This window comes from Epinephelus fuscoguttatus, linkage group LG1 (genome assembly GCF_011397635.1).
Source record: "Epinephelus fuscoguttatus linkage group LG1, E.fuscoguttatus.final_Chr_v1".
Taxonomy (NCBI): Eukaryota; Metazoa; Chordata; class Actinopteri; order Perciformes; family Serranidae; genus Epinephelus; species Epinephelus fuscoguttatus.
The window spans coordinates 22,132,289-22,253,509 of NC_064752.1; the positions used below are offsets into that span (position 1 = coordinate 22,132,289).

Consider the following 121,221-nt stretch of genomic DNA (forward strand, 5'->3'; position numbering starts at 1 on the left):
ATTGTTCCAATTGAAATATTTGAATACATTTTAAATGTGTAAAGTGCATGTACAGCTCTCAGGCTATGCAGGTGTGTTGTGTCTTATAGATTTGTAATAGAACAATGAATTGCTGTGTGTTTCATATGCAAACTGCATTGTTACTGCTTGACTCCAGATATCAGGTTTGGAGAGTAGTGAAAGCGTAAGCATGCTTAAGGAGGAACACATTTCGTTAGAAGTGTTAAATATAGAAAGGAGGAGTGGCCGCAGTGTTTTCACATCGTCACATTAGTCCGTTTTGCTTGTAATTTGATACCCCCATCTCTGCGGAGAAAGAGCGCTAAGACAAAAGATGCCGACCGCGCGCATGTGTTTAGAAACTTTTACACTCCATCTGCTTAAGATAATATTTAGCCTTGAAGAGACTCTTTTGGGTTGTTATAACTTTGAAAGCGGGCGACTTTACGTCCATTGTGCAAAATTTGGGTAAAAACCAAACGCAAACTGATGGGTAATAGAAAAAAGAACTCTAGTGTCTTTAGTGCAGCGCTTTAAAACAATTGACCAATCAGCGGTGAGATAGCTAGTAGGCGGGACGTCTTGCGGAAATTGGCAGGATAACCCTCCAATCAGATACTCCGGTGGTCGACATTGACCAATCGTGTGCGGGCTCGAGCTGCTGTATCCAACGGGAGTGGATTTTCAACGAGCTCGAGAGAAAAGCGGAGAGGGGCAGACATCATTTCTCTCTCAGCGCCTTTGGACTAACGTTATCCAAACGAAGGCAAAGAGCCAAGAAATTAAAAAGAGAAAATCTTTTTCTGAACAGGATTATAAATATCTAAATTTATTTGCAAAACTAGCCATGGCCGACACAGCTGTTGATACGACCGCAACTGCAGAGGTTACAGCCAAGGTGCGTTTCATTCAGGTTTTTTTTTACGGTTGAACTGTCGTGTTAAAAGATTTTGGGAACTTTTTTCCGAAGTTGTATTGTCTTGTTTAATTGTTTAGGTAGCTCAGGTTTAACAGCCGTCGTTAACGTGGCGGTTAACGTTAGTTAACGTTGAGTTAAAACGGTAATTGGGGAAAATGACTAAATGTCTGTTATGTTGAAATGTTACTTGTCGACAGCCATGCACTGTGAAGGTGACTTATTTGTAATTTTCGGCGTCGACAGCGAATTATTGTGTCTAGAAACTGAAACGTTTGTGATGTGGTTAGCTAAAAATGTCTTGTTGAGCAGACAAAGCGGTAGAAACGGTAACGTACAGCTGGTGAAGCGGAGCTGCTGCTGTGGGCGGGAAGCCACAGTAACGTTAACGTTACATTACGGGTGAAGATGAAAACGTTTAACATCGCCACTAATTATGTCCAACAACGTCTTCCTTGAATTAGACTTAACCCCCAGGTCTAGTAAACGAGCTTTCTTTTAATCAAAACCAGACGTGGTGTTTAAAAAAACGTGCGGCTCTTCAGAATAAACTCTCCGCTGAACCGTCACATTGATCATAAGGCGTGCTTTTATTTTGTAGGAGCTGAAAGAGAAGAAAGAAGTGGAGGCAAAGGAGGAGGAGAAGACCGACAACGGGGACGCACCTGCGAATGGCACAGTGAGTTGGAGACGAGGACCAGCCTCATGGCCTTTTGTCTTAGCGCCCCTCATCATGCAGGTGTCGCTGCACCCGCCTCCCCCTCCTGTTCAGCTGCTCCTCCGCACAGCGCTTTGTTTGGGTTGTGAAATGGCACAGATGTTAGCTAGCAAGCCTTTGGACGTTTCCACTGTGGTCTCTTGCTTGGTGGCTGATCCTCTAGGGAGTAGTAGGAGCTCCACACACATGCCTTTTTATAAATGTCCCTAGAGGAGTCTTGTACATATAAGACTCTGGGAGGAATATTTCAAATATGCTTGGGAGTCATAGTTTAAATATTTTTTTCTGTCTTTACTACACTGCTCATGCAATAAAAACCCAATTATCACATGTGATGTGAGCTGGACTGACATTTTCTCTCCTCTTTCAGAATGGTGCTGACCACAGTGACAAAGTGGAAAAAAAGGCAGAGGAGAAACACAAGAATGGAGATGGTATGTTCATGTAAAGCTGTATTTCTGTGTTCAAAAAGACTTGGAAGCAACAGTGCTCTACATTTCTTTGTTGCTTTTGATTTGCTTTACACATTTCAGTAAATGGTGTCACCACATGTTGCCTTGAGTTGGAGATGAAAATTTTATAAGATTAATTTTGTGACTGAATTACACCTAAAGGATGTGTTTTCTGAAGTGACATACTGTGTGTTACAGGGAAAGCAGAGGAGGCGCCCCCTGCTGAGGAGACTGATGCACAGCCTGTGAAGCGTGCAGCTGAAGAGGAGGAGGTGGGTTGTCACCAGGCTGAAATATAATTTGAATACTGTTTTTTTTTTTTTTTTTTAACATGTTGACTAATCCGGTTAACTTAATGCCTTGCTAATGCTTGAAATATTTTCCCTCTTTTTTAAAAATAGGAGAAGGTGGAGACAAAAAAGCAGAAGACAGAGGAAAATGGAGATTCAAAAGAGGCAGAAGTGGAGGCTTAGGTCTCTGCCCTGCTACTTGTTTGCAGCACTGTCTTACCAGCCTGGTCAACATCGTGTTGTAGAGCTTGTGCTTTCTGTAGCTTTGAGGAAATATTTCTTTTTGTTTGCTCCCATGTTATCACATTGCACTGGAGTCCTGAAACAGAGTGGCCCTGCATCCTTTTTTTATGAAATGTTATTTATTGGTCTTTAAAATGAGCTTTTTTTTCTACTTGTACAAATCGGGCCACATCACAAGATCAGTTATTTTCATTTCTTGAGGTTTTATATCGGTATGTTAGAAGCACAATCTCTATTAAGTCAGTGCTGACCAGATGATTCATACATACAGGCAGCTGCTCACCTCCAAGGCTCATGTTGACCTCTCTCAGATTCACTTAAAGGACCAAAGATAAGTTTTAAGCAGGGGCTAATAGACAGTTGTTAGCATTATTAGTTGAGGCATCATTATTTTTTGTGTTGAGCTGCTAGTTAATCCTTGGCTTGGCTGCCCTGATAACATAACAGATGGTGCAAAATGAATAAAGGGGCTCTGTCTTGCGCCTCCATGATAAGATTCCTTGACCTTGTTTCATGGAGGCAGGATTTTGCAATGTTAATTACCCCCTCTTAAATCTTGAAGCTTTGGTCATTTGTTCTGTATGCATTCCACGCAAGTTTGTACCATTTATACTTTTTTTTTTCTTACGTTTTCAATGAGTTTTATGTTATGGCTGGGTAGCCCGGTTTTGTGTCCAAGACTGCCTTTTTCAGAACCAGAATGACATTCGGTTACTTCAGCCACTGCTTTGTATATTCTGATTAACAAATAAATTGTCTTTTTACTTAAGGGTATCTGATTTGTGTGTTTGTTACCTCAGCATTGGTGCTTCTTTAAACCATGGCTTAATAAGGAGATGATGTCACTTGACCCAATTTTTTTCTGAACATGGAAAATGGCTGGCTTTGATGGAGGAAGGAACAGGAATAATCTCCCTCACTTGGTAATGGAAAAGGGTGCATAGAATCATTGGGTTGCTGTCTTGTGTCTCCAGCTCCCCCGTGTGGTGGACTTAAAGATTGCAGCTCATTATTTCAGAAGTCAGCTGGGGTGACAACTGGTATGAGCTTCAAGTGAAAACCAATAACTGACACAGGAGTCCAAAATGGCAAAATGATCATTTTTAGTTTTAACTGAACCCTGAATAAAAGTAGCTTTTACAGTAACACTGCTAATATTGAGCAATTGGTGGTACCATATGACACAAAACTTGTTTTTTTTTCTCAAGCAAGCTGCAACAGCATGATCCATACAGTTAGTTTCCTCAGAAACGTAAGCATGGCATGCATCCAGTCAGTCCAGGAGGCTTAAATAGTAGGCAATAATCAACATTCTGCTGAGACAGCACTTATGACTTGTACCATAACGTTGGTGTGAACCAATCAATGAAACCAACACAATGGTAGGCTTCACCAAGTTATATAATAAAGTAAACCTTTGTTAAAGTCCTGAAGTCAGGCTGTGCACCCGTGTTGAGGCTCAACAGACGAACATACTGCTGTATTCCATGGCACAACAGATGTATAAAATAAATTATATATGTACCATTGTGCTGATGAAGATAGCTTCTTTCGGATGGAAATTTAAATTATACTTCCTGTCAGGGAAGTTGGCTAACAAACGTAAGGACATCACTATACTGAGTCGATGGGCCGAGCGTGGTGGAGCAGAAGCCTACTACCTTTAGCATGCGCCCTAATGATGACATAAGCACTTGCTGCTGGCTCTATGAACCCCCGCAGTCTTTTCTTTCAGTGTAGTCCACCTTCAGGGTTACCCATAGTTCACATGAGTCTTCTCCCTGTTTGCTGTTCCTCTGTTTTGTTCGGTTTCCGACTGAATGCTGATTCACACCCCAGTTTCAACTTCTCCTCTTCCTGATAATGACAAGAATCACTGTCATTATTACAATGGCATGGCCAGGAGTTAGGGTGACAGCTTGCGGCTGTACCATGGCTTAGTGAGGGCCCAGACAGAATTTGCCACCAGCACACATTTCTCTGTGTTTTTGAGTGTTTGTGTACGAGCATGTTGTCTTTTTTTGTCATGGCTATATGCTGATTAATTACTTAATTGGCTTAGTACTCATACTTGGGTCTTGATTAAGAGTCACCCAGCACCGAAGTGTGAAATTTGGGGATAGCTCACTGGTAAGTCTCGTTATGACTGGATTGTGTGGAAAGTGTTGTCTTTTTATTTGCTGTTAAAATGTGAACAAGCCCTTCAAGACTGTGATTAAGTGTTGTTCAGCTTCAAGTGAATATTAAGTGTTTGCTAAATTAAAGAGCTCTTGAATTGATGAAGGAGCGTCAAGTGTGAGTGGACACTGGCAGCACATTCGTTTAGTCAGAAACAAATCCTGCCTAAGGTGTGATGCTAATATGCTAACTCAGAGAAACAGGCAGGTAGACATTCCCTTGGCCGTGTGACCGAAACAAAACATTAACACAAGGCTTTGAGAGATTACATTGCAGCTCATGCAGACGTTAGGCAACTGATCAAAGGAAGAAAAAGAGGGGGAAAGCTGTGGTTAGCCTGTACGTACATGATCAACATTTCTATACTAAACACCAACAAGCAAGAAAAAGATGACGCACGATTTTACAGCAAAGAATCAGACAGAAGAACGGCTTATCTATCGTTAAAGAGGTCACACTCTTTCTCTCGCACACACACACGTTTCTCCCACATTCAAAAAGGCCACACATTCATTTGCAAATGTTAGGAAAAAATGCATGAGCACACACACTGTATGAACACACTGGTCATGTATACACATATTAGAGCAGTGGCCAATGTCTGTCTGTCTGTCTGTCTAGCTCTGAGAAGAGCAGCGCTGATCAGTGTGAAACAATATATGGAATTGTGCTGTACAGTGTGCGGCAGGATGTGCAGTGTGGATTTTTTGTTGTCGTTATCAGTGCTGTGATGGTCAACACACTCAGACACTAAGCGACAGCGTGAGAGCGTGTGCCCGTTCAGAGTGTGTGTGTGTGTGTGTGTGTGTGTGTGTATGTGTGAGGTAAACTAAATTGAGAGACTTTTCTAAATGTGCACCAATAGTGGCTGGGTCTCGCTATCAGGGGGCTCACCCTCAGGGGGGGGCAGCTGGTACACCACGCAGAGGGAGGAGTACAGGCAGCCCACGAATGACATCAGGCTTGCAAAGTACATCACTCCCTGGGCCCCACCCACCAGTGAGGTCAGAGGTCCCATCGCCACAGAGACCAGGATCTGAGCCAGGAAGTACTGGCAGCTGAGCAGAGAGATGTCCACCCCCATCCCTCGTCTGGTTCCTTCTTCTGACGAGCCACAAAACTGAGAAACGTACGCAAACAGTTTAGGTACATGATCAATGTATGTAGTGCACCACAGATCACTACAGCGTTGGATGAGTGGGTCAACATTTATGTGAAATGTGCTCATTCAATTTTGTTACCGCTCTCATGTCTGTACGCATAATATGAAGCTGCAGCTAGCATCTTACTAGCTTAGCTCTGCATTAAGACTGGAAACGTAACAAAATCTGGCAACCAGCACCTCTAAAGATCAAGAAATAGTCACACTTACCTAGTTACACTTCTGTTATCATACAGATAGGAAATAAGGAGTTATATTATGTCAAGTAGTGAGCTTTAGAGTTGCTGATACGTGGATTTTGTTTGCTGTTTCCAGTCTTTGTGCTAAGCTAACTGGCTGCTGGCTGTGACTAAACTAAATCTCATCAAGAAAGTGAATAAGCGCATTTCCCAAAACCTTTATGTATTCCTTTTGCAGGGTAGCTTAATCATTTCTCACCCTAGACCATATTCACTCATGTTTTTGTGTCTAAATGACTCATGGGAACGATTTTTGAAATTGGTCCAGTATTGAGCGACAGGTAGGCAGCCAGTTGTGGCAAAAAGGCTGCAATGTAACCACTCAGGGCAATCGTGTGTTGTCAATTTTCGTCCACTAAAAGTGGTCGTTTTTGCCACTGACAGGCTCATATTGCTATATAACTGTGTGAAAACATTATGGAAGTTTTTTGTTAATTAAAGGGTAAGATCTTTTTTGTTTAACAAGACACAGCTCTGAAACTGTTATCACCAAACTGACCAGACTCCATTTAAATTAAATATTTTTATCATCATAAAACAATTCATTTAAAGTTACCAGAAGCAAACTGAAGCTGAAAAGTTGTCTTGGTTCATCTTTCACTGTTGCAGCAATCACCAACTCTGTTTTTTGTTTTTCTAATTAGAATTCCAGCAGTGTACCGTGGTATGGAAATTGATGGTTATCTTACAGTGTAAAAAATGGTTTCAAGTTTCAATTATAACAAAGCATTTGTACAAAAAAAAGAAAAAAATAACTTTAAATTCTTTTAGGGTGCAGTGGTTAGCACTGTCACCTCACAGCAAGAGGGTTTCTGGTTCATCGTTTGAACCCCGGCTGCTGTGTCAGCGTGGGTTTTCTCAGGGTACTCCAGCTTCCTCACACAGTCCAAAGACATGCAGGTTAATTGGTCGACCTCTGTAGGGCTCCTTTCCATAATGTTGTCAGACACTTACAATAACAATCTGAGCCTGTCAGTGGCAAAAACAAGCACTCTTAGTTGATATACATGACAGTGCCTTATTTCCTCAAGTGATAACATCATAACCTGTTTTGAGGCTGCAGCTCTCTCCCTCAATACTGGACCAGTTTCAAAATGATTCTTGCCATTATTCACTTAGACACAAAAACATTGTTCCTGGTCAATACCATGAAGCAACTATAATTACATAAGTTCCATATCCAGATACTGACCTGAGGGCTCTGGTAGTATTCACACAGCAGAGAGTAAGGCAGCGTGCATAGAGAGGAGAAGAGCACCCCATAGGTGACACAGAGAGAAAGTACCACGTAGATGTTGGTGGACAGTGTGGCCAGGCCCGTGCCCAAACCAAACGCCAGGTAGGCAAAAAAATATAGAGTGCGAAGAGAGAAACGCTCCTCCAGTTTCTCCAATATGGCTGAAAGATGAAGAGGAAACGCAGAGAGGAACAGAAGGCACTTGTGTAAAGCTTGTCAAGGAAAGAAAGACAGAGCTGCAGTAACATCCAAGACGTGTTGGGATTGTGAGTGTAGCTTACCTGAGTAGAAAGCAGCACTGAATGCATAGATGCACATGCCCCAGCAGCCCATGCTAACACCAGCATTATACCGTTGATAAGCCTCCGAGTCGTGGGGTGCCTTGGGGTCTCCTTCAAACACAACCTCCCCCATGAAGTCAGTGTAGAAGAGCAGCATGCCTTCAAAGGACAGCCAGCCTATAAAGAGCAAATAAATATCAACTCTGTTAATATTTAATACAGACAGACAGACAGTTTTATGTGCAACAAAATTTAAACAGCGATAATCCTCACCCAGAAAATGATTAGTGCATAAACTTCGCAGAGAGGGAGGCATCCTGTAGATGGCAATACACAGCAGCTTCATCGACATCTGTGATTCTCCTGTCTCCACATTCTCACTCAGATCACTCTCATAGCGCACACCATTCAGCAAAATGTTTGCCACCTTCATCAGAGGAAAAAACACACACGCTGTCTTTAAATATGCTGCGGTGGCTATTGACTAAACAGCTTTTGTCAATTTCAAAATATGCGTCCCGACCTGCTGGCTGAAGGTCACCGTCCTCCTGCGTCCGTTCTCCAGCCCCACAATCTGGGTCGCCATGGGCTCCTCCATTAGTGGAAGACTCTGGGGTCGCTTCAGGATACCAGCAGAAGAGCCCCGGTGTGACCCCGCACCGGGGTGAGCCCCAGCTGTGACCTGAGATGCATCTCCCTCAGGCTGCGGCACTTCTGCGTCCTGAGCTTCCCCAGCTGGATGGGACACCACATCAGGCTGAGTCTGTTCCGCAGGATGGCTCCCTGCTCCCTGTGTGGACTCGTCAGGAGGAGGGGAGTCCCCTGGGGGCAGGGGTGCAGCGGTGGAGTTTGGGGCCAGGGCCTGTGGTGTGTGCTGACCTGTGTAGCAGTTTATGAGCACACTGTCTATGTAGGAGGTTCCTAATGAAGAGGCAAAGTCATTGATGCCTGTGAGTGAGCTGTCCCTACTGATGAAGCTGCCATATTTTGGGGTGAGGGGGCTCAGGGGTGATATGGGGCTGGTGAGGCCAGCACAGAGGCGTGCATTGGCACTGCAGGAATGGGCAAGAGGGTCAGAGTTGTTGTGAGACTTTGAGAAGCTGTAGCTGTACAGACCCTCCTCATCTTCCTCATCCAGTCCCAGAGCTGATCCAGGGGGGACAGGGGGGGAGGGAGGAAGAGGCAGGCTCGGGCTTTTTAGATGGTTTTTGCTGGAGTTTTTGTTCGGCTGGCTCTTTGGTAGGGGCCGCTCGGGGATACTCATCAGAGTCATGGCTGTGGCGAACACCAAAGTGATACTCGTGAACATGTATATGACCCGCAGTTGACCTCCCATCGACCTTCCAAACTGTGTCTGGTCCCAGTTGATCCCACCCACAATGTAGCCAAATCCACCTCCTAGACCTGCAGAGCAAAATTAAAAAACAGAAATATACCATTTGCTTTGAAAGCTGTCTGTTTTCTCCAAATTAGCTTCAAAGAATTCAAGTTATAGCTTCAGCTGTACAATGATAAAGTAACCCCTGACTCTGTGTCTGTGTAAAGTGTGTCTTACCTGCCAGTAGTGCGTGGATGTTCAGCCCTCGATCCTGGTCCTCAGGGCTGCACACATCCATCATGTAGGCATGGCTCGGGTTGTCGGCTGAATCAGCGCTGAAGTCCATCAGAACCACACCGCACACTGTCAGGACAATCCCCCACTTGTGATTTGATGCAGTGTCAGCCATCACACCTCCAATGTCCCGCCCGTTCAGCACCAGGGTTAGACCCAGCAGAGCCCCTGTGAGGGAGAAAAGCAGGTTTCAACAGAAACTCCACCGATTTTACAGTCAATTTAATGTCCTCTGTAGCTCTGCAGGAGCTTTTTCAAGTCAGAGGAAAATATTCAAGAGACATCAGCAAGGTATTTCAGTGCAAGAGTACAAATCATCCCCATTTAAAGGTTGGGAAAGATTAAATATGTGCATCAAGCTGGATTATAGGAGAAGTCAAATTCAGTGTTTATGCTTCATGTTATGTAGGCCTACTAATAGTCAGGATATCTCAGCCTCTGCTGCATCAGTTTTGACCATTATAACCTCTGACCCCCACTGTGTATACATACTCACCTCTGAACATACAAATTTACTTACAGTCTTGCAATGCATGTACATTTTACTTCAGCCAATTCCTGTTCAATGCTGCCTATTAATGCAACTACTAATTAATAGCACTTTACTTCACATTTTTTTCCCTTTATTTTAACCTGCACTACTTTATATCCTTATATCTAGATTCTCTTTTTGTTTCTACTTGTGTGATTTTATCATTATCATTATTTGTATACGTATTTACATTACAGTGTTGGAGGGAGTCTGCGACCCAAGTTTTTCAATGGCAACAAATGCTCTTGTAATTGTAGTCATCTGACGATAAATAACTTTGAACTTAGTCTGTCTCTCTTAAAGGTGAAGTCAGCAATCCTTGAGAAAGATAGTTATTTGAGCTCGACATCTAAACAAATACACTCGTCCCGTCATACACCAGATTTACCGTCCACGGCCTTTCCCCTGTCCTGTACACGATCACGAACGCTCGACTGTTAGGCAGAAACAGTGTCGTGTCCTTTGTTTGTTTCCCGTTTAAAGCACCAGGGCTGTGTATGCACACTGGATCTTTTAAGGATATTTTTGGGGCTTTTTTTTTTGCCTTTGATAGGACAAATTTTGCGTGAAAGGGGATGAGAGAGTGGGGATGACATGCAGTGAGGGGCCATGGGCTGGAATCAAATCCTCGGCTGCTGTGGCAAGGACACAGCCTTTGTACATGGGGCACCCACTCTACTAGGTGAGCTAGTGGGTGCCCCGCATACTGGATCTTTTCCAGCACACAAACAGAGTGGACAGCGAGTGGACCGTGAGGAGTTATTCGCTGGATTTCGTTTTAACACTTTACTGATGCATGTGCAATGAGGGTATCACAATTAAACCTGGAAAGGTCACAACAGCCAGGGATTTTAAGAAAGACATAAAAACCTAATAGAACAACCCCTCACCTGTACCTGTCAACCCCTCTGCCCCCTTAAAAAAACTGGTCTATCAGCCAAATTTACATACAATTTTTTGCATACTGAAAGGCACGTGGTCATGACAGATATCAGGCAATTTAATGCTTATAAATCCTAATCTGGTGGAATTAAAGACAAGTTCTATATACTGTATGTCAGAGACGATTGCCACCTCTTATAGATTGGGTCTGTTGATCCTTTCAGAGTGAGCATAATTTTCTCCAGCTGGAGGAGGAACATTGTGTCACTGAGCCATGTAGTGTAGAGGCAGAGTGGGAGGTTTCAAGGACAAAAGTATGCATCTTCAGGCCAGAAGCAATAAGAGAAAGTAATATAGATATTCACTGTATTTGACAAAAGGTGTATTGGATTAGAATTGCTAACTGCACCTTTAAGTCCTCCAAATTTATACAAGTAGACTTACATGCGTACTTACATTTAGTGTTGTACTTACTAAGCACAATACTACATTTCTTACCTATAGCCAAGGCAAAAATAAAAGGTCTCCTTCGTCCAAATCGGGATGTACAACGATCACTCCATGCTCCGAGGAGAGGCTGAACGAGGAATCCTTCAAGACAAAGACAAAGGACGAAGGCAGACTCTTAAATAACTAGCCCATACCCATTGGTAGCTTTGTCACCTCCTACCTATGCCAATCCTCAATGCCTATGTGCAGTTTCACATAGATTGACCACGTCAGTGAGTAGAAAAACGTGGGACAGACAGAATGACACAGTGACAGAATGACACAGTGACAGTTTCCGTGATTATGTACAGCATACCATACCATGACTTAGTCATACCAAAAATTAGAAAAAAAACCCCCAAACATTGGGCCACAGAGGGAGCCACAGTGATCAGTCGCATTTTAGCCATTTTTAAGCATTTTTCTCTTGTTATAGCGCCACCCAGTTGCCAATTAGAGTTAAATTCTCCAGTCACCTTGAGGCATCCTGTTCTACATATCTACCAAGTTTAGTAAAAATCGATATGGCGAAGGCCTAGATAGGAAATTAGCTCTCTAGCGCCCCCATTTTGTTTGATGGGGTCAATAATGGAGGGGTCCCCTCAGATTATGTGTGGTCATATGCCTACAAAGTTGCGTGGTGATGGGTGAAACCCTTGAGATGTTATACACCTTTATGTGATGAGCCACGCCCTCCGCAATATTCATTGCCTTATAGAAGCTCAGTTTTAGTAAGTTTTTCAACTTTTGCCAAGAGGGAACTTTAGATATTGGTCCCTAGATTATGTTCACCGAGTTTCATGCAGATTGGTCAAACTTCCTAGGAAGAGATCGATTTTAAATGTTTTTTTTCAAAAAATTCAAAATGGCTAAAAAAAATAAAAAAAAATCTATAAACCTGAAGTTATGGGTTCTTGAGGCAAATTTGTTCCTCATGAGGAGAGGCATCTCTGTGCAAAGTTTCATGTCTCTACGACATACGGGGCATGAGATATGCCCATTCAAAGTTTGCAATTTCAATTGGTTGCTATAGCGCCCCCCTTTGGCCAATTGATGTAGTATTGCTTCATTCGCATCCTCCCATCAACCTCTAAAATTTCACATAGATTGACCAAGTCAGTGAGGAGAAAAACGTGGAACAGACACACACACAGAGTTTTCGTCATTATATAGTAAGATGCACAAAATTACTGCTGCTGAAAATGACATGATCATTTATCACATGTGTCCACCAGGTGGTCACCTCGCCCTGCTGTTCACTTACCCAGGATGGGACTGATAAACCACACCAGGCTGTAGAACTGATCAGGTAAACCCATCTGTAGAAGCACAGGAGTCACATACGCTGTCTCCATGGCATAGCTAAATTCAATACCAAATAGGATGCAGCCATTGAAGAGCAGCTCTTGGAAGGTGCGCCTCGGGGGAAGCTCACTGAGGTCCAGCTGGTCCAGGGGACAGGGTGTGTTGGGCGGTGGAGGAGGCGAAGGTCTTATCAGCTTCCTGCGCTTTGGCTGTCTTTGGAAGTTGTTGGCTCGGTGGCTGAGGTGCCGAGTGGAGGACGTGGGAAAGCTGACAGTTTTGGGGAGTGAGCTCCTCCAGAGACCTTCCTGAGCTGTGGATAACCTCCCTCCTGGACTGGCCAAAAGGGGGTCACTGGGGGTGCCCATGCCCGGAGATGACATCTCTCTCAAGCCAGCGTACACTGCAGCATGTCAGAGGGTGATGCACAGTGTGAGGTTAAAACTTGTTCTGGGTTGATTTGTCACATTAGAGGTCATTCAAGATCATCACAGTGTAGCACAGCAGTCACATGAGTAACTTAGAGCTGCTGATGGTTATGTAGTGCTACCAAGAGGACACTGCAGTCATCAGCAGACAGCAGCGATGGCACAGCAGTGATGGGCACGACGCACTGCAACCAATGCGCATGTTAGTGTTGTGCGCAAAGCCCATGTGCTCGGCGTGGCTGACTACAGCAGTGTAGTATGCGGCACCGCTCTCATGAAGCCTGTTTCCATTTTAATATTTCATGGAGGAAGCTCAAATCGGACACAATGGAGCCGCGGGGGCTTAAAACGATGGCTTTAGACACAGCTACAAGGACAGAGAATCACTGTCGCTCATATTTAAACTAAACATTTGACCATGATAGATCCTTTATGTCGCCACGCAGCCGATCGATTGCTTTTTTATCCTTTCTTCTAATGATCCTCGATTTTCATCCTCGACTTTGGCATTTAACTCTTAAGGTGAAGATCACACAATGTGTCAGAAGATGAGGCAGGCGTGCAAACTGAAACGTGAAAGATGATAATTACCTTATCGGGGAGGCTCGTCATTTATTGCGCCATACTGTGTCGGTAAGCACAGCGAGCATTATGGTTTATGAAGAAAAAAACCCGTAGGATGAATTACAGGAGTCATGATTGTTGTTTTGTGTTTGCCTTTTCATGCAGTCATCCCCCCGCTCTCTCCTCCGTCCCTTCTCGCTCCCCCTCTTCTCCTCCCCCCTTCGCTTCTTCCTCCCGGTCTCTCCCCGTGACGTCACGCCCCTCCCTGCAACATCAGCACCGCGGACAAAAAAGAAATTAAAATAAAATAAAGTTAAATAAAATAAAATAAAGTAAAATTAAATTAAAAAGTTAAATAAAATAAGATAAAATGAAGTTAAATTAAATTAAATTAAAAAATAAAATAAAATGAAGTAAAATAAAATAAAATAAATAAAAATCTATTCAATGTACTTAAGAACTGAATATATATTATATTATATTATATTATATTATATTATATAAGTAAGTCAATGATTATTTGACTAACTATTAATTTTACGTAAAGGTACAGAGGTAGATGTTTCTCTTTGAGGCACGAGGTTGCAATCTTTTTGTTAGATATATAAGACATGTTTCACTTACTGGGGGAAATAATAATAATAATAATAACAATGACAACAACCTTTATTAATATAGTCAAGGCAAGGCAGCTTTATATTATATTAACATTTATATTAAAAAAGAATATTTAATATTAACATTATTTAATAATAATATTTCACTGTAACATGTGATAGTAGATTTTTTCTGTAACCGCATTAAATGTGATGTGGGTTTTTTTTGCTATAATGTATGTTTTACATGCTGTATTTTATTGTTGTTTTAAATTTTTCTAGGATGCCTTTTTACAGCATGCGATGGGAGTGCTGAAAACTAGGTACATTTACATTTGTTAAAATGTTGATTAATGCACACTGTCCCTTTTCTTAAATAATAAATAAATACATTTCATATGCAAGGGCAATTCCATGTGCTTTACGGAGCAATAAAATATAAAACATAATAAGGTATACAGAAAGGAGGAAAGAGAAAAAAGATATAAAAGGCAAATTTCATTAGGCTACTTAATGAATTACAATTTAAAAATTCACCATTAAAAATAGCAAATGTGCAGACAAGAGGTGCAAAGATAAAAAAAAAAAAAAAGATTATTTAAAAGTGGGTTCAAAAATAAGGTTGCAGTCAAAAAAAGTAAAATAAATAAATAAATAAATGTTTTTAGCTTTGGCTTGAAAGTGGTCAGAGTCTGGGCACATCTAACATCATCTGGGAGGTTATCCCAGGTTTGTGCTGCATGATAACAAAACGTGCTTCACCATATAGTGCTTTTCAAAACAAAGTTATAAAGTGCTGTAAAATAATAATAATAATAATAATAATAACAATAATAATAATAATAATAACAATAATAATAATAATGATAAAAGACAATGATTTTTTTTAACAAAACTGTTGCATCATGGGGCAAAAAGAGCTACATATGAGAGTAAAATAAGAAAAAAGAAAAAAAGCAATAAATAAAATTAAAGTTAAGAGAATGAATTTGCATATAAATAGGTTTAATAACCCACCAAACTTTATTTTAAATTCTAGTAGTAATGCTTGAGATTTCGGCTACTAAATTAATCAGGCTCTACTACACATAAAGAACAAGAAAATATCAAGACTATGAATTAAAATGGTGTCTTGGGTTTAAATATGAAACATTGTAGAGCTTCACTTGAAGACATATTCAGAATATAAAAATGTTAAATAGTGTAAATGAAATTTTTTTTTTACAAACTTATGGGGAAAAGGGAAGGTTAAATGCATTGCAGCTGTTCTGAATAACATAATTTGTGATAAAAATGTGACTCAAATAAATAAAATTTATGACATCGAAAGATATGAGCCTGCAAGATTAGTTAAATACATCCTAACTAAGTGCTAAATAAGATGAAATTATCCCTGAGGAGAGTGTAATGTAACACTAAAGCAATACAAGTCTAATTCAGCCTAAGATAATAGTATGTAAAGGAAGAGACAGATATTTCAGAACAGAATATAAGCATGTGTCACTGGTGCATTTTTTCAGTCAGTGACAGTGAGGATGATTAGATCCATGGTACACCTTTTTTTCACAGAGGACATTTTGACCTGTCACAGTCAGGAGAGCACAGGTGCACATAATGTATTTAATGATGGCAATACCATTTAGCTGCTTTGATTTCAGGTTCCAGTTTTGTGCATGCCTGCTCACTGTTATTCCCACTGAAACACTAAAATACAACAGAGCCATCATCAGTGTTATAAGTAACACCTGTGCTTTCACCACTATGACCAGTCCGAATGTGTGTGCTGTGAGAAAAGCCTATTAGCAGTGAGAGACAGAGCGCTGTCAGTGTGTAGGAGGGAGGCTCCAATACACCCTGTTTCACTTCTGACATTTTGACTTGTCCTCACAGGAACAGCACAGGTGAAACAAATTCCATTAACGAGGTGTCAGTTCCATCAAGTGTCCCAGTAAACCAGTGACAGTCAGCCAGCGTGCACAATACTGGGAGCCTGTTTGCTCACCTAAATAGAGTGCAGTCTTTTTTTAATGCTATCAGTTACTCATGTGCCATGTCCTGCTGTGAAATGCAATACACACACTCATGAGTCAGCAGTAACAAATACATTTTAAATTAATATATTTGTTATTCTTTATTCTGTGAATGGTTTGTATCAGCCTGGCTCATCTTATGGTGACCTGAGCAGACGGGTTCAGTTAGACAAGGCTGAGAAGGTGAAGGTCAGTCTCTGGTCAGTAGAGTGGGTGGCAGATTTCTGTGAAACTGCAGGTAGTAGCTGCTGATTTTTTTCCCCCTCTTTAAGTTGTTTTTGCTGAACTATTTGGGTCTGTGCTCGTGTTTTATGAACATTTTTGTAAATCTTGGCCACATTTCTTACAATAACTACTGCTTACACTGCTGCAGCATGACATCACCTGTGCCTTACTGAAAAGTTCAGTTTTTCAACTCCAAATGCTCAAAATGGCTGCACAAGAAAGGTGGAGTGCTGTGAAAATGCTCGCTCCTCCCTGAGAACAATATAAAAAGAGAGGTGGACACAGGCCCTTAGATTATACATCTTGGGCTCTTTAAATATTAGCAGCCAGTCACTGAACATGTTATCATAGTTAGGATTTCTGGTAATAACAGTACTGCAGCTAAAACAGTAGGGGTGTAACAACAAAAGTAGTAGAATGTTGCATTTTATTAACTGACTTATAGCCAAAATATTTTCACATTACACTTTACTTTTTATGGGAAACGGTTTTTAAGTACTTAATGCATTCAGGTAAAATGGGACAAAAAAATTAAACCAGCAGGATGTTAAGCTACCAGGTGCCATAAAATGATTATATTTTCGTCACCTAAAAATTTTAAAGATGGTGCAGGGAGTCAATTCAACCACAACAGTCCAGAATTAGCCATCATTGTTACACAAGCACACACACATGTCCATTGCAGACAATATGGCATAACAGTGAAAGCATGGCAGAAAAACTAGACAGTCTTTTTCACATGTTACAGAAATGATTTAAAGAATCAATGACTGAACTGATAAATGAATTTACCAAAAAAACAAACAAATATGACTATCTCATTTTACCTTACCAGCTGTCACATTATACCTGAACATGTGAGGCTGGGGCCTCAATGTGTCTGAAGGTTGAAAGTCTCTAAAATAATTTGCTTGGCAACACATTTTCTTCATAGAAATAAAACAGAAACACATAAGTTCTAAAAATAACACTGAAAAGTATTCAGAGTTTTAGGTAGAGTTCTTTGTAGTCTAGGCTCCCAAAAAGTGTCCCAAATTACCTGACTTCACCCTAATCAACTTGTAGTAAGATCTGGCCTGCAGGTTGTCCAGCTTCCTCCAGGAGAGACAGAAACGTCCAATGTACAAAAGAAATATAATACATAGAAACAACACCCCATCCAACATTTGTATGTGATTAATTATCACATACATACATACATATAATTAGCTGAAAAATGGGCTCTACATGGGATTGTCCAAGGGTTCCATAATGGTGCCCACATGGGTGCTTTACTCTAGTAGGCCCAGGATAACATGCCCATTTTGAACCCATACTCACTTGGTACCCAGGTAGCCGTAACATAAGCCATTGAGGGCCCACTTGGGTGAACCCACCCATGTGGGCAACTGGTAAGGGGCCATTATGGAACCAATGGATAATCCCATATAGAGCCCATTTTTTAAGCTTCCTTACTAACCACATGGGGCCCACATACAAATGTTGACTGGGATGTGTCACTAAAACACAGAAATAATACTTTTGTTACTATCTTTATGAATTGATTTCTTTTTTGGGGGGGTTAAGGACAGATATGTGAACATGTTTTTAATCAGGCTACAATCTTGAATTTCAAAGTTATTAACAAAAGATGTTAGATAAAGGTAAAAAATGTGCAACATTTCCATCTGAATTGGAGTAGAAGCATCAAGTGGCATAGAGAGGGTGAAACAGTGGTCGAGTAAATGTCAACTACTAAACAGGTTAAATTATAAAGCAGAAGAAAATGGCTCTGGTTTCCTCAGGGGTTAATAGCTAACAGATAGACGGGACAACACTAACAGCTGTAGAGAACAAACAGAACCCACGCAATAAACCTCATCACCTTTGAGCTCACCTGTACCTACCACACCTTACGCAACCTGCTTTGTCTCAAAACTTACATTTTCAAACACTCCGTCAGCAGTCTGAGTCTACACTAAAACCGGTTTGTTGTGCGAGCTGTAGACAACCAGTTAACGTGAACAAACAGCAGTTTATTTGAAACAAATACACTTCGTGTTGATTTTAGTGGTGAAATCCATGTGCCTGACAGCCACCACGAAGTCCCGCCTTCCTAACACACATTGCACGCTGTGATTGGCTGAGACGTCAGCACTGATGGAATCTGATTGGACGTCAGCGCTCAGTGGGCGTATCAGGATGCAGATGTTTTGCAACTGTTGTGCTCGCGTTACTCAACCATCGTTACTATAAAACTGCACACCGGAGAGACTGTAGACTTCTTGTAACGTTGTCCAGGCGGTGTTTGTGTAGATTAATAGTTAAAATGGCAAACGTGGACCTCGCTCGGGTTGGGAAGAACTTGTTGAAGTCCGCTGACACAGGAGAGGTAAGCTGTAAAGCTGGACTACTCTGTAGTTAAACAGATACTACACCCGTTTGAGCTTTCCTCCTATTATTAATATATATATTCTGTTAAGTGGTTTGTGTTTAAATGTGCTCTCTCTAACATAAAGTGCTGTTAGACACCTGTGCTCCCAGCTGAGAGTATTAAACCTGCCATTACCTCACAGCACTGAGATAATTGGTGTCAAATGAGGCCTCCAGGGTGACATAATGAAGGCGCCACATTTAAATATGAATTATGCTATTGCTCTGTTTCAACCTATGATGTATGATTTCACTGCTAACACATAAAATCAGTAGGATCTGCCTACACCTATCCCCCATATGCTACCTGTGCGTCACCTGCTCTGTGGTCTCACTCACAGATGGATCAGGGTGTCTGCAGGTCCTTAGAAAGACTTAAAACGTATTAATCTGATTTTATAAATATTAGGCCTTAAAATCCATTAAATAGTCTTAATTTTGAATAGGTGTGAATTGACACAAACATTTGATCTAATTTTACTCACCAATTTTTCAATTTCTTTTTCTCAAAATGAGTCAAGCTCATCTGTGTAACAGTCCACATTTCTGGTGGTACTAATCTTTAACCCTTCCACTGAACCTAATACTGTACTCTAAACCTAACTCACTCTAATAACCATATTCCTACCAACCACACAGAACCACATTTACTGTATATGCTACTTACCTTTATACTTACCTGCAATACTTTCATTCATTCATTCATTTTCTGTGACCACTTATCTTGTTGGGGGTCACGGGGGAGCTGGAGCTCATCCCAGCTGTCATTGGGTGAGAGGTGGGGTACACCCTTGACAGGTTGTCAGACTATCGCAGGACTAACACACAGAGACAGACAACTATTCACGTTCACATTCACACCTACGGGAAATTTTAGAGTCAAAAATCAGTCTTAAATTTGTGTAAAAATGATCTTGAAAGGGTCCTGAAAAGCACTAAATTTACCTGTAGACATCCCTGATGGATTACTGAACAGGCCTACTGGGCACAGGCGGAGACTTAAAATGAACATTCATACCCCTTTTACACTAACATGGAACTGAGTCCAGTCCCATTACTGTACCTAATTTTGAACCATCCAGAGCATTTTAACTAAAAATATATTCAATCAGAACTCAAAAGGTTGGTTCTTAGCCAGAACCAAAGGAGAAAAAAAATAGCGGGTTTTCGTTGACCTGAAGTGCAACCTGTGACATCAGTGGGCATGTCATATTCTACAAGTTGGAAAGAGAGTACAGAGAGGGCAACAATGGAGGCGTCAAGTGAGAAATCATCAGATAAAAAAAAAGTGTGCAGTGGTCTCATGAGGCTTGTTTTGTGTAAAAACAAATATCTGTAATAACAGAACAAAAGTTCCCAGGTAATATATACAGTCTGTGAATATACTGCTGTTTACTTCTGTTGTGCATTGTGCAACACCCTCCATCGATGATACATCCTTGATAACAATGGTTCCGTGCAAAATTGGTGGAAACGTGGGCTGGTTTGCAAGACAGCACCAAGGTTTCAAGAATCATAAACAGAACCGGTTCAAGAACCAGAGTTAATTTGGTGTAAAAGGGTTATAAGAGCCCCAAAAGACAGCAAAGTCATGAAAAGAAACTGCCAAGAGACACAAAATAACCACAAAAAATGGGCAAAACAACCTCAGAGAGACACAGAACGACTACCAAGAGACACAAAACAACCAGTAGGACACACAAAATGACTATAAAGATACAAAATTAACTTAAAAAGGGATACTTAGTCGCCCCAGTAGTACAAAGGCTATGTCCTTGCTGGAGTGGCTGTGGGTTAGATTCCATCCTGTGGCCCTTTCCTGCATTACATCCCCTCTCTCTCCCCTTTCACACTTAATATTGTCCTATTGATTGAACGCCAAACAACATCATTTAGAAAAAATACCTCAAAGAGATCTTGTTGACTATAAAACAACATAAAACAACCACATGGAGACACAAACCCACTTAAAGACGCACCATGATTACAACTACATAGTGACACAAATCACCACAGAGTCTGTGTGTCTTGCTCCAGTGCATAAGAGGTGGTGTGGCCCTGTATATATCTGTGCCCAGGGACCCACTGTCTCATAACCTGCCCATGGTTTTACTGTGAGCGTTGTGTGTTTCAGAGCGTCGAGCTTGAGTCGCTATGGAAGGACCAGCCGGTGGTCTTGTTCTTCCTGCGCAGGTTCGGCTGTCAGGTGTGTCGGTGGATGGCAACAGAGGTCAGCAAACTAGAGGAGGACCTGAGAGCCAACGGTGTAGCGCTGGTGGGGGTCGCGCCAGAGGAGACTGGCCTGAAGGAGTTCAAGGAAGGAGGTTATTTCAAAGGATGTAAGCAATATTTACTCTTTCAAGACAAACAAGTGGTTTTTTTGTTTGTTTTTTTTTGGGTACACACATCTACAAATACGTGGCGCTTTAACAGTTATGGAAAGCACACTGAAACTAAACAATATGCAGTACTGACTTGAAGCCCTTTACGTTATTGTGCAATATTAATTCAACTGTGCAGTCTTACAACTGTACAATACTGTCTTATTTAATTCCCACCTATTTCACTCCTGCATTTATAGTGAGCACACTTGTATGATGCATATGTTTGCGCATATTTCTTATACAACACATCTCTTTCCTTTATTTTTACGAGTATATGTTATATATTGTAGCATAATACACATTTCTAAATGCATAGATCATATTTCTATTTTCTTATAACTTCACTAAACCTAAACACAGAATAAGATCAACTGTAACATGTCCCAGTTATCCCCCGGGCTTGAAAAAGTATATTGATTTCTGATTTTAGAGGGCAATATTGTACCTTTTGCTTCACCATGTTTATTTGACCTTTATACTAGTTACCTTTAACACTACATATCTACCCAGTAGTAAACAATTTGTCTAAAATTAGCTCCAAATTGACAAACTACATTAAAATGGTCTTAAATTCCTCAGTGATAAAAAACAGGATAATACACTTAATTAACAGTTGATTAATAAATACTAATACCATAAAATAGACATCAATAAAAATACAATAAAACCCTAACTATCCAGCAATAAAGCTATAAAATAACACTTTGAAATGAGCCATTCAGCCCAATGAGTACTTTAGTTACTTTAAGTACATTCTGATGATATTACTGTGCTTTAACTTCTTTTTTACTTTGTACTTCTTTCGCCATTAGATTGGAACATCGATCAAATACTTATAAATGATATGTGTTGCCTCCTGGTTTTGTTTAAATGGAAACGTATCCCCAGTTGTGCTGGTTTTCATGGACAGTGTTGCCAAAAAAACATACAAATAATAAGATAATCAAGTGAAATAGGAGCTGACGGCACAGTTCACACTGTGGTCACCTGGCCACAATTCAAATATGTATGAGATTCTGAAGCACTCACTCATGGAAAGAGTTTGTGTGTTTTTCTTTTATCCGATAACTCAAACAAGTAGCTCTGTGTTACAGTGAAAATTTTACTTAACCATTACTTCAACTTTGCTGCAACAGTCCACACTGAAACTTTGAAATAGCTGCATTGTCGTCCATGCACAACTTAAGTTATGTAGCAGACACAATGGGTGTGTCACAGGGACTCAGATATGCTCATTGAGCCCATCACTTTCAAGAGTTATTTATTTTGTAAAATCATAACTAATCATCAGTCATCTTCTTCTTTCAGCCATCTACATCGATGAACAGAAGAAAAGCTACAAGGATTTAGGCTTCAAAAGGTGAGTACAGTTAATTTCCATCATGTAATAAGAACGTTGTTTGTTATAATGACAGTTTGCTTTGACCTTCATGTGAATTGCTATCATTTGTCAAAGACGATTTTGACTTAAATACTCAACAGTTAACCTGCAAGTATTCTGATGATTGATTTTGTTTTCATCATTTTTCAATCTAAAAAGCCAAACATTTGCAGCTTTTCACTTGTGAGGATTAGATGCCTTTTTTGTCTTGAGTGGTAGTTAAGTGAATATCGCTGGGTTTTGGCCTGTTGTTCAAATGAATGAAGACATTTTAATACATCTCCCTGGGCTGTGGGAAATTACACGGTCATTAGGTTTCACCACTCATGCTAATCTCCTCTACTTTGGAAAAGATTAGCTGCCTTGTGATGATCTCTAATTGAGAGACTGTGTTTCTTCACACTCAGGTACACAGCCATAACTGTGGTACCTGCCGCTCTGGGGAAGAAAGTGCGAGATGCAGCTTCAAAGGTACGTAGCTTTGTGGTTATATTACTAATACATGGTTTATAGTTTCTACAGTTACGAGGGCAGGGGTAAAGTTTATGTCATACATTTTTTGGCCCATGCTTATGAACATTTTGGAGATGGGAAACTGCTCATGCAGACGGTGAGGTGGAAGCCTGACTGTAGAAATTGTCGAATATTTTTTGCCACACACCATTTTTGTCTTTTTTCCCATATGTACATTTTGAGTATGGATCCTACGCACTGTTTTATAAATGAGACCCCAGATGTGAACACGGGATGTTGTGGTTATATGGCATGCGCTGAAAACCACTAGGTTACCATGGCATTCCCAGAGCAGGGTTTAAGTTTCTGAGCTCCAGACTGACACACTGACCTCTGACTGTTCTCTCTGCTGTTTTCAGGCCACTGTCGCAGGCATCTCGGGAAACTTCTCAGGCGATCTGCTGCAGAGTGGAGGCATGCTCATTGTGGCCAAAGGTACAGTCAGTATGCACCAGAGGGGGTGTTAGTAAGGGTCTATCTTGTGAAGGGGTACAAGTGAATGGAAACAGATGATAGTTTAAAAGACCTAATGTAAATGACCTTGCAGCATCGCATTAATGAGAGTGAGGTTTGTACAAAGGGGTGATGCATTCACTTGAGAAAAAAAATCTGCCCTGTTTTTCTGAAATCACAAGGTTACTATTTCATTATTCAGAAAAACAAAAGCAGATTTTCTCCCTCATGAATCCTTTCTCATAATTCTGAGATAATGTTGTTTCTGAATGGAATGCACTATGGACCGTTCATTTAAATGAAGGCACTGGTGTAGTGGAGGGTATGTGCCAAGGAGGTTGGAAAGGGGAGAAGTAACGGTGTCATATTACGTCATATCATTGGGGTACAACACTGGCCGAAAGGCTCAAAAGCTGGCGTGCTATTATAGAACATGGAGGATGATTGATTTGTTTTACTGAGGCGTCCACAGTCTGCCTTAAGCCAGGATGTGTTTTATACGAAAAATACAGATATGGGTGAGAGTTACAATTCTGCAATTACTGAAGAGGTAATCAATAAAAGACCATAAACAAATGCTTAGTACATCTAAACAATATATTGTATATTGGCTGCTATCCATTCGAAAAAAGTTATGTCAGGCCGAGCGCACCCAAGAGCATACACAAAGAGCACCTGAGGGGGAACCGTACTTTAATTTGTAGCGCCATCTGCTGTAACCCTCTAACTGCTCCCGAAGGATCAAAGAACATATCCTAGACTTCTTTGAATGATGATAATGATAATACATTGGATTTATATAGCGCTTTTCTGGATACTAAGAGATGCTTTACAGAGAACAAGAACAACAAAACATAAGACAAAACAAAAATGAGGGAAGAAGGGAAACAATGCAGAGAAGGAGAACACAGTTTTCAGAGGTTGTAGGCAGTTTTGAAGAGGTGTGTTTTAAGGGATTTCTTGAAGGTGGAGAGTGAGGGGGAGTCTCTGACACAGTATACCCACCTCTTTTTCCTGGCCATTTACAGTATACCAACCTATGAGCCGCCAAAAAGCCAGCAGCATATGTAGAAGAGTATTCCCACTTCCTCCTCAATAACCTACCAGTCTACTAAATAGTACACCCACCTCATCAACTTCCACTACTCCACTGAATCAAAGCAAATAAATGGTCAAAGAAATGCAGTCTAGCCGTCTCTCCTCTAGAGGGCACTGCTGCATCACATCATCGTAGTGAGGCTGGCCACTCACAGTGAGCTCTCCAAACTTCAGCGTCAGTGCTCTATGTGGCTGCTGACTTCCCTCACTTGGTTATCTCTTGTATCTACACAAGTGTAAGAATTAAACTATTAAATTACTCACATGTGCAATAGTGTGTTGTGTGCTAAAAAATATTTGCATATAGAGAGATATGGAGAGATTTTTTTCAGAGTGGAGAGGCATAGCCAGCTCAAAATTGTACACAGCACATGAGGAAAACAAATAGAGAGTTCAAATTGTCTAGTAATGTGGCGATACTCTCTTATATGGTGTGGTATGAGTAGCTTGTTCTTATGGACAGGAATCAGCTGGAGGATGCAGACTACAGGTCACTCTGTCCTGTCTGACTCCTCAGCTGTAAAATTTCGGCTCCACCAAAAATCCTTTCTGTCGACAGTTCTCGCCCAGCAGCATTCGTCTTTGAGAACCGAACCATTTGAAAGTGGTTTTGGCATAAATCTGACTTCTTTATGGAGCAATTTAGTTTCTTGTGGCATTGTTAAACAGAAGCCTGACATAAAACCAAGATGTGTTGCATGTTTTGGGAAGACCTAACTATTTATGTACAATTCTTTGTTAGTATCTGCTTCATCCCCAGTAAGACATGAATATGAAGTCTGTGTTTGACTGAATTGAACTTTTATTACTGCTGCTTTATGATTCCTGAATATATTTTGCCCTGCACAGGTGGAGAAAAGGTCCTAGTGCACTTTATCCAGGATTCTCCAGGAGACCACCTACCCCTGGAGGATATTTCCAAGGCCTTGGGTATCTCAACCACAGTGGAAGCAGGACAGCAGCCAGTGGTAAGACATCTCATAAACATAGAACAAGACACACTACTTATTGGGATACACACATTTCACTTCCCTCCTCTGTTTTCTTTGCTCCCCCTCTTAAGCCTTTAATTTTTATGAGTGCCTACGAGTTAACTTTAACGTGCATTGTTAATGTTAAATAAAATGGTATCAGTGTGTTTACTAAAGCACACTGGACTGATGTCAGTTTTTCCAGCAGACTGTTTTACGTCAGCAGCAACACACGCATCAAAGTAACCTCTTCAAAGACAATTTCACACTTATTACTCAGCGTCGTGGTCTGTCAGTGTCGGTGTCATCAGCTCCAGGAACCTTTCAAACTTGAGTGGTGATCTCAGCCTGTACCTAATTGTACCAAAAAATGCTCTGCAAACACAAACCAATAAGTTATTATGCAAGTATCATAGTAATTAGTTTATCAAAAGGCAGTAATGGCAGCATTACACAAGATTTATTTAATTTATATTCATTTCTCTCAGAGAGATTGTCACGTAGCCTCAGCAGTGCTCTACAGAATTAAATGCCACTTATAGCACGGAGAAATTAATAAGTGTGATGTGTACTATCAGTATTATATCAGTGGGAAATCTTTGAAAATCACACTTCAGATATAGGGGCTGGCTGCACAAAACACCTTAAACTTTGTCCTTAATTATGACACTTAAGGCTTATTTTCTCCTTAGCTGAGGGATTTATTCAAAGGTATTGCACAGTCCCTTAAACGTTACATTTACTCCATTTAAAGAGTATACAACGGGAAATTCTACAGCTCTCATTGCTCTTGTTTGATTACACTTGTGCTTGTGATACTTAAGGTCTTTTGTGCAACAGTTTAAGACAGGGTGCATTTGGAAATACTCACTTTGAATGCAAGAGCAGCAGGCGCCAAGCAGAGTGAATGTGTGATTGAGTGCTGCGTTTCTTCGTACAACTGTGTAGAACGTCACATTGGATTTATGAACGGACTTCAACTTTAAGGGATTCCTTAATTATAAGACCAAGATAAGGAGAAAACGTTTAATACTGAGATGAACATTTTAAGGAAACCTTTAAGACTAAGGGTGCTTTGATAGATAGACACACATTTGTCCGTGTGGGGAAACTGGTGTGCAGCATAATCACACTTGAACGATTGTGGTGTGTGGCCAGAAACCTTAACTCAGACTTTAAGGAAAATCAAATCTTAAGGTGTTTTGTGCAAGGTATTCAAATAATGATTTTGGTGATATCTGAATGTACTTGCCTCAGATGTAAGCATTAGTTTTGTCCCTTTACTTTTGCCAAAGTAAAAAAACATCTTGTGTTGTCAGGTATTAATTTCAGCTCATACTCTCATATTCAAGCTGCAGCTACATCTTTTGAACATCACATCATTTGTAGCTGATTTTTGGCAGAATTTGATAACAAACCTCAGTGGATTCTCAGCTGAGTTTAGGGTGTAGGATGGATTTAAATTTGGAAACAGTGAGGACAGTGTGGAGTGCGACATTCACTCCTGAATGGCTGTGGAGTCTGGATCATTAGGTTTTGAAGGTTCTGAATTTTTTTTTTCTTTGCTGCAGTAGGAGGTGTGTTGGATTGGATTTCAGACAAGGACATAGTTATTTTTTATTTTATAGTAATTTTGAAGATCAACACAGATCAACATATGTTAAAACTCAAATGCAAAAAGGCATCTTCCAGAAGAGACAATTGATTATCGTTAGGTTGTGTGAATATGTAATAGATCAGAAAACTAAGATTTAAAGGGACAGTTAACCCCAAAATTAAAAAAAAAAAGCATTTTTCCTCTTACCTGTAGCACTATTTAAAACTGCAGTTTTTGGAACGGCCACTTGAGGCTGGCTCAAGTAGCCAGTTGATCCCCATAGACCCCCATGTTAAAATGCCCAAATTTACAGAAAGAAATAAACATGTTTACAGCCTGGTACAAAAACAATTTGGTCTCTATAATTTATTTCCCCCTTTATAACAACTGTAGGGGGCTGAGTTCTGACACAACTGACCAGTTTACATTTTATTGAGGCTTAAAGTTCTACATAATTAGGGGCAGGCCGCTTTGAGCTGACACTGGTGTCCTTGGCTTCTCAGTCAGATCATCCGCCAGCTTCTCGCTCAAATATGGTCACTTCTTGCTCCACAAAACCAAGATGGCGACTGCCGAGATACCGAACTCAAGGCTTTAAAACGGAAGTCCACAAACCAGTGGGTGATGTCACAGTAGTTACATCCATTATTGTTACTGTCTAAGATCAGCCTGGATTGTTTTGGTGTGAGTTGCCGAGTGTTGGTGATATTGGTTGAAGAGATGTCTGCCTTCTCTCAGATATAAGGGAACTGGATGGCACTCAATGTCTCTTCACTGTATCACCGCTCAAAAGGAAGCATACATCTACTGATGAACGAGAGGCTTGTGCTTGTGACAATGCGAAATATAAATATTAAGCACAGTAAGCAGTAGAGCACGCTTCCCTCCAAGTTTTCAAATGTGTTTTTTGCCGCTTTGAGCAACACAAGCCGAGTGCCATCTAGTTTCATTATGTTGGAGAGAAGGCGCACATCTCTACGGCTGATATCTCTAACACTCAGCAGCTCACACTGAAACAGTCTAGCTTAATAATAAATAGCATGACAAGTAAGAAGAAAAATATGTATTTTTGATTTTGGGATGGACTGTCCCTTTAAAATGCAGTCTCTTTCTGTACCATTTAAGTTCATTTAGAGACAAATTGCTCAAAGGTCATTGCCATAATATCTGTGTCCAGAGCATCAGGGGTTTTGTCCTGTGATCATCAGGGTTTGCGGCATGCCCAAGACATCCAGCACATGGTCTCCATTCCTCCTGGCGCCGCTTCTTTATTCCCACAAAACCCACCATGTCAGAGCTTTTACAACATACAGTATGGCTCCCCCATGACCTGACTGAAGATGTCATCGCTGCAGCCCAGGAACAGAATAGACCTTGTTTATCTCCTAGGGGTTAAAATGTGGCAGAAACAAGTGTGCGTCACAAGCTGCCTGACATGCCTGTGTTGAGGAGGCACAGAAGAAGCTGGAGCCTTGTTAATGGAGTGAGGTCACCAGCTGATCTTTTTCAAACCTGTTCAAACAGCTGATTAAACAGTGTTTACTTCTCTTATCTGTGTCTAGAGATGGAAAACCCTCAAACTAGATTTCCCCGAAGAGGAAAACATTGTGTCTTAACTTCAGCACAACTATTGTGAGGCCCTGTAAACAATCGTGTTTAACTCTCAGTCTAGACAAACAAACTCGTCTACAGATGGACCTTAATACTTAAAATTGGAGTGCTACTCACCTTATCTGTGAGTAACTAACAGATAAGTAGTGAAAGTCAGCAGCACTGGGCTTCATGGTGGCCTTGTCGACACCGTAACATCCTCAGTATGATCCTGTTTCATGCCATCCTCCTTTTTTAACAGTTTTCTGGCTGCCTCCCTGCGCTGTGAAGGCAGCATGCCAAAATGAAAAACTTTTAAAAATCGGCAGCATTTTTTTACATGAGCATTTTAGGAATAGAAATGAAACCAGAGACAACAGAAACTATGCTGACTTGAAGATGAAGTTTATTTTTCATTTGATCAATGAGAATTGTCCCAGTCAAATAATACAAAATAAAATAAAATAGAATGAAAATGTATTTCCAATGCATAATGTCTTCTACTTTACTTAAATAGTTGCATCATCCTATGTATATAACATGAAATAAGCTGTTAAACTTTCTATATCTTCTCTTCCAGTGCAATGATGATGTCTGTACACGGTGACGCAGCTGCCCATCGTACCAGAGGAACATCTACACATGAAGTGAAGTGGAGATTTAAGAAGCAGAATTTGCTCAATTTGCTAAAGTGAACATGAAACTACTGCCAATATTTCTAATTGCTTGTAATTTATTTGTGACACTTATATAATATATATTATTGCATCATCTACAGTGAAACTAACAGTGGCATTCCTTTTATAATTATTACCTCGTAACTGTAATTAATGTCATGAATTTTTTTGTATCACGCTTTAAAATTTATGATGCAACATTTTACACTCCATTTATAAAATAAAGAAATTTATATGTATCTAATGATAATAAAAGTTTTAAATTGATACTTGGCTTCAGTGAGTGAGCAGTTTCTTGTGTTATTTTAATGTCTTTTTCTCATTTACACAATACAATCAACCTGCCAGAGACTGTAGATGAAAATTAAGCAAAGTGGGGATTTTTTTCCAGTTTACAGCAGTTATATGCACTATATTTTTTAAGCCACTTAAGACAGTTTAATGCCTAAAAATCTGTACATCATTTGGGAAAAATACAACAGTTGCCAAGGAGAAAAAATCATCAAGTAGAGTGGACACCCGATTTCTATCTAATTGTTCTCTGACTGTCTTCGTCTTCCTGAAACCATAAATCAAGAACTGTTGAAGATGGATAATTTCCCTTCCTGCCAACTGAAAAGATGTTACTAGTTTTAAGTAGGGAAGGAATTTGGCATAACCAGCATGACTTACCTTGAAACATCTCTTTGTCATACTATGCTGGAGTAGACATCACAGAATGAATGCTTAGTTGACAAATGTGCTACACTTGAATCCATGCCAAAATAATCTGGGCTGCTGTAACTGCACATTTAGATCCCCAGCAATGTCAAGTAAATGTGGTCTTCAATATTTTGAATTGAATATTAGCTCAACAGAAGAAGATCTGCTTGATTACATGGGATTTCTTTAGTTATTAGCATTGATTTGGGGCTTTCAGGGCTGGAGCTCCAGAAGCCAACACCTTGCTCCGCTCCTGTTGTTGATATGACGAGATTGATTGTTTACTACCTTTATAATTAAAAACTATTATTGCTCCATTGCAGGATTATATATCCCCATTATAGCGTTATTACTATTTTTATTAGCCTTCAACAGACCATCTTCACTTTCTATCCACTGCAGTGTGTATCCATCAATGTTTTGACTCAAGAGTTAAAACTAAAAATTGGGTGCAGTGGAGCTTTGGACCACTGTCCCAAATTTTGACAATGATCCTTACTCACCTTCATAACTCAAAATCCTTTAAAACTAGAAATCTACCTAAAGACTGCTGATGTAGCATTTTACTATTGAAAGCCTAACAATGACACTGTCTGTGGTACCTGCTGATACAGTCACAAAATGTGTATAATAAGCGACTGCTAAGCAACACTAAGGGCTTCACAGTACTAGAACCACTGAGCCACATGAGTCTCATTTTCTGACTTTAAAATGAAGTAGCATGAGCCTTGGTTTCATGAACAGAAGACACTTGATGGTAAGACTGAATACATCAGGGGTGTCACACTCATTTTAGTTCATGGGCCACATACAGGCCAATTCCACAGATCGGCTGGACCAATAAGACCATGGCACAATAACCTATAAGAACCGTCAGTTCCAATGTTTTCCCTTTTTTTGCGTAAAGAATGACAAGTAGATTCTTTAGACGTTCAACCTTTTGCAAAACAGATGAACAGACTAGCTGCTGATTGACAATGTTTTGCACAATGTTTAATATCTTTAAACATGGTCCCAGGAAGGATTACTGAATCCTGAACACCTTTGAATCCTGAGCAAATTGGTGGGATTTCTCTCAAAAACATGGGAAAAGACACAGTTTAGTAAGAAATGTTCTACAAATTGCAAAAAAAAAAAAATTAATAATAATAGTAATACATGCAGAAATCAATTTAAAAACTAGGGAAAAAGAAAAAATCATCTAGGGAAAACTTTATAAAAATTATTATTATTACCTTTAAAATTATGTTACAGAATTATTATAATTTGTACGCATTCTTTGCGTAAGTCAAGACTTATCAATTAAAATGGCACATTTAAAGTAAAGACTTGAGATCGTAACAGTTGAGACAGTCACTTTAATGGCAATCTAGATAATTACATAGCAGCAGGAACATTCATAAAACATCTTTAACGTCTAGAGTCTTGCAAAGCAACAATGTTGTTTCATAAATATTCATGTAGATAAATAAACTCTTCTGATGGGTATACAAATGAAACATGTTCATATATAACAAAAATGTATCTGTACTTGGCTGGTAATTTTCAAAACGACACGATTTCACCATGTACATAAATGTGAAGCTAGAACTAAGGTAAGAAATGTACGCTTCCTTTCTTACCCAGTTTGAATCCTTTATATGTAAATACTGCAGTATAGCACATCAAGTATCTACAATAACACATTGTATATTATGTCACCTTTAGTTAACAATTTAAACTGTTTTACTCTTTTTGAGGAAAACCAGAGAAAATATACAGGAGTGTTAGCCGTCGCCTTTCAAACAGCAAACCAATGTTGCAACGCAGTATTTTTATTTATCCTCCAATGTTTCTTTGAACCAGACATGACAAGTGTGCCTCGTTGTTTAAAGGAATAGTTTGACATTTGGGGAGATACACTTCTACGCTCTCTGGGGGAGAGTGACGTGAGAAGATTGACACCACTCTCATGTTTGTCTGTAGCTACAGCTGTTAGCTTAACGTAGCTTAGCTTAGCACAAAGTCTAGAGACAGGGAAACAGCTAACCTGGCTCTGTTCAATGGAAACTAGCATGTTCAAACTGTAAAATGTAAAACTTAAATATTTGTCCAGCACACGTGACAAATTCTTGTTTTTACACAATTGAGATATTAATGTGTAAGTTTTAGAGGTGCTGGAGTGCAGATTTTGTGGGGTCATCCCTATGTTTCCCAGGTTCTGTGTTTCCCGGATTCTATGTTCCCCACTTAACCCTGCAAAAAAGGTTCTATGTTCCCCACTTACACAAAAAGGGTTTGATGTTTCCCGCTTTGTTGAGCCGGGAACATAGAACCCGGGAAACACAGAACCTTCTTTGTGTAAGCGGGGAACATAGAACCTTTTTTGCAGGGTTAAGTGGGGAGCATAGAACCCGGGAAACATAGATACGCTCCCGACTTTGTTACTGTTGAGCAGAGCCAGACTTGTATGGAGCCAACAAAGTAACTTTAGATTTTGGCACTGAACATAACATTTGGCATTAAAAACAAAACCTGAACTGAGAAAGGAAACACTGGCATTGAAATACTTGTATTCAAAAAAGGTTGTATTGGCACAATAAAAGAAAGTTGAGATGAAATGAAAAATGCTTTTATTAACCCTCTCAGATAAAATCCCTGGACATTTTTGCATTTGAAAATATAATATATATTCAAGTCTTTAAATCAGTCTTTTTACCTGTAAACTGGTGGAGGAAATTAAAGGAGATGGAGTGTCCTCAGTGCCATCATTTACCCCCTTCAAGCAATTAAATCAGATGCTTGATGAGGAGCAGGTGGGATGAATTGCAGACGGCTATCCGCAGCTCGCAAGTGTAGCAATGTTGTAATGTGATGCGGCCCTACCCGCAGCCTTCAAGTTATTAATAGCTTAGAAAAACACTGCGTGCAATAGTCAAGTTCCCTTCCCTTATGTCCTAAAAAAGAAAAAAAAATTCAAGGAAAAGCCTAAGAATTTGCTTTGAAGACGTCACATGAGAGAAAAACGCGATACACAATATCAGCCCAATTATAGCCCGACGCAGTGACGTACAGTGTCAGCATGGATCGTGAACGACAACAAGTGTCATACGCAATAATCCATCATTTCATCTTGTGTAGTGTGTCATAGTATACGACAATCGACGCAGCCCCTGGGAAGTCTCACAACGTTCCAACAGTAGTCTAGCATGTTTGATTTTCTTTTTGTTGGTCACGACTTCTCCTGTCACAGCCGTCACTTTGGCCAATAGGAACACTCCCAGGCCCAGGGACCAATTGAGTCATAATCCGCCTATGACAGTACGGAAGATAAAGACACTCTAAATTCTGTTCCACAGGGACTTTAAGTGAAACATTCAACACAGGCTTTTAAGAAATAATCCAATCTTCCATTAAAGATTGAATGCAACACACTTGTTATTTTTTGACTATTTATTTACAGTCTTATTTTATGTATTTTGATATTTTGATTTTGTCAGTGACAATCTGATTTTTTTCTTCAAGTCAGTTTTCTCTCCAGTGACAAGTTGCGGTTTTCTTTCTTTATTTATTTATTCTACGCTCAGTCTCTATTCAGTTTTCTGACGTTCTGATGGTTTGGCAGAGGTCCGCTGGAACAAGCGTTAGGTTCTCAATACAACTTTTTCAAATGCAAGTGTTTCAATGCCAGTGTTTCCTGAGCCAGCTTCTTAACAGATCCATAACAGCTCCCTTTTTAGTTCAGCTTTTTGTTTTCAACGCCAAATTTTAATTTTCAATGCCAGAATCTAAAGTCACTGTTCTGGCTCCATAGAGTCACTGTTTCCTGTTTCAATGCTAAGCTAATCTCACCATCTGCTGCCTGTAGCTTCATCGCACAGATATGAGAGCAGGATATGTTGTCATCTTTCAACTCTCAAAATGTCAAACCTTTGCTTTAAGATGGCAGCACGCTGTTAGCTCTTACAATCTTAGTAAAACAGTCTGTTTTTATCAATGTGTCCTCTCCCTCTGCTCAACACAACAGTATTTGCCAGTATGTGAAGACTGAGAGACAGACTACAAGTGTAAAGCTTCAATATGCACATTCACTTCGGCTTCTGAGACCTAAAAGTTGTGTTCAGTTTACCAAGGCAGCCTGAATATGACCGATGACGAGCAGACATTTGAAACTGTTTGTTTTTCTGCTGTGTGTTGAAAGCTCTCCTCAGCACAGAAACAGTGGCTGCTCCCTGCAGCCAGTCCCTCTCTTATGAGCTCTGCTCTGCTTTGATTCTCCTGTCATTACTTGTTAATAAAGGTAGAAAATAACAGTCTTGGCCCTGGCTATCTCTTTAATGACAAGCCCCATTCTTCAGTGTGTGTCTGCCTGTGGGCTTGTGGTTTCGGCTACAGCGGTCACCACGCTTCAGCACACCGCACTTCATCCTTTCATCTTACACAGCGCTGATCAATGTGAGATCAGAGGGCAAACCACTTCATCTGCTGCCTGTCCATGTGTGAGTGTGTGTGTGTGTGTGTTCTTCTGTCCTCCCCTTAGCATGTAATTGGCTATGCCCAGAGGCTAAAAGTCTTGTAATCACTGTGTGTTCTCATCTCCTCTCAGGAGATCGCATGGTGAAGGAAATAACACTTCTACAAATCGATCACCGTGTGTTGAGTTAAATGTAAACTTACAGATATCATACAAGCAGACATTATAATTCTGATTAAATGTTAAGTGCTGTCTAACAAATGGCACATGTGAAGAGTTTTGATAATGTCTCAAAATCATGTAGAAGGTGGAATGTGTGGAAGCAGGAAACAAGAGGGAGCTTCACACACACACACAACACAGCGGTGATTAGCAACCGACTGTAGATCCAAATCTGGAGCTAAATTGGGCAGCAGCCAACAGAGGTGGGACCGAGTCATTGTTCTGCAAGTCACATGTCAGTCTTTGCAGTCAAGTTCCAAGTCAAGCCCCAAGTCAAGACAATTAAGCCTCAAGTTAAGACTAACAAGCCACTAGTCAAGACTAACAACCCCAAAGTCAAGACAAACAACTCCCAAATCAAGACTAATACGCCCTAAGTCAAGACTAACAAGCCACAAGTCAAGTCCAAAGTCCTAAAGTTCCAGTTTTGGGTGCTAAACAAGTCATAATGCACTCTTCACCAAATGGCATAAAATAATAAAAATAAGCCCCAAGTTAAGACTAACAAGCCCCAAGTCAACACTAACAACCCCCAAGTCAACACTAATAAGCCCCAAATCAAGATTAATAAACTCCAAGTCGAGACTAACAAGCCCCATGTCAAGACTAATAAGCCACAAGTCAAGACTAATAGGACCTAGGTCAAGACTATCAAGCCCCAAGTCGAGACTAATAAGCCCTAAGTCAAGACTAACAAGCCCGAAGTCAAGACTGATATACCCCAAGTCAAGACTAATAAGCCCCAAATCAAGACTAATAAGCCCCAAGCCATGGCCAAGTCGAGACTAATAAGCCCTAAGTCAAGACTAACAAGCCCGAAGTCAAGACTAATAAACCCGAAATTAAGACTAATAAGCCCCAAGCCATGGCCAAGTCGAGACTAATAAGCCCTAAGTCAAGACTAACAAGCCCGAAGTCAAGACTAATAAACCCGAAATTAAGACTAATAAGCCCCAAGCCATGGCCAAGTCAAGACTAACAAGCCCCAAGTCAAGACTAACAAACCCCAAGTCAAGACTAATAAGCCCCAAGCCATGGCCAAGTCAATACTACTAAGCCTTAGGTCAAGACTAACAAGCCCCAAGTCAAGACTAACAAGTTCCAAATCAAGACTAATATGCCCCAAGTCAAGACTAATAAGCCCCAAGCCATGGCCGGGTCAATACTACTAAGCCTTAAGTCAAGACTAACAAGCCCCAAGTCAAGTCAAACAAGACCTCAGTCAAGACTAATAAGCCCCAAGTCAAGACTAACAAGACCTAAGTCAAGACTAACAAGACCTAGGTCAAGACTAACAAGCCCCAAGTCAAGACTAACAAGCCCCAAGTTAAGACTAACAAGTCCCAAGTCAAGCCCCAAGTCAAGACTAATAATATTAAAATCAAGACTAACAAGACCTAAGTCAAGACTAACAAGCCCCAAGTCAAGACTAATAAGCCCCAAATCAAGACTAATAAGCCCCAAGCCATGGCCAAGTGAAGACTAATAAGCCCTAAGTCAAGACTAACAAGCCCCAAGTCAAGACTAACAAGCTCCAAATCAAGACTAATATGCCCCAAGTCAAGACTAATAAGCCCCAAGCCATGGCCAAGTCAATACTACTAAGCCTTAAGTCAAGACTAACAAGCCCCAAGTCAAGTCAAACAAGACCTCAGTCAAGACTAATAAGCCCCAAGTCAAGACTAACAAAACCTAAGTCAAGACTAACAAGACCTAGGTCAAGACTAACAAGCCCCAAGTCAAGACTAACAAGCCCCAAGTTAAGACTAACAAGTCCCAAGTCAAGCCCCAAGTCAAGACTAATAATATTAAAATCAAGACTAACAAGCCCCAAGTCAAGTCCAAAGTCCTAAAGTTCCAGTATCGGGTCCATAACAAGTCATAATGCATTCTTTAACAAATGTCATTTAAACAACAGGATATCTTAAAATTTACAAAAATCATAATGCTTTTAATCATTTGTATTTATTTGTTTAAAATAAGCTTGTTAAGAAGTCACATAGCTGTTATGCTAACGTTAGCTACAAATTAGCTCACTATGTTAATATTAGCCTCAACTTACTGCTCGTGTGTTGAACAAAGTTGGAAGTAGTTGTGTCTCTGTAATCTTAAACCCATGTTTTGCATACTTAGTTGGTTTTTTGTTGACAACCATGTAGTTTTACACTTATTAAATTATCTTTGGTATCATGTTTTGCAACATTAGTTTTTTATAGTTCTCTCCTGCAACTTGATTGGATGCTGTTGGATTGGTTTATACAAAATGGATCATCTTGGGATGAAGTGTCAACCTGTTCAGAATGAGCAGCGTTATTTTTAGTTGATTCAGGAAATGACTGGAAAAATGAATTGATCCGGGGCACACTTTTGACATAACTTAACTCTTAATTTTGCTTTGGGGGAAGTTATTAAGTATTTTTAAGTCCAAGAGTAGTCACACGTCATTGGTGTTAAAGTCTGAAGTGAGTTGAGCGTCTTTGAGTCATCAAATTTGTGATTCAAGTCCAAGTCAAGTGACTCGAGTCCACACTTCTGGTAAACAATAATGCAATAAAGTGATATACATTGTTTTTTTTTTTTTTATCATTATCACATCACTCTATCTCCAACAGATGTTTTCTCACTAGCTTAAAAGCAGCAGGCCACCAGTATTCTTCAAAACATCTGGGATACAGGAAAACTCTCATGACGTACATATACATTTCTGCAGCGAGTATTAAGCAACAATCATTTGCAGGACGAGATAAAGAAACTTAGAAAAAAATTATCCTCCAAAAAGTACTAAATAGCTTTGTAAATTTTAAATACTTATCCACTCTGTCAGTGTAAAAATGTGGAGAGCCGCAGCTCTCTGTGAATGTTAATTTAAGGTTAAAGCTGCAAAGATTTAACAGTCTTAAAGTCTTTAGGTAATTTGTTTCATGTAACAGTGAATGACCAAACTCTCGGAGTGTGACTAATTCTATTGTAGCTTTACTTCGGCAAAGCCCCGAGCTTTCATTTACTTCATACCCTTCAGTCGGAGTCAGATTTGTTCACTATTGTTTCTTCTGAAGTGGCACAATGTCTTGAAAACAATACATCAGAGGAAAGAGGTAACTCAGTGCCAAACGATGGTGGATAAATCACAAAGATCTGCAAAAGAGATTTTTTTTTTAAAGGATTAATTCAAGAAAGGCTGGCGAAGCATTTAAAGCCAGCCATTTAAGCTTTAACCTATTTCACAAGGTCTTTGTTTTCTATGTAGCCGTTTAATTCATGTACCCAGCTGTCGTGGGACACAGCAAAAAAAAAACAAAAAAACGAACAAGTGACCCACTCGTCCAGAGACAACACTTCAAACTTGAGAGGATCCTCTACCAAGTTTCCTTTTTTATAGTATATGTGCTTCAAGTTTTAAAACTAGGATGTCATCCATTTTGAATACATCTACAGTATATGCAAATATCTGCATCATCATCACTCTGCCCCAAATAAATTGGAAATGAGCAGGGTGTCTGTGGGTTGAAGCAGTAAGACTTGTTCTTTTGATTTGAGTTGCCCAAGTCAAGAAATACATTTCTCAAGAGTGAAATTATCTACCAGACACGGCACTTCTGCTCGGGGTTCATTTGACTGCCTTTTTGACACTGGAAAGCTTCTGAGAACGCTTCGAAATTCTGGAGAGATCCAAGCACCCTAAAGACGAGAGAAAAACAGAAACATTGTGATGTAAGCCACCTAAGTGAAATGTGAGCATTCTGTGCTCCTTTACTTGGAAATTCAGTGGGTGCCACCTTATCACATTGTTTTGGAATATGCTCATTGAAATTCAGGTTCAACACACCATTGAGAATCCTATTGTTGAAGCACAACCCCTCTTTTTGAAGCCATTATAATAAATGCTCATGAGTGTAAGAGGAGTTCTGCAAAGTGAGTCCAGCTCCTCACGTTTGGCTCAGTGAGTGAACCTGTGCTGATTCCAATACTTAGTTAAGTTGTGCTGTTTATTTGGCTTATATTTACCAGGGTTCCCATGGGCCCTTGAAATCCTTCATGTTTATGAATTTGAGGGGGAAAATCATGAAAATAAACATTAATAGAAAGGGATCATTTAAGTGTATCAGATTTCTTTCATTTTCAGGCTGGTTTTGTGGATTTGGAGCTAAATGTTGTGCCTGGGGCACGTCGTGTATTAATGATACGCGTTACCTGGAGGGGTTGAAAAAGATATACGTTTCTTCCCTGTTCCAAACCAAACCAAACCCTGAAAAGTGTAGGGTTAGCTAGCTAGCTACTGAAGCTATAGCCTACTGAATGTATACACGTTGCTTTTGCTTTGTAATGATTATAACAGTGAACAAAAGACTGACCCTGCTGTACAGGAACCAGTGAAGGGAAGCAGAGAAAGTTTGCTGATATTCAACCAGCTTCTGTGGCGATCAGCAGAGATGTGGTGGTTCACTTTTACACTGTGATCTGTAGCTTATAGTTCGGCTTTAGCTTCTAACTATCTTTGTCTTTTTAACCTGTTGTTGCTGCTGAGTCAGTTTGGATATATCTGGATATATCCTTCAAACACAGACTGTAGACCCCTCTGTCTGCTTCCCTCTGGAATCACTATTTCAGTTTTCCAAAAATATGATAATATTTCTTCAGGGAGTGCAGTTAGTTACAGTGTGGGCTCCATGCTCACTTCGACAGCTCAAAGCCTCAAGGCCTCACCAAAGACATTTACAAAGACTGGCTTGTTAAAGATCTGCAGGACATCCACATGACCCGATGGAGACCCTGCAGCAAATCAATAAAAGTTCACGCCATGGGCGAAGCAGCTTTTACAAGCCATGCTGCTAGAGCATCAAACAGGATGGCACTCTGCAAGCTAATAGTTATCAACCTTGATCTGTGTCTCAAACTATGCTGCAGTGTGTCCTTAAATTTGAGCCTGGGAAGTCCTTGAAAAGACCTGTGGAATAACCCTGATTTACAGTGTGGTGAATCTTTAAATCTAATGAGACAAAGCACCAGCTGTGTCCAGCTGTGGGTGCAGTGAGACTGGAGGAAAGGTGAAGCAGCTCTCTTAGTCCATCCACAGAGTAACAACAGCACGAGATGAATTTGACTCATGAATGAAAGAGTAAAATTAGTTATTGTTACTTCAAAGAAGAAAATAATCAAACCTACAATAACTGATTTTTCTTTGGCAACAGAAACCAGCTGTGAACATGACATTGTCATATTGTTACCTGTTCCCTGGTTATTTGATGCACTTGTTAGTAAACAGCTGCTTATTTACAGATCCAGCTGTTATGGAGAAAAATTAGCATTCACTTGTGGTTGTATCTCTGGCCACCTTACCACTGTATGTCCAATATTACCTCTCATTTTAGCTCTGCTTTGGGCTCAACCAACTCATGACAAAAATCTGTTTCTTATGCTGCTGGGGCGGCAGCAGCTCAGCCCATAGGGACTTGGGTTGGAAACTAGAAGGCTGCCAGTTCAAGTCCCCATCCGGACCAAATATGGAGTGCAGACTGGCAGCTGGAGAGCTGCAAGCTCACCTCCCTGAGCAAGGCACCAAACCCCCAACCGCTCAGGGCGCCTGTCCATGAGCAGCCCGGTCACTCTGACATCCCTCCATTATAGCATGTATAGATCCTGTTTGCGTGTGTGTGTGTGTGTGTGTGTGTGTGTGTGTGTGTGTGTGTATTTCAGGCCTGTGTGTATGTGACAACAGAGTGAAAAAATTGAATTTCCCCTCAGGGATTAATAAAGTATATCTTGTGTTCACTAGCTGGGCGCCAACTGAGTCTGACTGCTGCTTGGTGCTGAGCAGGTAGTGTATAAAATGTATAAAGACAAGCTGGGAGGCACTGCACGGTTCATCACTTCAAGCTGCATTTTTCACAGAGTAGTCATTGTTAATGATAAATTATTAATTATAGACTCTTCAAGTTAAATACATTGGATTCGCTGCATTTAACAAAACAAGCTTATTGTATTTTCTATCCGTCAATGATCAGAGCTTTTCTTAAATGTGTTAGGAACTCAAAAAACTAACACATTTATCAGTGTGGGTCTTATTTTGAAACTGAAGCACATGATGAGAGCTCCAGCAGCTTCTTTGGGTTTAACACAGCTGGTAAAACAAAAGTTTCCCACAGATTCACAGTTCTAAACCAGTGAGTCAGTTTAAAACCAAGCTGGTCGCATCGCTTCATAAACAGACTGCTGCTTTTATTGTTGTGAAAAATAACACTCATGCACAAGCAGAAATGTATTTACAACAACAGATTCCAGACCACAATAAACTCATCAGTAGAGATGTAGTTTAATCATTAAATAAATCCATCAATCTACCTATGAAAACATTGTTATTGGTTCTGACGTATTTAATTAAGCCCCTTACCTGTACTCTAAGGGACTGTGTGAGTCAGTCTTGATGGACTGGCTGGCATACTCAGGCCGATAAGCACCGCACCACACCTAGAAAAAAGAAAACGGATTAAATGGTGGAATGGTGATTCCAGAGAGTTTTAAAAGCATTCATTAGGAGTTTAAAGGAGCTTTCTTAAGACTGTAAAGGGACAGTCCACCCCGAAATTCTCATCAGATCTAGACTGATCCTGTAAAATTCACCTATCCAAGGTAGACTCAAAGTGAATTTACAGCTGTTTTTGTTCCATTTTTAGTACGTGTACATGCCTGGTCTCAGTTACATACGTTTCAAAACACTTAAATCAAAGGTCTTTTCACCTTTGCCTGAATATTTTCCAGAAAAAAACGATGCTGCAGATGACTCGAGCTGGGACTAATCAGCTGGAAAACACAATGGCACCATAGCATGAAGCCTCACTTAGTCCAAACGCAAAGTAGATTTCCCTCTGCCCTCTGTTTCATGTTTCCCCTTCCTAGTGTCTCATGTTCGTTTTCAGTCTGTCTGTGGGTGTTTGCTGGGCATGGCTTTCTGGTTCCCTCCTCCTGCCAATCCTGAGTGCCAGCAGCTGCTGAACCTGCACACCTGAACCACATCTACAATCAAGTCACTGCAGTATGAAACCTTGGCTCAAATACCCAGACTCAGCCAGGTCAGTCTCCTCTGCGGTACAGACATCCAGGCCAACTTCTATTTTTTTTGACGCTTTGTACTTTTGGACACCACTTCACACTCTGTTCTGTGTCTCAGGTTCACCACACCAGCTTCAACCATAACCCACCACACCCAGCCTCATTCTCATCTTCTGCTCACTGGATGTGGACTGCTCTGCCCTCAGCTATTCTGCCTGCTCTGCTTCCCTATTCCCAGCCCACCTCAGCCATCATGTCATTAAAGCCTACAGCTCCACTTCTTCAAACTACAATAAACTGCCTTTAACTATTCCCTGTTTCCTGGTTGTATTTGCATTTTGGGTCCTAAATTTAACTGCCACAACACACAATGTACTGAATGTGTGAATATGAGTTAAAAACTGATCAACAAAGACAGAAATGTCTATTTAGGAGCTTATTGTATGAACATTGAACATTTATAAGAGTATGGAGCCAGTAACTTGTTTGAAACTACACTCAAGGTGAGGTCTGTCATTACCTACAAGACTCATGAGCCATTGGGCCAACCGTTTGCTTAAGATTGGCTCTGTAACCTGAGGACTGAGGATGACCCTTCCTTTCAGCACAGGCTCTCGTTGGCTACTGTAGTCTATAGTAAAAATATAGAAGCTCCTACTGGCTCAAATGAGGTGTCAATCAAAAGGTCAGAGTTCAGCTGCCGTTTTGATAGTGAGGAATCAGCATATTTACATGCAAATGGGAGTTATTACGTAGAGTAAGAAGAGAAATGTGAACATTTGAAATGATGCAGCAGCAGTTTGTGATATCTATGGATGTAATAATGTGTTTAGACTAAATATTTTGCTGGATTTAGATCGTTTGGACCTTTGTTGGAATATTAGCAATCTGTGGATTAAAATAATGCTTCATAGGTTAGGTTATAACTGTTTGTTTGTTGTTTGTCTGACAGAAGCGTTTATTGAACCTGCTGTGGTGGTTGTATCTTGAAATGATCCACATTCATCGAACCACGAGGAGGATAGTTTTCTAACGATAGGTCGTATAAGTAAACTGCTTGAACACAGCAGTTGTTTATACATAATTATCAAATATAACTTTGCGAGGACCCGTAGAAGGGACACTGGGTTGTTATAAGGGTTGGTAAAAGAACTGTTCTGCAGACTGTTAAAGAGACACTTCACCCCTAGTTACTTGTCAGGTCTAAACTGATAAATACATTTTACAAACTACAAATTTAGTATTTCATACCTCTAACGTAACTCATGTTTATTATACAATATTTTACAGCACTTTGCATCTATCAATTCTTCTAATTCCCAGCTTTATCGACTGCAAGTTTGGCACAAGTTTTTTTACTCGTGTACCAACTTACGTGTTAAGTATATCGTCGCAGTGGGGAATCTTGAAAAACATTTCTAACATTTGACCTGTTTAACAGTTGATGACAGTTTTCTGCTTTCGGGTTACATTCTCAGGCACCGAGATGCTCTTTATTTTGGCAGCTCTTCTTCATCCCCTATGTGTGTGTGTAGCTAAACACTGATTTGTTCTGAGATTGCTTCAGCGTCTCACCCCTGACCCTCTCCCTTTGTCCCACTGTTTACTTCTCGGCACCAAACATCCACTGAAAAATGCGCCTCCTGAGCGTTGGCTCTCAACTCCAGACGAAGAAATTATTGTCTGCCTTCCGTCTGCTGAAATAATACATTCAGAAACAACATGTCCCCTCATTATTCTTACTTACTTGGGCAAAGTTGAGAAAGAAAAGTTGCTTGTGATCCATGTCTAGACCAGGCAGACGAGGCTCCTCACCCTCCATCTCCACCCACTTTAGATAAGCCTGTAAACACACGGAAGCATACATACACTTGAAAACAGATTTCAGATGTGCAGAATGTTTATTATAAACATTTTGTACTTGCTGCTGAAATAGTAACATGTGGTTTTGCAGCTAACATCCAACCTTATATGCCTGACGAACCCCTCCATTGTCTGCAATGTTCTCCCCCAAAGTGCTGATTCCACTGACCTGCAGCCACACAGTCAAAACCATGACATGAAAACACTCATTCTGGTCACTTAATACATGGTTTACATTGTCGGAGATTACAGCCGAGACAAAACATCTCATTTCATACTGCACATGCCACTGGGTGCTTACGTTTTGTCCTCCCGCTAGCTTCCAGTTGAAGTTGCCATACTGTTGCACCATGCACTGTGACTGCTCTTTAAAATGCTCAGCAGAGTAATTACTCCACCAGTTTAGCATATTACCATCCTTGTCAAAATTACGCCCTGTGAGGAAACAGAATGCATTAAGTCAAAGTACTGTTTGCCAAACATGATGCATCTACAAAGCAGTATCCAATCACAGTCACAACAGCAGACTTAAAATAAACTGTTATTACAAAATGACAGTGAATGATAAACTTCCCAAAATATCCACCATGGATCATTCCTGTCTCACCATTGTCATCGAATCCGTGTGTGATCTCATGTCCGATAACCATTCCTATGCCACCAAAGTTGAGTGCCTGGTGCTGATGTTTACTGAAGAAAGGCGGCTGCAGGATTCCTGCTGGAAACACTGGACAGACAAAAACAACAGGAGTGAAAACACAGTAAGTACTGGCAACACTAAACAGGATTACACAGAGGAGTAACTGTGTTACTATAAAAACAACACGTCTTATTTGTCCACAGAGGCAAAGCTCTTACCAATCTGGTTTCTGTTGGGTGAGTAGAAAGCATTCACTACAGCAGCACCAATGATCCACCTGAGGAGGGATTGGTTTATAATTGATTAAAGAGAACAAAACTGCATTTTAAGTCAGATATATTATCCTGTAAAACCCATGCACAGAGCACAATTTGTACCATGAAACAACATATTCAAACCTTCCAGTGGTGGAATATAACTAAATGCATTTACTCAAGTACTGCACTTAAAAACAATTTTGAGGTACTCGTACTTTATTTGAGCATTTCCATTTTATGCTCATTAATGCTATGCTCACATGGAGTCGGGGAGATGACAGACGGCAAACCGGATATCATTTTAATGGACGAGAGCAAGACGATAGAATTAGGAGAGGCCAGCACAGAATACTGATATTGCTAACAGTAGCATTAATGGTGCCATTTAAAGATAAATATTTCAACTTTTTTGCCGTCCTCCACGTCAGCATTAATAACCGGATTTTATGTAGCTCCCTTACATGGGGAGAAAACATGGGTGATCTGCACAGTTACTGGACATTACTAGAAAAATGACATAAAAAATAAACATAAAATAATTCTATTTCATATATTTTATTCCCCCCTTTGTAACTAATACGGCATCACCATCACAACGTATCGTCAGGCATGTTTGGTTTTGCTGTCCTGCCTTTCCATCAGACTGTTTGTTTGTTTGTTTTTCCCGTGCTGTCCAGAAGGTGTTTTTCCGTCTGTCGTCTGCCTGATTAACACAGCATTATACTTCTACATTAATACATTTCAGAGGCTAGTATTGTACTTTTTATTACACTACATTTATTTGACAACTAAAGATATTTCTTACTTTGCAGATGTAAATTAATGACACAAAATAAATAAGTTAAGCTGCCCAGCAGTGTATAAAGTAGTTGAAATGAGCTCCAGTTCATTTACCAGCTGCAACATTAAAAGGATGTACACACCAATGCATCACTAACCATTATAACAAAGTGTCTATTGCGCTGGAGTGAAAATGGTCACACTGCAGCTATTCAGCTATTTACACCAATCCCTATGACGTGTCAATATGGATTCCACTGCGTGCTGTGATTTGCTCGTACTCGTCACGTTGATGCATGGGGTTTGGAAGCAGTCGGGATTATAGCAAAGAGGCCGTGGTTAGGGCTGGTTTTAGCCATTCTCAGATACTCTGATACATATATGTAAAAAACTCATAAATGTATTGTCAGAAAATCAAGTGATGTAGTACAAAGAGCAACACAGTTCAAAGAAGGCATGAGGTGTGTTAGATGAATGGGTTCTGCACAGGACTTTCATGTAGGAGCCTGGGGTTAAAGTCCTGTGTTGGCGTAGTATTTTTAGCAGAATAGCTGAATAGACCCGTTTGTGTTAACGTTATACTTCTACATTGCATTGTCACATTGTCACATTTGCTATTCCGCTCTAGGAGCAAATAGCATTGTTGGCTACAGACACCTTGGTGCTAATAGCATCTGCCTAATTATAATCCAGTAGTATAATATATATGATTCTAAAATCAGCCATTCTGCATAATGAGTACTTACTTACTTTGTGTACTGTAAATATATTTTTATGCTATTACTTCTGTGCTTTACTTAAAGGTCTAGCGTTTAGGATTCAGTGACAACTAGCGGTGAGGTTGCAGATTGCAACCAACTGAAACTTCTCTTGTGTGCCAAGCATGTAAGAGAAACTATGGTGGCCGATATGAAAACACAGTACGAAGTAGGACTCTACGAAGAGTCAGTTTGATTTGTCCATTCTGAGCTACTGTAGAATAACACGGCAGACTCTGTGAGAGAGGACCTGCTCTGTGTAGATATAAATGGCTCAGTCTAAGGACAAAACAGAAACACAACAATTCTTATTTTCGGGTGATTATAAACTAATGAAAACATAGTTATGAATTTACATTCCATTTCTGCCAATAGAGACCGCTAAATACTACACACTGGACCTTTAAATAAGATTTGTAAGATCAAGTTTTACTTTTCAGTGTTCTATGAAGATACAGAACATCTTCCTCTTGTTACTTTAGGACATTGAGTTCAACATGTCAACTTAAAAAAAAATAAATTTTTTGTTATGTTTTGGCTGAGGACAACAGAAGGAGGGAGCAAAAATCTATGACTGTGATATGTCACCGTTGATGACATTTCATGTCACGCACTCTACGTGAGAGCACTGATAAAGCACAATGACCACCAGAGTACAAGAGCTTGTGTTTTACTGATAAGAACAGCTTGTGCTGTCAGATGCATCAACAGCTTACAGGTCGGGGTCCACAGGTTCTCTGAGCTTCTTCAGACTCTTGTGTGCCTCTGACTTGAGGTTCTCGAGGATGTTCTCAAAGTAGTGCTCTTCACTAAAATTCAGCTGGAGAGAGAAACAAGACAAATGAGAGATCGGTGACACATGTCAGGTATAAACACAGCATGGCTTGAAAAACAAACTCAGGTGCTACTTACATGAGCATACTCCTGGTCAAGCTTCTTGTTGCTGTCCTGCAGAATATGATCTGGATAACCAATATGCTCCTTGATTGCCATGGCCTACATGACATGTGGAACATTAGTATGATAATACAGAACATCTGGAGATGATACCCCCTTATTTTCTTAGCTTGGCTGTGTACTTTACCTTCTCTCTTGCCTTCTCCTTTGAGGGAAAATCCATCCAGCTTAACTCCTCCAGTGTTTCCACGTACGCTTTCTGGATCTTACTGATGAGGTCACTGACCTGTTAACAGTGTGATTACAATCCCATACAGACACAAACTGCCGTAAGTTGGGTTTCCATCCAAATTGTAGCACAATTTTTAACAGAAAAAATTTCAGAAAATCAGCAAAACAAACACTAATTTATGCACTTTTCCATCCACTACTGCTGCAAACCCTCCACTCAGGAGCCGCTTCAGAAGAGGGAGTCGTGTCTAGATGGTAACCCCGGATCTGTGAAAACTCCTTTGAGATTTCATATTCCATATTTCAAGTAGTCAGTTAACCCAAACCATTATCTTTCCCTAACACTAACTGAGTGTTTTACCTAAACCTAACCAGACCTTAACCAGAGAGTTGTCAGTGAGACAAGATTTTTTTTTTAAAACCATTTGTGAAATTAGCAAATCTAGGATTACCATCTAACCATGACCGGAGGAGGGCACAACAAGATGATATGATTAAAATAAAATAGTCAAACCTCAAATAAAAAAAATAATGGATGTATTATTGTCTCTCATAGCCGGATGTATCGCCACAGTGCTGTGTCAGCACTAGAGAAAGGTCTGGAAGCACATTATCATTCTGTTTTAGTGATTAAATGCTCTGGCTTGTTTGTATTTCTTTAAACCAATCACAGTCATCTTAGGTGGCACTACACCCAGAATGCAGCATACAGAATGCAATTACTGTTTTGTCATTGAAGGCTGGTGACTTTGATATAATAGTTTCAGTTCCCTGTTAGAAAAGGCTGTCTGATGGCAAGGTAAAATTGTGAAAATATTCTCAATGTAGCATTCATTTAAACCGATATTGATTTTTTTTTTTTTTGGTGGGCATTTTTTTCAGTAGCTAAAAACGAATTAACTGAATCACCTGACAAAAGGAGTTTGAGTTTTGAACAACTAATATGACAGCTATGTGCTCCTGGAAGAGTTCGAGTAACAGCCCTGTGTTCAAGTGTTTTAACAGCCATCCAGAGATGACAACAAGAGCTCGCAGTGGCCCAATGACCATAATGTTACATTATCGTTTGTTTATTGAATCCGTTTCCATTGCACGTAGTTACATTTACCTTTTATTGATAGACCAATGTTTCTCAGCTGGCAACGATTGTAAATGTGGCATCATTACCCCTATCACATGAAACAGCTGGGTGTGAAAAGCAGAAAATGCGTTTGATGTGACAAAAGTGTACTCAATTTCCAAGAGTCATAAAAGTGTTAAAAAGACTAAAGCAGAGAAAATTATTCCAAATCCATTTTCTTGATTAACTGGCAGATAGTGCATTACGAAACTTGTAAAGTGACACGTGGCCCCTCAAGGTCGAGTTTATTCCATGACTTTCATACAGCTTGCATTCATTGTTTGACATAAACTGTCTCTGTGGTGGTAACTGATTTCCATGCTCTGAGGAAGCTAATGTTTCTGTTATGTTCAGGGGTGTACGGACCAAAAGGACTCACCATTCGTTTGCTTTCTCCTGCAAAGGTCTCATGCACATACAGAGCTCCAACTGCGTTCTCCATGCTGCTCTGGACGTAACGGACGCATTCTCGCCACCAAGCGTCCTCCACTGTGGTCCCATAGAGAGTCTGACCATACACACACACACACACACACACACACAACACACTGTAATTTAGTTCTTAAGCGAGCTTGTTTTAATATGTGCTGCTCTGTTATGTCATGCTCACCACACCTTTCTGTAACGGGCTCTAGCGTCTTTGAAACGGCGACTCAAGCTGTTCACTCTGTCGATGATGAGCTGCCAGGTGAGGTAGTTCTGCATAGTTCTGCAAACAAAAAATGGTTTTGTTAAAGTGTGTTGAATTGTAGCTATATTTTAAATATTATACTTTCATGGACTCCTGTTTGCATCACCCTCTGGGACTGACCTGACACTGTGTTTGGAGAGAACGTCATTCATCTTCTCAAGGTAGGGAGAGCTGTACACCACCACCTCCTCCTCAAGCTGCACCTCAACAGACACACTGGACAGCACGCCTTGAATAAACCGTGTCCAGTTAAACCCCTGGAAAACAAAAGGTAGGAGATATTACGCATGTTAAATATGGTTTGAAACCCACATGGTGTTAAACCCAAGGTCCCCGTTAAGGTCATGTTTTCCTTGTTTTCAGTTTTTGTCAGTATTTCCTGTTTTATTTTGATGCTCACCCTTGTCTCTCGTTTCAGGTACTTCACTTCCTGCCCCTGTGTGTTTCCCTCCTGTGTGATTACCTGCCCCCTGATCGGTTTCACCTGTCCCTCATTACCCCTTCTCCCTTGTGTATTTACTGCTTGTGCTGCCCTTTGTCTGTTGCCGGTTCGTCATCAGTTGTTTGAGTGTGTGTTCTGGCCATTTTCCCAAGGTTGACCCTGCTTAAACCTTCTGCCTTTGGATACCTTTGTTTGTGTTTTTTGGACTGATTATCTGTGCATAGACCCCCTTTTTGCAGTAAGACCTTGTGTTTTTTTAGTCCTGCGTCTGAGTCCTTTCTTTGTTGGCTCCAGTCTCAGAGGCCGTTTACACGTTGCCGGCTTTTTTCATAAACGGACATTTCACTGTCTCCGTTTTCAAAAAGATCTTCGTTTACACTTACCCGTGTATATATACACAAGAGCACGCCAAACCTGTAGGTGGCAGTGTAACGAGAAGCTCAAGCCTTCCATGTATCCATTGTCACCATAGCAACATAGGTCGCACTTTTGACACAGGCGCAAGTTACGGCGCATACTGTGACGTCGGCTGCCTATAACTCCGTTTATCTCCGTTTATCTCAGTTTACATGCAAACGCGCAACCGGAGTTTTCCAAAATCTCCACTCTGGCCGGAGTTTTTAGAAAGACTCGTTTTCAGAGGAGAAATCTCCGTTTGCGTGTAAACGAAGGGCACAAACGAAGGAAGATGTCTCCGTTTATCAAAATCACCGTGTACGTGTAAACGGCCTCTCATACATGGCTAAATATGTTTTACATGATTTTATATTGTCGTGCTAACAGCTAATTATTTCAAGGCAGCAAGGAACACCACATCCTGTGTGTATAAATTAAATCTGTAGATTCAAGTTTTAAACAAGTTTCCATGTGTGTAGAAGGAAGGTGGACTAATTAAGGCAATGTTTATGTGAGTTATTAATAACTTACGGGTTTGAAGGTGATGTTGTTTCCTGTTTTATTTTGAAAGTCTGTTGTTTGTCTGCCCATATCAAGTTTCCCACCACCCTGACTGTCTGATTGCTTTCACCTGTGTCTCATTATCTCCCCTGTCAGAGTGTATATAAGTCTGTGTCTTCCCTTTGTTCTCAGTTAGATTGTCTTGTCCTTCGTGTGAGCTTTCTGGTGTTCTTCCTAGTGTGTATTCCCTGTGAGATTGACCTTTTGTCATAGTTAGACCAGTTTGTGTACTAACCTGGACTGTATTAAAAACCCTGAACTTTGGATTTCGTATCAGTCTTCATTTGTGAGTCCACCATTGTGTCTGACAGAATGCTGCTTTGTCACCCTTTGTCCTGCTCACCCAAACTGCCTGTGACATTTTATAGCATGATCAATCACTAATTAATAGATGGCATGTATAGTGGCTGTTTCAGCATACTAAAGTTCCTAGGCCACTTAGTCTGCGAGGTGTTGCAGTTCTGACTTGTGTTCCTGTTCCTTTTCCAAGTCTTCCATAATTACATCTCGTACGGTTCACTACCAGCTCAATGTCCTTCCTTTTATATATTCTTATCATATTACCCATTATTACACACTTTAACACTGCATAACACGGTCAAAACTTATTATGATCCAAACCAACACAGACTTCATGTCGTCCAACTGCCTTACAGCACCATACCTGGCGTAAATAACTTGTGCCTGTATTCTAATACATAAATAAAGTAAATATAAACACAACCTCAGTATAGTCCACTACTATACGCTACTCAAAATATACAGACACTGTTGTGTAAAGTTAAACAATAGCAGAACCTATGGTCTCAAAGGCTGATATGTCTTTATATCGTACTGCACTGCAAATGAGCTTAGGCTACAAATGCTGTGGTGCTTTGTGCCACACACGTGTCCCTATACAATACATTAGGATACCAAGAACATCTAGTGTATGTTTCAGTAACATCACATTCACACACTGAGCTTCCAGGTACAGCGAGCCTTCTGAGTGGCCACTGGAATTATCATCTGTAAGAAGTAAACAATAATACATGAGGGGTCATTATGTACAAAAATAATGGACAGGGCTGAGGCAAATAACACTCCACTTCACACTTTACACCGTGGTGTTTCCACACAGTCCATTATTTTCTGTATCAGGACACTTCAGAGGATCTGAGTACTGAGTGTTTGAGATATCGGCCGTGGAGATGTCTGCTGTCTCTCCAGTATAATGGAACTAGATGGCACTCAGCTTGTGGTGCTCAAAGTGCCAAAAAATAAAAAATAAAAAACTGAAAAACTCAACAGCAATGTCTTTTTCCAGAGATCATGACCCTGTTACTCAAGTTAATCCACAGACCTTGTTGTGAGCAGTTCATTTTCTTTCTGCTGAACTGCACCCACCAACTGTAGAAGGGAGAGTGCATCTCCTGAGCTAGCTAACATTACAGCACAGCCTCATTTAGTTTTGCAACTCTGGGCTGTTAAAGACACAGTAGTTCAGTGACATGAACCTGTGAACTGCTTGCACTTTATGTAACACGTAAAATGACACTTACATTAAAGCTGAATGTGTTCTGCAGCTCTCCAATAGTCATCTTATTATAGAGAATGGTGACATCTTGGCGCTCCTCTGCCGGTGATGTGGCCTGTCCCATAACAGGAAGGAAGAAGCCTTCTGGTTATATATATATTCACATTATGCTCTCCTTTCATCAGCAAAGTCTCATTCGTCATGCTTCTGACAGACACGGACAACAAAAACGACTGGTTAAAAGCCTGGCTGATCCCCTGTATCCACACTAAATGTAGCCTGGTGCTTTTGATTTACAGGAAGCAGAGAGGAGCTACTCATTTTTCATCTTGTCATTATTCATTTTCCTTAGCCCTCATCCCGCAATTCCATTTCCTGTTGTGGCTGGCACTCACGTTGGCGATGTCTGTCTCCAGCTCCAGCACTTGCATCATTTCCTCCCACACACGGTCATCATCCTGAGTCAAGTTCCTGTCCTCTCGGGTTATCTTCGCAATAGAGACCATGAAATGTAGGTAGGCCTCTCGAACCTGTGGTGCAATCACAAGCTATGAAATGTTGTTTCCACAGCAAAATCAAGGTTGAGTCAGAATGACCGAGGTGAATGGAATAAGATTTGTAGCACCCAAAACAAGGGAAAATTACATTAGATAATACGTTTATTTTCTAAAAATGAACTGGTTACTCAGGATAATCCAGAAATAATTACGACCTGACCGTGAACAATTTCTTCAGTAGACAGTAATGCAGCTGTTACTGTGACATATTGTTGCACAGAGATGTTGGCATTGAACAAAATCCCATTCACCTCCATAGTACTGTAGTGGACGAAGAATTCTAATAGAAAAATATCCAAAACTTTAACAAATAAAACCTAAATTATCTGCATGATTCATGCGTTTAAGCTACAGTTGGTAACTTTTATAAAAACAAAAGATTTTTTTTTTCATATTTGCAAAAACTGTCACTATGTTCAAACAGCAATAAATGAGACAGACAATCCGTGAGAAAAAAATCATATTCATCTAGTCACTGTATTGCTTTGTAGTGCTTCTAATGGCCTTACGGCATGTGAGTGAAAACAACCAATCTGAGCCAAAGAATCTCTAACGCAGCTGTCAGTCATATCTGTAGCTGCTCGTGAACTGCAATCACGCCGTCAAACTAGGCAGCGCTGATCAAATATGAATCACAATTCTGTTATTTCATTGCCTACGAAAGTAGGTCCAGCCGGTGGGCGGCCAGGTCACCACTGTCTTATATTTTACAGCTAAACAGTACACTGAAACATGTTTCTGAAAACATTTGAGGTGAGAAACAGACAATGCAGTAACAGAATCTTGATCAGCACTGCCCAGTTTGACAGTTTGACCACAGCTCACGAGCAGTGATTGACATGATTGACAGCTGCATTACAGACTCAACGACACTGATTAGTTGTTTTCAGCGCACTGTGGTAGATTCCAGCAAATGCCATTAGAGGCAATAGGATGAGGAGGGACATGATTTCTTTTCCCCTGGCTATCAGTCTTGTACTTCTTTCAAAACATAGTGACATTTTCAGCAAATGTGACAATGTTATTTTCATTAAAGTTACAAAGTGCAGCTTTAATTCAGAGAATGTGTTTTAGTGATTTGGGTGAAATGATCCTTTAAGGCCTCACCTTTTTGTAGTTTCCATCATTGAAGTAATAGTCTCTTGATGGCATACCCAGTCCAGGCTGGTCAATCTAACCAGAATAACCAAGAATAGCGATCAAACATTTCTGTGTGTCTTTAATCTTTTTCATGTTTACATTTTTGTGTGTTTTTAACTGTATACTAAAATGAAATGGCTGCCAATATTCTATATTTTTATTATTATCAATAAATCCGATGAAAAGACCAAAACCAAGGACAAACTGTTCCTGCTAACAAGTATCAGTTAAAGTCTGATACAGCGTATTCCACTGTGCCAGTGTTTCTCCCATAGGGGGGTGATCATACCCTGAGGGGTACTTTTTTTTTTTTTTTTTTATTTAAAAAAAAATGTTTTAATGTTAATTAATTCAAGTTTAAAGCATAGAGAGGTGGACAACTAGGTTACGAAGATAAAATATCAATCCCCAAACTATAAGGGTGAGAAGCTCACATGGGAAGAGCATTTTGGAACATCTGTTCACCATGGATGTATAATAATACCTTGATACCAGATCCCAAGATGGCACCTTTTCAGTCCTATGGAACTGTGTGCCTTGAGTATACGTAAAAAAAAGTATATGCGCAGTAGTGTTTCTCCTGCTGGCTCCACCCGCTAGTTCCCGCTCAGCTCATAGACTTTACATTGTGATGATGTCACTGATTTTTAGATCGCTTTTCTTCCGGGAAAGTTTAACAAATACTAAACCTCCATGGACCAACCCTTCCTAATAGAAAGAGTTGCAATTGACCTTGTTTGGAGTTCAAGGTGTCCTGTTGACATATCTTTTATAATGGTTGCCAATGGGGTAAATGCTATTTGTCCCACAGGGGATTTTTTTTTAACTCCAATACCAGGAATGGCCACTGGGAAAAATTGCAAGTCTAAGCATCGTTCCTAGGTGCCTGCTACTCACAGGGAAGCTTGAAGGAAAGCAGCACAGTCAGGGTATTTCAAAGCCCGAGACATTTAGGCACACCTGATTTCACTGTGAATAATGAAAATGTTGAGACTGGGGCTCAGGGAGGATGATAGCTGTTAGAGATGCAGCAAAGAAAAGGGCATGCTGGTACTCGTGCTATATGAATGTGAAACCATACATGACTTCTGTGTTAACAACATACTGGAAACAGACTTCACTGAGGGTCCAGCATTATGTATGTTGGGCATTTTACCAATGGAGGCTAACCCGGCCTCTCTAGTGTGTTCTTGGGTGAAATTAGCCCGCATAATGGGAAGCAGTGCAGTGCTGAGACATTGTGAGTCGAAAGAGAAAATCTGCTTCAGAGAACGGAGAGATGAGCTGGCCGAATAGTTTCTTTTGAGTAGCTTATCCACAGAGTTAATAATAGTCTAAAGGGTTTCAGACGAAGTGATAGATACAGATGATGGTGACAAAAAGTGGTTTGCCATGGATTTAGTGATGGATTCTATACATTTGAAATGTTGCATTACTGTTTTCATCCCACTGTAGGCCTGGGTGGCATTTATTTTCCTACCTTCATACCTTCCTAGCGTTTCATCGTTAAAAGCTGAGCTACTGGTAATAGAAGTCATTGTAGCATTTCTAATATGCAGTCAGCCTACTGAGACTAGTCTTGCTGGGTTTAAATATTTAAGGCCCATAGAATAATGAACAGATAGGAAAGAAGCGCCCCTCTCACTGGAGGACCCGACACTTGCTGCTGCGGATACCGACACATCAGTCGGCTGAACGGCGATGACGTGTTGAGTAAAATCATGTAGCTAATAAACTGCTTTTGTAGTCGGAAGAAGTCATCTCAAGATAAAGTTTCATGTGGAAATACTCCTAAATGGGGGGCAGAGACATTTTTTTAACATGAGTCCTGTGACGTCATCCCCACCACTCACAGTCACCATCTTTTTCACCTCAGCTGCCTGTTTCACCAGTAGAGACTGACCTCTGGTGGCACATGCTCTACAGCATCTCTCTAGCATTTTAATACAAAGAGGAGCATCTTAAGAATCATATCTTTGAGATTTCTAAATACTGTGGTTGCACAGTTGCACTGGGCGACATGTTCCTTCATGATCATGGGCACTGTAGTTTGTACTGAGAGTTTATACAGAGTTCATCTCACATAAACAGTCCTAAAAAAAAACCAGTACACCAAATGTGTACTAATCCACCACTGAAAATAGTCCCCAACAAACACACTATTTACTCCTGTTTGAGTAACATTTGCTATTAACTGCTGCTACTACTACTAGTTGGAATTTATTTAGCCTTTTATAAAAAGGAAACTCTATTTGTGAGCCATTTTTCAGGATTTACATCCTCAGTAGTAATGAATTGGCTCAGGCTGAGTGCCACAGACAGGGTAGGGAAGTTGGAAAGTATTAAGCAACAGACTCATAACACATAATGACTGTGTAATGATGTTACACTTGTAATCTGTTATTTGTAATCTTACATAAATGATATGGCGCCGAGAGTCCCGGTCGTCTGTCCACACGTACATATCCAGCAGAACCTTCTTGTGGAAATGAGAAGTGAGCTTTGCCAGTGTGTCCTCGAGGCTCCATGCTTCCTCTGCAATTACAGGAGAAAACAAAACCTGGCACTTAATTTAAACACAGTTATCTCGCTGTAATGAACTATTCAGTGTAACAGGATGCAAAGAGCAGGCTCCCTCTCTGCCTGTGCTGCACATTTAACCGCACTCTCTGTGGGAATCTGTGCAGATGCAGCTATGTGTGGTTAATTCTGTTTGAGCCACCGTCCATGATTACATTTAATTAAAGTGGCAAGAGCCAGGAGCTTGGGGAAGAGCAGCGTAGACTATTTAAAGCATCCTTCACAGTCCTGAGTGAGGACCTGCTCCTCTACCCACTCATCACGCTCCCAAACTCCACACATGACTGCTCAGCTGAAGAGCTTCGGCCGGCCTCTTGATCCCGCCAACAAAGCTCAAACTCAGCAATTCCCTGAGAGCAAATATAGCTACATGAGCTCTGCGTGAGCACATGGATTTGAGTAGGAACATGAGTGCTTGTTTGTGTGGATGTATTGCACGTGCACATTTGCATGTTTATAAAAGAACAAGCTGCAGACATTAATCAGAGTGTGTGTGTGTTCTACCTGTGGTGGTGTTCCAGTCATCTGACGCCACGGGCCAGTCTCCGATACTCTCAATGAGCTTCAGGAGGGGCTGGGAGTCACGCTGCTCTATGAGGCCTGCAAGCAAAACACCACAACTTATACAATATAACAACAATACCATAGTCTCTCTACTCAGCCCAGTCGTCAGGAGAAAATGATGGCATTGTATGTTTCTACAAACCACTGATACGTTACATTTATAGGTTTTAGATCATATCAGTGTCTCTAAAGTGACCTAGGTCTGATTACATGTATATGAGCTAAGTTTGTCATCACAGAGTGTAGGGGATGGTGGATGGTGTAAGACCCTCGGCAAGATGACTGACAGGCTGCAGACCACTGTTTGAGACCAACGAACAACAAAATTGGTTGTTTTTTAGCGAGACATTGCAGCATTTTCAACCTTTTCCTCACCATAACCAAGTGGTTTTTGTGCCTAAACCTAACCACATGTTAACAACAGCATTATTGAATTGTAAAGACAGGTAAAATTCAAACATATCTGCTACATAATAACGTACAAATGTAACATATCCATGGTTTGCAGAAATGATGCCAAAATTTATTCCGACGATTAAGTCGTTCTACTATTCATTCTGTAAGACAACAGGCCTCACTGAGATTAATTTTTTCCCCACCTTGCAAACAGCAGTGGACAAAAACAATCTCACACAAGACTAAACTTTCAGTCTCAACTTTTGAGCCAACATGGATCAGAGGGTTCAGAGAAAAATTTAATTTTAACAGTTCCATGACAACTGGGCAGCTCCACTTGTAGGATGATTATGCTGCAGGAGGAGTTTTATTGGAGTTTCAGTCAGCACCGTCAGATCAGTAAAAAGCACTTCTGCTAGCTACAGTAACTAGTGCTGTGTCTCAAATCAGATACTTCTGTTAGTCCACTCACATGCAGTGCACTGTGTACTTACTTGCATAGTGGACACATTTTGACATTTGTTGTCAAACACAGCTGCTGCGCACTTACCAAAAATGACAGTCACAAGATTTGACAGCTTTTCTTCGGCTTGCAAATTGCAACCCCAGACGTTTGTCACTTGCCACAATATATGCTGGGTGTATCTGCTTGGTCGCTCATTTGCTTTCTCCTGTATTTGGCTATTTATTTCTTGTATTAAAAATGAACATGCTTTCATGGCACGTTTCTTTATCTATGAATGTCCTTGACTGACACTGGCTGCCTCTCTGACCACAAATCTAAAATCTTCTACTGCAAAGACGACAATTTAACATGCATACACAACAAACTTCACTATGCCCCCAGACCTTACAGAGTGCTCCAGGGATGATGTTTTCCTGTAAGCTGACGAGTAAGTTAGCATCGCCCTGATTCCCTCGTCAAAAAGCCTGTGTGATTTTTTCATAGGATTTTTACTTGTTGCAGAAAATAAGCTCTGCAGCAAACAAAAGTTTATGATACTTAAACAATTTGTTCGGCAAGATAATCTTTAAAAATGAACACCACTTTTATGATTTTTGAAACATAAGTGCAATCGCCAGAGGTAAAAAGCTAATATTACTCTAAAAACAAATTACACCAATATTGCATGGCTGTAAAGCTGTGTTCGGCGTGAAGATGCTCTGTAGTCTCATTTAGCCACTTCTTAGCAACCGTCTTTTTAAACACACAAAAAAAAAACCTCACAAGCTTGGTGTTTACTGATGTATTTTATGTACTAGAACAGAGCATGACAGTGTCTTGAGCTTGTAAAAAACCACAGACCTTTTTGCAGATGTCTAACCTAAAACCCATTCAAAATACCCAATGATTCTGGCACAAGAGAACCAGAGGGCAAAGACGCTAACTGATTTGCGCGTTTTAGGACTCATTCCTGGGGCAATCTAGAGTTTATACCTCGACACAGTCAGCTGACATTTCACAAGTTTAAAATGTGTTCGTGCTACGTGCTATGTGGGCAACATGGCGACCTTTGAGAGTTGAGAATGTTCTCATGTTCCATGCTCAACTTCGTAACCATTATGGGTGCGCCATCCAGGTACTTACAGTACACTGCATTTTGCCTGCTTCACAGTGTGAATGCACTCATGCACTCAAAATATCAAGTATAAGTACAGATTAGAAGTATCCCATTTGAGACACAGCACATCAAGTTCATAATGATTAAATGTTAATTTAAAATGAATTAAATTAAATGAATTAATCACTTTAATTATTTAATCTATCCACCCATCCATTTGAATGCCACTTATCCATGTCCAAGCTGAGCTGATTAAATTAATTAAATCATCAGAAATGATTGTTGCATCGTGCTATACGAGTAAGTACTGAAAAAGGTCACATCATCTCTACTGATTTTCCATCACACCGCCAGTATGATCATAAAGCGTGAATAGAATTGTGTTCTATATGCCATTTAAAAGAATTTAAAAAGTCCTAAATCTAACTTGGTGAACCTGCAGACACCCTGACTGAAGGAACCGTCTGATGTAATAAACAGCTCCAGAAACTGTTTTCTTGCCTCCTTTCAGAAGTGAAACACCATAAAGAGAACCTTACTCTCATTCATGCAGGAGTTGTAAAGAACTTTGGCCTTCTTGATTGCATTTCTGTCCTGTTCATTCTCCGTCTCCAGAACACCTGCAACAACAGAACACATGCAGATATTTCATCTCTGAATGAAACCCACGTGTGGCTCCGAATTCTGCAGCCCACTGACCACTAAAGATTACACCCCGCTAACCTTTGAGGACAATCTCCAGCTTGTCCCTCAGAATGTCAAAGACGCTGTGGCGGGAGCTGGTCTCCGGGATGACGTGTCTCTCCAGCCAGCCCCCGCAGGCATACTGGTAGAAATTATCACAAGGCTTCACAGACTGATCCATGTTCTGCAAGAGCCGGGCAGCTTTTGAGGTGTCATGGAGACAAGAGGGGGGAAAAGATGGATGGTGAAGATCCGCATGTGGTTAGAAAACAGCTTTTTGCAGGCATGGGGGGTTGACTTGGTTTGTAAAATGAAACAGCAGGAGAGCAAAGAAAAAAGAAAACTCCTCTCACCTGCAGTAACACAGTCCGCAGTTGTGCACACACTGCTGAGGCTGGAGCGAAACAGCTGGCCTGGAAAAATCAATGTCAACATTCATGAGAAAGCATTCAGACTATTTGACAAACTGCACTCCCACTGAGACGAGGAGGATGTTATCGTGTAGAAAAAAACTCTAAATAGTCTAGATCTATGGTGTGTGTGTGTCGGGCAATGTCTATGTCAGCAGTGACTCTGGTCTTCACTTGTGTGGCACTGCTGATCAGGCAGTAAAGGGAATTACAGCATTACAGTGACTATCAGAGGTGCAGGCTCCAATATGACACACGCCAACCCACTTATCACACTGTGCTCCCCTTGCTCAGTTTACAAGCTTATAGTGACCAACGCTCACCTTCACTTGTTGAGCTCCTGGACACACTCGTCTTGTTAGATTGCTCTGAATTGTTAGGAAGAAAAAGATTTTTAGACACAGTCAGGGTGAGTTAATTATGAATTATCTGGATTATTTTATATTTAAAGAAAAGAAAGCACAATCAAGAGTTATGCAGAGTTGTATTATGTTTGCAAGTCCACTAAGATCATTTATTTTTTCAGAAAACAAGCCTGGGGTTGCAGTTCCTTACTCAAAGGTTAGGACTGTGTGTGTAGTGTATATTGTGTATGAGGCAAAACCCTTATTTTGCTTATTTTGAGGTGTAACATTAACCTTTAAAATCACTAAAAAGGTTGACAGATGATATATGTGCACCAGTATTGCATAAAGCAATGTCATGGTCAGATCTGAAAGCATTTCCAGGGTCAAGATCATTTCCTGTGTCAATGCCAGCTTGCAGTCACACAAAAAACAGAGCCGGGAGACACTTGTCATTACTGCTGCCGTCTGTAATATCTGGATCTTTCCACAGTGAGCCTGACAGAGCCGTTACCTTTCACAACCGACGTGTAGAGGACTACCAGCCCAGCCAAGGCACAGCTGACCAACAGCAGCAGCACGGACAGACCAATTTCTGCAACAGTCCAACGACGCTTTCCAGGTTTACTTGATTTCTCCATGATATCCATTTGGCTTTCGGATTTGCCCATATTCCTCCTGACTGCCGGCTCTGTGGGAAAGACACCGTTGGAGTGTGGGATGGTCCAGGCAGAGAGCTACCAGTGTGTGTGTGTTTGTGGTGTGTGTGTGTGTGTGTGTGTGTGGGCTGTGCAGTGATCCATCAGTAAACTGTGCCAGCTGACCTGCAGTGAGTGAGCTTCAACTGCTGAACACCTACAACAACTTCACTGACAGGAGTTGTGAAACTGTTCTGGTCTCGTTGCACAAATACAGTTTGTCGCTCTGCATGTTATTCTTTTATAAAGTAATATATAAAAGGTTTTGGCCCATGCAGGTTTCATTTTATAGCCTTTACATTACTAGTTTTTGGGCCTGCTGAATCCATGGCCTTTTGGTCGTCACTTTCTCACCCTTAAAGCTCATATTTTTCCTTGTATCTGTAGTGCTATTCATCAATCTAGATTGATTTGGCATTAGTTGCAGAGTGTTGGAGTTATTATATCGGCTGTGGAGATGTCTGCTATCTCTCAAATATAATGGAACTAGATGGCACTTGGGGTGTTTTGTGGTGACACTGTTGGGAAAAATACATTTAAGGCACACTCAGTATTAATGAGCTACCACAGCATCCTGCAGTGACATGCCATTCACAGACCTTGTTGTGAGCAATTTCACGAAGGAACGATTTTCTTTCTACCAGACTACACCCGACAGCTGTATCACCACAGTGAAGGAAGCGTGCATCTACTCTTGGACGAGAGGATAATGCTGCTGACAGTGGAAGATGCAAATATAAATGGCGTCTTCCTTGGCTGAGCTGAAACGTTAGCTAGCTTGGTGGTGCTAGGCTAGGCAAGCTAACAGTAGATGCACACTTCCCTCTGCGTGGTAATGCGTTTGGCGGGTGTAATTCAGTAGAAAGAAAATAGTTCCTACATGAAACTGCTCACAACAAGTTCTGTGGATTATCTTGAGTAACCAGGTCATGATTTCTGGAAAGAGACATTGATTTTTTGAAGCTTTAAGCACCACAAGCTGAGTGCCATCTAGTTCCATTATATGCAAGAGAAGGCAGACATCTCTGCAGCCGATATCTTCAACACTCCGCAACCCACACCACAACGATTAAGACTGATAAATAGCGCTACAGTAAGAGCAAACATGTAGAGGAAACATATGTCTTTTTGATTATGGGGTGAGCTGTCCCTTCAATGTGCGAGGAATTCAAAGTGAAAAGCAATCAGGAGATGACACAGTTGCTTCGTCTTGCTTTGCTTTACTTTGCTGCGAAAGGCACCACAGGCCACTGGTTCCAAATTATTGTTGGACCCCTAATTTTGAAGGGTCACAAGACAATTAAAAAGCGAAGAAATAAAAATACATATTTAAAGTGATGTTTCCTTTTTCTGACTTGTGCCTTAGTCATGTGAAATATTGGATACTTCGCTCCTCAGCCCTCTTAAATCCTTTAAATGAAACAATCTCTTAAAGATAAAAACACTGCTACATCTCATCTCTGCAGTGCGACCAATGCCTGTGACGAGAGGTCACCAGTAGATGTTCCTTTATTCTAAAGCAAGCCAAAGAGTTTAGAGGACCTTGGACATACAGTAAAGAACACTGCTTTGTGTTATGAAGGCTGAAAATGTACATCACCTCTGATCTTTGAGCTAGATATACTGTAGAGGAGTCTAGTACATTATCTCACTGAGACAAAGACATTTTGCTAACTCAAAGGAGACCTGCGTTGCGATATGAATATATACAATAAGTTGTCCATTTTGTAAAGGTAGTTTGGTCGCTGTCTTTATGTATTTTGTTAGTTAAATTACCCATATGTATTAAGTTAATCTCATCAAGCATTTCTCCATTATGTCTGGAACACATATCAGTCTATACTGAGTTTTCCCAAGTAAACTAATATTTATTTTTCTCCATAAGGCCCAGTCCTAATGCCACATAATGCCCTGGTTGTTAAAGTGATTAGTTCTCCATGGCTCAGGGCACCTGTTTCATTAACCTGACCACAGTCAATGCATTTTGTTCAGTGTATGAGTTCATTTAGGTCATTATTCCTCACTTAATCATTGAGCTCCATCTGTTGTTAATATAGGACAGAGAGTTGTTGTGTATATTGAAGGTGACATTTATTCTGCAAACAATTTGGGGAGTAGCAAATTAACCATTAAACTTACTTTCACTGACTATTGTTGTTTGAAATATTTGCCCCCCCACACACACACACGCCAGGCCTTTAGCCATAAGCCTACTTCAAGAGAACTAATTTCTATGCACAATAATTATGTATGTGTGAACACAATATTGCAAATGAGCATTTGTGCAGGGGACAAAACGACAATCACCCGTGGCTTTCAGCAGCATTGCTCTGCATCTATTCACTCTGCAGCACCTGTTTCTCCATAACCAGCCCCATTGCCCTATCATTAGGCCTGACAAGGGACGGGCTGTAAATCAGAGGTTCACACTGCTGTGCCCCATTAGCCCTTCCTGATGAATACTCATGGGCACATATCTGGCACTACAGTGATGAAGAGTGGGCAGGGGCTTGTTAGAGCTTCACTGACATCCTCAGCATCAGAGTGCACAGAAACTGTCTCTGAGGCAAAATCCTGTTACACTCAGGCCCCACTTCATGGAGAACTGAGTAATAATGTGCAGTCTACTGTGTCAATACGAGATTTGTTGTCCAATAGGAGGAGTTATTTACATCTTTAAATGTGCTCAGATGTTCAGCTGTGCTGCAGTGCTCCCTGTTTTTAGGATACAGGGCTTTAGGATATAGGCAGGATTCAGCAGTGTAGTTAAATATCCATAGGATCCTGCATTTCTAATAAACCACAAGACACATATTCATGACTTCTTTCCATTTATGACCATTTAAATATATTAATATTTTAAAGGGACAGTTCATCCCAAAATCAAAAATACATATTTCCCTCTATGTGTAGTGCTGTGTATCAGTCTAGACTGTTTTGGTGTGAGTTGCCTAGTGTTGAAGATATCGCCACAGAGATGTCTGCCTTCTCTTCAATATAATGGAACGAGATGGCACTCAGGCTCGTGGTGCTCAAAGTGCCACAAAAATACATTTAAAAAACTCAATAAATGTCTTTTTCCAGAAATCATGACCCAGTTACTCGAGATAATCCACAGACCTTGTTATGAGCAATTTCAGGAGGGAACTATTTACTTTCTACCGAACTACACTCACCAACTGTATCACAACACAGAAGGATATGTGCATCTACTCATGGATGAGTGATTTGTGTTTATGACAGACATTAATGGCGTCCTCCTCAGCTGAGCTGTAATGTTAGCTACCTCAGTGGTGCTAGGTGAGCTAGCAGTAGATGCATACTTTCTTCTGCGCAGTGATACCATTGGTGGTTGTTGTTCGGAAGAAAGAAAATAGTTCCTACATGAATCTGCTCACATCACCATGGAGAAGGGAGTGTGCATCTACTGTTAGTTTGCCTAGCACCTTTGAGCTAGCTAACATTTCGGCTCAACCAAGGAAGACGCCATTCATGTTTACATCTTGTGCTGTCACAAGCACAAGCCTCTAGTTCGTGAGTAGATGCACGCTTCCTTCAGTGCGGTGATGCAATTGGTGGATGTAATTCGGTAGACAGAAAATAGTACCAGCATGAAATGGTTCACACCAAGGTCTGTGGATTATCTTGAGTACTGGGTCATGATTTCTGGAAAGAGACACTGATGCTGAGTTTTTGAAATGTATTTTTGTAGAACTTTGAGCACCACAAGCCGAGTGCCATCAAGTCCCATTAAATGCACAAGAAGGCAGACGTCTCTACGGCCGATATCTCCAACACTCGGCAACTCACACCAAAACAATCTAGACTGATAAACAGCACTACAGGTATGCGGAAAAATATGCATTTTTTTTAACTGGGGGTTAACTGTCCCCTCAAAGTACTGGTGAATTGGCTTTACGATCTTATCAGCCCTTAGTAAATGTAAAAACATGTCAGCAAACAGTTTTAAGCATTTGAAACACATTTCTAGACACATTAGCTCGAGTAAAAGATGTTGACACTTAACGCATCTGCAAAATGTTCATTGACAATGCATTTGATTTGTTTTCTGCTTGAATATTAGATTTTGCAATACAATATCTGCTTGTAGTGACTACAGCATTATTAAACTGTTTTATGTTCATGTTTAGGCACTTGTAGCACTTCGTTAAGGTTCGGGAAAGATCACGGTCTTGGTTTAATACAGAAAATTCAGTTTTTTGGGTTTTTTTTATAAAGCCCAATATCACAAATCACATTTTGTGTCAGAAGGCTTTACAACATATGACATCCCTCTGTCCTAAAACCCTCACAGCAGATAAAGGAACCCCCCCCCCCCCCCCAGACCTTTATCAGGAAAAAAGGTAGAAACTGCAAGAAGAGCAACTGACTTGTGCAGCGACTTGAATCACAACATGATCGCAGTGATCTTTTCCTTACTCCAGCCAAAGGTGCTTTTGTTTGCTCCACCTAATCACAGACTAAAATCTGACTAAATGTTTTTGTTATTATGACCAAAACTGTTGAAGTTATTTCTTGCATTTATTTGTACTATAACTATGACATTGGTCTCCATGCCTGTTCAATAATGTTAGTCTAAGAAATTAATACACTTAAAGGTGAACTATGCAGGACGGTTGGTTTCTGTTTGTAGACATGCTCACCAGCGAAAGTAAAAGCCAACCACAGATTCATTCTTGCTATATTTTTGTTTTTTTTCTTGGCACTTTGACCTGGTTGCTACCTTATCATCAAGCCAAAACCTCACCTGAGCGCTGCGGGGGTACACGCCCATAAATGTCCTGAACACAGAAAATTAGAAGAAAATAATACACACGAGGTAGAAGGCAGTCTCTGGGGATGAATACACCGCCACACACTCCTAGTGGGTGATGATATGTATGACTCTCTACATTGTTTTCCTGCAGAGTATAATTTTAATTTCAAGTTTAGTTTAGTTGAAGAAGACCTAAGACAACACATGTTGAATACAAAGAATTATAGACTCCTGTTCACCCCTTACTGCCTTTTTTATCTGGTGATGTTCTGCGCTTTAATCTTTAATGTTGTGATATTTGGTTATTTTACCTGACTATTTTTATCTAATGTTTCTGTAAAGATCTTTGTCACTTTGTTCTGAAACATTAATAAGGTATTCACAAACCAATATTGGTTGGAAGTACTGTTTCTCATCCTGGGTAGCAGATTGCAGATTGTCCTGCAAGATCTACCAACCAGATGGTTAGGACAGCCTCTGTGTAGCCTGACAAACAAAACCCAGGGCCAACAGAAAAAAAACAACACATCACTGCTGCTCATTGCTGTGAGTGCAAGGTAACTGTCAGTGTATTTGCATTTTTATCAACTAAGACAGACAACCGGCAGCAGAATGAGAAGCTGCAGTGACGGAGAAAATCTGCTTCTCTTCCACCAGCTGCAGCTCTACACAACATCCTCCAGCTTTATGCTCGTGCACCACAGTGAGGCCTCTGCAGATGATGTGTCTGCCCAGCTAGGGGTCTGGCCAAGAAGGCAGCACCAAAACATTGTTAACAATTAATACAAGCAACATTAGCAGACTAGGACAACTAATGCTGCAGTTAAAATGCATAAACGGGGAGATTCTTTTCTAAAATGATCTTTAAAACTGACTTTATCAACACTAAGGATTCTTTCGGGAGAAAGGGGACCTAACTCAGGGAGCCAAAATCAGTAGAATGCCATGAGAACGCAGGCTAAATCGCTTTTGATTTCCACACGTGTGCACACAGGTGGGGACAGATTTATAGAGAAAACACAATCTAACTCTCTGTCACCAGTGAGAGAAGCATCAATGCAAAAAGCTCCTGATTCAGTGATGATTCAGTCCAGCTTCAAGATTCAGTGTTAAAAGTGTGTTTGTTTATGTACTGAGATAAGAGTGACCTCAAATAAAATTTTCTTAATATGTCTCCAGCCCCAAAAAGACATGTGAGTAGGAAAGCATTTCATATGATGGACGAAACAAAGTGTTAACAAACCAGTGACGTGGTGTAATCTAACAGGTCAGAGGTTCACTGTGTCAAAATCAAATAAAAAAATCCTTTCTCTGAAAGTGAGTCTAATCTGTTTTCAGTTCTGCTTGTTTTAAGCACATTAAGATTACATTCAGTAACTGGTACTGTTCTTCTCTAAACTTATTGCTCCAAACAAAGCGAGGATTAACTCAAAGGGTCAGACTGCCAGCACACTTTCCCCAGTTCAGTGTTATTCGCTTTGCCACTGACCTTCAAGTCTAGAATAATGACAGCGGCATAAAAAATGTCTCAGCAGCTCAAAGTCTTAGTAATGTGTCCTGGGACTGCTGAGAATCTGACATGATACCTAAAGGGCTGCAGTTTCAGGCGGTTAACTTTAATCACCTTCACTTTGGTACTTGACAGCAAACAGGAATCTAATCTAAAAGATCCAGAGGCTTACCTTTGTGTGTGGATGGTAGAAGTCCCTGAGCCGTTTCCCCCCACAGCGGGCTAATATCTCAAACACCCCTGCTGAGCATCCACTCAGAGCTGGTGTGTAGAGAAATGAGACTGTACTGCGGGTTGAAGGAGACGTTATCCAGTTCAGTGTGCTGCTCAGGGAATGAGTGAGGCAGCGGAGAGAGAGGGAGAGAAGAGACGGAGGGAGGGAGGGAGGGTTGGAAGGAGAGAGGAGGCAGAAGGGAGGTGATAGTACTGGATTGTTTTCGATTTAAGCACTGTGATAAGATGTTGGGGATGTGTGTGTTATGAGGGGTTATGGGGTTTGATATGTGTATATCTGAGGGGTCAACAGGATGTGTTACAGTGAGCATCAATTTCCTTTTTCTCCCCGTGGAGTGTCCCCAGCTGCTGAGAGGAAAGGGCAGAAAAATCTGGAAAGCTTGCAGAAAGATAAGACAAACATGTTCTTAAAGTACTCTGCGGACAGATAATCCAGTAACGCAGAGTTTCTAAACCTCTTTTAGCTGTTTTTATTACTCCTGTAGCCATAAACGCATTGGATTTATGTCCTCCTGTTATCATCAAAACAAACACCACTCATCACTGCTGCCCTTGTCAGCCCTCTCTCCTCTCGTGTCCGGGAAGACCGGTCTTCAGGGAGATCTCGGACGCCCGAGGTGTCTCTTGGTGGGGATCTGAACCTTGGCCTGATGTCAGATTGAAATGGCACGGCGCCCAGGCTCATTATCAGCCTGATTAACCACACTAATTAGCTGGTAATAAAAAGAAAGTGTGTGTTTGGCTTCTGCTCATAGACACCCAGTTGCTCAGGTGGCTGTTGCAGCCTAAGACAAATGAGGGTAAACAAAATTTAGTGTTTCAAATCCAAAATAGAGCATGCATTTAGTACGCTAAAGATCCTTTTCGCAGCTCACATGCAGCATCATTTAAAGCTACTGAAGATGAACGGCACAGAAATGTTTAGAAGTGAAGAAGCTTGCAGTCTTTCAACAACAACAGCGTGACTGATGGAGTGCAACACGGCGGGGAGTCGAGGTTTGCAACTGAGTTAATAATTTATTCATAGATTTTATTTAGCAGAGAGGATGTTTCCTCTCATATAGTCATTGTGTGAAGTGCAGTATAATTGATTTCCAGGATATCCTGAAGCTTGAATTTGATTTTCTGGGTCACAGACATTGATAAGTGAATTGCACGTCTTATAATTCATTTACAGTTGGAGTACATGTTCAGGTGGAGGGGTAAAGCCTTTACTTAACATGACCAAAAATATTGCACTTTGTTAGTTTTTTGTAATTTCTTATCGTTTTTTTACCAATAGTATCTTGAATAAAGTAATGAAAAGCATACATTTTACTATTCTACAAGCTGTATTTTTGTCTAAAAAGGATAATCACTTTGTTTAAAGGAATACTTCACCCAGAAAATTTCTATATCGATCACTCACCATGTGTTAGTTAAGTTGAACTTGTGGAGAAAACTTCATGAATCATGAAGCATGAAAGAAAACTCTTTTTCTCTCATGCTCCCACAGTGAACAAAGAATCCAAAAGCAGCTATTATACTTGATTAACTGAAGTGAAGGGGTACTGTGTTTAAAGATACTCTACGCAAGGTGTGTTTTTGGTGAAACACCAAATGAGAGTGAATCTGGGGTCCTTTCACACCTGCCTTGTCTGGTTCAGTTCAATAAAATGAAAGTTTGTTTGTCCCCCCCTAAGTGCAGTTCGTTTGGGCAGGTGTGAACACAGCAATTGCACTCGGGTTCACACCAGAACAACCAGATCAAGACCTTCTTGAAGAGGTGGCCTCAGTCCGGTTACAAACGAACTCTGGTGCGGTTCGTTTGTGATGAGAACGTGTTCCAACCTCGATCCGAACCAACTGCAATCGCATTATGCATTGTTTGGATTAAACATGCATTCCAAACATTGTTTGGAGCCGCGCCTCGTTTTCAAACTGTATGGTTTGACTAAAATGAATAATGACAGCAATATAGTCCACAATGAGCAGCGCTGAAATCAACCTGCATAGGTGTCCCTCCATTGTGACATTAGAAAGTGTCACATTTATCTTGCAAGTGTACTCTTCTTCAACGTTTTGGTTACTTCCTGGATTTTTCCCACATGGAAATCTGACCAATCAAGAGCAGCTTTCTCACACAAGGCATTTGATCTGGTCTGCTTGTAAATGCTGCCGTGAGAACACGAACCAACTCTAAGCAATTATACAACTTTGTAACACAATGAGTCCCTGATTTGAACCAAAGTAAGACAAATAGGTCTTACAACCACCCTTACTTTCACTTTTACTGGTGAGTGTGTTTGCAATCAGTAACTGTGAATCCTGCATTAAAAACAGCAAAACAATATCACAACGTCAGTTTACAAACTCACACACAACTCATGTAGTATAATCCAAGTCTCATTTATCCAGTCGTATGCTTAGTACTTCCCAAACACAAGCATTTTCGAAACATTCTCACTCCGACCTCATCACATAGACTTTTGTTCATGGATTTTCCACGTTGAGATGTGACGTGCAAGGTACCCTGGGTGCGTTGGTTGTCGATGTTCTAGGATGTCATGTCTATTTTTGCATATTACATGCACTGTCTGTTTTCAAAATACACTTGTGTACGTACAAAATGTACAGTTTGTATACAGTCTTTTTCTAAAGAAACACACTACGTCGGTACACCACGACATGACATTTTTCCTGTGACAACAAATGCACACAGTTACGTTTAGCCGACACATGCACATGGTTGGATTTAGGAAAAAAGAACTGGTTTTGGTTTCATTCAAATGGGAAGCAAACACCAGTCTCCCAGATAAAAGTTGTTGGACCAATTCACCACCAGTCCCACCCACCCTACCCAGCCAACATTTGTATGTGGGGTCCTGAAAAATGGGCCCTATATCGGATTGTCCATATGTTCGATAATGGCCCCATGCCAATTGCCCACATGGGTGGGTTTGCCCAAGTGGGCCCCACGTGGGACATGCTGGGGCTACCTGAGTACAAAGTGGGTATGGGTCTGAATTGGGTATCTTATGTAGTGCCCACTTGGTTAGACCCATTTTTTGGCCCAATTACTACCCACATGGGCCCCACATACAAATGTTGGCTGGGTACTTGGACTTTTCATCCCCTTAACTTTCGTTGTTATCCCGCCATGTTTCCTCCTAATGCCGCCAGCAACATTAAATATTGTGTACCACGTATCATGCTGACGTAAAAGGATGGCTTTTTTCGTCAGTGTGTGATGCCAGAAGTCGCTGACCAAGCAGTAGTTTTCGACAACTTCGGAGTGAGACTGGGTCGGCATTTTTGCTTAAATGTAACAATTTAAAACATTTTCACATAAACAGTTTCACACTCGGTTAAGTTGCTAAAGGGAATGCATACCCAGAGTTAAAATGCACATGCTCACTACTCATGCAGTATGTGTTTTAAGTCTTAAGTTTTTTGAGAAAATGCATGTGTTTGGGAAGTACCGAGCAAACGACTGGATAAAGGATCCTCTCCTGTGGAATCATCTTCCTGTTACGGTCCGGGAGGCAGACACTGTCTCCACATTTAAGACTAGACTTAAGACTTTCCTCTTTGATAAAGCTTATAAAGCTTATCATTAGGGCTGGCTCAGGCCCTCTAGTTAGGCTGACTTAGGTCTAGTCTGCTGGAGGACCCCCTATAATACACCGGGCACCTTCTCTCTCTCTCTCTCTCTCTCTCTCTCTCTCTCTCGTGTTCTATTACTGCATCTTGCTAACTTGGCCATTCTGGATGTCACTAACTCGGCTTCTTCTCCGGAGCCTTTGTGCTCCACTGTCTCTCAGATTAACTCATATCGCAGCGGTGCCTGGACAGCGTGACGTGTGTGGTTGTGCTGCTGCCGTGGTCCTGCCAGATGCCTCCTGCTGCTGCTGCCATCATTAGTCATTAGTCATACTTCTACTGTTATTATACACATATGATTATTATCACACATGTATACTGCCAGATATTAATACATACTTTCAACATATTGTACCACAGTAGCCAGAACTATAACTATAATATTATTACTTTCATTAATGTTGTTGTAAGCTACTGTCATTACCGTCTGTCCTGCATCTCTCTCTCTCTCTCTCTCTCTCTCTCTCTCTCTCTCTCTCTGTCTCTCTTTCTGTCTCATTGTGTCATATGGATTACTGTTAATTTATTATGCTGATCTGTTCTGTACGACATCTAATTGCACGTCTGTCCATCCTGGAAGAGGGATCCCTCCTCAGTTGCTCTTCCTGAGGTTTCTACCGTTTTTTTCCCTGTTAAAGGAGTTTTTCTGGGGAGTTTTTCCTTATCCGTTGTGAGGGTCATAAGGACAGAGGGATGTTGTATGCTGTAAAGCCCTGTGAGGCAAATTGTGATTTGTGATATTGGGCTTTATAAATAAAATTGATTGATTGATTGATAAATGAGACTTGGATTATACTGTTCTAATTGTGTAAGAATTTTCTGTCTTTTTAGCTTCTTCGTTCACTGTGGGGACACATGAGAAAAACACAAAGTTTTCTTCACAAATTCAATGTGAGTAATTATAAACAAATGGTCATTTTGTGGGTGAAGTATTCTTTTAACAATCCTGCAGCTAACAAAAGGTCCCCAAAATAAATCTAAATTCTCTGCCAAAGCTCTAGCAGTATATTTTTTAAATAAAGTGTGTACAATATTCCTCACTCTTCTCTTCCTCACTCCTCATGATTTGGACTTCCTCTGAGGTAAGGCATACTGTGATTGTGTCATATGTCAGGACTGTCTCAATGACCGGTCAAGGTCTACATGTTATTCCTGCAGGGAAGTGCGGAGACATACTCACGGGAAAGGCCAAGAAAGAGCACGTAATCAAGCATAACAGTGTGAGGTCATCTTTCTGTCCCTCTGAACTATTAAGTCATCCTGCAGGCATAGTGGTAGGTACACTGCAAACAGGAGACTCATACATCTGCCCATGTGACTGCTGCAAATAGCCATGAAATTAAAGTAAAAAGTCAGATTTATCCTCCTGAAAGCTGCTTCATCTGAGTCCCATTCCGCAGGAGAGCATCTGTTCTGACTAATGTACTTCTAATTTTATTCTAAGTAAATGAACATCAGTGCTTTTAAAGGTTTGGTCGCTTTGGTGTTCTTTCTCTCCCCTCTTTCCTTTCAGATCCGTGCTGTGCTGGTAAGACTTTTTTCCACACATTTCCAGGAGTCACAACCTTTTGCTTTCTGCCAGCTGTGTTTGAGGCTTTCTGCTCTGTGTTGCAGCATTGTCAGCTAATGTGTTGCTTGTTTCATTTTGTCATGATCATTACTTCAACCAAGCTACTGGCAAACATCAAATCTTTACTTTGCTGCAGTTTTCAGTCTGGATATTACATGTTATATACTTGGGTGCATACAATATCCTCGGTTTTTGCAAGAGTAAGTCTAATTACGTCTAAGTAGGGAACTTCAAATTCGATTATCAGAGATTTATTTGCTGTAAGGCAGCGTATGTTTGTTCTCACACAGGCCATAAACAAATACCGGACTGTCTCAGTGATTAGTGGATCTGAAAAACAAGCTTGAAAGCTTTTTAATTAGGCTATTGTTGATGAATGCTACTGTACGTATTTGATGGAGAAGGCTGCTCAACTTTGCTAAAAGCCTGTGGCAGAAAATGTAATGTGTGCCTGGAAAGTGGAGAGAGGGATGTTGTTGTTGGATGATAGTTTATATATTTTGGTAAAAACCCGTCTCATAACTAAAAATTATATCAGATTACATGTTGCGTAACGTGGACTAAATCGTTCTTTTCTCTATAAAACAGCATGTTCTTACTCCCAGCCAGATTAATTAATCAGTGTTTAACTTATAGTTTTTCATTTCTACTGTTTTTGCTTTTGCCTGAAATCACTATTTTTGAGCTTGTGGCTTGACAATAGTAATAATCACTGCTTTACATTCTCCTCTCCCTGTTAATTATGTCTTGTGTTAAATGCTGTTGGATTAGACCGGCAGTCAGCATGAGATTAACCAGCACAGAATATTTGAGTTTTTAATTGCAGTGCTTAAAGCTCTGCTGTTTTCCAGCAGGAAGCATATTTATTGTGACGAGATGATGCTATCTTACGTTTGTCCTTTCATACAAATACAAACAATGCAATAGTCTTGCTTATGTAAGGATTGCGTCGTGAATCCTACCAACAATTAACCATGTTCGCATCGGTTTGGGGTGTTTTTTTCTGCCATTTCACTTTCCCTCCAGCCACACCTTGTCATCAGTCCCCTCATTAGCCCTCAGTATATATAATAGTCCTGTTTCACTACTCATTTACTAGACTGTCCAGGGATTTGTCGCCTAGCTTTTCATCGTTTTCTTGCGCCTGTTTTGCCTACCTTTGTTTGATCCTGCATACCTAAATCCTGGAAATTGACTCCTGCTTTTCTCCTCATCAGATTTTCCTGAGTGACTGATTATCAGCTATTTTGATCTTTCCCAGAGAATAAGATCTCTTCTTTGTCCAAACTATTTCTCCTAGACATAACTGACCTCAATATGACATCAATATGGGATTATGAGACCATCTTCTCAACAGCCTTCCTCTTGTCTCAGCCCGATCATAAATTAAGATCCTACAACGCTCTTTTTCCTCTCTCAGTGCGGCCATATTTGTCATCTTACTGTTATTCTCAGCTCTTGAGATAACAGGAAGATCCAAAAGGAAGCGTAATTGGCTTGTAAATAAGCCTGCACAAATTCAGAAACTTGTTTCAGTGATCAAATCCAAGTCTCGACTCTGTGTATCATAAAAGATTCACAAATACTATATTAAAGGGACTGATAGACTGCAGTGTTAACTGGCAAAGCAACACTTCTGGATGATGAGATGGGATATTTTACTTTATTAGTATTATTTATGTATGTAGTTACCTATTTTCCTTCTCTGACCGGTGTGTCCTGTTTTGTTCCTGTTTCACACCTATCTTCTCCAAATACGAGGCTGATTTATTTCTGACGTGACAAAGTAAAGACTATTGTGAGCTGCAAAGTTTTTCTCTGTGTTGCTGTCTGACTAAAGGCGTTTTCACACCTTCAGTTTGCTCTGGTCCGAATCAGGGACCAATTTGTAACAGTAGCCCCTTTCACACATTAACTGAAATTATTGTAAGAGATTTATTTTCATGAGGATGTGTTCAGTAGATTTTTCTCTGTTCATTATTTTGCATCTGCATAATTTAATGTTAACGACATTCACGTATTGTTTACATATTTTATTTGGCTTTATGTCCAATTTGGAACAATTTAATATCACGCACCTTATATGCAGGTGATGAGAGTTATGATTAAGTTTGGTGGAGAGATATAAGATGTGAGATGCCACTATTGTTGTCAATGTTCAGTTGTCCTACTTTCTTTTTCGGACATCAAAGTGGATCAAGTTGCACAGAAAAGCTGTCCCTGTGCTCTTACTTCACCCACAGCCCTTTGATAGTTAATTCAGTATCTAGTAAGTTTATAGGTAAGACATGAAACAGAAACATGCCTTATTGAACTGCATGTGAGAATGCAAATGTCCAAATCAGTCGGATTGGACATTAAATGGATTTTACCCTGCCAGTTTTATAGTACAAAGTCTGTGTAAAGTTCGACTGAGCCCTGGTGTGAATAGAGCAGGTCACTGTCTAGAGAATTCACAGCGAGCAAGTGGGCGTGTTGATGATGTTTCTGTCATGAGGCTGCCTCCTTCACACTGTAGCCAGGTTCCACCCCTCGCCCCAAACAAATCTGAGTATTTCCAGTAGGTGAGAAAGCCTCTGGCACAGACAATCTCCTGTCGTGTGCCACACATGTAAAAGGGAAACTCTCGACAATGTGCGGATGTGATTCTCCACACACTGTTCATAGTTCATATGAGAAAACAGCTCATGTGTAACATGTTACCTTAAGTTTGGTTTGTGTTCACACAGCAGACCAAGATGTCCATTCAGAAAGACTCCTGGAAGTTAACAACAAGTGAAAAAAGAGCAGACTTCTGTTCTGCTCCAGTAATCGATTTAACACGTGCATGAGAGCTGGTTTAACTCAAAGTAGGCACAATGCTTCCTCCAGTTGGGTTGGCTGGAGGTAGTATCATGTTCTTACACAAACTAACCATACCGAACTGTACCAGAGTTCATCCAAGGCCTGTTATTTTGGTCCGTGCACAAGTGTGATTGCTGTGTTCACACCTGCCCAAACAAACTGCATTAAAGGGGTTAATGCTCCAGGGTTCAATTCAACCCAACTACAACAAGGCAGGTGTGAAAACACTCTGAGTAAACTGAACTTGTTGCTGCATTGACTCTCATTGTGGTGATTTTGGGTTCTTACCTGCCTGGTTTCCTGGGAAACGTGTCAGTTGGTTGCTGGATGAAATAGAGGCATTGATTGTTGTTTGACACACAGGAGGCTGCTGAGGCAGTCCGTCTGTCTAACACGACAGCGTAAGTCGTCCTTACACACACTCTGTCAGCTCGCTGGCGTTCTGTGAGATTCATTGTCGTCCCTCGGCCCCTAAAACAAAGGCTGTGATTAACTGGTATGTTCCTCTGTTGATTTACTGCATCTGTTTAACGGGCCTCAGAGAAGCACACAGGTCATTAAGCACAGCAGTGACATAAAAGCCCTGATGTGAGATCCCACTGCTGACTAACTGAGAGTTACCGGACCTGAAGCAAACCTCATGGTCTCTGTCCTCGTCTCATAAATCAGCGTCCATTAGATCACCCTTTCCAGGTGTGATGTGTTGAAATACAGGCAGCCACAGCATTACTGCTGAGGTTACTGTGGACATTTTTTGCTGGTGTCTTCACTTCTCACTCAGGCCAAACCTGAGTGTGGCTGAGCATAATGCTTTGTGACAAGAAGCACAAACATTTAAAGAGAGTAATCTACTTATGCAGGGCCTGCTGTTAGGAAACTGTGAAGTGCGTTATGTGCATATGTGTTGTTGCTTACTACTCTCAATTAACTAGCTGCTGTTGCAACAATATAAAAATACAGCTTTTTAAAAAGTCTCCATTTGTGAATATTATCTGAAGCATCCCAGAAACACTAATGAGGACAAATAGTTCTTTCCCTAAAACTATTTTTGTCAAACTATACGGAAATATTCTAAAGACAATAACAAAAGGGTGAGCGATGAGAGCAGTGTAACAACTTTCTCTATAGTTAGGTTTATAAAAACTGTCCTCAAACAAAAGCAATAAAGACACCAAATGAACCCCAAGTCACATTACACTACTGCAGCGGCCGACACCTGTGCACTTCCCTAAAATCTGACATTCAAACGTACATCGGACAGACTACATATGTCACAAATTCAAAAGCCAATGGCCTTCTAATACGCAAATGCCAGCAAAGAAACCTGAAACCTCCAGCGCAGGGTGGATTTGTTATAGCGCAGTGGTTCCCAACTGGTCCAGCCCCCAAGGGTCAAGGTGCCCACAGTTACATTCAGCATCATACTTGTGTTTGGCCATGTTGTCGAGCTAGTTTGCTCCACTCCACAGCAGGAAACAGCACTTCAAAGGAAAAGCTCTGAGCCAGAAATTTACTGTACTTGTAAATAAACTGTGTTGGTTTTTTTTTTACAAACTTGACATGTTTTAGAGTCACTTGCGGTTCATTCAGAATGGACCAGCCACCAACTTTTGGACGGCGGCCCACCAGTTGGAACTACTGTCATAGAGCAGCGTTAGCATTAGCATTGTTTAATTTTTGACAGTAAAGACGGTAGAGCGTGCAGTTTTTGGACGTAAACCAAACCAATGTGAAACACTAAAACACTGTGGCAGATATTACTGTATTTTTCACAACCGCTAACTCTGTGTTAGCGACTGCCAGTTACAAGCTAACAAGCTAACCAACAATGTAGATAAATGATGCTAATGGCACTTACCATTTTGATAGGTCCTCTTGTAAGTTATCTCTTTGGTGCACAGCTGACTCTCAATCTGAATTTGGGTCTGACTGAGAATCAAAAATGTATAGCTACATCTATCTGATGTTCCCTGTAATGCTAACGCTAGCCATCTTGATGCTACTTTTACTGAAAAAGCTTGCACAAGCAGTGGTGGTGGGCAGGGTCAAGAAGGTTTTTTCATTTCACAGTCTATGGAGACCATGTTAAACAAAATACTTTGAACTTAAATATAAAACCCAAATGTTTGTCTTTGCTCCCAAAATCTAAGATTTTTTTCTGTGCACACAAAAACACAGCTGCCATTTTAGTTACTTGCACCTCTGCCAAGATGGTTCCTCCACCTGACAGGTGTGGCAAATCAAGATACAGATTAAACAGCATCATTACTACACAAGTGTGTCTTGGAGTGGTCATCACTCTAAAAAAATGCAGTTTGATCACACAACACAATGCCAGAAATGTCACTGAATGCAAACTGAATGTTCATTTCACCAATGTCGTTCCAAGCGTTACAACATGTATCCAAATCAGCTAAGTCGACCTCCACATCCAGCACCTTTACCTGTCTGAGACCAGCCACCCAGACAGCTGATGCAACCGCTTTTTACACTATGTCACATTCATTCATTCACACACACATTCATGCATGGTGTCACTTGCTACTCAGTAAGCACTCACACACACACACACACACACACACACACACACACACACACACAGACCTATGGAACAGTCATCGGTAGCAAATTGGGGTTCAGTTTCTTGCCCAGAGATACTTTGACATATTGACTGGAGAAGTCAGGGATCGAATTGCAGATCTTCTGATTGGTGACCCGCTCTACCTCTGAATCACAGCCGCCCCTGGACTGCCTGGACATGTTCTTTCAGGCAAATTTTCTCTGTTGCCGTCAGGGCGTCATTACTTTTTACCTGCTTGTAAAACTAACCAGTATTCAAAGTCTTTTATTACCTCTGCTGTTCATCTTTTAAATTCTCTGCAAATATTTTTTTTTATCTCTTTTGCTGATAACAAGTCTATTAACATTTTATTATTTATTCATTCCTTCATTCCACTGAACTCCTTGGTATACATTTTTATTTTTGGTACTTATTTATTACTCATCTATTTATGTGTTTACATGTTGTTGTATGTCGTCTGTATGCAAGGCAAGCTGTTCAAACAAATTGCCCCTGGTGGGATTAATAAAGTTGTCTGAATCTGAATCTGAAATAGTAGTCATTCTTGATTCTTCGGGGTATCTGTGACCGAAACATACATCTTTGTAGTGTTAGTCCTGTGAAATCCAGGTAAATATCTCTTAAAGGGGCCTTTTACTGTGATCAGCACAACACACGCCTGGATAGTGACCATGTGGTTTAATCAGTATCTTGATATGTCACACCTGTCAGATGGGTGGATTATCTTGGCACGTGAAGTGCTTACCAACACGTATTTTTAACAAACTGGTGCACAAAATTTGAGAGAAACAACCTTTATGTGTGCAAAGAAAAATACTGAGATCTTTTATTTAAAATAGGTGAAAAAACAAAAGTGTTGCATTTATATTTTTGTTCAGTGTATTAATCATAGCTGAGTAAAAATGTGTCTGGAGGGGGACTTTAGGTGATGGATCAGAATACGTCTATCACCACTGTCTGTTTTTCCAGCTCGTGACAGAGTGGCACGTGGTGACAACTTACTCTTAATCCAAATAATATCCTATTAACCACATGAATCTGTCTCTCTGGTCACTGAAAGGTGACAACAACCCCCCCTGGATGGGGTCTTTTTACTCTCCACCTGTCCCTCCGGTTGTAGCAGCTAGGACAGCAAGGTGGCAGGTCTAATCCTCCTTATCTTAATGGCATCCACCTTGATCGCCCGAGTGGTGAGGACAATCGACCCTTTCCCTTTCTTTATCAGCAAAAACCACTTCCCTCACCAATCCTGTTGGTCACCCCCTCTGTCAGACCCCCCTCCCTCTCCATCAGACTCCACAGCTGGTCCTTCGCTCTCCGACATTACCTCATCTCGTTGTGCTTTGTCACAGTCTCACCTAACTAGCATTTATTTGGAGATGCCTGGTTCCTGGAAAATATAAAAAGCTTGTTGGGAGTTGTGGCTGCTGTTGAAAAGGACTAATGGGCCCATGTTTTCGACAGAACCACACACAGACACACACAGACACACACAGACACACACACATAGAACCCACACAGGGTCAATGTGTACCTTGGCTCAGGTTTATTTTCCTTAGCCTTCTCATATTCCCCCTGTGACAATGGCCGCTGTGCAACAAGGGAGCAAAGGGAGCCTTTTCAGATCAGATAAAAAAGCAGAGATAGCTGTGAGCAGCGGACCATGTGGTAATACCAAGTTTTCTTTTCGAAGCCCTCCACAGTGTGGTTTGTATAACCACAAACTCTGGTTTCCCTGGACAATTGCTCAACTCAAGATAACTGTAGAAAAAGTATCTTTTAACAGGCATACTTTTCAAAGTCAATATGTACAGTGAAGCTCAGTGTGTGCAAGAAACAATATTTACTCAGAGGGATCTTAACTGTTTCTAGCAGTTGGTTAACTTGCGGTAAATAAAGCAGCTCAGCCTAAATACAATTTCACCGCCTTGTTTTGTAATTCCCAGTGTGTCCTCTCTTTTTCTTTCACTGGAAATTGGTGATGGATTTCAGTGTCTAACATAAGAACTCGGCATACGGTAACACTGTGCCAGGGCTCATAATCCTGAGTGGACAATAATTAATGATAATTCAGATACAATTTAATACAACCCTCTAATTGATACTGATGTGACTGTGCTGTTCAGTTCGTGTCCTGTTCTAAGCATTAGATATAATTAAATGATATACTAAGCATTTTGATGGATGACCTCAGGCATGTAGGTCTTTAGTCCTTTCTTTTGGCAGCTATCTCTGCACTTTGTTTTGTTGCTATGACCTGTAACCACGCAGGACAGGAAGAGAGCCAATTAAGGATAATGTATAGTAGAGTTTCTTACTATGAGTCAGCCCAGAGTAGCCAGAAGAAAATATTGGCTTTGCATGTTTCATACGCATCATATCAACATCTCTAAGGTGACATAATGCTAAGTTGACTTTGATGTTTCCTTGCTGCATTTAAGCTGCCAAACCTGGGTGTTTTTCACCAAGCTGTCCCTGCTTTTCCTGCAGATTTTGTGCTACTAAACATGGGTGTTTTGAAGGGAATCTTTGATGATTTTTGACCAGTTTTATTTCAGTGTGGGTAGTATGTGTAAATGAACTGTGGTAAACTTCTCTCCATCTTACCAGCGCCCGAGCCACTTATCTCCCAACTCAAATCTGCTGGAGAGGGCAGCAGATTTTCACTGGCTCTTGGGCTGTTGGTCGAACTACATATTATACTTCCACATTTTCATATGCCCGCCACCATGGACAAAAAGATTACAGAAGTGGATTGGATCTCTGTCTTTCAAGCTCAGACCAAACTCAGATTAAATGTAAAACGAGACAGTGCTGATCAAATTTAAATTAAAAGTCTTGTATTTTATTGCCAATTTCTCACCTAAAATATCCTCAGAAATTTACTTTTTTGTGGTTGTAATATGAGAATTTTTTTATGGGGTGCAGTGTTTCCTCTAGGATTTTTTTCAGCAGCGGGGGTGGCGGGGGTAGGGGGTGAGAGACATCCCTCCACCCCGCCCCACCACCCCCTAAAGTGTTTCTGATAAACCGCATGTTTGAATGTTGTTTCTGTGTTGGACTGTCTCTGTCTCTCTTTTTCTCTTTCTGTCTCTATCTCTCTGAAACATTGCAAGATCCTGCAAATAACGTTAATTCCAATAGGAGCCTTCCCCCCAGCGTTGTCAGGTGTACGATAATTATCGTATTTGTATCATGATTTGGCCCTCTGTACAATGTACGATCAATAATCCCAAAAAAGGTCAAATGTACAATAATTTGACCATTTCATGAATGTGTGGTTGTAATCAGTATGCCGGAGTTTTTTTTTTGTGAGCCCTGAAGGCATCTGTTCCTATGTGACATGTTTCCAGCCAATTGCACTTTGCCTAGCATGCGATATGGGTGAGGCGCTAGGACCCATCAGGAGGTCGAGCGAAAATGAGATTCAAAACAGAAGAAGAAGAGTAAAACAGAAGCAAGGAAAATGGAAAATAAAGTAAACACTAGAGTGACTGTATTTAAGCAATATCACACGAGAGGGAGTGATGTTGTAATGTATATCGTCACAGCTGCTGCTAAATGAATGTAGGGGAAACACGGGTGTGGGTGCCATAGTGTTTCCAATATTACAAAGACTGAGGCTGAAAAAACTGAAATAAAACAGTAAAACTAAGCAGAACAGTTTTGAACAATGATTCTGTTACTCTGTTGTCTGTTTCTCACCTAAAATGTTTTCAGAAACATATTTTAGCTTACCGTTTAACTGTTATTTAAGATGGTTTGGTACAAGCTGGCCACCATATTGTTTTCTGTGGAAAAAACAAAATTGCATTGTGTCACCCACCAGCAGAAGCATTCATTGGTTTGTTGTGGCGCAGTGGATTCTGGTAGTTGTGGGTTTTCTACCTCTTTGGCAAACATGAATGCCACATCCCTTTTCCTCTATTTTCTCTGATCATGTAGCACCAGTTTCAAAAGTATCTGCATCTCTCTTCTGCACGGACAGCCCATTTTTATGAAAATACCTTCTTTCCAGCAGTGAAATACTTCTTTGAGCTAAAGTATGACCTTTTTCTAGCTATAACAAAGTGATTTTTATGCCTAAACCTAACAACACTGTCACCACAGTGTTGTTGAGAAAAACAAAGTTTCAGCGTATCTCCTTCAAAATAATGTAAATGCAATGTATCCAACACGTTCTCATCCCTACTTGTCGAATATCTTAGATTTGTCCGTGGACTTTAACATCTACATATGATGCGTTAGATATCCTCCTGCATCTGTTGTTCACATTCCGGGACACCATGTCAATTTACGCTTTGCTCAACATGGGTTACGAGGTTAAAGTTTGGGGCTTGTTGGAGCAATCCACCTCCCCTTTCGCCTGCCCAATAGGGACTTTCCAGCTCCTTATATCACTTTGTTACCAGTAGTGTTACAAATTGCCACCTACCAGAGCATTTCATAATGCTGCAAAAGGTGCCTTTGTGAATCGGTATCTTGTGCGAATGGCCACTGACATAGCACCAGTATTTGATGACTTCCGTTGGTGGCTGCTGCGTCAACAACTGCAGTCACCCAGTGCATATTATACCACCACAAAAGGTGCCTTTGTGCGTTGGTATTTAACACCCAGATCACTGACAGAGCTGCAATATTTAAGGAGTTTGAAATTGGAACAGGCTGATGTACCTGAGGTTTGCAGAAACATTCAATGCAAAAAAAATTCTGGATTGTTTGAGTACATCGACAGAAAACTGTCTGCCAGTCTGTCTGAACTTTTCTCACTGGTTTGAACTGGAAAGGCTGGAAAAGGGGATGTTATGCACGTTGACTTAAACCTGACAATAAGTAGTGGAGTTGTTTACTGATGTTGTCAGAGCAAGGAAATTAGAGGTTGTGATAAAGTGATAAATTCTTTATCAACAATACACATGAATGTTTTTCTGAACTTAAACTTTGCTTGCTACATATTTAGTCATGAATATTTAAAGTTGGAAATAGGGGAATATTGTTCTTACTCTTCAAAAAGCCTAGTTATTCAGAGGAAAAGAAGTTTTGTTTGAGGTAATGTGTAAATCACTTTCCCCTTTCATGAGTGTTTTATAGATGATAATGATTTGTTTTAGTAATATTGAACCTGTTTTTGGTTTATGGCTGGCTTTCGACTAATTAATGTAAAGATAGAGTGTGATGAATTAAGTTTGGGGATTAATCAGTAGATTGTCTGACCTAAACTACAGAACAAACATCTTTTCTACTTAAAAAGTGAACAATTAGGCCCCTAAATGTATAATATAAGGCACTACACAAGACAGTGCACAGAGCGGGACACAAAGTCTTACAATACGTCCCTCCTCGACATAAAGACAAATAAAAAATATTAATCAATGTGATTTTTTAATAATTGTTGGCACCTTTCTCCATAATACATCTTTTCAGTTCACCATAAGATCTTTTCTGAGGTGATACTTTGTTGTGAAGCAGGAATATGAGTAATTCTGCTTTTTCTTGTGTTTTTGTTGTTGATGTGTCCGTTATCTGTGCCTAATGAACGATGAAGCGCTCTGGCGGCGGGCAGTAATTGCTCGGAGCCCAGCAGTGGGGGTGTAATTAGAGAGACAGGGAGGAGTATATGACTTCATGACTGCCACCATTTAATGATAATGGGGTGCAACTCCACACTACTGTGGTCAACTAATCATACTGGACTGGCCTGGACAGCTCTCAATGCAAACGAGCCGTGACTGGAATACTGAGCAGCAGCTCGCCCACGCAGTTCCACACCATTCGCTCCACAGGGGATCAGGCATATGATTATGGCTGTGACCCTGCACCACCTGCAACACTGTCATTAGTGCCACCACGGATGGACAGGTTTAATGTAAATAAACTAATGTCATCAAGCCACCCAGCAGAGGCTGATCTGTCGCCACTTTTACAAGCACAGATTGTCCTCAAAAAGCAATACAGAGGAAAATCAACATGTTGATCCATCAACTATTTAAAACTAGTTTTCAGCTAGCTTTAACCTGAACTGATCAGGAAATGAACGAGCTTAAATTGTGAATATATGGCATAAAGTTTTGACAAGATATCTACTGATTCTCTCATGTTACTCCTGAGCTCCTTATTTTGTCCTCGCACCTTACTCAGAAGATGTCCTTGTGGGAGTTTCCACTTTGAACCGCCCGACCTGAAGTTTAATCCTTCTTTCTGCCTAATATGGGTTTCTATCTTGTCTCTGGTCTCCCTACAGCTGCAGTGGTACTGTTTCGGCTCAACTGGGCTTTGAAGGCTTGTTATGTTGAAACAGACCATCTTGTTCTTGCTTTTGCTTCCTTGAGTTTTAGTGTGAATCTCAGCATTTAAACATTTTGCTTCAGTTATCAGTGAGATTTAGTTGGGCTCAGTTTTTGTTCAATTCCTTAAAAGATGCTTTATGAATTAATTTTTGTGCACGGACAACAGGTCTCCTCACTAACCAGTGGTAAAAAGTAATTGCAGCCCAGTCGCCAGTAATGTTGGCATTGTATGTTTCTGCAAACCATGAATGCATTACATTTGCACGTTTCCTATGTATCATGTCGTTTCTAAAGTGATGTATTATATGAGCTGACTTTGTCGAGGAGGGGATGGTGGAGGACATGTCATCTAGGTGAGACAGGTCATTGTTTGACACCAACAAGCAACAAAACCAGTTGCGATTTAGTGAGTCATTGCTGTTTCCAGCAGCTTTTTAGCCATCAAACGTGAGTATTTTTTAGTGATCTTATAGAGATAGTGGCACAGTGAGCAGTTGTGTTTTTCCCCCGAGACATTAATATTTTTTCAGAAGGGATTGTGCCCCCAAAGTGTTTGTGTTGTAACACCTATTCTGACCTTCTTAAATCTTGCCCCTGACAAATACCTCTCATATTATCATACATTAAAAAAACTAAAACTTAAACAGATAAAAACCCAACTAAAACTTAACATTTTTAAACAATAAAACTAAACTGAAATGAGCAAACCCACTCTGAAAACTAACTGAAACTAAACAAAAAAGAGACTAAATACAAATAAAAACTAATGAAAAATAAAACACTACAATAACTCTGCTGTGCACAAGCACACCCCCTGTTGCTACTGTAGTTGGCTGGAATAGTGTTGTGTGGCTCGGTCTGAGCCACTTTGTTTTCCATTTACAGAGCCAGAGCTGGTGTATGAACACCAGATTTTTGTCAGCGCACACGCTGTACAGACAGCTAGCGGACCGTGAGGAGATACTCACAAAATGCATTGGATTAGAACTGCTGACTGCACCTTTTAAATGGTCTCTGAACATCACTGGAGGAGAGGTCTATGGTGCTCAAGTATTATGTATCAGGTTTTGGCCACACAGATAAAACTTAAATTCAATGTTTGGATTTGAAGACAATAAGAAAAACATAGAATATCACCAGAAAGTGTGATTTACATTGTAATATTTTAACTTTGTACCTCTTCAATCATGTTAACTAATCTGCATTGTCTGTACTGACCATCAAACTGTGTCAAGTGTCACTCTGTAAGTACACAGCACCCTCTGTTGTTCAACATCATGTCCTGTAGCTTAAATCACAGACACATTCAGTAGGATGGATGGATGGATGGATGGATAGATGGATAGATGGATAGATAGATAGAGACCTCAGATGTCATACCTGGAATCTGCTGGAGCCACTCTCCCAGTTTGGGGGTCACAGCTGCAAGTGCTCTGATTAACCACTGGCACCACTGTTGCCTTTCCTCTTAGCTCAGTCATCCTCAACCACCTTCGGAGGTGTCTTCCATTCTGACCTTGGGACCTCCAGCCCATACTCAGTGCAGATTGTCCTGTTCACTGTGCCAGCCACTTGGTTATGGTGTTCCATGTATGCTCTTCCTGCCTGTATCTTACACCCCGCTATTATGTGCTAAACTGTCTCAGGAGCATTTTTGCACAGCCTGCACCTGGGGTCCTGTCTGGTGTGGTAGACCCCTGCTCCTGCCTGTTCTTGTGCTGCCACAATTAGTGCTTCTGTGCTGTCTTTCAGTCCAGCCTTTTCCAGCCACTAGTAGGATTCCTTGATGTCGGCCACCTCTTCAATCTGTTGATGGTGCATGCCATGCAGGGGCTTGTCTTTCCATGATGGTTCATCCTCCTCTTCTGCATTCTTGGGTTTCTGCTGCCTAAAGTAGTGACTTAGCAGCACTCACTGGGGGCCATCTTCCTGATGTACTCCTGGATCATACATACAACATGTAAATAAATATAATCCGACTAATATTGTGTATAATGTGCAATATTACAAGGTTTATTTATTGTCATTGCACAACACAGGGTTGCACAGTAAACACAGTAGTGTTTCCTTTATGCAATGTATTTCTGTAGTGCTTTTTTTTTCTATTTTCCTCAGGAGTAATGTAAACCGCAGCAACATATTTTGACCAGTTAAAAAAGTAAAGGGCTTTTCTTTTCCTCTTAAAAATATGGACTGAAAAGCAGCATATATTAATACTAAACAAACCAACAGGCCGATGCTGTGTACAACTGAAGGGCCATTTGAGGTTTCATGAAATTACAGCATTTTTGTTCTCCCTCAGACAGACGTCAAGAAAACAAATGGGAAAGAAAAGCTCCATGGTCTGAGTAAAAGAAGAACCCCATTCAGAGCAACAACAACAACAACAACAAAGTGCTCAAGGCTCTATGTACAAGTATGTGCTGTATAGAAATATTTGTTTGGTACTTTTGGGTATCTAATACACAAACCTTGGGTTTTGTTCATTTCTTTAATTTTCTGTACAAAGTTATCAATGTAAAAAGTTCAGGCATAATAAGCTAAGCTATGTTGTACAAGTTGAAAATGACTGAAATAAAGAAGACAAAGTTTCTACGTTTTGTCTTGTTCAGGATTATGCTGTATCTTAACAAAACAGGGGGATTTGAATTTCTCCCTCAAGCCCTCCAGAAGACCACGTGCATTAACGTTGAAGATGGCATGTCTTTGAAATGACTGCTCGAATGTCTGTGTCACTGTAGATGAGGACAAGAGACGAGTAGCATCACTTGGCTTTGGTTGATGCTGGAGAGTATTTAATGTGAGTTTTTTTCAAAGCATGGTAACCAAACACATCACCCCTCAATCTCACTGCCAGCCATGTGTGCTTACGTGTGTGTGTGTGTGTGAGGGATGCATATTTAACAACAGCATGTTTCACTGTGTGCATGTGTATATATGAATGCGTCTGAAAAGGGTGGCAGAGAGCAGAGAAGTTTGAGTCTGACCAGGGCCACGATGCTCACAGCTGTTTGGAGCACAGCTAGTACAAATACTTACAACATGAGGGTGAACATGAGGTTCAGCCTTTTGGAAAATGAGGGAACGGTCCACTGGCAGACTCTCTGTGGCTCTTTTTGAGGTTTCTGTTGTCCTGGCTACCATAAACAATACATCACTGATTTCTAGACATTTAGAAAGAAGAACAGCAACAAAGAAAACATTTTCAGCAAGGTGTGACACTGACAAGCTATGAAATCCTCACAGTCTGGTGACACACTTACTCTTAGGCTATCAGAAGACAGATGGTTTAGTGCCATCTCTGAGTCTGACAGTCTGACCTGTGCTATCAAAGTCCTCCAGCTTGAAGTGCTCACTGCACAGCACAGAGTGCCCACTGGCAGAAAAGTGTTTCCTTCTTAAAGCTCGTTTCCACTGCCTCCCCAGTGCCTTCTCTCTGGGAAACCTGCGAAGTGTGAGAAAAGTTAGCTGGCAAGCTTAATACAGTCAGATTCATGATTACTCTACATGACATTACTACTATTCTATTTAAACTCCTTTTAATACACACACTGAAGGAAGCTGTGTGATTACATCTCATTGGAACTGTACCTTTTATGATTACATGTGACAAATTAAAATTACTGATTGGTTAATTGATGCTGTTGCAGCATCTTGGCAGTTGCTTGGCTGATTGCTTGTCATAAATATCAGTTTTGATAAAGAAAAAAAGTAGATGAAAGTCTTGTGTCTCGAGTCTAAGCTTTCACAGCTAGCTAGTCGTATAGCTCTTGATGGAGTTATCCCTATGTTCCCTTGGTTCTTTGCTCACAGGGCCCTTTGTTCCCTAGCTCTATTTTTCTTTCATATAAGACAAGACACAATTTCATCTGTCATGCTTTTAAGAGACAGTTTTCAATTTGTTTGCCTTTGTTTATTTTTGGTGTAACACTTTCTGTAAACTGGGTGGCAGAAACCTACAATGGGACTTTATACAGGAGGGGTAAATTCAGCCAGGGGTGTTGCATGCCAGTGAGGAGCATAGGGTCAATCTGAATCTCACACCTTTTCTTTTTGCTTTCAGTATGGTACTGCAGCTGCATGACATACTGTTGGATGCAGTCAGGACATACTACGTCTTCATAACATCATGCCCTGAAATTTAACCCTCTTTCTTATATATCCATTACTTTGGAGAAAAAAAAATGGCAATCTTGCCAGACATGGAGATCAACCCATGGAGCCCTGTTGTTGTCACTTGTAGATTCTAACATAGGCCCATTAAATTCATGACAGTGAAAGTACATATACAATTCTCTATCATTGTTATTTTCATAATTAAGCCAATTTGTTGTTGGTAACCTTTATGATTATTTTGTTCATTAAAACAATCAATATTCCTGTTATTGCTATTCCACTGGTCATCAGTCACTTGAATGTGCTGTCATCTGTCATTAGGGCATCTGACAGCTGTGACTGAGCAGCTGTCAAAGAGCTGTCAAGCTGTCATCTGTTTGCAGCTCAGTCGCTGTGACGTATCCTTTGCTGTACAGAGGATTGTGGGTCAGAGCAGCCAGAAAGCATGCTGACTTGCATACTGCAAATTATAACCAGACATCCTGGTATACTGCATTCGACATACTATGTATTTGGACACACTAAATCTTTTTCTGATACACTAAATAGTATGGTGGTATGGGTACTGGAATGCATGGATTACAGCTGAGGCCTACTGCATGTGCCAGTTAAGTTTTGTGTCAATTAAGTTTGCCAAAATTGCAGTACAACTGGCTTAATGGAGAGGCACTATATTCGTAAGTTAAGTATAGAGGTGTATCTGTTTAATAGCCTATATGTTGAGGCACTCAAACATGCAATCCTCTTTCTTAGTGGACGATGGAAAATGTGAAGGTCGGTCGCATCTTGTCTGACAGGGCGCCATTGTGAGGTACACGCTCTGTTACCTCTATTACCAAAGTGTATTCACTCTGACTAAAAACAAGGTAGTTTAGAGGTAGTGCATTGGGGTCTGTAATCCAGCCTTGGACATCCAGGTCATATGGATCTATGTTGTTTATTGTGATAATTTCATCCAAATACTGTTCTTTTAGGCACAGGTAACACAATCAGCATATGATGGCACCCCCATCCAAAACAAAACATTATAGTGTGAGGTCAACTTCACATTCTCTATCATAATGGTGAAGCTAACGTTCTTCCTCTCAAAGTTGTTCTGTTGCCCTTCTTCTGTTTTAAGTTGTTGGTGTAGCCTTGTGTTTTGAGCATATGTATCTGTTGATATACAACCCCAATTTCAAAAAAGTTGGGACAGGGGCACGTTTACCATCATGTCACATCGCCTTTCCTTATAACAACACTCAGTAAGCATTTGGGAACTGCAGATTCTAATTGTTAAAGTTTTGAAACTGAAATTATTTTCCATTCATGCTTGATATATGACTTCAGCTGCTTAACAGTCAGGGGTCTCTGTTGTTGCATTTTGCACTTCATAATGTGCCACACATGCTCAATTGGAGACAGGTCTGGATCACAGGCAGGCCAGTCTAGTACCTGCACTCATTTACTACGAGGCCACGCTGCTCTAACATGTGCAGAACGTGACTTGGCATTGTCTTGCTAGAGTAAACAGGGACGTCCCTGAAAAAGACCATCGTCTGGGTGGCAGCATATGTTGCTCCAAAACCTGTATGTACCTTTCAGCATTAACGGTCCTAGAAACATGAAAAGTCAAAAGTTTGCAGAGCTTACATTGTTTCTTAATTCACAATCTATTTTACATTTGGAAAATTCACAGATGACACTTGCAACTAATTTTATCCACCACATTGAAAACAGTCGAGCCAAAACAAAGCATCACCCACCAACCAGAGCAAACTTTCTCACTTTACAGCTAAACAGTGCACTAAAATATGTTTCTGAAAACATGTGAGGGGAGAAATGGGCAATGCAGTAACAGAATCTTGATTCATATTTGATCAGTGCTGCCTATTTTGACAGTTGGACCACAGCTTATAAGAGTGATTGGCATGATTGACAGCTGCATTAGAAATTTCTCAGCTCTGATTAGTTGTCTATATATGATGGATTCTTGCAAATGCCATTAATAGCACTACAATGAGGCAGAGGAAACAATTTTTGTTTCACAGATTATGTGTCCCATGTACAACTGTCAGGATATAGAGACAGTTTCAGCAGGTTGTCCTGTGTAATCATCATCCTCTAAAAAATGTTTTGCTATTAGATTTTTATAATTGCAATAGTATAAGCTCTCTGTAAGCTCTACAGCTGATAGTTCAAGTGTCACTTCTGCCTGCCACTTCTGAAACCATGAAGGAGCAATGGTGCCATCTAGTGACCAGTTATTCATCTCCATGGGGAAACTCAAGTGCCACCAGAAGCAGCTCAACTCTTACAGGCAACAAACAGGATGCACAGTACACTCACAGAACACAACAAACAAATAACATCATAAAAAAACATTTAAGACATAATCAACAGCTGAGACCACATATAAAAGTGTGTGTTAAAAAATCTGACAGCTGCTGGAACAAAAGACCTTATGAGTCATTCAGAAGAACACTGAGGCATCCTGAGTCTCTCACTAATTTAAGAACTACCACTACCAGTGCCATTTTAAGTAGCCAGCAATGAAGAATCATAACTCCATAAACCCCTTAGGTGCAAGCAAACATACAGTCACCAACACGTATACACCAGACTACACATAAAGAGTTTTCACCACACTATCTTCAAAGCCCTCATTGTACCCTTCTAATGTTGTGCATAATATTCAACTACCAAGCAGCTTTTTCTTTTTCTGGCATACTAAAAAATCTTACATACTGTTTTAGCTTATATATTTTATAGCATGTTAGTATGTCATGTGGGACGCAGTACGCAGCACGGTTTGTGGCCTAAATCAAATGTGTGTCTGTCCCTTTAAGAAACAACCTCGGAAAGCTGCAAGGCATGATGGGTAGACGGTTCACAGCCAATCAAATCATTGTTGACAACGCGCTGTTGTTATGGAGCTGGTGAAGTCTGGTTTAAATCTGAAAAGAGGCTGAAAGTGCTTCCTGTCTCTCACAGCTGGTTAAACGCGATTTAAAAGTGTTATAAATTTTAAAATGTCCTCCACGGACCGACTGGACTTTTTACGGGAGCGTAACAAAGATTTATTGAAGCAGCTGAAGCAGCAGAGCGAGAAACTGGAGCGGCTGAGCGGCTGCAGTCAGGGCCGCAAGAGGGAGAGAGAGGACGAGGCTGAGGAGAGGAGGGAGCCGATAGACATCCTGACGATAACCGATGGAGACCGCGGTCCTGCCCGGGCTGCCCTAGCCAAACCCACCGTGAGGTTTGCGGGTAATGAAACTGTTTACGTGAGGCCAAAGACACAAGAGAAGTCAGCAGATATTAGCTAATTTAGCTAGCTAGCTATCTGATAAAACTGGTGTTGCGTGTATGTCCTCATTGGTATTATATTTGAATACTACAGGGTGTCTACAGGTTCTTAAAAGTATTTTCAGAAGTCAATTTTATGACAAGGCCTTAAAAGTCATAATCATCATTTATCTTATTTCATTTATACATCATTTAATTTCTTTTTGTTAAAGTGAGGGAAGCTCCACATTTCTAATGTTAAAAATCTTTAAAAGACTAATATAAGACTGTCATTTTTCTTTATAATTGCGCTTACCTGTTGGCAAAGAGGTGGTAGATCAACTTAATTCACTCTAACAACTAGACTATATTCCCACATGACACCTACCTCTGCACAAGACCACATATATACTACAGACCTGCAATGTTTTACCTGTGATGGTTAAGTAAGTTGTCCAAAAATCTGTCCTAAATGTAATTAAAGGTTGTCTTGAAAGTTTAAAGCATTAAAGCATTAAATTTAACTGTCTGATACCTGTAGACACCCTGTACTAAAGTCAGCTGGTTAAAATCATTTTGACATGCTTGAGCTTGACACAGACACCACATCACATCAAACGCAAAACTTGGATATATTTTGTCAGTTTTGTCAAACACTGAGTGTCATACCCACTTTAAACTCCCTTAAGTATATTCTAAAAACCACAAAAAAGTAGCTAAATGCAATTTATTGTGAAGTATTTGTAAAAGGTGACTACGCAGGTCCACTACCTAGCTTCTGGAGCTGTCAGCTGTATCTCATTGGATGGATTAGTTGTAATGGAGATAGCTGAGATGTCTTGGTATGAAACTTGGGTCACATTTTACACTTATGCAAAAATACAAATAAGTACATGTGAGATAGGAATGGGAACTGCAAAAAAAGGCCCTAGAGGGGCTTGATCAAGGCACTCAGGGGTAGGCCAGTACCCGAATCTATAAGTTGATAAATTTAGAAATAAGAGAAATCCTGGATGCAGTTGAAGGGTTCAGAAAAAGCTAGAACTGGGATTTTATTGTGGGTTGTGATGACTGTTTTTATTTTTACATTTAGAATTATATTTTTCATGCACTGACCTTTTACTGTCTTTTTATGTTGTTTTGTGTTCCTTATCATTTTACACTTTACTGCAAGCCTGTCTTGTGCATGTGATGAGTTAAAAATTCTGGAATCACTAATGGAAAAATCTTTTCCTTCATACCTTTTATCAGATACATGTGAAAAACAGACAGGCATCCAGGGATCTATTCCAGCACCACCCTTGACCTCCAAATACAAAGGAGGGACAGCTGGACACACAACACTATCTGACCTTTTCAACGATAGCAACAGACATCCTTTTGTCCACAGCAGGCTGCAGGATACTGGGCCGGTTAGCACCAAGTCCTGTCTAGTAAATCACAGCAAAAAACAGGTAAGAAAAAAGAACCAAGGACAGTCTACTCAAGTTTGTCTCTGTTTTTAATTAGCTGTACAGTGTCAAGTAGATCATCAGTATTAGACTGAACTTGCTCTCTAAATCTCAGTTAATGTAAACAGAATTGTTCAAACTGGTTGGCTCAAAGGAATAATTGATCTAAAACTGAAGAGGTACTCACCTCCATGTCGCTCGAAACTCACAGGAACTGGCTGTGAGATGGCTTCCATAGCTCAATCTCAGCCTTGTGTCACAGCTTGAAAGAAGAATACAAATTTCATCAGATTTCTCATAACAACTTTTTCAATTTTAACGTAATAATATCAGTTTTATTTTATTTGTTTAAATTGGAGCTTCCTTCCTTCCTGCACTGAAGTTACTGCCTTTCAGTTTTATGTATTGTGTAATTATTGTGCAAATAAATAAGCTATAACTAAAACTATACCAGTAGGAAGGTTTGCAGTAGGAGACGATTTGGTAAATATGAGACTTGGGATCCACAAATGTAAACAGTTGACCATTTAAAACTTAGATTTTGAGTTTCTTGGGGTGATTTCTAGCTCACCTGGTAGTGTGTGCAGTGGCCCAGGTTTGATTCTGACCTGTGGCCATTTGCTGTGTGTTATCCCACTCTCTCTCCCACCTTTCCTGTCATGCCTCAGCTGTCCTGCCAAGAAAGGCAAGAAAACGCCCCCCAAAAAAATCTATTAAAAAAAACCATTTGAGTACCTTCAATTCATTTTTTGCATGAACTTTCATTTACTATTTGTTTGTTTTCACAGAGGGAGGTGCAGAGTCGAGTCACATTTCAGTCTGATGAATGCGGAGCAATACCTGCCCCAGATAGGCATCATTTACAGCCTTTACTCGGGTATGACTGGATAGCAGGTACACCTTATTGGTCTCTCTCTCTACCTGTTTCCATCTTATACACACAGTCATATAATAGAGCCTTAACAGGTGATGTTTGCTCCCTCTAAGGAGTCCTGGATGCTGAGGACTCCTTGATAGAGCGCTCTGATGAGTTCTTCAATGACTTACACACGTTTCGATCGCTCAATAAAGACGAGTGTGTCCACCGCCCCCAAGCAGAGTGAGTGCTTCACACTTGATTACACTTGCGACTGATTGTGTGTCATGTTTGCCTGTGATTGATGATAGCATCATCAAATTACTATTAATTTTCTCTCCTCATAGATTTTCTGAGGAGAACCACTCAGTCCTGCCATCACTAACAGACAAGGACAGTCCAGAGGCTACCACAGATACTCATCAATGTAAGAGGGGTTATTTATTTAAATAGACTACTCTCATTTTTCTTTTCACGATGGCTCAAGTAATGCTCACCTCTGCTTGCTCACCTTTTGTTCAGGTACATTCTCTTACAAGATTAACAGCAGACTGTTCCCCGTCCCACTTCACTCTCAGGAGTGCTGCCCAGTGTGCAAAAAGCACAAATCCTCCCACCCTCACACTACCACTGAGCCAGCTCTCATCAGGTAATGATGATGTGCCCTTTAACTGCCTTGTACAAGCACTTAAGAACAACAGAGCACTTAAGTGGCACCAGGCAACAGACATTTTTAATTTGATACACTTTGTCCCTACTAAATGAACCCAGAGGGCGATGGATGGTGCCCTTAGGTGCAGCTGAGACTTTTTATACTGTGCCATTTTTCCTTGTTGTTCCTGTTCCTGGCTTTTATGTCTGTGAATGTTGCTGTCAAATAATTGTACATACAGTAGTAGTGTGTGTTCCTTTAAACACATTTAAGTAGAATAAAAGGGCTATGCACCAAGGCTGTGGGGTCTGGCATCCTCAGAGATTCACAGGAGTCATTCTTTACCCTTTTGAGAATGACTAATGTATTATCAGCTCTTACATAACTTGTCAAGTCATCATCAAATGAGGGGTTGATGAGGCAAAATTGTGTGTGTGGTCTAAAATTTGTCTATTTGAGGGTCCATGCAATGAAAATCAACCAAGTTTTACCACTGTAGCAGCAGCATGTCTGTTGTCTCATTAGTTTCCATTTTGTTTGATTTGTAAGGGTCAGCATCCCTCGCTCCACCCTCCTGCCACCTTACAAGTACAAAGCTCATCGGCGATGCAGTTTTGATCCTTCTGATAGTTTGGGGTTACCATCGGTGAGTAAGAGACCTCCTCAGCCGTCCCATTATCCCTCTGGGATCTTAACATATTCTGCTAACACCTCTATGTTAAGTGTAACAAAGGTTTATCACTGTACTTCAGCCATTTTTCATCGTAATGTGTCTCTCCTGTCTTGTGCAGCACTGTCTCTCAGGCTGGTCAAACACAGGTCAGAGCATGCTGCCGCCGCCCAGCAGCCTCGATCTGCGGAGCAGTCTGAACATGAAGCGCTCCACTGAGGCACAGGAGAAGGAACTGGAGGTGATACACTGCAGGCTTCCTACAGTATGTGTAGACCTTTTTCACAGCGGACATTTTAACTTGTCCTTGTAGGAAAAGCACTTGTGCAACTAATACTGTTAAAGGGACAGTTAACCCCTAAATCAAGAACACATATTTCTACTCATACCTGTAGTGCCATTTATCAGTCTAGATTTGTTTTGGTGTTAGTTGTTGAGTCTTTGAGATATCGACTGTAGAGATGTCTACTTTCTCTCAATTAAAATGGAACCAGATGGCACTCGGCTCAGACTTTTATAGGAACGAAGTGTACATCTACTCATGGATGAGAAGCTCATGCTTATGGCGGCGTGAGATGTAAACATTAATGGTGTCCTCCTCACCTGAGCTGTAATGTTAGCTAGCTCAGTGGTGCTAGGTAAGCTAGCAGAAGATGCACACTTCCTCTGCACAGTGATTTGGTTGGTGGGTGTAGTTTGGTAGGAAGAAAATAGTTCCTATATGAAACTGCTCACAACAAGGTCTGTGAATTATCTTGAGTAACTAGGTCATGATTTCTGGAAAGAGACATTGCTGTTGAGTTTTTCAAATGTATTTTTTGGCATTGAACACCACAAGCCGAGTGCCATTTAGTTCCATTATTTTTTTTTTTTTAAAGATATTTTTGGGGCTTTTTCGCCTTTAATGTATAGGACAGACAAGTTTGAAGAGGGGAGAGAGAGGGGGAGTGACATGCAGCAAAGAGCCACAGGCTGGAGTTGAACCCGGGCCGCTGCAGCAACAGCCTTGTACAAGGAGCGCTTGCTCTACCACTAAGCCAGAGGCGCCCCTAGTTCCATTATATCTGAGAGAAGGCAGACACACTCCGCAACTCACACCAAAACAATCCAGACTGAAAAATAGCACTACAGGTAAGAGGAAAAATATGTGTCTCTGATTTGGGGGTGAACTGTTTCTTCAACCGTGGCTCATTTCCATTAATTGTCTCAGTGAGCTTTCCTAGTAAATCAGCATGCCCTGGAACTGGCTTATCTAAACAAAATGCAGCTGTGACTAATGTTATTGAACAGTGACCAAGAAAAAGATGAACGTTAAGTCTTGTTAGGACCTACAGTCCATCTCTCACTTCTCATTTAGCTTTTTTTTTTTTTTTTAAATATTTTTCAGGATCTCTCTGCACACAAAGTGTCTGGTAACCTGATCTCAGATGTGTCTTGCTTGGCTCGTCACAACTTCCAACACTTCTCCTCCAAAAGAAAACAAGGAAGCACATTTTACCCTTTGCACTGACAAACAATTAAAGTCTACTTTCAAGCGATAATGGCAGTTCCTGTGAGCTGTTTGACGCCACCCAAAATTATTTCCTTTTTTGTCTCTTGTTTTAAGTCTCTGTATTGTACTTTGTTTTTTGGTCTTTTTTTTTTAAACAGGCTTTTCTTTCTTTTTCGATATGAGACGAGTGGTGATCACAAAAAAAGAATACATTTTCAGTTTCTGATCTTAATTTGGAATCAATCGACTTCAAGAATGTAATGAGCTAGTGAATGAAATGCAACACATTAGGCTGTTTCCTGTCTATATATGTATACATAATGTGATTAGTTTAATGAAATGGGAATAATTAACACAATAGAACAGAATATTTCTTGTCAGCAGGAGTTGCATTTTATTTGTTCCTCTTCTGTTCTGATCTTAATAACTTTTGGATGGATTTAGACTCCACATGTGATAGTCAGCAGCCTCATGGATGTGAAGCAAGAGTCCATGATGTTACGCCACAGTGGAGACTGTTTTAGAATCACGTCGCTAAGGCTAAATTTGAGTTTGCTTGCTAAATTTCACAACATTAAGGAAGTCATTTTGAATCGCCTCTCTTGCCCTTTCCAGCTGTTTGCTTTTGCTCCCAGGTTCACGCATACTTCTGTTTTTAACTTCCTTTGACACTTCCTGACCGTGAGACAGAACGCACTTTAGAAACATTGAGGCCGATGCACTGTACAGAAGGTGCTAATCACGGAAACCCACAACCACCTCTACTTAATGTCAACCACTATAGCAATCCCACCTATGACATGTTTTCAGTTTGTGTGTTGCACACTAACATATTCAAAGAAGTTAGATACTGTAAACAAAATGGTTCTGGATTAAATTACAATCAAAAATGACCAATAGAATAAAGCCATCATAAAGGAAATGTTATTTTATTTAACAGGAATATATCTGTGATTATTTTTGAGTTCATGTGAAGTGCTGAAGCTGCAATACTTTGATGTTGTAGCACAAACGGCTTGTTCAAGGCAAAGTCTCTGCTGTGTGTGTGTGTGTTGTTATCTGGCTGTTGATTGTCATCTCAGAACTAGGAATGCTGTGACATGAGAGCAAAGCTTTTTGTGTGAGATGAGGCTTTGTGATACTACATTTGATTTCAACCACAAGCAGTTGTGAAGGGAAATGATGCCTCTGAAGCTCACCATCATCATCATCTTCAAATTCTCATGCATGATTTTATGCTCTGCTCTGTTTAATTGGACGGCTATTATGAGTCGCAGCGATGCTATAGCTGACTCGAAACTACAACATCCCACTGAGAGATCTTTGTCAATAACCTTTAATCCAGCATTCAGGACTCAGCAGTGATCAGTTGCTAAAGTGGGGCTCACATGAACTTCTCAGACAGCGAAGATATTTTTCAGAAAGGTACTAGTTGATTGGCATTCATCAAAGCAAGGTAAACCAGATACAACAGGTGATTTACTTCAATTGTAAATAAGTCTACTGGTTTGGTCAATACAGAAAATGACCAAACCAGTGTCTTCTTTATGTTTTAGCCCACTTCCCTGAAATCAAGAATACGTCCAACCATTTTTCAGAGCACGCTCTACTGTTTAAGATAAAGATTTGATACCTTTTTCTCCCTTCAGGCAGCCACTGGTTTCCATTTCACACAGTACAGATCTTAACAGGATTTGAAACTTGCTTACTTGAGACCAACGAGACATCACTGCGAACATCAAGCCTGCACTTATTGTTGAGTTGTGCAGTGTCATCGCTTGGTAATACCAGTATAAGCACTGATTGATGTGAAAAATCTGCACTACATTACCATGCAATAAGAACTGAAGACTCTGACTCCAGCAAAAATAATAAAGCCAGACAGTGCATTCGTACGTGCCTGGGGCAAGTTTCACGTCTGCCATATAAAATCTTAACTACGATGCTGTACTCAGGGAAATTATTCAGCAGTATTGTACAGTGCAACAAAACCTGAAAGTAGGCCACAAAACCAAATAAGAGTGTGCAAACTCTGTCATGACTTTCCAGGGAGCTTACTTTTATTTATTTATTTATTTTTTTACAGGGCTAGTGAGGGAGGGGTCAAAACCAAACATTACAGTATGATACCATACCGTCAGTTACGGCAGGGCACAGAATACTCTGCAGAGTTATGTTTTATAATCTACAGTTTATCCCCACTAATATGACCCAGATAGGTCAAATAGCAAAACAACCTCCAAACACACAAACGTATAAACAATACCAATTCAACACACAGATTAAGTGGGACAATAAGTTTGTTTCAGATTTATGAGTTGAAGGAACAGTGTGTAAGATTTAGTGGCATGTAGCAGTGAGGATTGCAGATTGCAACCAGCTTCTCCTGGTTAGAATTCCTTCAATGTTCTTTGTTCAGGAGGTTTCTATTGGGAGCTGAATTATCTGCAGAGGTGTCTTAATCTCTAAAACAAACAGACTCAGTGATTTAAATGGGTAAAAACACTCAGTAAAGCAGCGTACCTTTACAAATCCATGTTTCTCCTCAAGTCATCACAGATGGGCTGCTAGCCTAGCACCTGCTAATAAGTGTGCACCTTTTTCTTTGATAACTTAAGACCCAGGGGCTGTATTCACAAAGCTTCCTAGTGCTAAGAGTTGCTCCTAGTGACGAAATTCTAAGAAAATTCTTGTGACGTCTTAGAATTTCCCCTTTTTCACAAAGCATCTTAGACCTTAAGAGAGCTCCTAGGGTGAAAACTGTTAGGAGTAGGGAGGAGGACTTTTAAGAATCTTAAGAGTTTCTATAGCAGAGGAGAAAATGGTGGAAACAGAAGAGGTCTGAGAAATGGTCTCTAAACACAAAGTGACATCTGGTGCAGGGATAATGTTTGTGGTTGATCTCATTTGGGATATGCACACATTCCCCATCTAACAAAGCTAGCTATAACGCTAGAAATTATCACAATATTAAGATATTTGAAAAACTGAGAGTGATTGCGGGGCGGTGTGGTGGTTAGCACTGTCACCTCACAGCAAGAGGGTTCCTGGTTCGATCCCGGGTGTGGGAGCCCTTCTGTGCGGAGTCTTCCGGCTTCCTCCCACAGTCCAAAGACATGCAGATTGGGGACTAGGCTATATGGTGGTTGAATGGTTGTCTGTCTCTATGTGTCAGCCCTGCGATAGTCTGGCGACCTGTCCAGGGTGTACCCTGCCTCTCGCCCGATGACAGCTGGGATAGGCTCCAGCCCCCCGCGACCCTCAAGAGGATGAAGCGGTTAGAAGATGGATGGATGGATGGAGGGTGATTGCACTAACAATGATAACACTGTCAAGCTCATATTGTGGTGCAGTTACTGGGTGTCCACACCTTACAGGCTCACAAAAGGGTGTGTCTGTGACAACCAATCACTTCTGTTAAAAGAAAGCATCACACCTAGCAACGGGGTCAACCACAGTAAGATTAAAGTGTCTGTCCCTTCCTTGCACAGAGTTGCTCTTAGAACTTTCCTAAATAACTCCTACGCTCAGATTCCTTACTAAACTCTTAGAATACTCTCAGAAGAATGTTTGTGTATACAGCCCCGGACATTCAGGAGGTTTTTAACCAGAAGTGGAATTATCCACTCTTCCTCTCCAAAACAAACAGACCCGGGGTGTCATTAATAAACATTGTGTACGCACAGAACGAGGCCTGAAAGAGATGTATGTTGTGATGTATAAAAACAGACTTGATGGGAGAAACTGTGACCCATGCTTACGAACATGTTGGCCACGGTAAATTGCTGACACAGATGGGGAGGTGGAAGCCGGATCGTAGAAGCTGTCATATATTTTTGGGCACGCGCCATTTTCGGCTTTTGCCCAAATGTACATTTTTAGTGTGGATCCTACACACGGTTTTATAAATGAGACCCCTGGTGACTTAAACAAGTAAAAACACTGAATAAAGCAGTTTCACATAAAGAAAAAAATGAAAGTCTAGAGTAGTAAATCTAGAGTCAGTGTGTGGTTTGTTCTGGGCTACTGTAGAAACAATGTTGGTGCAACACTGGACAAGGACCCACTCCCTATGTAAATATATATACGGCTCATTCTAAGGTAACAGAAACACAGTAATTCTTATTTTCAGGTGATTATACACCTCAGAAAATGCATTTATTACACCCTTCTGCCAATAGATGACACCCCACATCCCACACACTGGACATTTTAACCATGCTTTGCTGATGATGGCAAGTCCTGCATGAATCATACATCAATAATAGCCCAATTTATGTATGACTCATGATGATAAAAGTACAGAAAAATTATGTGTGACCAAAAAAGATGAGGACCCCCCCCCCCCAAACAGGTTTCACTTCTGCTGGTCACATTTCCTGCTGTCACAACCAGTCCAGTTAAACACTAAAGCTTTGTCATTAAACTAAAAAAAGAAAGAAAAAAACACCAGAGATGTACAGGATGAAAGTAATTTACTATAACAGACAAAGCATAACAAGACCACAGTGCACAACAGGGCTGCTCCTGGTGTACTGAGTACCAGAGAAATGCTGAGGATGTGGGAGGGGAAACTTTATTGTGAAATGTCAACGTCTCACACAGGAACAAACAAAGCGAGACACAGGGGCACTGAGCTAGGCACATCACGTACAGTACTGCGGCTGACTCGTCAGGAGACATGTAGTCAGTGGTGGGCAGAGTGATATAAAGTAAACCTTTTAGCCTTTGTGTGACTTCATTCCCATGTGTCCACAGTAAACATAAAGTCAGAGACGATGTTGAAGGGCTTCTGTGACACTTCAGCAATGCCAACCTGGGCCTCTGGTTGAAAGATGATTTTTGTAATCGCATATGATGTGGAACAAAAATGCCTGTATTATGTAACTGTCAGCTACAATATCCTGTCACTGTGTAGAAACCCCCACAATTTCTTAAAAACCCTTTGTAAATTACTTTAATATCCTGAGCCAACTGGGGGCAGTGTACTGCATCTGGACTTATCTGTGTATACACAAGAAGAGAAAATCTTAGGGAGTCAACTTCCTATTTTAGTAGTGACTTCATTTTTTTTTTTTTTTTTTTTACCAAAGAGTCAGTGCTTCTCGTTCCCCACTGATTCATCCTAATGACATGAATCACACATGGAGCAGCACAGAAAGTTAACTCTTTTTCATTTGGTTTCGTTTTTCTCTCTTCTTACTATTCAAGTCGATGCATGAATGATGGAGTGAGATAATAACTTGTCATGTTTGTAGTTTGTATTTTTACTTCTAGAGGTGGGACCAGATCATTCGCCTAGGATTAAAAGGATGTCTTTATACTGTAGGTTTTGCAGTAATACTGCCTCACCACAAGTTGCACCTTCTAGATAAAAATCCCTTAACTACACACAGGTGATCTCCATTTATCTAATTTATTATGTGACAATCCAACTAGCTGCAGCTGTGATGATTTAGGCGTGTCCTCATGCAAACAGGTAATTAAAATTACAGGTGGTTACTTTTATAAAAAAATCTTTTTGACATATTTGCTGAATTAATAGTACATGAGACAGATATTCTTAGATATTCTTATTTTTTGATAACATTTTCTAGAATCTATTCCAGCTGTTGCAAAACAACCAAAAGGAGCAGAGAAGTCTCTAGCGCGGTCCTGAATCATGTCAATGCGCCTATTAATTTGGTCCTAGACTTTTGGTTTTCTCAATTTGATCCAAACCACAACCACAGGTGTGAAACCTCTACTCGACTATGATCCAGACCAAACAGCTAAAACATGGCCCGTTGAAAAGACGTGGTCGCGGTCCACATCAAACTGAACCATGGCTCCATTTGTTGCTGGTATAAAAACACCCTTTGGATGGTTTGGACTCTCGGACTAATCACAGAAAGTGTTCTAAGATAATTTTTTGGGCATTTTTGCCTTTAGATCCAGAGTGAAGGGGAAAGGAGAGGGTGGACGACATGTAGCAAAAGGCCATGGGTTGGAATCGAGCCTGTGCAGCAAGGACAAGGCCTTTGTACATGGGGTGTCTGCTCTACTAGGTGAGCCACTGAGTGTCCCTATTCACAAGAAGTTTTAGCAGGCTATGGTTAAATGATGCAAAAAATGTAGCGCCTCAGTGATGGTGTGTTTTTGCGGAATAGCGACGGAGGGCTGTGCTCAGAGCAGAGAGGTGTTGGCTATGGGAGCAAAGGAGAAATGAGCAGGTAAGCTGTCAAGTGGTAGTAAATGTAAATTGTAGGTTTCAGTTGGTCTATAGACAATGCAACATAAAATAATCAGCAGAAGCACATGGAGAGAGGAGACGACATTTATAAAGAGTCAGTTGGAAAAGAAAAAAATCACAAAAACTCAGACAATAATGAATTATTTACCGAGATGATGGGTGAGAGGGGATACCAGAGGACAGAACAGCCCGTCCACAAGTAATTTAATGTCAAGTATAAGGAGACACAGCTCATGTAGCTGATGACAACAGGACATAGGTTTATCATCTTATTTAGTGTGCTTTGGTGTGGAAAGGCCAAGCGGCAACCTCCAGGGTTGAAAAATGAAGCCAACACGAAAATGCCAAAAACTGCAGTTCTTTGAACGGCCACTTGAAGCTGGCTCCAGGCGCCAGTCAATCCCCGAAGGCCCCCATTTTAAAATGCCCAACTTTACAGCATACCGGTAAATAAACATGAAGCTCAGTGTAAGTTCAATCAAGACTTTCTTTATGCTAATCCATTCACAATTATCTCTCCAGCCAATCAAACTTTGCTACTATCTCCTTCAGCCATTCATGTTGCTGCTGCCAAACTTTAAATCTGTTCTCGTCTCTGCTCCTGTCAGCTGTCATTATAGGCGGAATTGTCACGCTCTCCTCCACCCCATTCACCTCCAGTCACCTTATCCAGAGAATCGTCAAGACTTTTCACATTTCTCATACGTATGTGCACATGTAAATAAATATTCTTTTCTCTCAGAACAAGTCTCTCCTGATTCAAATGTTTACAGCCTGGTACAAAAGTGGCTTTGGTCTCTGTAGCTAATTTCCCCCTTCATGACAACTGTACGTGGGATGACTTTTTATATAACTCACCTGTTTACATTTTATTCAGGCTTAAAGTTACACATAATGAAGAGCGGGTGGCTTTGAGTGACAGGCTGATAGTGTCCTCGACTTCTCAGTCAGATCCACCCCTCACTCCTCCACAGCATAAATCAAGACTCTGTCACTGCATTGCCTTTGTTTCAACTCAGATGTTTTCAGAAACATATTTTAGTGTACTGTTTAGCTGTAAAATGAGAGTTTGTCTAGTGCTTGGTTCTCGCTTGACTGTTTTCAACATGTTGGCCTGGTCACAAACTTTCTCATTTTACAGCTAAACAGTACACCAAAACGTGTTTCATTTAAGCCAACAAACAGGCAATGCAGAGACAGAATCTTGAGTCATATTTGTTCAGCGCTGCATGGTTTCAAAGTTTGACCACAGCTCACGAGCAGTCATTGACATGATTAACAGCTGAGTTTGAGACTCCTCGGATCTGATTAGTTATTTTTGTTTTTATTTTTGTTTTTTTGCGGTTATACTATTAAAAGCAAAACAGGGAAGCAGAAGAACATGATTTTTTTCACGTTATCTGTTCATGCAGTTTGGTGTGTATGTAGTGAAAGTTTCAGAAAGTATCACAAAAATGTACTTTTACAAAAGTTACCCATGGTAGCTTCAATTAAAATCACTTTAAAACATCATATTAAATCTACTTTTATTCATGGTGTAAAACAACAAAACATGCTTATGGGGTGTGAATACTTTTTACAGATATTGTATTTTCCTCTCTTATCAACTGCAGGTAAAAAGATTAATTGTTCATAGATATCAAACATCCTTCACATGGAAATACAGTCCCATTGTTTAACCCCTTATAAACTCTGTCTAACCTCATAATGCTTTCTCACGTCAGATCAGTGAATGTAGATTAGAGCCTGCCTGCTCGTTTCCTTCCCCCAAACACTCGACTCAGTTCAAGGAAATTGCTCCTGCTCGCGCAGACTGCTGGCCCGCCTTTATAGAATGATTGTTGCAGTGCACACACTGGTGGCTGTGTCCTCTACAGTCTACAGTCTGCTTTAAAGAGGCAATGAAGGACATACTTGTGCTGCTGATTCTGCTGTATGCCCAAACTACCAAGGTAGGCTTTGTGTCTGTCTGTTAAGCCTGTCACGCTTGTTTGCTGTGTTTATCAGGGAGTGTGGAGAAGTTGGACATCAGCCAGAATCTGGATTCATCCGGTGACCAACGTAGCGCTTAAACACTACAGGAGTTGTTCATCCAAGTTTCGCTTTCTTGGATTAATTTAAGGGAAGTTAGACAGGCAGAGTACTTTAAAAATTAGCATTTGAAAATGTGTAAAATTAAGTTAGTGTCGTAATTGTTGAATTTTAAATGCATGCATGTTATCTTTTAAACATGTCTCCAGTCCAGCTAACTTTGACACCTGTCAGTCAACAAGAGGAGAACTTATCATTTTTTTAAAAACATTTATTCTCTGTATCAATGCCAGTTTTGTCCTACGTGTTACAGTAGACAGCCTTGCTGTGGTATGCTGTACCTGAATGAATATTTGGTTTCGATTGCTTGGAATGTGATGCAGTTTCAGACTGAATATCTCATTGTTAAGACACCAGGTTTTGAAGCAGCAACCCTCCATTTTATCATCCAGGCATGCAGCCAGGAGGAAAAAGGAAGAGAAAACAGAATGTTCTCTTCCATAAGCTGTCGGTGATTAGTAACAAGGAGCTCCAGAGAACTCTGTCTTTGTCATCACATCCCGTGCTACCAGTGGTCACACCACAGAAGCCTGTACTTCAGAATCGAGGGCTTTGAGCTTGCCGCCTCCGTTTCCTGTCATACGAGAAATACACTGCTTCTGTCAGCATATTCTAACTTCTGCTTGTCATCGAAGGGTACTGTGGTGACAGCCTTTGAACACTCATGCACAGGACAGGTGTATCAGCAACCGTGCACTGGGTCATCACTTTTCAGCACAATACTGTAGTTCCAGTGGCTGTAGTCATGATATTTAGTTTGTGAAGGGGGAGAGGTTTTACCTGAGTTACCTGCATGGATGCATGCGTGCAATGCCCTAAGCTGGAATATTTTGGAGGGCTCCACAGAGAGGAAGAGATACTGCCGAGGTGAAATGCACCTCCTATAATTTGAGAACAATAGCTGCCTGTTTGACCACGTCTGCTCAGGCCAGCAGCGTTACCAGAAGGGAAAAGGTGGGCGCAGGTGTGGGTGGTCTGCCACTAATTCAAGCTCCTCTGTGAAAAAAACCTTACCAGACAGCCACTGACTAAATTGTTAATATTTAAATTACTGCTTGGAAACATGTCTGGCTGATAGAAAGGTGGGCTGCATATATTTCCTACATAGGTGATTTCAAACTTACTGGTTACCTTAAAGCTCAGAGCCCCCCCTGCAGCCTTAATGCAGATCATCTGTGTCAGAGGCTTACGAGAAAAGGCTTTGTGTTCTTCACTCTCACCATCTGAACAGCACAAGATGAGTTGCTCTTAAGTCTCGTCTCTCTTTCCCATAGGTCTGCTCTGTGCCCTATCAGGCTGACTCAGATGGAAACTGTCTTGACCCAAACAAAGAGTACAGATTAGATGATACTAACCTGTGCTGCAAGAAATGCCCCCCTGGTAAGTGCTTTCCTAAACAAAGCAACAACTGCCACTTGTTAAGTTTCTAAAATTACTAATAACTGACTCATACCAACGTTAAGGTACATACTGTACTGAAAGAGAAAGCTTTCTCAGCACGGAATAAAAGTTATTTGATGACAGCCATGAAACGTGTTGGTAAAGGCTTGGGCGTGGAGGTGTGAAATAAGATTAACAGCACCTACTGTAGCTTAAGACATTTACCAGTTTCACTGTTTCATCTGGACAGACAATATGAAGCGAGTTTTTTGTGACACTATTATTCACTTGAAAATTATTTGTTCAAAGTAGAGCTGGATCGTTAAATAAGCCAGGACAAAATATCCTCTAATATCAGCTTATTTCATATATAATTGATATGTGTGCAGATAAATGAATATGAATTGCAGGCCAGAAATGACAAATGGATTTGAGTTTGTTTAGAAACATACTTGACATACTTTGTCCACCTAAGTACACTAAAACATAAAATGTTTAACTGTCAAACATCCCACATGATATATCTTGGTCACAATTGATGTTCACTAGGCCCCGCCCCCTGGTTACTGTTGCTATGCCTGTCAAATTCTGTTCTGGGAAAGCACCAAAGTTCTAGTAATCTTTATACAACAGGTCTCAGGATTTCAGACGGCTCAACATTACCCTCCAGCAACCACAGATTTTATCATCTGAAATGACAGTCATAAGCAGATTTTTTTTAGCTGTAGATAACAAGCTAATTAAGCTAATGCTAGCTCCATGAAGTTTGGAAACACAGACTGCGGCCTAATCTTAAATGCTTCCTGCTGACTCATCTTGTAAAAGAGGTCTTAAAGATCCAGTGTGTAGGATTAAGGGCAGAAATAGAATATAAAATTCTTAAATATGTTTTTATCAGTGTCTTAACACCAGAAACTAAGAATGATTGTTGTTACATTAGAATGAGCCATTTATATCCATATACTATGGATGCAAAAAGAGAATTGGATACAGTGTTGGAGGCGTGGCCCGCTCATTCCTACGAAAGTTGCTCAGTGGCACATGAAGCCAAAAGCTTGATATCCACAGTATGAAATCACTCGGATCTTGTGTGTTGTGGGGCCCATAGAGCAAGCGCACTAGAGACATAGGCCTACAGCAGCCGAGTGGCTAACTTCCACTTTAGCCCTCCGCTAACTTGAGTAGGGATGAAAATGATTTAATCACTTTCATCACTTCACTCTAAACTTTCTAAATGTTGTTGGACTGAATAGATACAATCCCAGTAGTGACACAAATCATTTCACAGGGATTGTGACGCTTAAAAAAATGTATCCACCAATGACGTCCCTTCAGCAATGTAGGATATGGGTATTGTCTTTTTGGGTCCAGTGGCATCAACTCACAGACTCAGAAATTGTGATTCCACATTTGGTCACCATGTTAAATTGGCTTTAAAGCTACATATGGAGTGGGTCCTCTTCCATGGAGTCCAGAAAGGACAAACCAAACACTAACTCAAGATAGGGCCATTTTGTGCTGGCCATATAGGCTGTAAAAAAAAATGGACGTAGCTATTGTGATGTCACTCATTGGTTTGTTGACTCAAGTTCGGCATCACACCATCTTGATTTTTTGAAGCCAGAAGTGACTATATTTGGGCAAGAGGCTGGCGCTATAAGAGGAGCGAGGGGTGGATCTGACTGACAAGCCGAGGAAATATTTCGGCAGACAGCCTGTCACTCAAAGCCTCCCGCTCTTAATTGCATAAATGCGTAACCGCAGTTTTAGGCATTGCTGTGTTGGGACCATATTTTAGCCCCAGAGTTTGCTGGTTGGTTCTCCCACATTCTTGGCACACAGGAGAAGTTCTAGTTAGTTGCAATCTGCAACCTCAACCCTAGATCCGACTAAATTTTACACACTAGACCTTAATTATGCACTTAATGGCTGCATACATGATATAGTGCTAAAACACTAAGGCTAAAGCTGCATGTTTTGGGAGGAAAGTCAGCATCCTTAACGAAATGGAGAAGAAAAGAAAAGAAAGGAACAGAGTCTTTACTGTACTGAAACATAGAGCTAGTTAGACCTTTAATTATAGGTATGATAATTTTGATTTTGTTCTTCCATAACCCTGTTTGGCTACTTAGCTTAGCCTCCGTAACTTATTCCTATTTCATTTCAAACAGCATGTTTTACCATAAACATTACGAGGAAAAAAAGGCTTTTAGGATACAAATGTAACACTATTTTGTGTAATGCTGCTGAGGTTGCTGGAGTGTAAACTTCTCCAAATTCAATAAAGAGCTGGCAGAGCTGCTAACATTAGCCTAATAGCTTCAGTCAGCCAGGCAGGCAGGCTAACGATTGTAGCTTAAGGCGGAAAGCTGCTGCTCTCTCTGTGTGAAAATGTTCATGCTGCACTTTGGTCCACACTCCAGTTGGGGATTTCACAAGAGGTTTCTATTTCTTTTCACTATTGACTTCTATAAAGAACTAGAGATGAAAGATATAATGGTATCTAACACATCAAGTATTTCGGCTTTGAGAAGCGCCTACCATGACATGGGTGATTTGGGTGCAGCCAGCAGTGCAATGCTGCAGCTCATGCAGAGCAGGAATGTGGAAACGCTGCCAATTGTTTCTACATTAGTAACGACGTGTTCTTGATGTGAATTTTCCTTTGAAGAGTTTTTATCAGATCTGTACTCCCCACACCATCCCAATCTTCTTGTAAAGATCTGGGCCATAAAAACTGCTGATGTGCTCACGCAGTAATTTGATCTCATGTGCCTGCTGACCTCATCTCTCCCACTCAGTGTGGAGTTAATTGTTTTGCATCCCACCTCTCCACTATGCAGTGGGTGACGGTCACAGCAAGTGCTTATTTGAATGCCTTTTAGCTGTAAAATGGGTTTACTAACTTGCACAGCCACAATCTGTTACTGCACTCAAAATTAACACCTCTAATTGCATTATTAAAATATAGCAGTATTCAATGCATTGCATGGATAAAATCTCCTCAGACATAAAATACATGTAGGACAATATTGCGTGTCGCACAAACAAGTATACGGATCAGCCAAAACATTAAACCCAAACAACGCAGTCTTCAATGCAATCTGCTCCACCCACCGAAACACCACTACAGACCAAGTACACCCCCTCATGGCAACAACACCCTGTGATGCACCATGCCACATTGTAAAGCTGCTCTGAAATGCCCAGAGGAACGTGACAGAGAGCTAAAAGCATCGACCTGGCCTCCAAATACCCCATATCCCAGTCTGACTGAGCATTTGCAGGACATGCTGGCACCCACCCCCAGAGGACCTGCATCCATGCCCCAACAGGTTAGAGCCAAGTCCAATTCAGGGAGGCCCTCTTGTGGTTTGGGGGTACCTCTAGGGTACTGACACGGCCCCCAGACACTTAGCCAGATTGGGATCTGGGATATTTTGAGGCCAGTTTGACACCTTAAACTCTTTGTCACGTGCCTCAGGCCATTCCTGTGCAGTTTGTGCAGTGTGGCAGGGCACATTGCTGTGGCACTCTGCCATTAGGGAGTGCCAGTGCCATGAGGAGTGTACTTGGCCTGCAGCAGTGTTTGAGTAGGTGGAGTGTGTCAAGTGGCATCTATATAAAAGCCAGGACCCAAGGTTTCCCAGTAGAACATTGCATTTTAACACAATGATCAATGTTATTCACTTCACCTGTCAGTGGTTTTAATGTTTTGGCTGATCAGTGGATGTATCACCATTTTATTTTGGACTGTGATAAACACTGTTTTAAGCATGAAGATCTGATGATATATTTTAACTAGTATGAAAGATAGCTACATAATACTACTACGTGAATGAAAAAAAAAGGAAAATGTACGAGGAATAATGTGAACTGTATCTTTTAACCCTTTAAAAATGGACATCCCGCAGACGGCAGCAGGAGATTATTGCATGAACCTGTTTATACTGATCTAAAATAAAAACAATAACAGCTAGAGCATTCATTCTTTTTGCAGCAGAAAGCTAAGGCGTCTGTCTTCCCTGCCATCATGTCATTACCTTATGTTACCCTACGTTACATATCATGCAAACATAGTATTTCATCATAATTGCTCTGCAATTTCCCCAGGAATTTCTCCATAATGGTGGCGGGAGATTGTTGTTTGCATGACCCTGTATATACTGATCTACTATAAAAACCATAGCAACTAGGCCATTCATTCGTTTTTTCAGCAGAAAGCTGAGGCTTCTGTGTTTCGTGTTATCAGGTTGTTTGCTCGTGATGATGTCATTATGTTATATTACATGTGGTTCAAAACCACAAGAAAATGCACAGTGGCGCCAGAGGAATGAATGAGTCTAACACAATGCCTTTGCATCCTGCTCATAAAAATGAGCATATCTTAAAAACTAATTAACGTGCATAGTTCAAATAACTTAAAGAGTATTAAGAATTATTTTGTTAATGTTACTGCATTTAAAAATCTTTTGGATCCATTTGTTTTGTGTTTTTATTTTGAAAAATCTGATGAAAAAACATGTCCAATTTTGTATTATCATTTTTTTAATGACACAATTTCAATACTTTAATCAATTATTATTATATATAATCATTATTATTTTGGGTGTGTAGATTTTAGGGGTATGAAGCATTTGAAGATACTCAGAAGAAATGACATCACAAAAAGCAAAAATGCCAACATAGGCACTAATAAACCATTCCCATTGCAGAGTTCAAAGGGTTAATCATTATGTTTTCACCTGTTAGTGGGAACCTTGGAGTTACAATGCCCATGTGCTGTTGTAAAATGCATTTAAAGTGACTTATATGTGGTTTAAACATGGATTTACGCATGTATTTATGTTAACAGGACAGCGGCTGATACAAGAATGCACTGAATCCACTGAGACTGAGTGTGAACCATGTTCAGCAGGCCTGTACATGGAGAACTGGAACTTTGCTCAAAACTGTCGCTCCTGCCCCAAATGTAAAAGACGTAAGTAGATGCATTGTAAATCTCTGTGTTATAGGATGCAATGTTTTGAAATTATTTATTGTTCCGTCTTAATTATAAGCCTATAAGCAAAACATTATTTTCTACATACAACCAGAGAAAGGTCTGCGGGAGGCCCAGAGCTGCTCCTCTACCACAAGATCAAGGTGTGTTTGCCTGCCTGGGATGTACTGCGAGATAGGAGATGAACACTGCACAGCGTGTGCCAAATACAAGCCATGCAAAGTTGGTTATGGAGTGTCTGTGCCAGGTAGAGCAACTAATATTTTTCATTTGTCACTGTTTTTGTGTTTACCATACATGTAATCCTTAAACGTCAGATAGGGACCACTGTGTTTGACTATATATCTTTAAATGTTACAGTTACCACTGAAAATGACATCAGAAGTACACAAGTTAGCCATTCAGTCTGTAGCCAGTGGTCTGCTATTCATAAATAACACACCGTAGAATGTAAAGTAGCAATGAACCACAAGTCATATACGACACACATAATAATGAGCCAGTCATTTTACATAATCCATGCAATCTCGAGGGCTCCAATCATGTGAATGCGCTGACGGGAGTAAAGAAGGAAGTAGTATGAAGAACGGAAGTCCATGTAGGGAGGTAGGTGAGGCTGGGTTAAACAAATACAGGACTCTGCTCAGGAGACTAGTGTCTGTGTCCCACTTGAAGCCAACTGAACTTGAACTGAGTTATTTTAAGGTACAGTTGAAACCAGAAGTTTACATACACTATATAAAAAGGCACATAACCTTTTTTTTCTCACCGTCTAACATTAAATCAGACTAAACTTTTCCTGTTTTTGGTCAATTAGGATTACCAAAATTATTTCTATTTGCTAAATACCAGAATAATGAGACAGATCATTTTTTAGACAATTTTTTATTACTTTCTTGAGAGTCAGAAGTTTACATACACTAAGATTAGTATGCCTTTAAACAATTTGGGAAAGCCCACATGATGATGTCATGTCTTTGGAAGCCTCTGATAGGTTTATTGACAACATGTGGGTTAATTAGAGGCACACCTGTGGATGTATTTTAAGGCACACCTGAAACACACTGCTTCTTTGTGTAACATCATGGGAAAATCAAAAGAAATCAGCCAAGACATCAGGAAGAGAATTGTGGACTTGCACAAGTCTGGTTCATCCTTGGGTGCAATTTCCAGATGCCTGAAGGTGCCACGTTCATCTGTTCAAACAATTATACGCAAGTATAAACACCATGGGAATGTCCAGCCATCATACCGCTCAGGAAGGAGACGGGTTCTGTGTCCCAGAGATGAACGTGCTTTGGTCCGAAATGTGCACATCAACCCAAGAACAAAAGCAAAAGACCTTGTGAAGATGCTGGCTGAAGCTGGTAAGAGTGTGTCATTATCAACAGTGAAATGAGTCCTGTACCAACATGGGCTGAAAGGCCACTCTCCCAGGAAGAAGCCATTACTCCAAAAGAAACATAAAAAAGCCAGATTACAGTTTGCAAATGCACACAGGGACAAAGACCTTAATTTTTGGAGACATGTCCTGTGGTCTGACGAAACTAAAATTGAACTTTTTGGCCATAATGACAATCGTTACATTTGGAGGAAGAAGGGGGAAGCTTGCAAGCCTAAGAACACCATCCCAACTGTGAAACATGGGGGTGGCAGCATCATGTTGTGGGGTTGTTTTGCTGCAGGAGGGACTGGTGCACTTCACAAAATAGATGGCATCATGAGGAAAGAACATTATGTGGACATACTGAAGCAACATCTCAAGACATCAGCCAGGAAGTTAAAGCTTGGGCAAATGGGTTTTCCAAATGGACAATGACCCTAAACATACTGCCAAACTGGTTAGAAAGTGGCTTAAGGATAGCAAAGTCAATGTTTTGGAGTGGCCATCACAAAGCCCTGATCTCAATCCTATTGAAAATTTATGGGCAGAGCTGAAAAGGCATGTGCGAGCAAGGTGGCCTACAAACTTGGTTCAGTTACACCAGTTCTGCCAGGAGGAATGGGCCAAAATTCCTGCAAACTATTGTGAGAAGCTTGTGGAAGCATATCCAAAACGTTTGACCCAAGTCATACAGTTTAAAGGCAATGCTACCAAATACTAATGAAATGTATGTAAACTTCTGACTCTCAAGAAAGTAATAAAAAATTGTCTAAAAAATGATCTGTCTCATTATTCTGGTATTTAGCAAATAGAAATAATTTTGGTAATCCTAATTGACCAAAAAACAGGAAAAGTTTAATCTGATTTAATGTTAGATGGTGAGAAAAAAAGGTTATGTGCCTTTTTATATGGTGTATGTAAACTTCTGGTTTCAACTGTACATCGTCACGTTTCGTTAAGTACGTAACTTTGACGCTGAGTATATAAGGTGATGGCGCCAAACTGTGGCTGGGTTCACCCCCGACAAAACGTAAGAAAACATTTATTTAAACAAAAGTGGTGGTGTTTTGAATACCCTGTTGTGTTTTGCAAGCACACTGCCTTTTAATATGGCAGGGTTTCATTCAGTTCAAATGAGCTTTACTTGTTTCACTGTCAAAGCAAGTGTGATATAAAAACAAAGTGTATGTGTCAAGTCAGTAAAGATCTACCAGAATGTGGTTTATATACACGTCGCTGCTGATTTGCTTACACCTCTGATACACCCAACAAACAAGGGAAAACATACCTCAAAGCCCACTGCGCACAGTTTCACACTGTTTCGCAGAAACACGTCGTTCAACCTGGAAATCGTGCCCCATGCTTCTTCTCCCAAACCTAACCTACCTAACTTTAACTTAATGTTATGTACCAAACATGATGAGAACATTCTTGGTGAACTAATTCCATTAGAAATCATACGAACTGTTGTAGGCCTCTGTGCATTTTTGTAAGATATACTTAAACAGTTGTATGAGAATACGATACAGTGGTTGCACCTGTCTCTAAGGTCTTTACTAACCAAATATACTGTCAGACTTGATTATTAGTATAATATAACAAAGTGTAACATGTTACATAGAGTCTGTATCATGGTTTAAATGTGATGTCTGCTGGTGAAATGTTAGTAAATCTCAACACGTTTGGGTGTTGTTCTCAGGGACAGGAAACTCAGATGTGAGGTGTGAACGGTGCCCGAATGGGACGTTCTCTGACACCGTCTCCCTCACGGACCGCTGTATGCCTCATACAGAGTGAGTACAAGGTCTAAACATATATGCACATCCGTTCACAGCTGTTTGAAGCGCAGATCTTTGACCCCTCTCTCTCACTATCTTTCTCACCAGCTGTCACGGGAGGGCTGTTGTTAGAAAAGGCGACGCTAAATCGGACACTGAGTGTGGACCTGAGGCTATAATTTCCATCGTGCAGCCTCAAATCTCAACAAAAGAGCCTCGCATTGAGACTATGTTCACAACTGCAAGTACAGTGATGAGCACAGTCTCAGCAGCCCCAGACTCCAAGGCTCCACGTGGTCTGACAGACTCCACACAGTCTATGAACCCGTCTGTATCAGAGGCAGTGTTCAACCATTCGACAAAAAGCCCGCCACCAAGCACAGTATCTGACGGTATACTGGGTACGTACGGAAACTTTCTGGTGTTTCTTAAAGAGTCATTATGAGAAAAGTGTGAGGTCTTGGGGAGGACAGGGGTGGATTTTTTTCTCTTGACCATCCCAGAAGCTACAAACTTTTCCTTGAGCCTCCCTGAGTGACTTGGGGAAAATACATGACCCTCCCTTTATCATAGGCTTTATCAGTACTTTTTATATTCACACCAAATGTAGGTATGGAGCCAACGCAACAAGCAAACGGCACAGAGGGAGTTATCACCAAAACAAACAGCTAATTTCTGAAACAAAATGCAAATCCTCCTTACACACTGCAGCATCATCATCACACAAGCAGAATATGGGAGCATGACAGCCACTCATCACTAATCCTACCACACAAAAAATTTAAAAGGCCTACACATCATACGGACTCCTGCACACACGTACAGAAGCACACACACACATGCATCACAGTGCTCGCACAGCCAGCACTAGCAACATGTGCTTAATGACTGCTTTCCCAAATAAACCAGAATAACATCAATAACTTGGCATGGCAGAAATTATTAGATTTTAAAACTTACCCTTTCATCTTTTAAGTTTCAAACTGAAAACGAAATCCTAGACTTAAAAAAGCCTTGTTATCTCACATTTTAATATTGTTTTACAGGATCTGGTCAGTGCAAACAGTTTATTTTTGGCGAAATTTTAAATGGGATATGTAGAATAAATCAATATCACTATTTCAAGATTACTGTTTAGGGCTTTAACCTTTAATGTAGAATAGCTGTAGAGTGACAGGAAAGGGGGGGCGGTATGACACATAGCAAAGGGGCGCAGGTTGGAATTACCGCAGCTAAGGACTCTTAGCCTACATGGGGTGCATACACTACTTGTTAAGTTAGAGGTTGCCCCAAAATATCACTATTTTAAGCTTATATTTGGTTAGGTTTTCCTTACAGAAGCATTTGTAGCACATGATGTGTTCAAGGACCGTCACAAATTGAAAATCCAGTGATAATTTCTGTTTTTACGGTCTCTGGCTACAAAAAAATGGTGTGATTTTGGCAATTTTAAAGAAAAAAATGGCTTTCAAACCCGGTGGCAATTTTTAGGGTTCAGATGGCATATAGAAGAAATAAAAAATACAACCATTTAAGCTTGTATGTCCCTCCCCAAAGCCAAAATAAAGAGCATACATCATATAAAGAATGAGATAAAGTCTTGGAGCCCTCTTGTTAAAGATACAAACAGGGGTCTAGGATAAGAAAGTTATATGTCATCTTTACCAAATATTTTTAGGCATGGATTTGAATAGTACACTACAGATAAAAGGGAGGTTGGAAACTGAAAGGAATACAGACATACCACAGGACGTATGGGAAGAGATATGCACTGAAGCTCATCTAGTAACTACTTAAAATACACAAAGGGAATTAAAATACAGAGTAATTATAAGATTTTTTTCTGACACCAGAAATAGTGGCTAAAATGGGCCAAACACATTCAAATAAATGTTGGAGAAATTGTCGAACACACACTGGCAACCATATTCACATATTTTGGACATGCCTAAAATGAAGAACATTTTGGGAAGAGGTCTTTGAGGTGTTCCATCAAAATGTCATAACAGATCCAAAAGTGGAGTAACTGGGAGTAATACCAGAAGAGGTGAAAAGTATCTTTTAAAAATACTGCAGTAGTTAAATGGATTACAGTTAAATGGTTAAAACTGGACCCCCCCTCCCAACATATAACAAGGACTGGGACAGTATGGGCAATCTACCAGATGAAATAAATAACATACGCTGTGAGGCTCAAAGTAGATTTTTTTTATTCAGAGGTGAAGCCCTGTCATGGCTTTGTTAGTACAGTAAAGTGACCTACTTTCTTCAACACGTTCTAAATAGCATCTGTGGCTTTGTCTTCATGACTCATCCTGTCTCTAAAGCAACCACTTACACTTGAAATACTGCACGCGGTCAAACATAACTCCCTTTGCAGACCCCTGCCCCCATACATGTTTGTTTGTTTTTTCACAGTAATTAGTAGTTAGTTACTAAAATGGACAGGCAGAGGGTACTTGCTCTAGCTCTGGTTGAGGGTGAGAGTCTGTGTCAGCACAGGGAAACATCTGTGTGGGTACATGAGACCCTAATACAGAGGGTGGATCACGGGGAGTACCACCAGTTGCTCCAGCAGCTTTGCCTTGATGATGGCCGTTTCCAGACATATTATAGGATGACTATAAGGCGGTTCGACATCCTGCTGTCTATCATCGGGTCACATAGCTCTGGGTATCCAGCAACCGCTACCACCAGTTTCTCCTCCATTGTTTATGAACTGTAAACTTGTAGCAGTGACCACCACAGAAGGCCCACGCCTCCAGTCATCCAACTGGACAATGGGGGAAAAGGATGATGAAAAAAGAGATGATGTGCGGGCTTAAAAAAATTATTTGATATACCTCCACCATTTTGCATCAACCTCTTTCCCCCATAAGGAAAGGACAGTTCCTAATCTGTGTTCCAACTCTCTTTTTCTGCCTCTGTGTTGTGTCTCTGTTTACCTCTCTGTTAGCTGCAGTCATCGCCGGTGTCATTGGATTTATACTTCTTCTAATCGCTGTCATTCTGGCCCTCTGTAAACCAATCTGGAGGAAAGGTAAATAAAAGTCCATTAATCATGCTCTCATTTTGTGGAAAAGCTCTGATTATGTCTATATTATGCTTATCTACAAGTTGAATTACAGAATGATAATGACCATTATTTGTCAACATCTTTATCAGTGACTGTTTGTCTCACATTTTCACAACTTTACTCAATGTTCACTTTGCTTTTTTTGCCCAGACGCCGCAAGATTTCACCCCAAAGTAGATGCAAATGGAAATTGTGAGACTGGTGATAAAGTGAGTCTTGATTTTTCCTCTTGAATACCTTTTAAATATAGTTGTAGCCATACAGAATACTGAGAATCAACCTTTTCATGTCTTTCTACTGCAGATCAATCTTGGTTATTTGGGGGAAACACAGCTGACCTCACTTACAGTAACCTCGCCGGAACAACAGTGTCTGCTGCAGAATGGGGAAGTCTGTAGTGACCACAGTCAGAGCAGTAACAACACTGAAACTTTAACTAGGACAGATGGCTGCAGCAGCGAGGAGTCCATTGGCCCTTTGTTATCCACCGTAGCTCTTCACAATCCCCTCTCCGCTCTGTCGGAGCCCATGACATTACTCTCCAACACAGAGCCCATCAGCCCCCAGCTCAGCGTCCCCACACAGATCTCCTCTCAGCCCTCCTCTCAGCCCACCAGCCCACAGGTCATCAGCCCCGTCACCCCCAGTCCCCATGTTAATGTCAACATCACTTTCAACATAGCAAACGGGACTTGTGGGACACCGACTGTCACGCCCACGGACTTGATGCAGGTTGACTCTAAACTCCCCTTTGGAGAGAAAGAGGAGTCATTTAGCATCCCACAGCAAGAGGCTGGCAAACAATCACTGATATCAGTGCAGGAGAGTGAAAGTTACAGTGCGTGAAGACCACCTGCATCAAAGACTGATACATCCATTTGTTATTTCTTTGAAAATAATCTGACTACTGGCTACAAGATGCACTTTGCTTTTTATGAGCACAACAAACCAAGCTTGAACCTTAATGCTGTTTCAATATCAAAATCATGAACTGACGCTGTGTGTTTATATGTATATAGTAAATAAAGACGTTGGATTATGCTTTCATTCTTTAAGATTTCATACGTCATCATACTTTAATGTTGTGTTTGGAGGTCAATGGTGGCAGAAGTGTTCAGATCTTTTACTAAAGTAAATAAGTATCTAAAATGTAATCTTACGTAAAGATCCAGTGTGTGGGATTAAGGGAAATACATTGGCAGAAATGGGACATAATAAGTATGTTTTCTTTAGTGTTTAATCACCTGAAAATAAGACTTGTTACCTTAGAATGAGCCGTTAATATCTACATAGGAAGCTGGTCCTCGTCTATGGAGATCGCCATGTTGCACCACCATGTTTCCACAGTAGCCCAGAACAGACACACCAAACACTGGATTTAAATGGGTCCATTTGCATTTTTTGTGTCAGCCACCGCAGTTAGCAGCCTCTCTGTGATAAGAGCATCAGAAAACGTGAAACTGCTTTATTCAATGTTTTTACCGGTTTAAATCACTTGCTGTGTATTTAGAGGAGAAGAAATGTTAGATAATTTGGCTCCTGGGAAAAAAACAGCTCATAAACGTCTGGATCTTAAGTTATCAGAAAAAGAAGGTGAGCACACATTAGTGGGTGCTACGCTAGCGACCTGTCTTCGACATGGCAAACTCTTTGTATTATTTATGTGTGTGTGTGTGTGTGTGTGTAGTGGTTTTGCCTCTTTTTGAAATCATTTTGAGTTCGTTTGTAAACATGTTAATTTCATTTTAGTTGCTTTTTGTCTCTTTGTAGTCTTTTTGAGTTTGTTTGTAGTGGCTTTGCATCTCGCTGCAGTCATTCTAAATCTATTTAGAGTCAGTTTGAGTCCGTTTCTAGTCACTTTATATCTCGTTGTAGTCATTTTAATTTCTTTGCAGTTGCTTTGTGTCCCTCAGTAGTCATTTAAAAAAAATGTCAAAAAGTCATTTTGAATTTCTTTACAGTTGTTTTGTGTCTCTTTGTAATTGCTTTGTGTCTCTTCATGGCCATTTTGAGTGTCTTTGTATTTGCTTTACGTCTCTTTGTAGTCACTTTGAGTCTTTTCGAAGTTGCTTTGTGTCTCTTCGTGGTCACTTTAAATCAATTTAAAGTCATTTTTGAGTCTGTTTCTAGTCATTTTATATCTTGTTGTCATCATCCTAATTTCTTTGTAGTTGCTTTGTGTCCCTTAGTAGTCTATTTGAGTCTGTTTGTAGTGGCTTTGCATCCCGCTGTAGTCATTTTGAGTCAGTAGTCATTTTAAATCTTTTTGTGGACATTTTGAATTTTTTCATAGGTACTTTGTGTCTCCTCACAGCCATTTTGAGTTTCTTTGTATTTGTGTCCCATCCGAATGTAGTCATTTTGAGTCTGTTTTAAATCTCTTTGTAGTCATTTCGAATTTCTTTGTAGCTGCTTTGTGTCTTCTTGTAGGCATTTGTGTCTCTTTGCGATTGTATTTCCCCTTTTTAAGGCTATGTTCTGAGTCTCTTTGCTGCTGTTTTGCATATCTTTGTCATCTTTTTGCATCATTGAGGTCTTTTTGCATCTCATTGTAGTTGCTTTGTGTGCCTTAGTGGTCTTTTTGAGTCTGTTTGTAGTGGCTTTGCATCTAGTTGTAGTCATTTTGAGTCTGTGGTCATTTTTAATCTTTCTGTGGTCATTTTGAATTTTTTCATAGTTGCTTTGTGTCTCTTCGTGGCCATTTTGAGTGTATTTGTATTTGCTTTAGGTCTCTTTGTAGTCATTTTGAGTCTGTTTGAAGTTGCTATGTGTCTCTTCGTGGTCATTTTAAATCTCTTTAAAGTAATTTTGAATTCTTTGTCGTTACTTTGTGTCTTTTTGTAGGCATTTGTGCCTCTTTGTGATTGTTTTCCCCTGTCTCTTTGTGTCTCTTAGCTACTGTTTTGCATGTATTTGTCGTCTTTTTGTATCAGTGAGATCTTTCGGCATCTCACTGTAGTTGTCTTATGTTTGTTCGTGGTCATTTTGAGTCACTTCTTGGTCTGTACATGTTAATTTGAGTGACATTCTGCAGGTGAAGGCCTGTGCCCATTCACTATTCCATCCAGGCATCATGTTTAAGACAACACACACACACACAAAAACTGTCAGTGATTTTAGCAATGTACTGCCATAAAGCTGGGTGACTCACAAGAGGCAGACTGAACAAAGAGTCAAACCAGGAATATAGATTTTATGGCACATACTAACCTGTGTTTCTCCCTCAGCTCTTACAAGGAGCCTCCTCCACCTGTGGTGGGAGGAATTTTCTGCGGACGCTCCTGACACCTGCTGGTTGAAGGCGGACACTGCAGCCTGTGGAAGCCACTCTCCTTCGGCTCATAGAGACGTTTCAGTGAACAGAATCAG

General features: G+C 40.6%; 6 protein-coding genes across 13 annotated transcripts; 4 read left to right on the top strand and 2 right to left on the bottom strand.

Annotated features, from left to right (window-relative positions):
• Positions 1–391: 391 nt before the first annotated feature.
• On the top strand, positions 392–3,388 carry si:ch211-222l21.1 (prothymosin alpha). Its single transcript, XM_049579545.1, has 5 exons — positions 392–898; positions 1,518–1,595; positions 2,005–2,068; positions 2,285–2,358; positions 2,488–3,388. Exons 1-5 carry the CDS (start codon positions 848–850, stop codon positions 2,557–2,559), a joined length of 339 nt encoding a protein of 112 aa, XP_049435502.1. The 5' UTR covers positions 392–847; the 3' UTR covers positions 2,560–3,388.
• Positions 2,894–13,803, bottom strand: slc45a1 (solute carrier family 45 member 1). 4 transcript variants are annotated; one of them, XM_049579517.1, is made up of 10 exons: positions 13,553–13,803; positions 12,496–12,936; positions 11,241–11,333; positions 9,272–9,496; positions 8,240–9,120; positions 7,990–8,143; positions 7,717–7,893; positions 7,391–7,596; positions 5,692–5,917; positions 2,894–4,476 (listed from the first exon to the last, which is right to left on the bottom strand). In XM_049579517.1, exons 2-10 carry the CDS (start codon positions 12,914–12,916, stop codon positions 4,448–4,450), a joined length of 2,412 nt encoding a protein of 803 aa, XP_049435474.1. In that variant the 5' UTR covers positions 12,917–12,936; positions 13,553–13,803; the 3' UTR covers positions 2,894–4,447. The 4 variants fall into 4 exon arrangements, with proteins under 4 accessions (XP_049435474.1, XP_049435492.1, XP_049435466.1 ...); XM_049579535.1 differs by lacking the exon at positions 7,391–7,596; XM_049579509.1 differs by having other exon boundaries at positions 2,894–5,917.
• A 4,732-nt stretch (positions 13,804–18,535) lies between these two features.
• Positions 18,536–29,721, top strand: prxl2b (peroxiredoxin like 2B). Its single transcript, XM_049589111.1, has 7 exons — positions 18,536–18,747; positions 20,923–21,127; positions 22,481–22,532; positions 22,961–23,024; positions 23,426–23,501; positions 25,467–25,585; positions 29,356–29,721. Exons 1-7 carry the CDS (start codon positions 18,685–18,687, stop codon positions 29,380–29,382), a joined length of 606 nt encoding a protein of 201 aa, XP_049445068.1. The 5' UTR covers positions 18,536–18,684; the 3' UTR covers positions 29,383–29,721.
• A 2,679-nt stretch (positions 29,722–32,400) lies between these two features.
• Positions 32,401–81,878, bottom strand: mmel1 (membrane metallo-endopeptidase-like 1). Of its 4 annotated transcripts, none has more exons than XR_007449902.1 (26): positions 75,829–75,845; positions 67,423–67,573; positions 60,780–60,956; positions 60,245–60,289; positions 59,865–59,924; positions 59,551–59,712; positions 59,367–59,447; positions 56,810–56,905; positions 56,142–56,260; positions 53,693–53,758; positions 52,424–52,558; positions 52,054–52,143; positions 49,234–49,370; positions 49,038–49,131; positions 48,802–48,930; positions 47,259–47,357; positions 47,087–47,170; positions 46,891–46,994; positions 44,598–44,656; positions 44,347–44,466; positions 44,041–44,174; positions 43,843–43,908; positions 43,624–43,719; positions 41,218–41,294; positions 36,480–38,507; positions 32,401–36,226 (listed from the first exon to the last, which is right to left on the bottom strand). XR_007449902.1 is itself a non-coding variant. In XM_049584352.1 (26 exons), the coding sequence occupies exons 4-26, from the start codon at positions 60,934–60,936 to the stop codon at positions 38,408–38,410; spliced, it is 2,310 nt and encodes a 769-aa protein (XP_049440309.1). In that variant the 5' UTR covers positions 60,937–60,956; positions 67,423–67,537; positions 75,829–76,011; positions 81,860–81,878; the 3' UTR covers positions 32,401–38,407. The 4 variants fall into 4 exon arrangements, 2 of the variants coding, with proteins under 2 accessions (XP_049440309.1, XP_049440302.1); XR_007449903.1 differs by having other exon boundaries at positions 32,401–36,046; positions 36,089–38,507; XM_049584352.1 differs by adding an exon at positions 81,860–81,878 and having other exon boundaries at positions 32,401–38,507; positions 67,423–67,537; positions 75,829–76,011.
• Positions 81,879–91,427: 9,549 nt separating this feature from the next.
• On the top strand, positions 91,428–97,891 carry LOC125889324 (migration and invasion inhibitory protein). 2 transcript variants are annotated; one of them, XM_049577191.1, is made up of 9 exons: positions 91,428–91,770; positions 93,040–93,242; positions 94,028–94,133; positions 94,227–94,338; positions 94,443–94,522; positions 94,618–94,744; positions 95,297–95,393; positions 95,539–95,682; positions 96,805–97,891. In XM_049577191.1, exons 1-9 carry the CDS (start codon positions 91,536–91,538, stop codon positions 96,925–96,927), a joined length of 1,227 nt encoding a protein of 408 aa, XP_049433148.1. In that variant the 5' UTR covers positions 91,428–91,535; the 3' UTR covers positions 96,928–97,891. The 2 variants fall into 2 exon arrangements, with proteins under 2 accessions (XP_049433148.1, XP_049433157.1); XM_049577200.1 differs by having other exon boundaries at positions 95,539–95,658; positions 96,805–97,890.
• A 7,029-nt stretch (positions 97,892–104,920) lies between these two features.
• On the top strand, positions 104,921–118,899 carry tnfrsf1b (tumor necrosis factor receptor superfamily, member 1B). Its single transcript, XM_049582109.1, has 9 exons — positions 104,921–105,093; positions 106,507–106,612; positions 111,468–111,593; positions 111,709–111,861; positions 114,698–114,791; positions 114,885–115,177; positions 117,733–117,816; positions 118,003–118,061; positions 118,156–118,899. The coding sequence occupies exons 1-9, from the start codon at positions 105,043–105,045 to the stop codon at positions 118,696–118,698; spliced, it is 1,509 nt and encodes a 502-aa protein (XP_049438066.1). The 5' UTR covers positions 104,921–105,042; the 3' UTR covers positions 118,699–118,899.
• Positions 118,900–121,221: the final 2,322 nt, after the last annotated feature.

Bases quoted from the DNA above. Each gene is read 5' to 3' on its own strand.
- si:ch211-222l21.1 (XM_049579545.1), top strand. From the start codon at position 848: ATGGCCGACACAGCTGTTGATACGACCGCAACTGCAGAGGTTACAGCC. The intron at 899-1,517 runs GTGCGTTTCATT...TTTATTTTGTAG, and splicing joins CTGCAGAGGTTACAGCCAAG to GAGCTGAAAGAGAAGAAAGA. The intron at 1,596-2,004 runs GTGAGTTGGAGA...CTCCTCTTTCAG, and splicing joins ACGCACCTGCGAATGGCACA to AATGGTGCTGACCACAGTGA.
- slc45a1 (XM_049579509.1), bottom strand. From the start codon at position 12,916: ATGTCATCTCCGGGCATGGGCACCCCCAGTGACCCCCTTTTGGCCAGT. The intron at 11,334-12,495 runs GTAAGTGAACAG...TTTGTCTTGAAG, and splicing joins GTTTATCAGTCCCATCCTGG to GATTCCTCGTTCAGCCTCTC. The intron at 9,121-9,271 runs GTAAGACACACT...TTTGCTCTGCAG, and splicing joins CATCCACGCACTACTGGCAG to GTCTAGGAGGTGGATTTGGC.
- prxl2b (XM_049589111.1), top strand. From the start codon at position 18,685: ATGGCAAACGTGGACCTCGCTCGGGTTGGGAAGAACTTGTTGAAGTCC. The intron at 21,128-22,480 runs GTAAGCAATATT...TTCTTCTTTCAG, and splicing joins AGGAGGTTATTTCAAAGGAT to CCATCTACATCGATGAACAG. The intron at 22,533-22,960 runs GTGAGTACAGTT...CTTCACACTCAG, and splicing joins AAGGATTTAGGCTTCAAAAG to GTACACAGCCATAACTGTGG.
- mmel1 (XM_049584352.1), bottom strand. From the start codon at position 60,936: ATGGGCAAATCCGAAAGCCAAATGGATATCATGGAGAAATCAAGTAAA. The intron at 59,448-59,550 runs GTTAGCGGGGTG...CTGTTGTTGCAG, and splicing joins GCTGGAGATTGTCCTCAAAG to GTGTTCTGGAGACGGAGAAT. The intron at 43,720-43,842 runs GTTGGATGTTAG...GTGTGTTTACAG, and splicing joins GGGTTCGTCAGGCATATAAG to GCTTATCTAAAGTGGGTGGA.
- LOC125889324 (XM_049577191.1), top strand. From the start codon at position 91,536: ATGTCCTCCACGGACCGACTGGACTTTTTACGGGAGCGTAACAAAGAT. The intron at 94,134-94,226 runs GTACACCTTATT...GCTCCCTCTAAG, and splicing joins CGGGTATGACTGGATAGCAG to GAGTCCTGGATGCTGAGGAC. The intron at 95,394-95,538 runs GTGAGTAAGAGA...TGTCTTGTGCAG, and splicing joins ATAGTTTGGGGTTACCATCG to CACTGTCTCTCAGGCTGGTC.
- tnfrsf1b (XM_049582109.1), top strand. From the start codon at position 105,043: ATGAAGGACATACTTGTGCTGCTGATTCTGCTGTATGCCCAAACTACC. The intron at 114,792-114,884 runs GTGAGTACAAGG...CTTTCTCACCAG, and splicing joins CGCTGTATGCCTCATACAGA to CTGTCACGGGAGGGCTGTTG. The intron at 117,817-118,002 runs GTAAATAAAAGT...TTTTTTGCCCAG, and splicing joins TAAACCAATCTGGAGGAAAG to ACGCCGCAAGATTTCACCCC.